This window comes from Bicyclus anynana, chromosome 2 (assembly GCF_947172395.1).
Source record: "Bicyclus anynana chromosome 2, ilBicAnyn1.1, whole genome shotgun sequence".
In the NCBI taxonomy this organism is placed as follows: Eukaryota; Metazoa; Arthropoda; class Insecta; order Lepidoptera; family Nymphalidae; genus Bicyclus; species Bicyclus anynana.
In genome coordinates, this window is record NC_069084.1 from 320631 (window position 1) to 452829 (window position 132199).

At 37.6% G+C, this 132199-nt stretch overlaps 6 protein-coding genes and 9 non-coding genes across 16 annotated transcripts; 7 read left to right on the top strand and 8 right to left on the bottom strand.

Annotated features, from left to right (window-relative positions):
- Positions 1-28921: 28921 nt before the first annotated feature.
- LOC112051931 (5S ribosomal RNA) lies at positions 28922-29040 on the top strand. Its single transcript, XR_002887272.1, has one exon. It is a non-coding gene; the product is annotated as a 5S ribosomal RNA (ribosomal RNA).
- Positions 29041-33681: 4641 nt separating this feature from the next.
- Positions 33682-79734, top strand: LOC112051927 (uncharacterized). Of its 2 annotated transcripts, XM_024090786.2 has the most exons (4): positions 33682-33924; positions 57483-57572; positions 71769-76142; positions 77379-79734. In XM_024090786.2, the coding sequence occupies exons 3-4, from the start codon at positions 71769-71771 to the stop codon at positions 78303-78305; spliced, it is 5301 nt and encodes a 1766-aa protein (XP_023946554.2). In that variant the 5' UTR covers positions 33682-33924; positions 57483-57572; the 3' UTR covers positions 78306-79734. The 2 variants fall into 2 exon arrangements, with proteins under 2 accessions (XP_023946554.2, XP_023946553.2); XM_024090785.2 differs by lacking the exon at positions 57483-57572 and having other exon boundaries at positions 33683-33924.
- On the bottom strand, positions 52570-52641 carry Trnae-cuc (transfer RNA glutamic acid (anticodon CUC)). The gene has a single exon. It is a non-coding gene; the product is annotated as a tRNA-Glu (tRNA).
- Trnan-guu (transfer RNA asparagine (anticodon GUU)) lies at positions 53089-53162 on the bottom strand. The gene has a single exon. It is a non-coding gene; the product is annotated as a tRNA-Asn (tRNA).
- Positions 79735-79948: 214 nt separating the features above from the next.
- Positions 79949-82157, bottom strand: LOC112051922 (uncharacterized). Its single transcript, XM_024090776.2, has one exon. The coding sequence runs from the start codon at positions 81955-81957 to the stop codon at positions 81448-81450; it is 510 nt and encodes a 169-aa protein (XP_023946544.2). The 5' UTR covers positions 81958-82157; the 3' UTR covers positions 79949-81447.
- A 1103-nt stretch (positions 82158-83260) lies between these two features.
- Positions 83261-83374, top strand: Trnal-caa (transfer RNA leucine (anticodon CAA)). The gene is made up of 2 exons: positions 83261-83298; positions 83330-83374. It is a non-coding gene; the product is annotated as a tRNA-Leu (tRNA).
- Positions 83375-89248: 5874 nt separating this feature from the next.
- On the bottom strand, positions 89249-89320 carry Trnae-uuc (transfer RNA glutamic acid (anticodon UUC)). The gene has a single exon. It is a non-coding gene; the product is annotated as a tRNA-Glu (tRNA).
- A 497-nt stretch (positions 89321-89817) lies between these two features.
- Trnan-guu (transfer RNA asparagine (anticodon GUU)) lies at positions 89818-89891 on the bottom strand. The gene has a single exon. It is a non-coding gene; the product is annotated as a tRNA-Asn (tRNA).
- Positions 89892-91210: 1319 nt separating this feature from the next.
- Positions 91211-91292, bottom strand: Trnas-cga (transfer RNA serine (anticodon CGA)). The gene has a single exon. It is a non-coding gene; the product is annotated as a tRNA-Ser (tRNA).
- Positions 91293-91882: 590 nt separating this feature from the next.
- Positions 91883-91954, bottom strand: Trnac-gca (transfer RNA cysteine (anticodon GCA)). Its single transcript has one exon. It is a non-coding gene; the product is annotated as a tRNA-Cys (tRNA).
- A 149-nt stretch (positions 91955-92103) lies between these two features.
- LOC112051932 (5S ribosomal RNA) lies at positions 92104-92222 on the bottom strand. The gene has a single exon (XR_002887273.2). It is a non-coding gene; the product is annotated as a 5S ribosomal RNA (ribosomal RNA).
- A 2145-nt stretch (positions 92223-94367) lies between these two features.
- On the top strand, positions 94368-97983 carry LOC112051925 (glucose dehydrogenase [FAD, quinone]-like). Its single transcript, XM_024090780.2, has 4 exons — positions 94368-94610; positions 95341-95498; positions 96375-96489; positions 96630-97983. The coding sequence occupies exons 1-4, from the start codon at positions 94368-94370 to the stop codon at positions 97962-97964; spliced, it is 1851 nt and encodes a 616-aa protein (XP_023946548.2). The 3' UTR covers positions 97965-97983.
- A 6347-nt stretch (positions 97984-104330) lies between these two features.
- On the top strand, positions 104331-109777 carry LOC112051924 (glucose dehydrogenase [FAD, quinone]-like). The gene is made up of 4 exons (XM_052884868.1): positions 104331-104591; positions 107703-107937; positions 108075-108220; positions 108262-109777. The coding sequence occupies exons 1-4, from the start codon at positions 104331-104333 to the stop codon at positions 109591-109593; spliced, it is 1974 nt and encodes a 657-aa protein (XP_052740828.1). The 3' UTR covers positions 109594-109777.
- A 3596-nt stretch (positions 109778-113373) lies between these two features.
- On the top strand, positions 113374-120486 carry LOC112056649 (glucose dehydrogenase [FAD, quinone]-like). The gene is made up of 4 exons (XM_052887458.1): positions 113374-113634; positions 113895-114049; positions 114550-114664; positions 118555-120486. Exons 1-4 carry the CDS (start codon positions 113374-113376, stop codon positions 119896-119898), a joined length of 1875 nt encoding a protein of 624 aa, XP_052743418.1. The 3' UTR covers positions 119899-120486.
- A 2925-nt stretch (positions 120487-123411) lies between these two features.
- Positions 123412-129986, top strand: LOC112056648 (glucose dehydrogenase [FAD, quinone]-like). Its single transcript, XM_052887220.1, has 4 exons — positions 123412-124446; positions 126315-126469; positions 126576-126690; positions 128611-129986. The coding sequence occupies exons 1-4, from the start codon at positions 124189-124191 to the stop codon at positions 129934-129936; spliced, it is 1854 nt and encodes a 617-aa protein (XP_052743180.1). The 5' UTR covers positions 123412-124188; the 3' UTR covers positions 129937-129986.
- The last annotated feature ends 2213 nt before the right edge of the window (positions 129987-132199 follow it).

The window sequence follows — 132199 nt, forward strand, 5'->3', positions numbered from 1 at the left end:
CATAAACTTGACGAAAACAGTGATGTACCTTTCCTTCCGCAAATTTGTATATCGATAAAAATATTAAAGAAACAAGTGATAAACAATCGTTTACAGGTCACTTCGCAGGGATACTTTTGCTGGGAACATATCACGCTTTGTCTCTTGTCTTATACTTTCCCTAACAACCATACCTATCAGCAGTGTTCCTTAGTACTTTCCTGGAGTGATATGTGGGAACCCATACATTACTTTTATTTCACTTACTCTAATTTTTCAGGACATATAATCTGGAGTAGGTGTGTACATGTTATTTCTGGTTGGCTTATGATTTTCGGTTTATAAGATGAAATGATGTAATGTTTGAAAATAACAATATCTGTACGCATACGCGGTCGATTTGAAATGTGGAAATGTTGATGGGCAGTCCTAGAGTCGGTCTATCGAGTTCGAGTTCGAGTTCGACAAGTTCTGCCAGAATATACAACATGAGGTAGGTATAGAAGAGCAACCGTTTAGCTGTAAGCATGACTGTTGTGAGGCGTCCTTCCTCGGACGATCTCCATCACAGACAGCTCCTATGACATGTACGTAACCTAGTTTCACTATTTCTATCGACAATCCTCAGCGGGCACGTCCCTCGCCTACGCACCGGCCCGTAAGAGCTAAGCGCTGTTCTCCCCGGAGAGCTAATATATTGTTATTTGCGCCCCCTCACCCCCGCCCGCCCTGGCCGCGCACGTGGTACCTACCCGCGCTAGCACTAGAAATAGGGAATTATGGACTACGCATAACTTTAATTATATTTTCATATACTTCTTAACTATGGCCGTCTAAATACTAAATTCGGCTTTACTTAACATATTCAAAGTTAATACATTAACAAATATACATACAATACCTGCAGTGTAAGGTAATTACTTTACCTCTCTTTAGTGAAAACTTAAATTAATTTAAATAGGTACGTGCGCTAACGACAAACAGATCCAGCAGTCATTATAATAAGCCCACGTATGTGGGAATGTCGGAGTAAGTTTTTTTTTTATTTATTGTTAACAAGTTAGCCCATGACTACAATCTCACTTGTTGATGCAATCGAAGATAAAAACGGGCTAACTTGGTAGGAGAAGGATGAATATCTACACCCCTTTCGATTTCTACACGACATCGTACCGAAACGCTAAGTCGCTTGGCGATACGTCTTTGTCGGTAGGGTGGTAACTAGCCACGGCCGAAGCCTCCCATCAGCTAGACCTGGACTAATTAAGAAAACCTCAATCGTCCCAACCGGGGATCAAACCCAGGACCTCCGTCTTGTAAATCCATCGCGCATACCACTGCGCCACGGAGGCTGTTGAAAAGTGAAAAGTAGCTTGTGTGCTGTATCAGTCTAATATCTGTACCTGTACCTAAGTAGGTACATGCGGATTCCCAAATATTTTGCTGCGTAAGAACCTTCTACGAACTATTAGAAATGATATAAATGATATTAGTTTAGATGTTCATTTTAGAGTCTTGTAGTCTTGTATTGGTACAAAATATTGAAAAATAAAAATATATGATGATGATTATGTAAAGCCACAAACTGAGAACTATTAAAGCTATTGTGACAGCTGAAAGTTTGTCGGTACAATTACCATAGATAAGTACGGTAACCAATTATGTAATTTAAACCGTGGTGGCTATGGAAGAGTTGAGGTTTCAAGGGTCCAAATCTTTAGATGGGACTAAAGTCTCAACCCTTAAGTCTCTTAAGCCTCTCAGAGATGCCGACTCAACAATTAAATTCAATTCTTCTGCGAGACGACTTCATAAACATACGCACAAGTAACATCTATCTCTACAGCTATACCCAAAGCATCGCCGCGACTTTCGCCGCGATATGGTGGCCGCGTCGGCACGGCATAAATCAGCAGTAATGCAGTTTGAATTATGTGTTTCGGTAATCGGCAGTTTGTATTCCGCACCGGCGGACCTCCTCCCGCCGCCCGCCGCCCGCCCTCCCGCGGACTACGGCGGAAAATGTTTACTAGCCCTAGTGAAACATTGTAGTGTTACTAGTAGTAGCAATAGGGCTCTTATAGAAAAATATCATCGGTAGAACTGCTATGACGTTGAACTATGCTGCCAATAGACGGCTCATTATTATAAAGACTTTATGATGATGATGAAAAGACGTATTTCTTCTTCTATCTGTTGCATCTTTAAAGATATTGTTTCTGGTGAAATTACAGGCAGACTAATACTCGGAGGTATCAGCATACATCTCACATTCACACATGCACACAGCACACGTGCTGTGTGCATGTCTTTTGAGGTCTCTATCATTGGCCTACACCATACAATAGTTTCACTTCTATATTGATCAAGAAGTAATTTATTTGTACTTACTTTTATGACACAAAATAGAAAGACCATCATAACAGACAAACGCTGATGAAAATCCGATAAGCCAATCCGTAGAACTTTATCGGATTATCGTCGTAGGTACGAGTATACAGATACAGAGGCATACACGTCAAACTTGTAACCTCTCTGTTTTACGAGTATGTCGGGGTTAAAAAATTATATTATAAAAAAAAACTCAAAATACTGTATATGGGTAGCGGTCTCCGTGGTTCGGAAATAAATAAAAATGTGTACATAAGCCGCGCTGGTCGTAAATCAGCCGTAATGCGGCGGAAATTCAGCGCCGTAAGCGGCACTTTGTATTCACGCGCTGCAGAGGCTTAGCGGCGGCGGCGGCGGCGGCCTGTGCGTTGGCGGACGGCGGCACATGCGGCTGTATGTGGTGTTCGAACCCTGGGCCGGGTCCCGGGATACTCACTGAGCTTTCTTCTAAGATATTTTCGGTAAAAAATCTCAGCCCGGAGCTGGTAAACGTTGGTTATGTTACGCCTCCGAGACTTGGTGAGCACGCTAATACGTCGGACCTGGTCATGGTGCAGCGTAGTGGTTCAAAACTCCGTACTTATCCTTTAAGGAGGGAGGCCTGCGCTGAGTGCTGACTAACTTAGCCCGGCGTGGTCAGTATCAGTCATAACTTTGTAATGGGCTTATCTAGCCCATTGCCAACTTCGCAACTCGTTGAGCTATGTCGGTGACTTTGATTCTTCTGCGGATCTCCTCATTTTTGGTTCGATCACGCAGAGATACTCCTAACATAGCTCGTTCCATCGCCCGCTGTGTGACTCTGAGCCTTCTTATGAGGCCCATTATAGTTAGCGACCAAGTCTCGGAACCATAGGTCATCACTAGGCAACACGCACTGTTCGAAGACTTTTGTCTTCAGGCACTAAGGAATATCGGACGAAAAGATGTTGCGAAGTTTCCCGAATGCAGCCCAGCCAAGTTGGATTCGGCGGTTCACCTCTTTCTCGAAATTGGACCTACCTAACTAGATCATATGTCCTAGGTATATGTATGTACCTATCCGTGTACAATTTCGAGTGCAGCGTTCTCAACTATAACTGGGTGAAGCGAAACATGAGCATTACACATTATTTTCGTTTTGGCCATGTTCATTTTCAGGCCTCCTTCTTCACATGTGGAGAAACTATTATCTAGTTTACAGATTTCTAATATAGGGCATACGGACATGACCAAACTGTGTGTCCGAAGAAGAATCCTTATTGAATACGGAATCATGAGAAGGAAAAATTCAAACAACTTTTACATTGTATTGATATTGATTTATTGAGATGTATGTTTTACCATGTCCTATCTATATGAACATGTCGAGTGCGATGCGCTGACAGGCGCGTGGCACGAGGCGCGTCGGTTCAGTAATTGTTTCTAGCGCACACTGCTCGTCGCTCGGGCATCCTACAGGCGCGTGCCGAAGACAGCTGGTACGCGCCGCTTGGGGCCCGCCGATGATGCCGATGTTCAACAGTTATAGAGCCCGCGAGATATATCTCATTTTATGAAGGCTGAAAGTTTATTAATCTTTGCTCCTACCATAGATTAAGTACGGTAGGCAATTATGGAGTTTGAACTGCGTTGGCTTTGGAAGTTAGCAGGGCCCACACTCTAAATCGTTCAAATATAAAGCGGATTTTAATATTTTCCTACAAATAACAACAGAATTAACGCAGGCTTTGGTTCTACTACTATCACATTATGACGTAATGCATTTAAAATCACACATAAACATACAGGTAACAGGTCAGAGCTGTAAGGTCGCAAGTTGTTAAAGCGGAAGCTCTGACAACTTTGTGTCATCATCTTATCTGCGACAAGTTAAAAATAAATGAATAATATAAAAAGCTAAAAGAACGCTGATTTACTGTTGTAAATCTCACGTATGTATATTCAGATTTTATTATTGGGTTTTATATAAGTACTAGCGGACGCCCGCGACTTCGTCTGCGTAAAATTCGATGTCAATTTTACTACTACCCCCTAACCTAACCTAACCTACCCTACCCCTACCATACCCCTACCCTATCACTACCCCAACCCTACCACTGCCCCAACCCTACCCCTACCCTACCCCTACCTTACCTATACCCTACCCCAATCCTACCCGTACCCTCCCTGTACCCTATCCCTTTCCTACCCCTATCCCACCCGTACCCCTATCTCACGCCTATCCTACCCCTACCCTGCCACTTCCCTATCCTACCCGTACCTCTACCCTACCACTACCGTACCTCTACCCCGACCCTACCACTACCCTAAACCCGGCCCTAAACCTACCCTACCCCTACACTACCCCTACGCTTCCCTACCCGTACCCTAACCTACCCTGTAACTTCTCTATCTTACTCCTACCCTTAGCAAAATCGGTCCAGTCCTTCGAGAGTGGTGGTATGACCAAGAGAAATAGAGACTTCTATGCTAATAATATAAAGAGGTAAAGTTCGTGTGGTTGTAGGAGGTAATCTCTGGATCTACTGGACCGATTTGGAAAATTGTTTTACCAATAGAAAGCTACGTTATTTGCGAGTGTCCAAGGCTATGTTTGATCTCCATATTCACACGGGAACGGGAACTACGTAAATGAAAGCGCCGGGCGTCATATAGTGGAATTTCTGCGTCTTTTAGAAATTTTGTATTATCTCCGAAACTATTTAAGTAATTAACATACTGTAAAGGGCAAATCTTATCTCCATAATACCCTTGTGATTATTAAATAATTTATTTTAATAAGGATTAAAGTTTAGTTGTATAAATAATGACGTAAACCTAAGTATATAAAATTAATAATTTTTAAAACATAAAAGATACTATATCTGCTAATATATAGAAGATAGATATATGGTGTCGCGGACTTTTTTGTAGAACTTTTAAAGATACATAAAGTCTCCATACATTAATTTCAATTTTACACAATGGTTAAGGCAGCGCATGCGAATAAGTCTGTATAAGAGGATTTTCAGTCCGACCTGTATGACAAAAACTGTGATAATATAAAATATAAAAATAAAATATAACCTATAGCACTCCCCGATAATGTAGCATTCTACTGGTGAAAGAATTTTTACAATCGGACCAGTAGTTCCGAAGATTACCCCATTTAAAAAATGTGACAAACTTACAAACTTACAAACTTTACCTCTTTATAATATTAGTATAGATGTGTGCACAAAGTTACACAGATTATACTTGAGTATTTTATATAATTTTATGGATAATTAGATAAAACTGTAATTACTAAACTTAAGCGAATGGGTTCCAAGTGGAACGTACACTGTACAACTCAAAGGTGCATCTAATAGTAACTTGATTGATGTTTATTACAGGGGGGCATTTCATTTGACCCCCGCACCCCAACCCAGCGATGTCATCCAATAAACCACAACCAAACTCTATCGTCTACATATCAGAGGCTATTTTCGTATGTTTTTGATTGAATTGCATGCAAATGTATCGTTGGAGTTTTAACTTTAGGTGGGTTCGAATGTTCACGTGAGAATTCTTTATGCAATGAGCAGATATTGATGTAATCGCATTTGACGCGCGCAGCACGGTGAATGTTTCATTACAGTTACCTTTGTGACGCGGATACAGTTTGCGATTCAAAGGGGAAATGTATTCATTCGATTAAACGTTATATTAATTTTTATTTGAAGTAGTTATAGGAATGCAATTTGACAATGCTACTAGCGAGGGGCTGTGATATTTAATTAGTAAATAGTAAATACGTTTTCATTAAATATATTTAGTGTTATGTGATTTTATTACAACCGTAATACATTAATTAAAGATTAGGTATAGTTAATCAAGAGAAGCTAGAATAGTTTTTTTTAAGTAACTAGCTGAGAACCACGATTTCACCTGCGTAGTTCACGTTCCCGTAAGAATACGGGGCTAAAATATATGTATAGCCTATAACACTCTTTATTTCAAGTGGTAGAGAAGAATTTTACCAAATCGGTTCAGTACATTCAGAAATTACCGCCCCTTTTAACACCATAAACAAAAGTCAAAAGTCCAAAGTCAATATTCATTTATTTCAAATAGGCTTAGTTTACAAGCTCTCTCGAAACGTCAGGTTATAATATTAAACTTAAGATAATGGTGATAATAATTATTCGAAAATTTAAAACTTTAACTATTTATAATATTTATAGTATTAGAGTAGTAAAGATAATCGTATTTTTCATAAATCCAAACTTTTAAGCTTAGACTTAGACCTAAGATGAAATATAATAATTTTATTAATTAAATAGTTTTCACCTATTTGGTATGAGGACATCTTCTAAATAATAAAACCACACCAACTGACTATAGGTACTGTACGTATATAAACTTGTTTTATTATATATTAAAATTAAATTAAATAATACTTATATTAATATCAACGTAGTTTATGTTAACGTATCGCACCTTTTATTCTACAACTTATATTCTCACGCCAATTTTAATGTATAATAAAACAAATTTACCGAACACCCCGCGACGTTAATTGTAACACAAAGACACACAGACGAATCAATTCGACGTCAGCGCACACAGTCGCCCGCCCGCCCGCCCGGTGGGCGCACGCACTAATGTGTACTTGATTCGACGGAAGAGGGTGCGACCTAGGCTACAACTCGCGACAGAACCAGTCTGGGGTAGTATTGCCACCTTGCTAATTTCTGTCACCGAGCAGCAATGCTGTGTGAGGGACGTGATTGTAGGTGTAATTACAGCCACATGAGGTTTTTTACGCCTCAGGTTGGTGGGCACATGGTGACACTTTGTAGTATGTGTTCCTATAATTTGCTTATACTGGCTTAGGTAGTTTTGCCAAGAAAATCGCTTTCGACCAGATGTTTGCTTTTTCTATATTTATTTAAAGTTTACCGTTGCGTACAATAGCGTTGCGTGCAAATACTTAAACTTAAATTTTACCTAATGACAAACTGCTGATTTTGTTACTGACTTATTCTAAGTTTAAGGTTTCTTTAAACCACCATTTCCAGTGAGAATACAAGGTTGATACTCGTGTGTAGCCTACAGCGATAATGTAGGATTTTAATGGTGAAAGTATAGTTCAAAACGGTCCAGTAGTTTCAGATCCTATGCAATGCTAATTGCGATTTACTAACACAAAGAAGACAACATCATTTTTAGCCCTTGACTGCAATCTCACCGAAATTGTAAGTGATTATGCAGTCAAAGATGGAAACGAGTTAACTTGTTAGGAGGAGGATGAAAATCCACACCCCTTTCGGTTTCTACACGACATCGTTCCGCTAATGCTAAATTGCTTGGCGGTACGTCTTTGATGTACGGTGGTAACTAGCCACAGCCGAAGCCTCTCACCAGCCAGACCTGGACCAATTAAGAAAATCTCAATCGGTCTAGCCAGGGACCTCCGTCTTGTAAATCCACCGCGCTTACCACTGCGCCACGGAGGTCAAATACATTTTTTAAATCTTAATCTTAGATAAATACAACATCATATTGTATTTGTATTATTGTAAAAGTTTCACCGTTGTGCAGCGCACGGGCCAGCACGCCTTAGGGCAGCGTCACACCCGCTGTGTTAATGAGCTCGCGAACAGAACAGCAAACAGATATTAGAGGATTACCCGCCACGCGCGCGCCGCCGCCCGCCGCCGAACGCCACGCCACGCGCGGGACGAATTATCACAATATGCTGCAATTGGTATTTTAAACAATTGTTTTTCTAATCGGGAAGCTTTCACACCGGTTGAGCTAACTATATACCTACGAGTAGACAGCTGACTACTTGGGCTAGCATGTAATATATTCTGTGCGGTGTGAGTGATTGATACTAATTGTGTCTTGCCTGGCCTACATCCTTTGACAAGGCACTACTTCCCAGATCCTGAAAGTTTAATAATATATTCTCAAACACAGTGTCCTAATTGACCTACCATGAGTCTGGTTGGATCCATCATCTTGGTTTATGTGTCCTAGTTTGCTACACATAGCACAGCAAAGCTTAGCTAATTTGTTGTGCTACGTACCTGTATGGAATGGTATTTTTTTTTCATTTTAAATTTCAGCCAAATCGCTGCAAAATTGACATAGTTTCATACAAACTTTCATCCCCTATTTTATCCCATTGGAGGTAGAATTGATCAAAATCCTTTCTTAGCGGATGCCTACGTCATAACATCTACCTGCATGCCAAAGGGGAATGTCCACCAGCCCATACAACTTTGGCCCAAGAAACCCAGTTACGCCCCCCCATAAAAGTATATGGAGATGATAATATGATGTATAAATAAGGATTTGGTTAAATAATTTTTTTAATAAAAGTTTGCTAGACATAAAAAAAAAATATTTTATTTTATCACTCTCACTGCTCAAAAAGTACACCGGAGATGAAGTAACATTAAAGCTGTACATGAATAGATTTATTGTTTTATGTAACCAACAAGCTTAACAAATAAATCAATAAATGAAACAACCAACCAACCAGCCAGTGGCGTGCATATGGTTGTCGATCAGGGTATGCACTAGTAATAAAATTAAGCAAAGTGGAAAAATCTGTATTTACTAATGAAGACAACTCTTAGGATATGCAGTACTTTAATGCATGTATGAAGTGCAGGCCACTACTTGGAGGCCATTGGATCAGCTTCTACTAGAAGAAATTATTGTAATGATGTTAACAATTGTAAATTATAATATTGTATTACTTTTCTAAAAAAGAGTGACTGTTGAGTTTCTTGCTGACTCTCCTCAGCAGAACTTGTCTTCCTATCTGGTGATGAGGTTTGTCTGTCTGTCTGGAGATGGACAAATAGTCAACCTTGTTATTTCAAAAGTGCTTGTTTGCAAAACCAAGGCTTAGTTTACAAGCACTGTAAATAAATGAATTTACAAATGTATTACAGCGAGGAAAACAACATTGATTTGGAGTGTTTGTCGCTATTACATAATTATTTTCCGTTCTTCAGTTGAGCAAGATGCTGCTTTATCAGTCGTTTTCCAGCAATTTTGACAAACTTGGGATGACTCTGGATAACTGAAATAGTAATAAAATATGAAAATCCAGCAAATAATTTAATCAGAGTTTTAAAATTGGTTTACTTAGTGGATTTAATAATGTTATGTTATTCCACAATTTATTCGTCGTCATCATCAACCCATATTCGGCTCACTACTGAGCTCGAGTCTCCTCTCAGAATGATAGGGGTTAGGCCAATAATCCACCACACTGGCCCAATGTGGATTGGCAGACTTCACACACGCAGAGAATTAAGATAATTCTCTAGTATGCACAATTTATTACTGTTTTAAAATTGGTTTAGGGTGTGAAAATGTAGCAAACTGACATACAAACTCACAGTTCACATTTAATATTAATCAGGAAAGTAGGATAAATATACTATAATACTTCTATGCACTAAATATTGCTTGAACAAACCATCAACAATGCAAGAAAACCTATGTGCTGTCCTACATCTGACTAGATGTTATGCCTTCTACGCCAGTAATTACACAGTAAATGTACTTTTTAATACAGCAATATTGGTTAGTCATAAAAATACACTGAGCGACACTTCAACACTTATATGGGAAACTACACTCTGTTGTGACTTGACACAATAACATGACAAAAATTATTAAAGTTATACATATTATTTCTTATGAATAATAATCGTTTTTCACATTAAAAATGGATCAAACATTATTTGTGCTGCCTGCACCTGCTGTGTACTTGTTTACGAGCATGTTTTAAACAGAATGTATTCGTATTTTCGTGACATTTTATTGACAATTGATGCCAACTATAATAATTTTAATATTGATATTAACATTGATTAATGCAGCGTAAATGTCCTCTTGTATTTACATCTGAGAGCTGAAATAAACTTGTAATTTTTCCGGTTCAGGGTCAACATTATTCGAATTTCGAATTTAACTTCGTGCAAGTTTTATTTATATTATAGCTGTGGTTTGAAAAATTATAATTCGGTTCAAAAAATACTGAAGGTAAACAGAAAACGGACAAAATCAGTAAATTAATTCAATGACATTATCTAAATAAATAAAATGAGAATGACATTGACAATTATTGACATCAACAGATTATCTGTCCAAAAGTCAAATCGATGTTGCCATACGAAACACGAAAAATCGAATAACTTCGTATCGATTTCTAATTGAATAATTTTATTACTAGATAACACGTCATTGTTTTCACCATCTTTTACACGACGCAATGGTTTTTATTGGTTTTCAATAATAAATAAAGTGATTCAAGAAGAAGGTTTATACAAGTAGTTTGTCATGATATTGCGTTTTCACCCGGACAAAATTGCGGACGCCTGCAATTTTATGTCAATGTATTATGTAAACATAATATATTATCTACAATATGTATACTATTTATACATACATAGAAATATATAGAATTTGATTTAGTTAGATCGGATGAAAGGAAAAAGTTATCGGAAGAAAGGGATTGAATATCAACTATTAAGACCACTTTGACCACTTATGTATATCAGCTTAGTATAGCTGTAGCTTGCGCGTTGGCCGATCGTGTAGCTAGCTTATATAGAGTATGGAAAAATTGCATAAAAAAACCGCATTGCACGTGCCGAAGTTACGGGCTTGCGCTACTACTCATATTATATATTATACTAGCTGACGCCGCGCGGTTTACCCGCGTGGTTCCCGTTCCCGTAGGAATGCGGAGATAATATATAGCTTATAGCCTTCCTCGATAAATGGGTTATCTAACACTGAAATAATTTTTCAAATCGGACCAGTAGTGCCTGAGATTAGCGCGTTCAATCAAAAACAAACAAACAAACAAACTCTCCAGCTTTATAATATTAGTATAGATAGTATTTAAATGGCGTAGTTGGTAATGTTTCGACGCAGTGATCCTATGTTCTTAATGTTATGCTCGATTATTATTATTATCCATTTAAATATCGATTAAACTAAAAAAATCTGTTGAGTTCTTAGTGGTTGGTTATTGCGAAAAATATAATAGGTACTTTGATATCAAGAAACGTTTTATAATGTCGACTATCCAATGGTTTTTAAAGAGTGAGGCAGATATTATTATCAAAAACATTATAATCTATTACAACTTTTGCTTTTCCAGGTGATTTTGTTGTAGAAAAAGATCGATTATTATTATTCGGTTAAAATATTGATTAAACCAAATAAATCACTTAGCTGGCAACACTGTTCATGTTCGTGTCTTCAAAAATGTCATACAACAACTATAATATTGTCAAATATCGTTGTGAAACTTATTTTTTGGGGAAAGTTATAGCAAACCGCTATGGATAAAGTAATTTATTCATTATTAAACAAAAATTATCAAGTATTTTTTAGTTTTATGTAAAGTGGGGGGCGAGGACGAAAGGTCTGGGCCGGGAATGGACATTCCCCTTTCAGCCCAATCCGTGCAGTGGTTTGGGCTGCGTTGATAGATCACTATGTCAGTCAGTCACCTTTGAATTTTTATATATTTAAACAAAAACTAAAGACATCCAGTACGCCCTGTATGCGACCAACGACATATCTAGTGAAGGCAAATTAGACTAATTGTCAACAAATGGCGGCGGTGTAGTCCCAGTTCCATCTCTTTCGTCCCAATAGGTATAACGAAAGAGATATCAATATTTCTTTTTATTATTTTAAAAGTTAATCCTTGACTGCATGTTAATGATGACGCATCTATTTCTGGTCGCGCTGCAATTAGTTGACTTTTGTGTATTTTCTCTAAACGAGATAATAAAATGCCGTTTGGTCGCATGTTAGGCGTACTGCAGTGTAGTGCTACCAACCGAGTCTGCTCACATTGTTCGACTGCCACTAGCATGTGCTTCACGCAATATACACTTCATGTGTAGAAGTTTTAAGCTCTCACGCCTAAACTGACTGTTATTATAAATACACACTTGCTAACAAGTAACTATTCTTTCAATCTTTTTTATATTGGAACGTTTTAGCTTCGGATGTAAGGTGTCAGACAACCGTTTGAGGCACATCATGATTTAACTGCTTCTTCTTTGGTGACGTTACACACACGAAGTCGAGTGCCTATTGAATCAAACGGAATGAATTTCAAAGTCGTCCGACACAAAATTGACGAAATGTACATCGAAGCAATCGAAGCTGCAGAGAAAATCGAAGCTAGGTGCATCTAGATGCGCTCAGGTAGTCCTGAGCCCGACATCAATATTGCAGCGAACACACTCGAGGTGACCGCCCGGTCAGTCCGCAGATATTGATTGCTCGTAATGAAACGCCCGCTCGCTGCTGATATTGGCAGATACACGACACGAGGGCTCTACGCCGGTCACTTTAGTATAGCGGCCTGCGATGGCCAGACCTTTCTCATTTTATAAAAGCTGTAAGTGTAAGTATTTCAGCTCCTGCTCCTACCATATGAATACTTGCAACTATAGAGTTTACGATAGATAAAAAAAAACTATAAAATTTGGAGCATGTGGCTTTGGGCGATAGCAGCTGTCATAGGGTCCGTACATGCAATTGTTGAAGTATAAAATGTAATTTCTTTCATATCTTCCCAGGCACACTATAAAAAATAATTTCCCCAGTCGTCAATTACTTGGTTTGATTTTCATGAAAGCCTTAGATTTCAACAAATAAAAGTCAACAATACAAGTCATTTGTTAAGAAAATTTTATTATAGATTTAATTTAATAAATTATTCTATAAAAAATATCTGTAAGTCTAATGTCGTTACAAAGTTTGATTGCAGTTAAGTAATAAAACTTGGACCCCTCCTCTGAGAGTGTTCGTTAAGCTGCGTTAGAAACACCCAAAATTTTGTAAAAAAAAAACAATATTTCGAGTAAGTGTAAATGCAACGATCTTGTTCCCGCTGCCCACAGCAGGCGGACCTCCCGCACGCCGCAGATAAAAGATAAAAGATGAAAAAAGAAAAGAAAAGATAAAAAGGAACGAAAGCGGCCGGAAGCGGCGCGCGGTAGCGGCGTGCAATTAGCGCGCACTCGCGAGATTGTGTGTGAACTGCGGCGGTCTACAGGGTGCTCCCGGGCGACGCGTTACGGGATCAGACTTTGCTACCACGTTCATTGATAACGACTTCGTGTGGAATCGCCGTAGTTTTGATATAGTTAGTTAGTTAGTAAGTTGCTAGTTCACACGTTCACGGACTGAGAGTAATCTGCCAGATTCAGACTCGGTTACAATTTGCACTGTCAATGGCGCGTTGGTCCAATGGTTAGTCTGTGGTTGCGGATCATGAGGTCCTGGGTTCGAATCCTGGGCTGCGCTATGAGATACTGAGTTACTATTTATTTAAAGATATCAAGGTAATAAAAATAATACGGGTTTGGTCCTTTAGTAGGTCATTAAAATCGGCTGATAATTAGGAAAACTACCTTTTCAGTCCTCTCAATAAAATCCACACGTCCATGGATACCACGTCCGACTGAAGTTTTATAGTTTTGAACCCAAGTAGGTACCTATTACTAGAATAGAATAGAATAGAATATATCTTTATTTGTCCACACACGAGTAATAAAATAAACAAACAGAACAAACAAACAGAACATACAAATATCTGGTCGTGGACAAAACAGGTCCATCCACCACCAATCCACCTCAGCACAATGCCACAGCGAGCTGTGGCGCTGGTTGTCAGGTGAAACCTTGTGAGTTCACGGACGTGTCTACGTGACGTGTCTTAACTTAAAACTTATACATGAATACAAAGTAAAATAAAATAATGAAACAAGAACGAACAGAGTAATAAAATAACAAAATTAACATTTATGGGAAACTAAATTAACAAGGAAAATCAAACAATAATTAATACGATATACTAACATACTAACACCCCTCTTCCCCTCCAATTAGTCACAGAGACTATGCTAGGAATGAAGTAGGTACAATAGTCCAACGGATGGAAATAGAACCTATGACTTCTCGTTACTGAAAGCCCCTGACACGAAGAACTAATGACTCAGTCTGTAGAATATAGATATTTTGTAAAATGGAGCATCCTGTAGCTCGTCGGGCGTGTTCACACGTAGTAGCGCCGCTGGGAACTTTCCGATCTGTATCACGCTCTGCCACACGCGCCGTGCGTTGCCTGCGAGGAAAATACCGGGAAATTTTACAAAACGGTCGTTCTGCGGAAAATACCCGGGAAACTACACAACACGCCCACTGAGGCAGTTCTACCACGGAACATACCCGGGAAACTGCACAACACGCCCACTGATACGCTCTCTCCGCAGAAAATACCCGGGAAACTCTATAACATACCCACTGATACGCTCTCTCCGCAGAAAATACCCGGGAAACTCTATAACATACCCACTGATACGCTCTCTCCGCAGAAAATACCCGGGAAACTCTATAACATACCCACTGATACGCTCTCGCCGCAGAAACTCTATAACATACCCACTGATACGCTCTCTCCGCAGAAAATACCCGGGAAACTCTATAACATACCCACTGATACGCTCTCGCCGCAGAAAATACCCGGGAAACTCTATAACATACCCACTGATACGCTCTCTCCGCAGAAACTCTATAACATACCCACTGATACGCTCTCTCCGCAGAAACTCTATAACATACCCACTGATACGCTCTCTCCGCAGAAACTCTATAACATACCCACTGATACGCTCTCTCCGCAGAAAATACCCGGGAAACTCTATAACATACCCACTGATACGCTCTCTCCGCAGAAAATACCCGGGAAACTCTATAACATACCCACTGATACGCTCTCTCCGCAGAAACTCTATAACATACCCACTGATACGCTCTCGCCGCAGAAAATACCCGGGAAACTCTATTACATACCCACTGATACGCTCTCTCCGCAGAAAATACCCGGGAAACTCTATAACATACCCACTGATACGCTCTCTCCGCAGAAAATACCCGGGAAACTCTATAACATACCCACTGATACGCTCTCGCCGCAGAAAATACCCGGGAAACTCTATAACATACCCACTGATACGCTCTCTCCGCAGAAAATACCCGGGAAACTCTATAACATACCCACTGATACGCTCTCGCCGCAGAAAATACCCGGGAAACTCTATAACATACCCACTGATACGCTCTCTCCGCAGAAAATACCCGGGAAACTCTATAACATACCCACTGATACGCTCTCTCCGCAGAAAATACCCGGGAAACTCTATAACATACCCACTGATACGCTCTCTCCGCAGAAAATACCCGGGAAACTCTATAACATACCCACTGATACGCTCTCGCCGCAGAAACTCTATAACATACCCACTGATACGCTCTCTCCGCAGAAAATACCCGGGAAACTCTATAACATACCCACTGATACGCTCTCGCCGCAGAAACTCTATAACATACCCACTGATACGCTCTCTCCGCAGAAAATACCCGGGAAACTCTATAACATACCCACTGATACGCTCTCGCCGCAGAAACTCTATAACATACCCACTGACACGCTCTCGCCGCAGTGAATACCCGGGAAACTGAGCAACACGACCATGGATTCGCTCTTGCCGCGGAAAATTCCCGGGAAACTGTTTGTACAACACGTCCACTGACAAGCTCCTCCACGGCAAATACCCAAGAAACTGTACAACACGCCTACTGACACGTTTTCGCCATGAAAAATACCCGGAAAACTGTACAACACGCTTAATAGCATACTTCTATACGCGGGAAATACCTGGGTAACTATAGAACACGTCCACTGAAAAGCTCCCGCCGTGGAAAATATCTGGGTAACTGTACACGACGATTAATAGCTTACTTCTAACGCGGTCAATACCCGAAAAATTGTACAACACGCTTTTGTCTAGCGTACTCCAATCGCGGAAAATTCCCAGGAAATTATAAACACGCTAACGTGCACTTCTATTTTCATTACTAGCCTGTACTGCGGTCCAAATTATTTTGACCGTAATCCATTAAATATTAATTAATAGTTTGTAGAGAATTGCGATATAATTCGATGATGTAATTGTGATACCTAAACATTATGTTTTATTTGATTTAATGTATTTAGAAGATATTTTAATGGATGTTGATTTTATAACTGATTACTGTGCACTTGTTTAAAACAGCTTTATTGTGGCAAATTTATTCAATTCCAACTGTAATATAAAAACTATTATTTACTAATTTAGAGTTAAGTACTTACTCGTATCAAATAACAGCGCAGTCTAATGAAATCTTGTAAAAATTACTATCATTTTCGAAAGTCAGTCAATAAAGGTTAACCAAAAATAGTTTTGTTTCGAAAAACAAAGAAAACGTGTCATAATATGGCGTGTGTGTTTGTGTGTGTGTATGTGTGTGTGCTAGGGTGTGACCCCGCGGCCGCAAATCCTCCGCGTGATTTAATATTAATGATGTTTTAACCTCAGTGATTTATACGAGCGGCACAAGCCACGGGCGCTAGAGGTTTGCTCTCTCGCCTTGATGAAATAAATATTTCTACCCTTCAATATTTAGTTTTATTAAAAATACCCAATTTCCCTACAACTCCTTCGTTCATAGTTTGTCAACTGAGAACCTTAGAACAAAAAAAATCAGCTTCATTGACCAGTGTAATGTCTAACACGGTGGTTTTTGGAGAATAACAATTAAAACCAACTAAACATGTTTTACATTCTAACTACATTCAGTAGTATGAATTAATAGTTCGTGGAATGTTTTCTGTGAAAAACTATTTTAAGTTAAACGAAATTAGTGACTTTTCTGAAAACTGATTAACACTACTAAATATCTTCGCTAATCTTACTGGTGTCAAATAACGAATGTCTAAATGTTTGTGACTGCACACTGAGTATTGACTACAAGCGGACTGTGCAGTTTCAGTTCAGTATCTTCTGACTCCTGGTTGCTGTTGCATCCAAACCAGCATCCATTTTGCAGCAGCTGCTGGCGTGCATTTCAAAACGTGAAAGTAAAATTTTGTTATCCTTTCTATGTTACCTGTTATCCAGTGTCTTAAATATTACACACATATATTTTATTATAATTTCTGCGGGAATTAATTTAACATAAGCTTCAATATCCCGTGACGTCAGCAGCATGGCGATGGCGCCGGCCCGCTGCCGCTCGTGCGTGGGCCGACGCGACGGTCCGCTGCCGCTCGTGCGTGGGCCGACGGCCCGACAGTCGGTTTAGTTTATTGCTAATAAGGCGCCGTTGCCGGGGAGCGCGCTCTTCGACTATTGCCTTCATCTTTATGTGGATACGTTTAATTTTACTAGCTGTTAGTGTTAGCCCCTTTTTTAACAAAACTAGGGGTTAGGGAAATGGGAAAGAAGGTTTATGGGTGATATTATGATCCCATTTGTGGTTGCGAGGCTAAACAACTCGAGATTTCTTCCGGATTATGTTTATTTTTGTTGTTTGCGTCACAAGTCACATGTCTACATATAGTTAATAATGAATTTAATGGTAGCTACCTAACGGCTGATGATACGTTTTAATCCTTGAAGAATTTTTTAATATGCTCTGGTAGTTCATGATTTAATAGATATAATTTTATTTAATTAGAACTCTATCTCTACTTTCCATCGTTTTGAACTTCACGAGAAGAAGTCCTGCCCCATACGATTAAAATCTAAAAGTTTCAAGTTAACGAATGTAATCAACTGACATTAAATAATATGTTTGCAAGTGTAAAAAGTATTGCTCACACTTCGATATTTGAATAAAAAACTGATCGAGGGATCAATACAGATACATGTAAATTCTTCTATTTATACCATCTAAGCGAATGGAAGTTTTCTGTACTAATGTAACACAGGCCTGTGAAAACCAAAATATACTAACAAATTCAAATGCCAGTGTAACTGTAGCAACGATTTCAATATATCCAGCACCGAGCAAACAGCGCACTGGTCGCAACACGTGTCGACACTATTTAGTTAAGAAATCCCGACAGGTTCGGTATTTAGTTAAGAAACAGCATCTGTTTGTAATGTGAAACAGTTCGTGCGGCGCGCTCTCAACGCCGGCCGCTGCGGACGACGCGCCAACGAGGTGCGCAAACAGGCGCTGGAACCGGAGCAGTGCACACCAGTGGCGGAGCTTGCACGGGGGCTCGCTAGCACAGGACTCAGTGGAACCGCACAGCTTGGGCACGCAGCAAAACCTACGATCGGTATATCTTTGAGCCCCCTGCACACACCCAATAATATTGCCATTAAAGGCTTGCCGTTAGTAATTGCCATTAGCACCCTACGAGTGCAAATCTGATACTCCGCGTAAAAGCCGATTACGGTATGCGGTAGGTAAACTGCAATGCTCCCAAATTGCTATGTGAAAAAATGCAAAGTTAGCGCGATACTAACTTCTAAGCTAGTATCGCTCTAACTTGTGCTGTTTTCAGTGTCACTTAACACCAGATGTCAGATGAAGTCGCAAAGTTATAGACATACGTACGATATGTGGGCATCACGTACTAATCATATTAGCTTAACTATATTCTGCAGACTTTGAATTTGTACTAGATAAACTTCACAAAACTTTAACTCTAGGGCCCGTGTGGTGCTTGCGTCAGGGCCTTAGGATACCTAGCTCCGCTACTGGCTCTAGACATCACTGTGACGTGACTATGTGTGTTGTACTACTACGTTCCTCACGGCGTATTGTAAATTGTAATTGCCCGTTCCCTCTTGTCCATTATAGGCCGGCTCTAGTGGCAGAACAAGATGCCTTTCATACGTAATATTCAACTGTATATCTATCTAATATTAAGTGGAGCCCCCGGCGCACCCACGTAGTTCCTATTGCCGTGAGAGTTATAAAATATAGCCTATGCTACTATTTGATAATGTAATTTTCCTTTTGTGAAAGATTTTTTAACTTACTTTCTAAGCCTATTCGCTACAAATAAATAAGTAAAAAATCTGTAGATAATAATTTACTGTAGATAATAATTTATTTCAATGTTGGTAATCTATACACATCTACTCGGAGCCCGGAGGTATCTTTGATGTATTCTTTGTGAAGAGATACGTAGGTACTTTATTTTTGCGTTTCTATCTTCTTTCGTCGATTTGACATTTTGTCAAATGTTTATATCCAATCGCCTCTGCTTCGTGTGTGTTCAGTGACAGAGCTGTCTTCGCTGCGCAGTGTTTCGGCCAGCTAGTGTGCTCGCGTCGTGTGATGATCCATCGACGTCGACGTCTGAGCTGCTATGTGACTCTGTTTTAGGAAACCAAGTAACTTGCATTTAACTAAGTGAACCATGTGGTTTCTGCCTCGTAGAATTCATTTTGCAGGGAATGTTAAGGCATAAAGTAGCATGTACGCTATGCCGTGCTACTCGCTGACAACGTTATCAGCGAGTAACTCGGTAGTCCCCGGATCCACACAGGAAACTGGAGTTACACGAATGAAATCACGAGGCGGTATACACTTACCTGTTGCTTGGAATTTCCAATTATTTTATTCTAAATTTTAATTTTGTAAAAACCTTTTACAAAGTATTACAAAACTAAAATAAGTGTGTATCTCAAGTTACGGAATGATCAAGGACGAATACATCCGGGTCGAATATATACACTAGCTGACGCCGCGCAGCTTCACCTGTGTGGTTTCCTTTCCCGTTGGAATACGAGGATAATCAACGACGAACGAACAAACAAACTCTTTAGCTTTATAATATTAGTATAGACTAGTGGACGCCTGCGACTTCGTCCGCCCTTAGACCTCTTTAATCCAGCCCTTACAGTAGTATCGATGTAAAAATGGAGTAACTTCTCCCGTTTTCCCAACATTTCCCTTTACTGCTTTACATCTATTGATCGTAGCGTGATGAAAAATATACTGTAACCTGCCCAAGAGTATGAAGAATTATTGTACCAAGTTTCGTTAAAATCCGTCGAGTAGTTTTTGTTTCTAAACAAACATACAGACAGACAGACGAAAATTTTACTGATTGCATTTTTGCATCAGTATCAATCACTAATCACCCCCTGATAGTTATTTTGGAAATACAGTGCAACCTTAATATAACGTACCTCAATATAACGACTTCCTCGATTTAACAAATTTTTCGTAATCCCCTTGAATTGTCCATAAGAGTCAATATAAAATATACCTTTACATTGCGAACATTCTTTGCGTACAACCTCTTTATAACGAATTTTCAACTATCAAGAAAAAGTATTCATACCTCTAATTAACGAATTTTGCCAACCCAAAACCTTTATATAAAGTTTCTACCAATAATATAACTCTTAATCTTATAATGTGATTCATGTCTCGACATGTTTCGAAACGCTTTTGTTTGTAAAGTAACTTGTAAAGTTGCTGACATCGTCACATCTGTGTTGCCAGTTACTGATGCAGAAGCGGATGAAGACGACGAAGAAGAGGGTGAAATTGATGAGCATAACTTCACAATAAAAGATGCTTATAATGCTTTGAATACAATAAAATCTGTATTTCTCAAAAAGGGAGGTTTGAGTGACGATGTAGTGAAATCCATCACGAAATTAGATTGCGCTTTGGATGTCATAACTTATACCGGTGGTAAACAGACAACTATCAATGACTTTTTTTCTAATAAATGAAAAAAATTGAGATTAAGCTACTATGTATAACCACTTCTTAATTCTTTTTGATTATTAATGTAAGAAAAAAAATTTATTATTGTTTTTAAATACATAGCAAATACATTATAGTAATTTGATAAAAATGTGTTATCATTTATTAGTAGATGTTGTTCGCTATAACAAGATAAGTACGTAATATTGAGGTGAATAAAACTATTCTTTTACCTCTTTATAATGAATTTTAGACCAATCTAACCTCAACATAACAAACCTCAGTTCAACGAATTACTTGATATTACGAATATTTTCTTGTTCCCCTCCGATTTGTTATATCGAGGTTGCACTGTATATTTCATGTACAGAATTAATCTTTCTACAAATTTATTATAAGTATATAGCTAGATAGTAGCACAGAATCATATGTACAAGAGAACCCTTTTTGAAAAATCCATTAAAAATTTTAATTTACGAATGTTTGTTAGTTTATAATGTTGCTATGGATTAGGCACCTAGTGCTATAGGGGGCAGGTTTCGGTGGTGTGCACAGTGCAGGCGACAGCCGGCAGCGAGGCAGCAGGCGCGCGGCAGGCAATTATCACCCGTCCCGCAGTGACAACAGTGTTTTAACGCCTCCGCTGTTTGCTCTTCGTTAGCCTGCGCACATTGCCACATACAGCCTGCAGTATGGCGACAAGTTCTACTTTACAGGTTTCACGTTTTAGGTGCTACGAGTAGGTACCTACCCATGTCAGATGTAAACCTTTTAGTAACGTTCACAACTGGAGCGATAATTTAGAAAGTAGCTTGTGAAATACGTCAGACTAGGTACGTAGAATAGGTAGTTGATTGAGTACATGAATGTGGTACTCATTAAACTAGAAACTTTTAAGAAGTCCTAAGAAATAATGGTAATGACAGACTATTGGTACCTATAAATAAAATGAAAAATGAAATAATTTAATAAAACTACTTAAGTACGCGATACTTGTACATAATATGTACTTATTTTGTGCTTCCGCGTTCCGCCTAGTCATAAATATTTAATTTGCTACATAGATACTGTACCTTTTGTTTCCACTTATTCAAATTCTAAAATTTGTCTAAATGTTTTAGTTTATTTTTCTGTCAAGTCTAACTAAACTGCTGAAAATATGATTGATTCGGATGGAGTGAAATTGAAATTTTTACTTGACTGAGTCAGAAGGAAGGTAATGTATTTCGAGCGTACGTACGTATGTATGTATGTGTGTACCTAATGGGTGCTGCCGTTTTCACTGAAGATACGTGAGAATAACTGACCATCAATGGGGCCCATTACTAGCTTCGCCGATGGACGTCCACTGCAGGACATAGGCCTTTTGTAGAGACTTCCAAACATCAGGATCCTGAGCCGCCTGCATCCAGCGCATACCTGCGACTCGCTTGATGTCGTCAGACCACCCGGTGGGGGGTCTACCAACACTGCGCATTGTAGAGCGGGGCCGCCATTCCAGCATCTTGGAACCCTAACGTCCATCGGCTCTTCAAACTATGTGCTCCGCCCATTACCACTTCAGCTTCGCAACTCGTTGAGCTAGGTCAGTGACTTTGGTTGTTCTGCGGATCTCCTCATTTCTGATTCGATCACGCAGAGATACTCTTAACATAGCTCGTTCCATCGCCCGCTGTGTGACTCTGAGCCTTCTTACGAGGCTCATAATTAGCGACCAAGTCTCGGAACCATAGATCATCATAGCAGCACGCGCTGTTCGAAGACTTTTGTCTTCAGGCACTGAGGAATTTCGGACAAAAAAGATATCGCGGAGTTTTCCGAATGCTGCCCAGCCGAGTTTACACGTTAGGTGTAAAAATATAACAACGTATATAACTCATAGGTGAGTACATCGGGCCGTTTTGGAAACCTATCATCGGTAGAAGTTCAATTATGAGTTTAATAAACTGACCACATCTTTAACATGATTCGTCTGCATCAAAGAGATAACAGTTACGACATCTGCTTTATCATTTATTGAATATACAAAACAATAATAGATTAAATCAAAGAAAACATTTAACAATTAAAACATATCCACGGGAGCTGCCAAGGTAATAACACAACAAAGTAAACAAAGCGCGTGGCGCCCTCGGCTCGCTCTAATGAATTTCCCGTGTTCCGCGCGACTGAGACAGGGACAGAGACAAATGACGCGCTGTCTCCCGGGAGCAAGCCGCGGGAGCAAGTAGGTACCTACAGAACTTTGCGCAACGGCGAATGCCACCTTGCTCTGTACCCTTATCAAACTGGCGGGACAAAAGAAACTTTTGGAAACATAGTAAATACTTCGAAATTCCGTAAAAAATATATATTTATTTAATACCTATTCTGGTTTTTCAATAATGTTTTCAGTTGTTCAGATCAGTACCTAAGTTTCAGTGAAAACATGTTTTTCCTATAGTAATATAGTGATTACACCTACCTACGTTCCATAGATTCGATGAAGAGTTTATCTAGATACCTATGTCAATCGCTCGGCTCCACGGATTTGACTGAAGAGTATGTTAGAACTTTTCAAATACTTGTACTTTTCCCGTTTAGCATTGGAAACAACTTTCGAGGGCCGTTTTTATGAAACGTAACTGCAGTGCAGTCTATACCTACAATGTATTACGTCGCTGTTTTTCCATGTGATTTTCCCAAAAGTTTAGGAAAATAGCATTTTGGTACTAGCAACGACATCTAGCGTAATGACGTAGCTTTATTAAGACAAGCGCCACCTAGCTTAATAATGACGTATCACGTATACACCTGCTAGACAACAATCTTCCTAATTTGCCTACGAACCATTTGATTTCAGAGATATATTACAGATGGCGCTATGATACTCTAAAAATATTGTCCAAATAATAACATGGGTAACACTAACTTTAATAAGTAATAAAAATAAAATAAGCAAATTTAATTTAACATATCATCTAAGTTGGGGTGGGATGGTAGCAAAAAAAGGTAACGTTTATTAATTTTGTAACACATGTTGTTGTGTTGATCGTGTTGACGTCCATAGCTACCATGCCGAATACACCGTTTCTCGTCGGATCACCGAATACACTAGGCGCTGCTGTAAAGTATTGAGTGTGCAAAAATGCGAGAACTGCGTTCTGAACTTCTGAGGGCCTAGTCGCAGTTTGATACGATCGCGTTTTAACTTAAACGCGAATTTCTAAGAAATCGAAACAGCTTCATCTATTGACTATACTGCACAACTGTTTCAATTCCATATTCGCGATAACGTTGGATAACGCGACAGTAGAGATGAGTCCCTCACTCATGAGGCGCCTCGTTTGAGGTACTCGTGATTGCAAAATTAAAGAGTTCCTCAAATTTCAACATTGAACCACCTCACTTCACTCTTCAGTTCTCACTTGAAAATTGACATTGACAAATTGAGTATTGACTTAATACGCGATGTATAGACGCGAGTACGAGTGAGTATTGAGTCGAGCGATTGAATGCACTAAGTGAGCGAGTGACAGTGAATCGCCATTGTTCATATTTCTATTTATCTTATGAACAACCACCTGCTTATTTATTGCGTAGTACATTTCTCTATGTAATAATAAAAATGTTTCTAAAATAAAATAAAATATATAATAAAATAAAATTCTCAAGTAATAATTTATATACAACATTTTTTAATTATTTAATATTATTTCTGTAAGCATTCATAATTTAATTTGACGTATGTATTTTAACCATGTGTATCCGATCTAAAAGCGAGTACCTACGTGAGTCGCTAATAAATATTTTAAGCGTATGAATTTTTTTGTAGAATGAAGGAGACGGGTGATAAAAAAAGGGGATACATGTTAAACACTTCATAGTAAGGAGCTTCCTAATACTGATTAAATACTGCGAATGTGAAGTACTTGTATATACCTATTAATTACTTGTATGTGTGTGAAAATCTAAGTGTGTTATTATTGAGATTAATGTATAAAAATAAACAAAAAATAGTATGGAATAATTTTATTAAGCAATTAGCAATCACATATTTGCGTGTAAGAATAAAATCAGGCGTACTTTATTACCGTCCAATCGGTTACGCCTATCAGTAATGACATGTCCAGCTTTCGAAAATACTCTTTCGGAAGGAGTTGATGTAGCCGGAACACAAAAGTGTTTTTTTACTACATCATATAGACGTGGATATATGTGCCTTTTCTTGTACCACCATAAGATAGGGTCTTCGGCATTCTTCCTGCTAATAAGAGGCTCCTCAAAATATTTATCGACTTCAATGATTGCAGCTGCTGTTGGGTTTTGCTTTTTAACTGCATCTACTACTTTTAAATCAAAATCATCCCATATCGAAGGCATTGGTATATTTGTATCACTTTGTGAAACATTTTCGGTAATTTCTGTGTTAATTTCACTAAGCGATATAACTGATTTAGCCGCTATATTATAAAGATATTTCTTTGCATTATCAGCACTACTTTTTTTGTCGTCCGGAAAACCAAATGTCTTGAATCTTGGGTCCAAAAGTGTACTTACAGCAAATAATTTATTATCTTCAACATTTCTAAATCTACTTGTTAAATCTGTAACGAAACGCTTGGCCATCCGCTTGATTATTTGAGGAATGTTTGCGTCTTGTGTGAACGCCTCACACTTCATTTTGAGCAAATTCGCTAATACTATAATTTGCGATACTGTTATATGTTTTTCCGCACTCATAATTTCAGTTACTGATTTGAAGTGACGTAATAAATCACAACATTTCGTTAAAATTTCTATATCGTCAGGGGTCAAATTAGGCGTATTGGGATAATTGGTCGCTATTGTGGAAATAACACTTTTTTTTGTTTCTAAAATCCTCTCAAACATATCGAACGTAGAGTTCCACCGTGTTATCACGTCTTGTTTTAGTTTTAATTTTTTTTCTCCTAATTGATTTTGCATGGCTGTAAGGCGCTCACTAGCCAAAACACTCCTCTGAAAAAGTTCTACAATGGTTTTTACTTTGGTTTGGGTCGTTTTAATTTCTGATAAACCGGCTTGCACTATTAAGTTTTAGGTGTGTGCGAAACATGGCACTTGCTTCCACTTTAATAAAGCAATGGCAGCTTGAATATTATTGGCATTGTCTGTCGTCACTGACACTACTTTTTCGATGATATTCCATTCGGTGCAAAATTTTTTTTAATAAATCAGCTAAGTTTTGCGCGGTATGGCGTTGTGTGTCTGGGATACATTCTAACATTACCGCCTGAATATTGCTATTTTCAACAAAATGCGCTGTAACGGCAACATACTGATGATGAGAAGCAGAAGTACAGGCATCCGTAGTAAGGGCAACATATTCCGCTTGTCCTAGTAATTTCGTCACATCTTCTCTTACGATGTTATAAAATTTTAATAATAACGCTTTTGATAGCGTCTTGCTTGATGGAGGAACATACGTAGGACACAGTTCTTTTATAAATGTTCGAAATGAATCGCTTTCCACGATTGTAAAAGGCAAATAATTTTTGACAATCATTTGTAGGAGTAACTTATTAATAGTTTCCGTTTTCTTTAATGATAGTGGTTTCGTACAATATTGACTGATTTGGTTATTCTGATTACGAACAAGGGGACGACGATCCGGAGCAGATGTTGCTGGTAAAAATTGAGTAGAACCCTCGGGGCAGGCGGAAGATGACTCACCCTGAGACGTAGATGTAATCGCAGGTGTAAACATTATATCAGCATTATCCTGAATCCCTGCTAGGACAAGGGGATGAGCGGATTTTAAATGTCTGGTTAAGTTATAGGGGCCTGCACCCTTGTGCGACAAAATTTTCATGCAAATTGTACATTTAGCCTTATATTCTCCCAAATCCGTAAAAAACTCCCAAGTTTTCGATTTTTTTACTGTTGGAGCCATTATCCCGCCAAATATGTAGAATATATATATATATAATATGAAAGGTAAAACCAACACCAGCAACCAGTATATCCACCACAACACCAACAATATTAAAACATGCAAATAAGTACAAGAAAACACAAAAGACGAATTAATTAAAAATACGTGCACCTCCAAGATCAACATAGGCAAACTAATATTATTATTATTACTCAAAATCAAAACAAAATATAGAAAAAAATATTTTATAAATACTATGAACTCTAAACTTTAACTATGATATTGAATTATGAACCCTAAAAACATGAGTATTAGATTTGTAATCTAGTGTCATTGATTCGTATTTCGTTTATTTTTGCAGTCAAAAAATAATAACTGAAAGAAAAGATGTGTGGGAGAGAGACGAAAAAATCCTTATCGCAAGTTATAGGAATTGACGCCCCCGTCCGCCCCTCGCCTCGCCTCCGACATTCCACTGAATATCGGCCATCGGCGAGATCGGCGCGTCGCGATGCATTGCGTACGACTCCTCGCCTCAAATGAGGGGTCCTCACGAGGTCCTCGCGAGCACCTCACCTCGTCCTCCCTCAACCTCATGTAAAAATAATGAGTTACCCATCTCTACGCGGTAGTAACAGTGTATGATAATATCTAAAACTCCCACTAGGCACACTGTCAACGCCGCAATGTTACTCAAGGCGATAATTGCGCGTTGATTACCGCAGGCGTTTACTTTATTGCATCATACAATTTGTCTACCTACCTGCGAATAGTTTTCACATTGTCATTCACTTGTGTTCCATCTTCCATTAGAAAGCAATACACGTATTCAATATCAAAAGGTCTTTTAATTAACAAAACCACGAAGATCAAGTCCGAAAGCAAACACACACTGTTCAGTTTTGAAGCATGCATATTACGATTCTGCATGTTGCCAGGTACCAGAAGGCTTGTTGGCCGTTCTTTTATTATACCCTACTCTCTTTGGTGTTGAGTAGGTTTGGACTGAACAAATTCTATGTATTCGTTTTATGGCTTGTTTTATTAAGAGTACTAGCGGACGCTCACGACTTCGTCCGCGCGGAATTCAGTTTTTCACAAATCCCGCGGAAACATTTTTAATAGATTATTTAGACATTATCACACGTTTTAAATATATTATCATCCAGTCTATTAAAAAAACACCACAAAGCATTATTTTAAATGTATCAATGTTTCAACTCGAACTCAGGAGTGGAAAAGCGACGTACAGCTTAATAAATGACTGTTGTCGTCTACATCAATTACTTTATATCAATTTAAATAATATACCTACGACTACAAGTAAATATTTAAGCGTCTGTTTGTAGGTTTTAACTGACAGTTTTTAACTGACTGTATATACGATACTTAATTCAAATAACGTATTTTTTAATTTTTTTGTTAGTGTGTTAGTTTGTTTCAGAGAATCTCTAAAAGTCAAGTCCTGTCATCAGGGGTTGCCTGTTAGAGATTGCATATACTGAGGATAAAAGCAGCATACATTACTTCGTATGTCATGATCAGTTATTGCCACTCAGTAGGTCCAACCTAACCTGGGAAAGAATAACAAACATGGAACATAAACTTCTTGTATTTCTGTTATCCAGCCACGAGCTAGATTACTTTTGAAAATAATCTTCCTGTCGATTTCGGAAGCCAAAATTGTCTTTCTAGTGAAAGCAATAATAGATAGTAGAGAACGAGTTTAATTTATTATACTGGTCCCGCAGTTTGGGAACTTTCAAACATGAAAGTGAATATATACGGTCGAATTGAGAAACCTCCTCCTTTTTTGAAGTCGGTTAAAAAGAACAGTTAATACACTATGATCTGTGCTATGAACAAGAGGCCGAGCGAAAAGCGTGCTCCCCAGCGCGACGTAAATCAGCGCACGCATGGGGCAGCGACATCTGGCAGATAATGCGCACACCTCGTCGTAACCATGTGTCGTACTACTGTGGTATCGCATAAGGATGCTCCACGAGTTAGTTCATAAATATGGCGCATTTGTAGCGGCGCTATAAACGACTTATACTTATCAATCTTTTTACCTAATCTGTCGCCAACGTCCATACCATGTTGAATACACCGGTTCTCGTCCGATCACCGAAGTTAAGCAACATCGGGCGCGGTCAGTACTTGGATGGGTGACCGCCTGGGAACACCGCGTGATGTTGGCTTTTTGGTGCTTTTTATCTTTAAGTGTTTTTGAGATAGCATGGGTACGGTGACAGACGCCTGTATAATAAACGTTCATAAAACGTACTATTATCATGAATCGCGGCAAACTTTCCCGAACACCCGAACCATGTACCACATGAAACGAACTGTAATCCGTTAAATAAAAATTGTCAACAGCTTTTTTAGTTTGAAAAGGATTTAGAAATTAAAATTCTGAGAAGAAGCTAAGTTCTTACATCTAATGGTTTTTTACAGTGGGAAGCGACTTAGAATACTTCAAAATGCATTTTATGACAGAGGGGATTGTGTTGCCGTTTAAGTTGTGATATGTATGTACATATGAATCACACCATTATCACATCACACTAAAATTATTTTTCACTTTACGCAGCGACTAATGAAGCGATTAAGCTAAAATTTGGAATGGAAATAGATTTTACTTTGTATTAACACATAGGTAACTTTCATCCCGGAAAAATCCATGTTTTTTGCGATATTTGAGAAAAACTGAATTCCACGCGGACAAAGTCGCGAGCGTCTGCTAGTTTCTTATAACTATATCAACCACGGAAAAACCGAGCGAAAATTACTTTTTAACACTTTTGTAATTGTTCAAGTGGTTTCTTTCGGTTTCGGTATTGCAATTAGCTAATAGGCAAAGTACCATCTTTTCCCACGGCGCGGCTCTGACGAACGGCCGAGTTTCGCCAGCGCTACCGTTTAGAGCGGGGCAGCTCTAACGCTGCATAGCTTCTCAACGTGGCTCGTGACTCATGACGGCCCCTTGTTTGAGGCTTTTATGGGACCCATGGAGAGATTTTTGAAGTAACCTAACAAATTGTACCTGTCTAGACAAAGAACGTAGATTACCATAACTAAAATATTTAGTCTAAAGAAGGTGGTCAAAATTATTTTAACATAACATGTCGAAAATTTATTCAATTAAATTGGATGAAATGATTTTTTTTTTATTATAAAACGATTTCTTTTAAGAACAAGCCTTTTACGCATCGGATGAAGAAATAACCTCCAAGGAAGCGGTGGCGAAAAGAAGGTTGAGAACCTTTGCTTTTATAGGAACCCATAACTCGGGAGTCAAGGCGAACGAGGATGAGTGGGCATCTGTGGCAATGCTCTCGCCAAAACGATTACAGGCACCGTGCCATTCCCACACACGGTAAGTAGGACGTCTGTCATACGTCACTTTACAACGATACTTTACCTAAAATAATCATAATATGGAACAATAATAGTGGCTAAAACTATTATTGTCTATCTAAAACAGAAGTAGATAAAACAGCAAGCAAACAAACTTTTTTGGTAGATTTCGATATCATTTATACGAAAAAGGAAGGCGAGCCTGGCAGAAGACGCTCCTTACAGGAACAGCTATTTATATTCTATGTAGGTACCTGTATGTCATAAAAGTTAGGATCTACAAGTAGTACGTACTAGCCGCCAAGATTCGTTGCAGAGATGGCGTAAAGAAGTGGTAGTAAATATATTTGTATAAGTTTTATAGCTCCCACCCCAATAACTACTCACCGTCTACGAGGCTCAGGTCAGAACTTGTATGGAGTACTGAAGTCACCTTTGGGGTGGTTCTGCAAAATATCATTGGTAATTAACCGTTGACACAGGCGAAATTGCAGACATTGCAACATCGTCGCAATGTAGCTTATCTGTCGGTTTTTTACCGAATTACCTTTGGTGAGTGTGATCAGGAACTTCACCATCTAGTTCCTCCTTCTCCTTTCTACCACAGAACAGCGAGACGTCGCAAACGGTGGCATCCATATATTGTGGATGTCCAGGCAACTCGCACGAAACGATTTGCATCCACATTTCTAATTCGCACAGCAAAAATTTGGAATGGCTTTCCGGCATTTGTATTTCCTGACTTAAATTATACGCCTTCAAAGCAAGAGTGAATAGGGACCTGCCTATACAAATGCTGTATAGGTAGGTCATCATTACCATCACTATCAGCGCCTCCATAGAACATAAGTTTTTTGATCCTCCCTGTAACCTGATTAATGTCGTAGAAGGATAAAGACCGCTAGGCTTTCCGTTGCGGCGTCGCCACTGCAACACTGTGATATCCCAAAGTCCATCCGGCTTGTATTATGTATATTTTTAGTAATAAGTATAACTGAACACAGACGCAACTCCAAAATGCTGAATTCTTGTAAAAACAAGGCCTACTCGTACCCTTGTATGAATTCAGCAGATTTCATTTTATCAAAGCGATTTATTTCTGCTCTTAGAGCGATGAAAGTAGGTACCTACGTGCACGCGAAAAATGTTTCTTGGTTAAAAATTATTATGTAAGTACCTTCACGTCAAGTAAATTAACAATCATCTCCGAATATTGAATTCATAGACAAAGACGTCAGTTTCAGGCATTTATTTATACAAATAGGTACATGCATGTACATTGTACAGCCGCTGAGCTAAAGCAATTATCTGTTACTACTCGTATATCGTAAATTGTAATTGGTCTTTACTCACTGTGTGATGTAACCGCATTCATTCACCAGGTGGAGCTTTCATTGCCCGAGGCGCTCTGTGCGTGCCAGCATACTGTATAAGTTGTAACCTACCAAAATATAAGAAAAATATACCTTCTTTATCATATACGGAATGTAATATTGTCGTTCTGTTAATTCAAATGAGTGCGCATACCGCAGCAATCAATCACAATTCTAACATCGGCGACATCTTTAGCATTTTGCACGTCCTGTGTTTAAACAGATATCAATGCACAAAGCTATTGAAAAAGCGGACAGCAGAGTGGTAAAGTTAAGTAACGTGAACTATACTAATTAAATACAAGAATAGAAAATAATTTTCATATCTGACCGGGAAAATAAGCTCTAAAAGCAGAACCGGAAAGCAACTAACACATTAGCTTATTTGAAATTGTAATTTGTATTTAGAGACAAACAAACGCAACGCAACTCTATAAAAACTGGTAACTCATTTAAAATTTGGCAAGCGATAAAATATAGATATTTTACAGCATCGGCAGAGAAAGTGGAGGCTTTCACGCGGAGGCAGAATTAGGAGCCGACGCTAATACATTATGCTAATCAGCGCGACAACACGCGGGTAGCTGACCCCTGTTGTGTAACCGCGACGAAAGCTTCGGACTGCGCTGATAACTGCGGTAACATTGACAACACGCTGCCTTTGCGGATGTTTAACACATTTATCGTGATAATAAGTGTATTGTCCAGTCCAGGCATTCGCTGGCTCAGGGTCGTGGTTTTTGGAAGTCCCTACAAAAGGCCTATGTCCTGCAGTGGACGTCCATCGGCTGATAAGACGATGATGATGAAGTGTCCTTAATATGCTACAATTCAAAAACGGACAATCCAGGAATAAATTATAAAGGAATATATAGAACAACATGAAAGAACAGACCGAAGTGTTACCGTGTTAAAGGCCGAGCGCTGAGCAACAAGATGTGTAGTACGTACATTTATACTACTCATAGTACGAAAGAACATACTAATAAAAAATACAAAACAACAATGTTGTTGCCGTATGAAAAGTGGCTGTAATCTCGCAGATACCATTCTCTACCATGAACACAGCAATGATGCATCTTGGCAGCAGCAATAAACGTGACAGAAGTACTTCCCTCGACGAACTCTGTCACAAAAAGCACTACTACTAATACAACGTAAGATCAACTAAGCCGATATAATATTATAAAAACATCACCGCGCGGTCTCACGACCCTCAGGAAGGAAGCACAAAAACTGGTTTAACATCACAAAAAAGGGAAGGGACCCGCGGCACAAATTAATAGAGAACACCGCCACGGGTTGACCAACTGTTAAAATATACGGTTACCGACTTATTAAGATATAGTTAGATAGTACAACACCGCGGTGTGGTTCCCGTTTCCGTGAGAATACGGGGATGAAATAGCCTATGTTAATGCTGATAATTGACATTGTAGCTTTCCATTGGTGAAAATAGTTTCACCCTTCTAGATTCGTAAAAAACACATTGAAAATAAAATCTTCACTCTATATGACATTAGTTTAGATAAGTTTCCTGCAATTTTGACGACCTCAGTGGCGCAGTGGTATGCGCGGTGTATTTACAAGACGGAGGACCTGGCTTCGATTACCGGTTGAGCTAATTGAGGTTTTATTAATTGTTCCTGGTCTGGCTCCAGGTCGGTCGTGGCTAGTTACCACCCTACCGGCAAAAACGTGCCGCTAAGCGATTTAGCGTTCCGGTAAATGTCGTGTAGAAACCGAAAGGGATGTGGATTTTCATCCTACCACCAGGTAAGATTGTAGTCAAGGGCTAACTTGTAAAGAATAAAAAACATACATAAACAGTGATCTATTTGGAAATCTTTTCAACAGTTTTCGAGTTTATCGCTACGCGACAGACACACACAGACGAAGTGGTCGGCCTTACATCTCTACTACTACTATCTATAAAGACAAAATTCTTTTTATGTACTAGCCATGTCACTTAACCATGATTAATATCGCAACATCAAACCCAGGACCTATTGAAGCCTACACCTCACATAACATAAGCACACAGTCTGCCACTGCGCTATGGAGTCGCCCAGTACCCGTGTCCACCGGTGCCTCTCTCCGACCGTCCGCAGCGACCAGCAAGCAGTCCAACCTCGGCTGCGACACCAGGCGCACGCGGCACCAAACCTGCACTAAGCCTGCACCAACTGACACTGAATAAAAAATCAAGAACTCTCCATGAAGTGATGAACCATTTTTATTAGATGGAAAATGTGATTCAGTCATATGCGCTGATATTTATTTTTAATTTTCCTGGATTTTTTTGAGTGAATTTTTTGTTGGTGTGGATTCGCGGTGGCAGCGATTCGAAAGGTGAGTGCTTTCTTATATAGTTTTAAATTTAATTTACTAAATTTATAAAATACATCTAAAATTTCTTTACAATACTAATGATTAATTAATGTAAATGTTTGTCAAAAATTTTTTTATAATTAAATAAGAAATTAACCACATCATTTTAAAATATTAAGTTATTACATAAGTAACGTCTAGTTTATGTAATATAGTTTTTTTTACCAATTTAATTTCAATAACAAATTTACACAAAAGAAAATAATCAAAAGGTTCTAAATATATACTTAGTCTAGATCGTAATTGTATCGTATGAATTCTATAAATCAGAGAGTCTTAATCTAAGTGATTCGTAAAGTTATCAGAAATAACTCGCTGGAAACTTGTAACATAATTTTCTCTCCGCAAGACGCAGTTTTCCAAAAATGAAAATGTCGTGAAAGTGCATTGATAGCATAGCTGCGCCGGCGACGAAGGCGTTAATATTATGGTAATTCTAAGCGGCCATTAGAGCAGCGCTATATACCGATCGACGGAAACGCTCCGCCGTTCAACAACATTGCTTTACTGCTAAGTCGGTAAAACTACTTTTATATGTAATTGTTATTGCCTATGTACACGCATAGTACAATTATGTAAAAGATCTATAGTGTAGTACTCTGAGAAATTACCATTACAAGTGTTTCCCCTAGCATGAAACTTGGGTCCTCTAATTTATTTAGTAACATGTTTTCAAAAATATAATTTACTAGTAGAGCCACTATCCCTACTCTACACTACTCTACCCCTACCCTACCCCTATCCTACCGCTACCCTACCGCTACCCTACCCCTTGACTCTTAAACGTTTGTATGGGAAATAGAAAAGAGTTGTTTGTATAGTTTTCCCGGCTATTATTCAAATTTTTTTCACCTTTTAAACGTTCCCTATACCTCCACGAACATTTCAAAACCAAGATAAGATAAATCCGTTCAGCCGATTAGTTAAAAATATCCCAATTGAGTAGTTATAAGTGTGACAGTACCTACATGGTTATTGCTTTCAATAGCTTTGTACTCATGGTCTCTCGGATTTCAATTCACCCCTAAATTAAGAGTAAAGGATTGAGGTATTGAGAACTTGAAAGTCTTAAAACTATTATAGACTGTAGATTCATAGTCCAATAACTCGTTGTGTTATGTGTTGTTAACTTTCATGCTACTTGCGCATGTTAGAGGCGCCTGTACATTGTACATTAAAGTTGTTATTACTGTCCCCCGCCCCCCGCCGCCCGGCGCTTGTACACTTAAGTTGTTATTACCGCCGCCGGTTATCAAAATGTAGTGTCGGTGAGATGGTATCTGATGCGCTTGGTTACCTACCACTTTCTTACCGGAACCGACTACGAAATATCTCGACGCATTCTACCAGTACCGCTCCGTCGAGACAGGTACTTCTCTTGACTACGATAAACATATTTCTAAACGATTCCTGAAACAATCAGGTAACGGAAATTACGTGCTATGATGATCACGTCATTTTCTGAAATTCTCTTTTATAGAAACTCATTCGTAACATTAATGTCACCGAGTTGGTGATAAAGCATGAGCTTAATTGAATTTATAGATCTGATTTAGTGATCAATGAAACAGATCAGGGTTCATTTTAAAACTGCGTTAGTTGTAAGTTTGTCATATTGTTGATTAAAGTAATGATTGATTATCACTATAAAATTGATTATATATTTTCTTAATGGCGATGAATTGTAAAAGCTATCAGCTTCGCTTTCGCCTACAGACAAAGTTCAATGTCGCTGTAAATTGTACATTGAATGATATTTATAGTGTAGCATTTCTAACCAGATTCTGTATTCCATTGCGAAGGCAGAACGCGCTAATCTCAGGAACTACTGGTCCGATTTGAAAAATCATTTCAGTGTTAGACAGCCCATTTATCGAGGAAGGCGATGAACGGAAACGGGAATCACGCGGGTAAAACTGCGCGGCGTTAGCTAGTAAATAATAATTAGAGGCGTAAATAGGCTGATGGAAAGTTAACTACTAGACATTTAGAAGTAAAACAATAAATTACGATGTGAATTTTTCATTACAAAGTAGAGCAATCTTTAGAGTTTATTGAACATGAGTAAAATATTCCTAGAAGATAATCTTCGGGACTGTATAGTTACCACACCAAGCGATTTAGCGTAAGTGTAATGTGAAAAAATGTATTTTTCGGGGATATATTAAACATATTTCGGTTTATAAACCGTAGTACCAAATTAGAACGATATCAACTGAGACTGCTTCGTCAATTAACATCACGTAATATCGCAGCTAAGCGCTAAGTTGTCAATGAATACATCAATAAATAGAAGAAATGATAATCAAAGTAATTGAAACCCAATATCCGGTTCAGTTACATAAGCTATAGGAAAGCATAGTTTGTAGTGCGAGTACATAACACTACTAACACTATAATCATAACATCAGCTAACAGTTGTCAGTCAATCAAGCATGGTGTCAGCAACACGATACCCCGTCACCTAATAGGATGATCAACTTCATACCACACTGGGCACTGATTGGGGGTGTTACATTTCAAATCACAAAAAAAGCTGAGAAACCTTTTAAAGTAGAGATAGAGTTGCTGAAATATCGATATCGAGTAATGGATAGTTTGGATATACAAAATCTCATAACTATCAAATATAACAACAACACTTCTTAATTTAATTAACACTTCTACTTCTCAAACGGGTCAAACATTCTGAGACTCGTGTTGAAAAGTGAGCCGAACATGGGTTGCTAATGATGACTTTTTAATTCTCACCTGATTACTTTAAAATAAAGAAAGTGAGTCTGTTGCTTAAATGGCACTGAACCCTGAAACCTCATAATTACATTCAATGAAGGAAGGTACACCCTGTAGGATATTGTCATAATTACTAGCTTTCTTAGTGACCCACCCTTCCATATAATATGAGAGGGGGTATGCAGCTTAGATCTACCAAGCAGCTAGGCTATTCTGTAACGATATTTTTATAACTCGCAAGTGCGAGTTACGAGTTGACTTGTAACTCTTTCTGTTTAACACGATACTTTGGAATGAGAAAGATGGCGGTGAATTCGAAACTTGCACTTGCAAGTAATACAAAACATCGTTAGAGAATAGCCGCCGTGCTGATTAGTAAGTGGACGGGTGATGCAATTTAATTACACTGATTTTCAGCTCAACTCAAAGTAACGACACTGCGTACAAAATAACATATCATTAAAATGACAGAAGCCAACCCACATGACAGGAGCGTCTACGTTAGCTATAGCTAAGACTGATAAGGCAGTCCAGCACAAAAATGCTCACAATAGCACGAAGCAACGACACTCGATGAGATGTGCACAAAAACCGGCGCTAGTATTGGAAAGCGCCAACAATGCGCCTCTGCATACAATGCTGCTGCGTACACAGATCGTGTCGGTAGGTTTTGTGAGCTCTAGTGACTTTCACTGCGGTTCAAGGGCGAAAGGGCGACTGCGCCCGCGCGACACGACTGTCGCCTCTTGGTCATTTCTTCACATTCAATATGAAACATAATAATAACATAAGTCTGCCCTTCTCTATTGTTGGATAATTTTCTATGATAAAAGATAATTTCGTCAACATATAATTATAATCGCGATAGTACTGATATAAACGATGCCTTACTAACTCTGTTTGGTGGCAAAACAAGGTTGTCATCGCGACTATCTAGTCCGTGGAGATACCTTTTCTAGACTGAACAAAATGAACATTTGAGAAATACACATAAAAATTAAAATTAACGAATATAATTGTCAAAAATTCCTAGACACGAGTGTGCATACAACAAATACATCAAATCTTTTAAAGTTACAACTTGGAATTTTTAACTTACTTGTAGATTACGAATATAATCCACCGTACCAGTACCAGTATTATAATGTTTGAACTCAAAGTACCAATTTTAAACGTCAATACTTAAAATGGTGGGGGATGGGGATTTCAATAATATCTAGACTAACTCTTCATTAAATTCAATCGTTGATTTTTTGTAGAATCATATTATTTAGTTACAATATTATAACGCTATTTCGTAAACAATTACCTGCATACCTTATGAATGCTATTCAAACCCAAAAAAGAGCGATCGAAAGTATTCAGGCGCCCTTATCAAACAGCATCAACAACATCTCAATCGAGAATTAAGATGCTTCTATTGTGCGCGGTACTAACCTGCCACCGCCTCACATAACAATAGAAAGTCAATACATTTTTATGTATTTGATGCAATATTTGTAATAATAAATCACGTTACCTAAGCATACTTTGTTACATATCTGTTTATATTGGTAGAGAGCATTGACCTAGTTAGAAAAGTCCAGATAGGCTGAATAGGTCGGGGTGAACACTGACACAGGGATAGATTATAATCTGAAATAGAACTTGGGCTACTATACGTGCCCTCATATTCTCATAGCGGTAAGTAGTACCTATCTTCATATGCGACACATAATAAAAAAAATCATTATCGAAATAATACTAATTAATCATTTGACCTTTTTTATTATGATCACGTTAATTTCCATCCTATACTTGGGCTCTAGACCTTATGAGTAGGATGAGGATGAAATCAAACGTCTCACCCATCCACTGTCCAGTAATGACCTTCTAAAGCGGTCGGTAAGCAGTGTCACGGTCCAGCGTCTGTCAAGTTCTTGACACAGTCCCACGACCATTGTTCGCGGGAAAATTACTCTTGACCTTTCCCATGGTGGTGATGGTCGCCATGGCAGGTCGACGACCTCTCCGAGATGACTTTCTCGAGGAAAGTTGTCATCTCTGAGTATGAGTATGAACACACAGACTGCCGGAACTGTATTACATATATTGACATAACGCTTTTAGGATTGCTTGATAACACAAATATTGTTGATTTTATAATAATAACTAGCGAATTTGTTTCATTTTCTTTTTTTTCCGATCTCGAAGTTTTGTTGGACTGGACTTGAAATCGGAGATTCTCATCTATTGGTGTTGAAATATTGTCACTCACATTTATAAACAGTCATTTCTCATTACGATTATTTGGACAGAAGGAAAGTGAAATATCAGCAAATAATACATAAATATAAAATTTTAATAAAAAATCTGCTCGTGTTTATAAAATCGGTGTAAATATTTTTGATATTTTCGCAGGTTAGTGTATGTTTCATCGTAATTAAGGTAGGTGCTCATTTTTATGCGTTTGTGACAAACATCCTTACAAACTTTCTATTTTCAATATTAGGAGGATAAATATGCCTGTTTTACGATATTTTTATGGTGTTGCGTAACAAACGGTGAAAGAATCGCACCCAAGTCTAACTTTCTTTATTAACACACCACTTAGCCCTGTTTACAGAAGCTTTCATTTATATTATAAAAGTCTGTTTAGCGTTGCGCTTACATCTGATGGACCTGGAGCGATTCTCAGCTTAAATTGATTTTTATAGGGTCAATGTAGACTGGGCTGATGTAGGACGTCAATAAAGTATATCTACTCAAATATCTTGATCCTCTGATCTTGGCCGATTTCCACTTTAAAGATATCATTACTTAATTGGTGAGAGCGCTGACAGGCGCTAAGTAAGTGTCATTGAACGAATAAAAAATCTTTACTTTAATTCCGTATATTTTCCGATAGATCGTGTTGATATCAGTTTATCAGCTTACACGAAAACAATGATAAATTAATAACCGCCACGTGGAGTTGAGTCAACTTTAATTGTTAATCGTCAACCATAATCGTTTTAGTCAATGGTCTTATGGCGGAAAGCTTCAATCAACACCTTTAAGAATTTGATTGGGACCTGACCTATGACCACTTTAAGAATAATTAGTGTAGTAGTATAATGGTATTAATATTAAGTTTATATTGTAAGAATCATAACAGAGATAATATGCTGATGAATATTCGCCCAGCGAAAAACTACGTAAAATAAAAAATAAATAGTTTTTGCTTGACTGTTGGATCAAATGCCGGATACAGAAAGCAGTAATCCTTAACTTTTGTTAGGAGGGTTCTCACTTTGGAGCCCTGACCATTTATATAATATAAAATTTTTATAAACTTCTATACATTTAATTTACGAGAGAAAAGATCCATACTAGTATATGTATCTACAAAACACAGTCGTGTATTCTTTTCGTGCCATAACCATATTTAAAACTCGACCTTTTAGAAAGTAAGAGTCTAGAATGCGTAAACGTTTCTTCTTTCTTAAACAAAAAAGTAGATTAGAAAAGTGTTAGCTAATCCAAATATACAAGTAAATTAATACTTAAATATTAATATTTCGATGTTTATACATTCATGATATTTGTTATTTGAATACTTACAATTTATTAGTGCTAATTTATTATCCATACTACACCACAACTACACTTTCGTTTGTGACGTTTGCATAATTATAGCGATATCATTTCAAATATTAATATTTAATGAATAATCAAAACTGGCATTTTCTGCGAAAAGCCGCATTATCATTTCAACTGTCTAATTTAAAAGCGAAAGCAGACATGTTTAGGAGGTAATAAATATATAAAAGTGCTGTGTTTAAGCTGTACCTAACTGAGTACACTTTAACTGAATTATAAAACTACCTATTATTGTTTTAAGATTGAAACTAATTTCTGTACTATTAAAACAAAAAGCTGACTCAATTCCAGAATTTTCAGAAATACACCCAACTAGTCTTTAAAACCTTAAAGTAACGCAGATGCATATACAAGCAAATTTTTGGTGATAATCCTCAGACGAAAACAAGTAAGGCACAGTTTGAGATGTTGAATAGTTTACTTTGGGAATACTTGCATAACACTTTTCTATCTAGATTAAAATTCTTCCCAAAGTTCTGTGAGAGAACCCGAAGATTAAACGCTAGTATGTGCGGAAATGTGCGGTGAATATAAACACAAACAAAAAAGTAAAAAGCTATAAATAAATGTTGGTATGTATGGCCGAGTCGCGTGCGACGCGCTGTGCGAGTTTGTGGCGCGGCGGCGCGTGCGCACTGTCGCACGGGAATATTAGTGGGTACATAGATTATAATCTTATATTACACAATATAATGTAATAATTAATTACTGGTTTAGCCGCTTACTAACTGAAAGAGCATACCACTGAAAGAGCATGTGCTCATTACAAAACTGTAAGTCACATGTCATTTTATGTAGGCAGATTAAATACTAACTTAGTACATTCTGATTTGGCATGAAGACAATCTATACTTCTGTTAAAACTAACAACAAATTACAACAGGTCAAATTCTGTACATTGAAGTTATGCATTTTGGAAATGTTAGTTGGAGGGCACTATACATATAATCGATTTTTTGTCTGTCCCTATTTTTGTTGACCGAGCATCACGCTGAAACTACTAAATGATTCCAAATGAAATTTGGCTCTAGTTAAGATAATCCGAAAATGGTTATTGGATACTTTTTGTCGCGAAAGTTAAATTAAAATGGTGTAAAACAGGGATTGAAAATCCTTAATCTTTCAAGTAACTTTTGTAAAAAATTTTATTTATACTACCAGAAAAATACTAAAAATAATGTCATTCAAGATTTTTAATTGTACTACTAAATGGTTAAAAAGGGATTGAAGATTTTTTAACATAAATCACTAAAATTTTGAGTTGCGAAAATATAAATATAAGAAAGGGCGTGAAATGAGGGTTGAAAGTTTACATCGATTGCTACGCGTCAAGGACGTCCGCGAGTCAAATATATGTTGATCCAGTTTAATTGCAACACATTTAAAATTTTCACAACTGCCGACGGTTTCAATGTTTTAATTTTAAGTTGAGAGACGCCGGCTCCGTCAGCAATGGAGCCGCGCAAATTCCTAGCGCACGTCGACTTTTCCGCCATATGTGGAGCGCGGCTGTTTCTCCGGCGATACAGTTTCACACACTCACTCACTTATTGTATGACATTCGTGAGTTATCACTCATCTGATACTTCATACTATTGACGACATCTTAGATGAGTTGGTAATGTCTAGGTTTATAGCAGAGATGACATTCGAGAGTTACGATTTCGTATTTTATAATGTATTTTATTCATGATTGGTATCATGGTAGAATTTGCTTATGGACGTATGGTTACTAAGGTTAGGCCATCAAGCGATTTAACATCATCCTAGATAACTAGGATCATCATCATTATCAGCCGATGGACGTCCGCTGCAGGACATAGGCCTCTTGCTTGGAGAAGCATCTAGGCTTATTATATCTACTGTGGTCTAGGTCTGAAGCCGTATAATTTATTAAATTATTATTATTTTCATGATGCATTTTTAAAATTTTAGAAATCTAAGATGATAATTTAAAAATGCCAAGAATTCAAATGAAAAATGTGTCAAACCTATTTCCGTATTAATTACGTCATTTCCTCTAATATGTATGAGTATTCAGGAAGTAAGTAATTTATTTAGGTATTGCCCTTTAAATTAAATAAATTGTAGATAATTTAAGGAGACTTTTTAGACATTAACAAGCTTTAAATTATGAACTAAATTAAAAAATACTCATTACCAATGTAAGAAACATCTAAAACCTTGATTAATAAAATAATTAAGAGTTTTTATTAATCAAGTTATCACCTACTGCATACAAAGCTCTAATCATCAGTACAATGTGCATTACATCATCAGCAGCCGCGTGCCGCTCGTTGATGTCTGACAACAAAATGACTTTTTGTGATGTCGTGCGCCGACTTTCGCCGACAACCGGACGGCTTTTCACCGACACGAGCCGCGGGCAGTGCCGGGTTGCATAATTATGATAATACAAAAGTTCTTATTCATTTTTTTTACCCGAGGGCCAAAATAGCATATGTATGAATAACTCATTTTTTAGCACGCTCTACAGCCTAAAAAGATTGACGAGTTTCAACATACCTACTCGTAATTTAGATAAAAATAGGTTTACTTTAATTGTGAAAACGACTACCTATACGTAGTGAAAATAAAAAAAGCAAATTAGGACATAAACGTGTAATGTATGTATTATTATATGGATAGTTTATCTAAACGAGGTTCATCCTTATCACTATATACTTTATCAAAACTCCTACTGCACGGAAACTGTTCCGATTCATCTAAAAACTACCTACTGTACAGAAGTTATAAATAAAAAGGGAGTTTCTTCTTCTTCTAGATGTATTGGTCCTACAGATCTTCCCTGTATCATATAGACCACTTCTAATTTATTGTGATCGCCACTGACTAGATTTTTCCTCCAATACTGATCGCGTATGTTGATAGTTGAGGGCACAGCGCTTAGAAGTCCTGGCACAATCGCAGTTAGTCGTTATTACCTAAACGTATGAATTACTTGAAACTGTAATAATTATGTAGATAATTCCGTCACATTTAATAGCTTCCTCTGAATGTGTGCAACTCCGGACGCCGCTCCGACTTGTCCTTGGACCACGCGACGGTGCTTGCTGTTAAATGTTACTTGTCGCATTCAATGAATTAGTTATAATAACTAGAACATAACCACAATGTAATATGCTAAAAGTATATTATAGGGCGCCTGTCCACTCTAACTGCGTAAGTGTTTGTACCAATAGCGACAAAATGAAAAACAATAATATCAAAAAACATTGCGTAAACATGCATAAGTGTTTGGAGTTTGTTGTAATTTTATTGCATGTTCACTATTTTATTTAAAACCATTATGTTATTTAATAATAATATAGATTTTTTAATAATGCCTAAATAACGATTTAGTATGAACACATTTCTTGAAAAAAAAAACATATTAACAATTAGATGGCTATTGAAAAATATCTCGATATTATATCTTTATCGAGGTATTTTTCAACAGCTCAAAAATGATCTAAGATAGTGGCAAAACGTTGCCAAGTAGTAGTACTATGTAAACATTTGACAGGTTTTACTCATATTCATTTAGTGTATTACAAATGTTCTCAATATGTTTCGACTCTCAAAATAGATCAAAGCAAAGTACAAGGCAAAGGGCAGTAAGTGGGATAAAATGCGGATTTATATATTTCACAAAAAATCACAAGCATTATTTTTGTACAAACACCATGATTGACTCATGTGTGATACTCGTTTCATGATCTAGTTATGTTATGGATACCTTGTATGGCAAATTATAAAGCACATGTAGGTATTACCGCGCCTACAACATCAATATTAAGCATAACCAGCTTACCATTAGATGTTTAGGATTAGTTTGATATACGCAAGTCATATTTTATATTCTTGTACATTTGAAAATCCATGAAAAATAGCCAAAATGTTCAGCAAAAAATATTAGTAATATAACATGCTATACAATGCATAGGGTTATTAAAAACCTATCAAAGTTAATAATTAACAAATGAAGATAAAAATACTAATAATAATTTTTACTATTAAAAACCGATACAATAAAATATGTACTTGTATTACTCGAACTTTAATGCCTCAAATAATGTACATTATTTTAATATTTATTACTATTTGAATAGAATGATTTTTTTAATGTTTATTTTATAATCATTACATCCGCAATGATCTAATTATTATTGATAGTGATATAATTTTTTAATTGTATAACAAACCTATAAATACTATGTTCTACTCGCCGCGACGCAGTGTACGAGTATAAGACATCAACGCGCTTCATCGTATTCGATTGTACTTGTGATTCAACATTATTTTGCTTTTGTACGAATTATATAACTTAATGTTTTCAATTAAGTTAAGAGGTACGTAATTTTTAATTATCTAACTTTATGTTCATTACTAATTATTATTATTTGTTTTTATTTTAAATGTTACGTCTTTACTATAATTTTATAACATTACGATCGTTAATTTCGGTGAATTTAATGTATAATTCACACTTAGATTATTATAAACTATACGTTGTTAATAACTTTTCACAATATATGTATAATTATGGCAATATATTTTTTATAATTAAAGAAATAAGTTACTCAACTTACGTAGCTTTTTATTATTATTTTTAATAAGAGCTTCTGATTATAACTTTAAATGTATGTATTTGCATGTAGCAGTTATTTCCGGCTGCGCCGCCAGTGGTCGAATTTTGTCTATTTCTCTGTACAAGATTATCTCGTTGGTCGCATGTTAGTGCCACAGATGTGCAAGAGGGCTAAATACATCAACTATATATACAATAAATTTAAGTTTCCACGCAGATAAAACAACCAACTGAGCTCAATTATTTCAGATGGTTACCAATAAAATTCACAATGACATGAAGCCGAAAATAAATCATCTCTATGAAGGTTGTCGGTGGCAGCAGCACAGTATCTTATCCGAAATGTACTTACTCATTAGGTACTCCCACGTGACGCGTCCCATTTTACGCCGACCTTGGCGCAGAATTTATTCTATATAAGGCTGTGCAATTACGTAGGATTTAAGTTGTTTTTTATTTAAATGCGTAGTTGACAAATGTAGTTGGCTTTTTACCAACAACCCGATTTTATCTTAAGTTCCATTTGCGTTAGATTAAGTATTCTGAAAATCCTAAAGTTAAGACCATTTTTCAGCAGTAGTACATACAGCTATAATTTTTTGCAACGTTTAACATACCTTAAAGGTACTTCTTTTCATTTGATAATGATGAATCCAAATCGGGGAGCAATCAAAATGGTTTCTTTAGTAAAACTAACCTTCCCTCATTAATTGAGTCACCCAATGTAGAAAAATTTAAATGGTGTTTGTATATATCGCGTTTTAACTCTTTAGGTCTAACCCCAATTTTGAACTTTACATGAAACATTTATATTACGCGAATCTTTAAATTGACACATTACTTATTTCGTCAAATTAAAGTAAATAAGTAGTATGTAAAATTGTCTGTGTTTGAGATACAATATACATACTCACTTGTATTTGTAAAAAAAACGACAAAATGCCATTATGTACCCACAGAATTATTGATAACTTTGATTTGTTGACGATAAAAATAGTGAAATTCCAGACTACTAGAGTCGAGAACGATGCCGTTTCGATCGAGTTACAGAGGTATTCGCCTATAGTAGATTGACCTACCTAAATTTTACTTCATTAGGTATCCGCCAATGCTACAATATTTCGCCGCTTAATTTAGTAATTACCTTATAACCGGTCATGTAGCGTTTCTAAGTCTATCTTCGGATGTCGAGATCGGATATTACCAAATTTAGATATTAATAGTTACCAGTCAAATTTATTGAAAATGGAACGGATTTTCCGATTCCAATTTTACTTATTTTGTTTGGAATGAAGGCATTTAAAAATAAGCGTTGAATTATACAAGTTACGTGTAAAATGACCATTCTCAGAGTAAGATTATCTCATTAATACTGCTACATTCAGAAACCAAAGTTAACCTACACTTTATTGGAATAAGTTTGGTACACGTCAGGTAATATGGATAGAATCTAATAGTATCGTGCTGGTGTTTTTTGAAGTTTTATAATTAAAATGAAGTTTGGTGTAAAGTAAAATAGTATAAGGTTAATAAAGTTTTAATATAATAAATGCTCCCACCGCTTAGTCATGTCTATCAGTTCCATGCGTTCACATGTCTATTGTACGCCCATTGTGTAGCCAAGACCCGTGGATGTAGACCATAACCTTCCATTGGAAAGGCTCCAGCGCACGTGGGAGCAAGGTGAGCCGCCTCTACGTATTATGTAGTCTATAGTGCACTGTATCTTATTCATATATTCTACCTATAAATTCTTAGTAGTATCTATAAACTACTATTGTATTATTACGTATTCCGTACTCAGCAAATAATAACCTGCAATAGGTACAGATATATTACAGAGGTTCGGAAGTCACATAAGGCTTATGTCCTGCAGTGAACTTTCATCAGCTGATATGATGATGATGATGATGATACGAAATGTCAGATTTTTAAACCAAAATCTCTATTGTTTACTTCTTTCAATCATCATTATTATTATAGGCGCCCGCTAATGAACATAGGTATCTCGTACGGACTTCTAAACACCGCGGACTCAAGCCGACAGCATCAAGTTGCTTCCTGTAATCCGCTTGAAGACATCTTTCAATCTAGTAAGAGCAAATGTTCTTTTTTTCTTCAGATTGTTGTTTTTATAAAAAAAGTCGTTAACGAGCACAAACTACAAGGTGTCACAAGTGACGTAATGCGAGTATATTATAATAATTAATACACTTGCCGTGGAAAGTAGGAAATCGCTAAGTAATCGCTCTAGTTTCGCCGCCGTTCGCGTTATTATAATATCTCGGTGAAAGCCTCCGCCGATATTCGCAGACTAGCTTGTTCACACCAACGGAACCGTGGACGTTAACTACTGTACTGTGTACCTAGTATATGCCATTCAAGTACAAATTCTTGAGAAACCTTCCTAATAATGCTCCCTATTGATACGAGAAAGAGGTCACTGAAACGTAACGCGAGGAAGGCGCGAACACTTGATACCGAGTGCATTGCGTGTGTCTTGAGTAACGCATTGTCGCCGAACACGCCACTCGTACGCGGCGTGGCCTGGATTGTTGTATACCGATGGATATTGCACTAGAAATTGCGGTTTGAGTATATCCCTGAATGTATTAGTCGAAAGCGCAGTGTCGGTCGACCCCCCACTAGGTGGACCGAGCACATTAAGCCGGTTGCAGGGAGCCGCGGGATGCTGGCGGATCAGACCGTGATGATTGGAAGTTGAAAGCAGTAATGAGGTAAAAGTTGGAGCGCACTTGCCTAGACAATAACTACCCCCACCAACTAAACGAATCGCCTGTGCTACTGCTAGGTGACACTAAATTAGTGATTAGTCAAACGGATGGTAATGCCGTAAGTAAAACGATAGCCAAGACATAACCGATTTCAATGCGGATCGGTCTAGATCAGTAGTAGATCATTGAGACTTTATATTTTTATTTATTGGAAAATCTACTTTAAATTTTAGTTTTTAATAAATTATAGTTGGTAGGTATCCGTTCGTTTGACAGTTTCCGACATAAATATCCGAAGTCCATAAATAATGTAAAGCAATCAATAATTTTCTCGCTTTCTCTGTATTTCGCAAGGCGAGCATATCCGCGGTATGGGGCACTGCGGATGGTGGGGGAGGGGGCAGGGCGCGGTCACTTTCACCGATGTTTCGGAGCCGCGGTAATCTGCGGGAGCAACGACCGAGCAGCACTGACCTCAACGTAAACAGACTAAAGCGAGTGCGTCCGTGCGTACAACTTGAGCTAGCCTCTAAGTGGAATATACACAATTTTTATTGTATGAAACTATACTTCATAATTAATAAATAACCTGCATTCACACGAGTTGAACGCAAAACTAATCAAAAAAAATTTGACGGCCTCCGTGACGCAGTGGTATGCGCGGTGGATTTACAAGACGGAGGTCCTGGGTTCGATCCTCGGCTTGGCAGATTGAGGCTTCGGCTGTGGCAAGTTACCACCCTACCGACAAACACGTACCGCCAAGCGATTTAGCGTTCCGATACGATGTCGTGTAGAAACCGAAAGGAATGTGGATTTTCACCCTACTCCTAACAAGTTAGCCCGATTCCATCTTAGATTGCATCATCACTTACCATCAGGTGAGATTGTAGTCAAGGGTTAACTTGTAAAGAATAAAAAAAAATTTACTTCATAAACCAGATCCACCGTCATCATCATCAGCTGATGGACGTCCCCCGTAACGATTTCCACGCCGTTGGATATAGATTAGGTGTGAATTTGCTAAATTACTTTTGAAAATGTATATAAATTAAAAGTAAAATTGTGTTACATGAACATAAAAAGAGCTAACTTGCATGCACGGAGAGTGTACGTAGGGTGACTTGTAGTTCGGCGCGGTTTCTAAAAGAAAACTTATTTAAAACATTTTCTACTAATTATAAACAGAGCCGCACAGTAATACTGAGTAAGCAGAATGTTTGAACAGAAACGGATAAGTATCTCACGTTTTGAAGATACCTACTACATATACATAGATTCGCCTTTAAATATTTGATCAGTCGTAGAAAGCGATGTCTGTGTGAACTAAGCCTATTATTTTATTTTTCGTATAAATTTCAAGTGATATTTATTTTGTTTTTCCGCGCGTTGGCAAACTTTTATAGGCGGTACTAGACCACTTGACAAGCTTATGTTTACATACATTCAACATAGGGCCTCAAGAACTAGAGAGACTCTGAGGTCTATAAGCTTGATTTTTTTTGCCAGACCTTTGTACATTTAAGAAAAACTAAAATTAAAAAAAAATACGAAGTCTGGCCAACAGGTTCTTTAAAAAAGAAAGCTAAATTTTATTGTACCGAAGACAGTCATATTACAAGCCTACAAAATCACATAAATGAATATCAAAGTAGGTGAGATCAATTGACCCGACTCCCGCGACCACGGCAAAAGTAAGTAAATGTTATTATAACAGTGCAACAATGGAGCCGTTACACAGAACTACATAATAACTGTTACGGCGGTTACAACACGAAACAATAAACTCAACCTTGAGTGCTGCAAATTCACATTGTAAACTCTCTCACGCACTGCACGTAACGATTTTCGTAAGCCCAATTAGTGCTTACGACTTGCCTCGCTTACGTCATTGCAGCACGTAACGCCTCACCTGCCGATGATCATCATTCCACCATCATCATGTATAATTAAAGGTCCTTTGCATACAACAAGCCTCCTCCTCCTATTAACCTTGTGCTAGCCACTTACCATCCGATAAGCCCACATGCCTGCAATGCTAACGGCTTGACGTCCGATAAAACTGATCGTGTGTCAAGCCGTTACATGCATGTGAGCTTACTTGATCGTCAGTGGCTGACCTTGGGGATTACCCATCACACTGCTTCAATGCGTATCGGCGAGCTTAGAGTGATTATTAGTGTTTAACTTGGTAACTCCGACTAATTACAAATAGTCTGAGCTCGGTTATCACCACATCTATAAACGAAGATCCAACCAACGAAGCAGAGTGCCTAGTGGCAGTTTTCAATGTTTTCATACTGTGACGTTCGCGTTTACGTTTACGCGATCGTCACAGTATGAAAACATTAGTAACTTCCCACTCTGATATCTTTCAAAGTAAATATTTAAAATTTGTCAGTAGTAAATTACATATTGTAAAACGTACGAAAAACGCACTCAATCAGTTTAATAATTTATTAATTCTTACAATATAAGCAAATCAAAGCAATTCGGTTTTTTCAACGGATCGCTTAACATCCGATGTTAGCGTTGAGTTTGTATAGGTATGTGCAAATTATTTAAAAACAAATCTCAGCCGTTTGCACACAACACGACTTGAAACACTAATTATAAAAAAACTTTATAGTATTTACATAAGCACTCGCTTAATATTTAGCCCAAAATAATTCCGAAAGTAGACCTGAATAGCAATCTCCCACAAGAATCAATATTACTGTCAAACCCAATATCATGACAATAGTCATTGTCATGATATTGGGGATAACACATTATAAAGTGGTGTCTGTCTTCCCGACATTTTTGATAAGATGAATATAATTTTCATAATCATTGATGATATAATTTATTTATACCTAAATTAATCTCATACTCTTATGAATTACAACTTAGACCATTAATAATGGTCTAAGAATTACAAAGACTGAAAAATTCGTAGATTAAATTCCGACCCACTTTTGTTCTACCATTCATAAATATGTCCAAGTTACTATATGGTAGTAGTACCACAGAAAACATGTACTAGTAGTAGTACTACCCAATGTAGCTGACACACAGACTTAGTATTCACTTCACTTCGCGTCATTACTCGGCGCAAGTGTTCATTGATGTGAGTCGTGTTGTGACATAAGCTGCTGTACTGAATCATAACTAGTGTGATGTTACAATTAATGCAAGTCTTGTGTAGATGAGCAAGTCGCTCATGTTAATTGCTGTAGGTATCGAGTGTGACATGATTGCAATGGCCTTAATTTAAATTCGCTGTTATAAATTAGAAAGGATTTTGACGACATCTCTGAGAGTCCTGGAATTGATTTGTTGTTGATGCCCCTATGAATTATGAAAGTTCTAATTTTGCTTAAGTTTCTGGATTCGTTTATCTAAACGGGTTTACATTACCATAATACCACAGGGGTGGTAAGCTTTGACCTTACGGTTTGACGTTTTGCTAAGATGCCGTGTAAAAAGAAATCAGTCAGGTCAGGTAGTCAAGCGGTTGTCGTTGCATAAAAAAGGTTGTACTGTTATTTGCTTGGACCGACGGACAATTTCCTAAATGTATGTATGTTAATGCGTTTGTTCATTAATATGTAGTAGATATGTAAATTGTTATTTCTCGTATCCTTAGGAAATGATTGAGTCATGATATTTGGTACACCGTTCGTATTACAAATTATTAGAATAATTTTACCATGTATTTTTCCATTTTTTTTTTGATTCGGTCAAGTGTCTAGACCCTCAACCAGCCAATTAAAAGCCTTTCTAAAGCAAAAGCAAAATCGTGCTACTATGTCACATGTTTTGTAACTAAAGAAATTATTTCAGGATATCCCGTAAAAACTACGTTTTTAAGCACGCTAACCATCAACTTGCTACAATCGTATATAATTTTTGCATAAACTAAAATGACATTTGCGTAGCATTTGAACTGATCATTGAAGCTTGTCATAGAGTGCTAAGCCAGTAGCATGCAGCAGACATAAGCATTGTAGTACTTCCGCGGTCGAGCGCAGTCGCAAAGTGTCCTACTACAGTTAATGTCATCCGCTAGTGATATAACGCTATAGGCGCGTAGTGCAATGATCTTTCGTTACATAACCTGTGACCCGGCACAGCGGCAGACGGCAGGTCATTACCAATGTCAACTGACTGACGTACTACACGAGCACGACCTTTGAATAAACACTGGGAAACTTGTCACTAAACAAAAGAAATGCCGAAATTGTCTCATGTCACTGGAGAGTTCATTTGTGTCCATGTAGCTTAAGATCTATCTATCTATTGTCACTGATAAATTAATAAGAGACAGACCAGCTGGCCTATTCACTAATTCGGTCAGGTAACTATATCTGTAACTGACTAATGTCATCGACCTGCTGTATGATATCCACAAAAGGTTGACATTTGTTACATCTCTACGTCTAAATTAGTGACTTAGACGTTAGGTAAGAGCTAATTCATAGCTAATAGGTAATTAAGCAATATTAGCTATGAATTAGCCCTTACCTAACAGTATAATATGATATGGAGGTTAGGTTAGGTTAGGTTAGGTTAGGTTAGACGTTACACCAGCAACTTCCAAATTCTGTAACCTTTATTAGTACGAAAGAAACATTTTCTATTTTAGTCTTTTTATACATAATCCGCTGAACCAAATCAGATGAAATTAATTAGATAAACGATTTAGTACAAAGATAGGTTGTAATTTGGAAATGACAATTTAATACTGCTGGGTTTGTTACAAAAATAAAACTGAGTAATAGTTTGAAGCAGGTTTATATAGCGCTTTATTTTATTCTGGGCAAGCAATGATCAGAAAAACCACGAGAAAATCATTTTAGAAAAGAAAAACAAATTTCTGTGCAGACAAAGTCATAGGTTGTATTTAAATATTTACCTACATATTAATAATATTTCAAAAAAGTATTCCGATACCGGGAATCGAACCCGAGCCTCCTGGGTGAGAGCCAGGTATCCTAGCCACTAGACCATATCGGATATGATGTGAATATTGAAAATATCAAATGTAACACAAATTCCAACCATTAAAAACTGCTACTAATATTTAAATCGATAAAATAATTAATCATCTTTACGATTCCTATCAAAAATATGTTCTACGTACTACGTAATGTACTCACTCGTACTACGTAACATCAATAAAATCATATTACATTTTACAAGTAGATTACCTAATTGAATGTCATGCTTTCTTATCACGGTGCTGTCAAATTTGTGGGACACGCTCTGTGGATGCGATAATCTTATTTTGATGAACAAAAGAAATTACTTTTTGTTTATCTTGAAAGAAGTGGCGTGAACAATTTGTGACGTTACGTAGTACAAAAAGTCAATATCTTACAAATGTTTTTTTAATCATTTTGTTTATGTGAATCTTTGACATTTTTTATTAAAATTTGTATGAAAAAAAAGCAAAAAGAATCGCGCCCCCGGGTGGGCTCGAACCACCAACCTTTCGGTTAACAGCCGAACGCGCTAGCCAATTGCGCCACGGAGGCGATGACACAAGTGGCGATAATTACTAGGGATTTTTTTTTTATTTTATTATTATAATAGCATGTATTAATTATCTGTACATAATATTACAGTAAATATGACTAATTTATTACATTATTTTTACTAATATTATAAAGAGGTAAAGTTTGTGGTATTTTGTGCAAGTAGGTAGTCTCTGAACCGATTTTGAAAATTCTTTTACCACTAGAAAGCCACGTTATTTGTGAGTGCCATAGGCTATATTTTATTTCCGTATTCTCATGGGAATAGGAATTACCCGAGTGACACATAAGGGTGTCGGCTATGTAAGATGCTCGTAAAACTCGCGCGCATTAACTTGACACGTGGCTTTCAAACTCAACTGAACAAACAGTACAAACATCATTCGAGCCAGGTGTCAAGTCAATCCGCCGAGCTGTACCTAAAACTTAATACGTGGTCACGCTATAAGCTAAGAGGTTTACAAGAGACCATCTTAGAGAGAATTTCCATCACCTCACACCCTTTCCAGCTCTGTAGTTCCTGAAAGAGTTTCTGCGCCGGGAGCCTTGGCGAAGCTGTTGCACTGATTAATAGCACACATATAAACTCGAAAAGGGATTGGCACCGTTTCACCTCGGTCTCTGATGTCAGCCACTGGCCATCCAATAAGTTCATGAGTGATGACATGAGCTTGTCTTGCTTGTGATTTAAGTAACGAATTAAGATTAATTTACGCTTTAGTAAAATGTGGTCGAGTTTATACGTAAACGTTCCCGGAGTTGATATATTGTGTGTTTAGAGTTACAACCCTTTAGCAAGCAGCACAAAGCGAACTAAGTTAAGCAAGCACTAACTAAACCGTGACGCCTAGGTATGATGCAGACATTATACATTCCACGAACGCCTACATTGTTTGAATGTACTGAATGACGAACTAAAGCGCTCTGAATGGAATCCGAACTACATGCCGGACTCCGCGACCGCGTGGCTGTGACGTCACCGCGTGCTGACCGCTTGCCCGGCAGGTACAGAGGCGATCACTTTCACTCTATCACCATGAGATCACCCGGCAAGTGGTGTGATAGACTTTATCTTAAAAACTTTATGTTAAAAAAATCGAAGGGGTTTTATGTCGGTGTAATATCCCTTTGATTTTTTAAAATTTCTTACCGAAAATGTGTCTATTTGTTTCACCTGACACCTCTTTGACAATCTTTAGAGCCTTAAATGTTTGATCGATTTCGACATAATATAGAGAGTTGTAGGTGTATAAAAAAAAAAATCCCGGAATTTCCATTGCTTTTAATTTAATACTTGTCTGTTTTTTCTGTGTTGAATTAACATATCTATACTAATATTATAAAGCTGAAGAGTTTGTTTGTTTGTTTGTTTGTTTGTTTGTTTGAACGCGCTAATCTCAGTAACTAATGGACCGATTTAAAAAATTCTTTCAGTGTTAGATAGCCCATTTATCGAGGAAGGCTATAGGCTATATATTATCCCCATATTCCTACGGGAACGGGAACCACGCGGGTGAAACCGCGCGGCGCCAGCTAGTTACTTGATAAAATCGCTGATTTAATTGATTTATTGTTTCATTAGATAATCCATTCAATATTATAAGTAAGTTGAATACATACCTACCCTCGAATCATTAAAAATCAATGGTCTCTTTATGCTAGCAAGACTGCAAACGTTCACTATTAGTTAGAAGTAGTACACCAATTAGTCACATTTCAAAGACGTTCTAGAGATTCTAAAGATTGCAACATAACTTGCAGATACCTCCTTCAACATACCTATATGTGTTTTTCAAATTTAATTGCTATGTCAGTGTTTTTTTTAATGTTTTTGTTTCATTTAATGTCGTCGTGTTAGTGGAAGGCCGGTGTAGTCGACAGTCGACAAAGGCCAAGTGTGAAGTGTAGGTAAGCGATTAATCAAATAAATTGTTCGTTCGTGGTCGTGGTCGTGGCACTCGTGCCGGCGGCTATGGCGGCGTTCCAGTAACATTTACTGTGAAAGGTTACAGTTTTAATTATTATTAACTAATCAAATTACTGATTTATTGCGGTTTTAAGAATATCATATACATAAATTGACTTAAGTAACCGAGTGCATTTTTTTTAGAAACGTGACAGCAGCATAGCATCAATGATCAAACTAGGTAAATCTTACAATTTGTTGAAATTGAAATAAAATAAACACAAGCTGAAATGATTAAACTGTATTCCAAATATCTTATTACTCATTCTTAAACAAATCGTTACTTTATTAGATGGTTAATACATTAGTTAAATATAACTTATCACCACATAACATGTCATCATCCTCTTGCTAGACAACAATTACCCCAACCAAACCAAACCTCAGAATAAAACCATAATCATTAATAAACAGTACAGATTTAAATATTTATCTGGAAGAAGGAGTTTTTATATGTTGTCTTTTGTATTTGTAATTATTAAATAACTAAAAATCTAACAAATTATACATGTCAAATAATTGTAACTTTAAGATTACATAATGGAACCACAGCTCCACCCCCCAATCTCTCCCCTCAGGTTTTTGCCCCTTACGTCCCGTATAAACATAAGTATTGACGACGCTCTATTGGAATCGCTACAATATCACAGTCATGAGTCAATCAAGTAAGGACCTCGTCTTCCAAACTTTCTTCAACAAAAAAGCGTAAAGTCTAGTTCGAGTTCAGAGAGTTTTTAAAGAAATCGTAAAACACAATTGATAGGCTTTTAAATTAATTTAAAATAGAATACCTGATATATACAAGGTCACTAGATAAGAATATAATATGTTCCTTATGTCGGATCTCGTACAATTGGTCACCTGATAATGTTACTAAAAAGCAATTCTGAAACACAAATTTTGATAAACTACCCATAAAACTTCATAATTCACGCTTACAACGCAGAAAGTATAAAACGAAAGTAAAACAACCATTTGGAGCCGCTTCGAGCCGCCTAGAACCAGTTCAAACCGGTTGTGGCTACTTTAGAAGGATTGTCCGGTCATTCTTCCTGTCATTTCACTTCTTTTTATCCAATCTTGTCTTACTATTATCACGAATTAGAAGTTAGAACACTTTTCATTCGAGTGATCATTATTATCTATGGTGGTGAGGATATTTTAGCTTGGATTATTATAATTATTATATATTACATAGTACCTATGTAGGTATAAGTATGTACCTATAATGCTTATGACTTTATGACACCTTACCTTTCTCTGGATCTACAACCCTACTCGACGTGTACTGTTTACCTGTTGGTAACAATTAACAAAAGAAATGAAGGTGAAAAATGCACGTCATTAATTTATAACTTATTTATTTTAAATTATGTATTGTTTTTTCGTAAAATTTTATTAAAAAATCTAATTGTTCTAAGCATATTTTAATTGAATTTCTTTTCATTAATTTAAGAACATGTTAATTATAATCAAAAGTGCCGTCATCTTGTCGTCTATCTCTATCTATATTCTCTTGGCGAGTAAAAGAAATCACTAAAGCTGGCAATAATAGGGTAGTTGAATCTAATATAAACAATATTAAGTTCGCATAGTACCTACATGTATATAGAATAAAGGTCCGAAATATATCGATATTAATTAATAAAATTTAAGGATTTCTTTTAAAATTTGATTAAAAAATCATGTATTTTAAATTTAAAGTCTCAAAAAATATAAAAAAAAAATTCAGTCTAGTAAAACGTTAATAAACTATTTAAGACCATTTAAAAAAAGTGTCAACTAGCCTATTGCTCCGTCACTCGCGCGCAAACTTATCTTGCACGCACTCTATCCTCATCTTTAATTCGTTTGTTAGTAAACAAAACAGATGTAGTATAGCTAATGTTTATCACGTAGTACCTATATAGGTGCGATGGATTTGTTTTTGTCTGTCGAGATCATTATTCATTATTTAATTGCTCTGATTGTTACGCCTTAATAGATATATTTTACAATTTAATAACGTGGTATGAGACATTCCTTAAAAATAAATAGATCTTTCTTTTTTCCTTTTTTTTCTTCTTTCTATTTTAACCTTAAAATAAGTCGGATTCATTTCGACGGAGACACTCGTACGAGTAGCTTTAATACGACAACTCTCTACTTACCTTATAACTTGGAATTAACCAGTGTGATTACTGATTAAGTGATTAGTAATCAAGCAAGTGTGAAAAATATTATTTAACAGCACTTAATTAATTATATAAAGTACTTAGTGGTAGCCCACATGCTCACTGGTAGGTGACGTCCGTGTCGCAACCGGGTGCGGGTTCTATTCCGGTCAGTGCACTCATTGCGTTGTTTTGTTTCAGGTACGGAGCCATTATGTATTGAGTTTACTGCACGCAACTACATTGTGCGAGTACATTGTTATCATCGCTAAGGAAAACTACAGTTTTAAGGTACGAATTTTATAGAAAAGGCACAGAATACATATGAACAAGGAAAAGGTAGTATTTGATCAGAGCCACCGCAGCATTAGTGCTCTTTGTTCTGTGATTAGAGCATCTGAAGCAGCTTTCGATATTTTAGGGTCATTGAAACGTACCTGTAAGAAAGTGTAGGATCTGTATTCACCCGCACGTGCCTTTGTTGGTGTGTTTGTAGATTATCCTCTAAAATTCTCCAATTTAAATATTAGTACTAAAATGGATATTCTTTAGAAATATTTAGTAAATAAAGTGGTCCTAACTTGAGTTTACATTGCCTTAATTGGTTTGCGATAATACAAATGGAGTAAATGATAGCATCAAACACGAAGCCTTCTGTACACAAGAGTGTAACGACGCTGGACACTGGACACGTCCTCCACACAATGAGACACGCGACACTGAGACACTGCGACATAAACAAACAGATATTGTCTTAGAACCATTGTTGATCAACATTTCTGTATTCTCGACATTCCTTTTATCAAAGAGTTTATAAAGCATGGCCTACACATATTGAAGCAATACCTATAGCCACGGTTGAGGGACCGGACACAAACACTATACCGAAAGGTCTAGGGTTCGAAAGCGGTTAGACTATTCTCGTAACACTCCTACTAAGACAAACGAGTGGCGAGGCTGAAGTGGCAATGGTCAGGGCACATAGTTCTAAAAGCCGATGGACGTTGGGGTCCCAAGGTGCTGGAATGGCGACCCCGCACCGGAAAATGTATTGTTGGCCGACCCCCCACTAGGTTGACCGAGGACATCAAGCGTGTTGCAGAGAGCCGTTATGCAGGCGGTTCGAGACCGCTTTGTTTGGAAGTTCATGCAAGAGGACTGTGCTACTGTGTGACTGCGTGATCTATGTCTAGGAGTAGACGTCCATCGGCTGTTAAAGATGATGATGATAATAATAAAAAAAAACTGAAGAAGAAAATCATCGTCTACAATAAGATCTTATCGCAATGCAAGCTCGTGCACAATGCATTAAACTGAGGCCATGGCCATGAACGTGGATTCTATAGCCTGATGTCCTATCGCGTTATGTAAGAGTTTGATCACCGCCAGGGAAGTCTACTGTTGAACCCGTTCCACCACATGCATACATTGCACTTAGTTGGAGTCTCATTAAGTATATCGTCTCGTCTTTTAAAAAGAAATTCACCAGCTTACCCTTCAGATGAAAGTGATGGAAGGCATGAGATATATGAATGATGATTTTACAATTTGATAGTTGTCCCTTATCTTTTCGTATCCAAAATGATAAAGAGATCACAGAGTAGGTATAGGTATTAAATATCATGTATATAGGTAGATGATACTTTCCTCATCCCTATATACCCACTATCATTATAGAAAGAATTTCTCTAAGTACTTAATGTTGACACGAGTCTGTACAAGTATTGTCACTTTCTCTGACAATTACTGTCGCACCTAGACATTACTCGGGGCACGTTTGATGACCTCCGCCGCGCGCGCGTTAGTATTGAGACAGTACCTGGTTCTATTCCCAGTTTGGATCTATTTAATATTTTCCAAATTTTATAACAGCTATTCTGGTAGGTTTCGTGCCAAAATATTGAAGTACCTTAGTAACGCCAAGGGAATTAGTATTTTGGTACGACGTAACGATGAAACTACTGCATGACCAAACACGGTTGAGTGTTAGCTCGTTCGACAAGTGAACCTCGTCACAGTTTTATACCTATAGTATGTCAGTATAGTACAAATCTTTGTCATTTTCCGCGTCATTTTGCGGTCTTGGCAGCATGGTCGAAGGCGTCGGACTAAGGGATCAGGATAGTAGTTCCTGACTTACCTCAAATCCATCTGCTTATCAGTTCTCACACACTTGTGCACTACCCATGCGCATGGATCTTTACCAACCACATCATTAAAGCGATGTCCCCTACTAACATGTCATGCGTCGCGGCGCGAGGCGGCTTGCTTGCGTTAAACGGAACGCATCTGAATACCTACTCGCCATGACTTGCATTGCTTACTGCTTTACGTAATGTGCGACCATTTGAATTACTTAAATACTTTGTAAGTACTGTATCTATGCTAGCAAAAGGCACTGCCCTTCTTTGTAAATGAACATAAAGCAACAATTTTGTTATTAGTTGACATTTTGATATACGTAGGTAAGAAATGTGTGAGTGAGGGACAAACATTTTATTAGATGATTAGCGGACGCCCGCGACTTCGTCCACCCTCAGACCCGAGAATAAGTTCTCCCGTTTTTCCAACATTTCCCTTCACTGCTCTGCTACTATTGACCGTAGTCCGCAGCGTAATGAAAAATATACTAAAACCTGCCCAGGAGTATGTTTCGTTAAAATCCGTCGAGTAGTTTTTGTTTCTATAATGAACATACTGACTGACAGACAGACAGACAAAAACATTACTGATTTCATTTTTGGCATCAGTATCGATCACTAATCACCCCCTGAAATAATTTTTTGGAAAAAAATATATTTCATGTACAGAATTGACCTTATGTGTAGGTATACAGGGTGATTCGGTCTTTAGTGCGGATATTTTTTTTCGTGGTTCTGTATCATTAATAGAATATAAATCTACAAACAGTTCGATACATTTAATGTAATTTTTTTTTTAATTTATGTCTCTAAAATAACAAAATAATGTACATATTATTACTAAACAAGATATATTCGGCTTAAAAGTGATCTGGTGACGTCCTTTAGGTATCAAACGAAAATAAAATAAACGCACAATAGGGTGACCCTAAAATTCTGTTCAAAAGTAAATAACTTTAGCTAACGATAATTTTGTTATTTTTGAGTTAAAAAAAAAAGAAAAAATACGTGATCATTAAATTTTGTTTATGTACAAAATATAAAAATATCCGCACTAAAAAAATTTTCTTCCTGTAGATTAGAGGTTGACTTGATACAAAATAACAATCAGACAAATGTTTATGTACATACTTATAAAAGCAATGGAATAAAATAACACAAGCTGGAATGTATAAACTGTATTTCAAATAACTTATTACTCATTCTTAAACAAATCGTTACTTTGGTAGATGGATAATACATTAATTAAATAAACTTCACGCCACATAATCGCATGTTCGCCTCTTTTACATAGAGTATATATCACAATACCCTACCAACCTCAGAATAAAACCATTATCATTAATAAACAGTACAGATTAAAACATTTATCTGGAAGAAGGAGTTTTTATATGTTGTCTTATGTATTTATAATTATTTAAATAATTAAAAATCTAACATTCGGCCATACTGACTACAAGTTTGTCCTCAAACTTTGTAAACACAAATAAATTCTAACATTACATTATTATAAAGATTCACTGAACTATGTCTCATAGTATTTAAAATTTTAATTTATGTTTATTACCACAACTCATTAATTCTCCAATAATTTCTAATTATAACAAAAGTGAGTCCCAATTAATCTATTATTATTACTACTTGCTAAATTCACTGATTTACAAGTAGTAAAATTCAATTTTGTCATTACAGATATTTTCTAATTTTAAACCTTGATTTAACAATATGTTGAAACACCCTACAATACATTTAATTATTCTTTAAGAATTATATAATTATAGTTTAACAGATTTCTCATTCAATATTTACAAATTGTGAATACAGACCTATACAGATTTTGATAGTGATTCTATTGATAAAAATCCAAACACTTAAATTCAGTTAAACTGGTATGTTAATTCTTGTTTTTACAAATTTGAAATAAATTCAATCTTTAATCACTTCCAGATTCAGTCCAATTACCCAAATTCATGACAAAATTGTCTGTCATTTTGTCATTCCTAAACTAAACTAAAAGTTATGTTAATATAAAGTTATAACTATGAAACCTCGATTCTACAGAGACAGTTCTTATAATCGCATTAGATCATACAAGTAAATCATGTACTTTGACGAAAAACAACATCTAGCGAGGTAGGTCTTATGTATGTCTGAGCTTCCAGATGACAAGAGGGAGCTTTACTCTAGACAGAGACTTATTAAATATTGTAATTAACTTAGACAGAGTAGTAGATTAATTTAAAGCATTAAGTACATAGACGATATGTAATATTTACAAATGTAATGTCTTTATCTTCTAATATTTGTCTGAGCTTCCAGATGACAAGAGGGAGCTTTACTCTAGACAGAGACTTATTAAATATTGTAATTAACTTAGACAGAGTAGTAGATTAATTTAAAGCATTAAGTACATAGACGATATGTAATATTTACAAATGTAATGTCTTTATCTTCTAATATTTGTCTGAGCTTCCAGATGACAAGAGGGAGCTTTACTCTAGACAGAGACTTATTAAATATTGTAATTAACTTAGACAGAGTAGTAGATTAATTTAAAGCATTAAGTACATAGACGATATGTAATATTTACAAATGTAATGTCTTTATCTTCTAATATTCGGCCATCCTTACTAAAAGTTTGTCCCCAAACAACACAAGAATATCATGAAATTATGACATTACTATAATATCAACTATAAATAGAACAATGTTAACAATAAAATTTTATAATTAATTATCACACAGCATCCCATAAGTTATTTAAAAGAATCCAATGAAACTATAATGAAATTCTTGATTTCTTCTATATACTTTTATCATAAAAATGTTAAATAAGAATAAGAGTGATACATATTATAAATAAACATAATGTTCATGTGAAGCTTTTGTCAATCAACTTATCTATTTTCATCATTTCAAAACATTATTTATATTTGTCAAATTCGTCATCATCGATTAATGGCATCTGCACCGAACCCCTCACCACCCAGTCCAGAACTAGTAAAGTTACAGGACTTTGTGATCGTGTTAGACTTCCAGATGATGTGTGACATCTGCACCGAACCCCTCACCACCAAGTCCAGAACTAGTAAAATTACAGGACTTTGTGATCGTGTTAGACTTCCAGATGATGTGTGACATCTGCACCGAACCCCTCACCACCAAGTCAAGAACTAGTAAAGTTACAGGACTTTGTGATCGTGTTAGACTTCCAGATGATGTGTGACATCTGCACCGAACCCCTCACCACCAAGTCAAGAACTAGTAAAGTTACAGGACTTTGTGATCGTGTTAGACTTCCAGATGATGTGTTGCATCTGCACCGAACCCCTCACCATCAAGTTCAGAACTAATATAGTTACAGGACTTCATGATCGTGTTAGACTTCCAGATGACATGTGATAGAAGATAATCAAAATATAAAATCAGATATAAATACATATACATACATTTTTAAACGACTTCAAAAAAAAAGGAGTTTATCAATTCGTTGGAATCTTTTTATATTTATTTATTTATTTTATTTTGCTGTGTAATAATCAATAGAGAAATTATTATACAACAAATATATCCATAATCATTCACAAAACAAATAACGGTATATTAGTCGTCATAACACTACTATACTATAATACTATCTAAAATATTATCGATAACACCGGCCGACAAATGAATACTTTTTGAACGTTGTTTTGATTTCAGTAAAAATTATCAGTAATTTATAGTATTTTGAACACAAAAATACCTGCACAATTACTCTATCACATCAATTTTTTTTACAAAAAGGAAAACAAATTTTACTTTAAAAGCTTCTAACATACAGCAAAAATAACAATATCTGTATGATTGTCTTGCTTTCACTATATCATAGGTAGTACCAAAAGGTAGAGATTGTCTTTTGCTGTATGTCCAGTGTCCACTGCCTTAATTGTTCAACACGATTAGTACAAACTGCAGAGTCCACGATTTTATTTGTATTTTGAAGTCAAAATAAGCTACATATTTATTATACATATTTTCCACAAATTTTTCAGTTTTTGCTTAGAATCATAAAGTTTCAACAAATGTAACAAAATATATCTGGACTATTGTGACACTTTATAGAAGACGTTATGTTTATCAGACGTTTTCCAACAACAAAAAAAACCATTAACTAAAATATATATATATTTTTTTTTAACAAAGGCACTATAACAGCTTATTTCCACGAAACGCGTTATAAATAGGTGTGTCGTTGTTATAACTGAAGTAATTTCTCATGAGAGGTCGCTTAATTCAAAGAAAGAGTGCCAAAACTCGAAAATTTCACTGAAAAATCAAAACTAGCGAATATATTAATTTTACTAAAAATCTGATGTGATATGATAAAATTAGGTCTGATTTCGTAATCAGCACTACAAAATCAGTAGAAAAAAAATAATTATATCTTGGACAACGAAAATCGTGTCGGCCTGTGTAATACATCTATCCTTATATTAAAATTTTACCAAAACACAAATCGTCATCAGTAAGTCATAATTAATGAATAACATCATGGATGTGAGCAAATATTTAAAATATATGTATATATGATATCAAAACTAATAACTCTCAATATAATACATAATTATAATATCATCATATCATAAATAAAAATACTAAATTTAAATCGTGTGTTATCAATACATAGTGTAACTTCTCTCATCTTTGTGATTTGGGTCAACTGTCGAATAGGGCTGTGTTCAACCCAATGATTATCATGAGAATCTCATATATCCCATATTCATCAATCAATATCCATGCATCTCGGATCTGTAATCAAATATTTTCACACAGTATCACATAGCTCAGTCACTTAATCGTTCAGATAAATATCATACTTGTTTGACAAATAATTTAATTTAACATAACTAGCATACCTAGCATCCAAGAGAAAATCAGTCTATAATTGAATGAACCTTAGACCCGGTACATAAAATGAAATAAAATGTTAAACATGTGTTAATCTATCAATTTACTTTAATTCAGACAAAAGACTCTTTCTCTTAAAGAAATGCTTTTTTTTTTTTAATGATAATAAAGACTTCTTGAAAATATTGCGATTTATGATTGTAATAATTTTAGTATGTAATCCAATCCTAGTAGTTATCACTAGATAAGAAAAGATGATATTTGACTATGTATTGTATAATTATCTTCAGACTACCCCCTTTTTTGTAATAATAGTAGCATAAACCTGTCTTAGACCAGACCACCCCCTTTGTTATATACCTCTAGTTTGCTATCAGAGGTTTTACCTATTCATTAATTTTAGTATATTCTTTTTTTTTTAATTCTGTTAAATTTCTTTTTTTTTTTTTTTTTTTGGCTATATCCATTAATTATTTTACTGATGTAATGATTTAAGTCTCTATATTGATTCATACTTGATGCAGACCACCCATCAGTTGCATGCAGGTACCAACAACTCGGTGGCGTGCACTTTGTAGATGCACAAATGTACTGACTACCTAAGGACCCAATACAAATCTATATTCAAAACCTATACCACTTAATATGTTGGCCAAGGAATTTTCTAATTTTTTTTTTTTTTTACCTTTAGTGTACTAGTATACCCTAGTTAAAACCTTATGCACATATCATTGTAACCATCCGAATATATAATTCTAACCACAACCCCATAATAATTACTAATTTTCATAATTATACAAAATGTTGCAATCTAATAAAATGCTAGAAATAAACAAATGAGACATGGATTAAATACACTAGTGTATCTGCAAATAATAAACTGATTGATTGAATCTAAAACAACAGCAATAGTATGGTTAATTTACTTGTATGTAGAATCTATACATCTGCACATGACCATTAATGAAAAGAGAGCCCAACGTCACCCACCCACAAAACTGTCAAAATATGTCTTAGACAAATATTTTACAACCTATTTATGGCAATCTGTGTCTCTTTACTTGAAGTCCATACAGACTGGGCTCTAAGACAATTTGTGATCAATGATATTATTATAATTAATTATTTATTACTCAATTGTCACACAAGTAACTTTTTAATATCACCCTAAAAAAAAATCTCCAATTTAATTAATTATAAGATTTCATTAAGATGAATATCATAATATCTCTTAGTACTCTTGTAGATAAGCCGAATATAATAATATTCATGGATAAGAATCATTTACTGTGTTGCTGCAGATTGTTAATAACTGTTCTATACTAAATAGGCTGAAGGCATGTTGTCAACGCTTGAATAGTTAAATAGGTTTTCAAACATAACTACAAATTTATTTTTCAAGAAATCTATCAATCCAATTTCTTAAAAGATTTAAAAAAATTTATATTAAGTACATACAGTAATCTACATAATGATATATCTAAGCAAATCCTATCTGAAAATATTGTAATAGCTGTCTCAAAACTTGTTATCAGGTACCTACATCAAGGCCTAAAATAATACTTGAACCATTACATAAAACTTCATATATTTTTAATTTTTATGTTATTCAGTCATAAAAACTCACATATAACAAATGTATAGTTTGAAGTTACAGGCACAAAAAAAAACAATATTTTAGTTAATTCATTTTAGTCCCATGTCAGCAACGGATGTAATGTAGTTCTATAATTAAGATTTCTCAATATTACATTATGCCAGTGTCCTACATCCTAACAACCCTAGAGTGGTCTGTCTTCATACGTTAATTTCTTGAGCAGTGTGTATGTGTGTGTGTGTGTGTGTACTTTTCACTTAAATGATTTTGGTTTCCTAGATATAGTCATCTAACAAAAATGTTTTGACAATAAGCCAGACAAACTGACAACCTATCAACCATACTTAGTTTCACCTAGTGATTATTTATTCTTTGTAATTTTATTTCATATTAGTCACAACTGAATAATTTATGAGGCTGTTTAATCAAACTAATAAAACTCACCAGACACCTAGTTTAATATATTTAGACATCATTGGTATTTCTCATCCGTCAAACCAACAGGATTCCATCTCATATAACTCTGCAGCTAACACCACACATGCATCTTTGTATTTTGTTATTAATTTACACGTTCTTCTCTGTTCTCTCGCAGTTTTTCAAATAATATCCTCTTATGAGTGCTGTTGGACTGTTTGACTGTTTTGCTCATAAATATCGTCAACATGGTATAAGTGTGTTACGTTTACGTTTCTTCATTCTTGTTAGATATTGTAAGCATCGACAACCGACATCGCATAAATACTTTTACCGGGACCAGTGCGGCGTGCGTCCCATAGCCGTCAGTGGTATACATACTTAATGGTTGTACACACGTATGATTTTTATCGCATTTCTCGTAATGTAAACCACTGTTTCCCAAATTCACACTTCATTTAAATGCCGTTACATTTCTTTCTGTAGATCGACTTTAATGTAGGTAATGACATCGTGTTCGTAGGTACATCCCACTTCTGATAAAAGCAATGGAATAAAATAACACAAGCTGGAATGTATAAACTGTATTTCAAATAACTTATTACTCATTCTTAAACAAATCGTTACTTTGGTAGATGGATAATACATTAATTAAATAAACTTCACGCCACATAATCGCATGTTCGCCTCTTTTACATAGAGTATATATCACAATACCCTACCAACCTCAGAATAAAACCATTATCATTAATAAACAGTACAGATTAAAACATTTATCTGGAAGAAGGAGTTTTTATATGTTGTCTTATGTATTTATAATTATTTAAATAATTAAAAATCTAACACTTACTTATTTATGTACTTTTTAATGGTTGATTTAGTAATTTTCGGTGGTGGTTTTATACCGTAATGCCTTATTTAAGCCGTTAATAAGTGTCAGCAAAATTAACTCCTTTAACTAATTCATCCTCACTCTTAATTACCTAATCCATCTAATTAAACTAACATTTAATTAAATAGGGTCGGCATACAAATTCCCATTCATAGGTGTATTTAATAATAACTAACCTACAAGTTCCTATCTACCTAATTTTGGTTCATTGGAGCAGCGAAATGTGTGTTAATTTCAAAAAATAAGCATTAAGCTAATGATAGCAATGATCACAGTGAGGATGATATTGATGATGACGATGATGATGATGATGATGATGATGATGACGATGATGACGATGATGACGATGATGATGCAGATGATATAGGTAGTCATCATAGATTGCGATAACGAACTGGCGCGTGCATGTGACGCGCGGCATGCGGATAAAAAGTTCGTTTGAATCCGCGAGGCGCTATTATGTTGTGGGTTAATTCACAAGCGACGCGAGAATATTTAACTACCTATAAGTATAATATATTATGTTTATGTAGGTACCATATCTATACTTATTGGTTTTTGTAATATATATAGAACCTTTTTCATATACGTCTTCAATCTACTACCACCTAGTACCATCTTAAACTTACTATATTATCAACATTTTCATCAGATGAACGTCAATAGAACTTGTCATCAATGTAGATATATCTATACTTATAATAAATCTGTAGAGAGGTCAATTCTGTACATGAAATATATTTCCAAAATATCTATCAGCGGGTGATTAGTGATCGATACTAATGCCAAAAATGCAATTAGTAAATTTTTTGTGTGTCTGTCTGTCTTTTCACCACGCTACGATCAATAGGCGCAGAGCAGTTAGGGAAATGTTGGAAAAACGGGAGAAGTACAAGTTTTTAAGCTTCCGTCGCGTTTGCAGCCTTATTGGGTAGGGTAGGGGTAGGGAAGGGTAGGGCTAGCTCTTCCCTACCTCTACCCTATCTCCACCCTGATGACAGCACGGTTTGCGATGGATATTAGAGTAGATCGACATTCGAGATCCAATATGGCGTGCACCAAAATTCCCATTTCATTTATAAAATTATATTAAGATTCCTTAAGAGATTGTCTACAGTTTAAAAATCGATGCTCCGCCTGTGAATTCCACCACACACAGTAGCGGACAGCTTGCCAAGCAAGCGTGTAAATACTTCTGCTGCACAGCTCGCTGCTCGCCGCCGGAAGACTTCTGCGGAAAATTCTCTCCGCTTCGAGGAAAGCCGCGGAAAATGTTTCTAACCTCCCGCGCCCCGCGCCCCGCCCGCCGCCGCCGCCCGGTTGTGTAATTGCATACCGTAAATATCTCACATCCGCGGACTCCATTAAGATTCGTGATAACCAGTTTTTACATGACTGTGTAAGTAGGGTTATGTTTTTGAGTTTAGAGAGTGTTGAGTAGGCTCGATGTTGAGTCCGTAAAGAGCAGGGGTGCGATTTCGCTTGCTGGGTAATTGTCGTACCCACTCCTAACAGTCGTTCCGACCAAAAAGAACGGAATATTGGCCGTATTTACAAGGTAGGGCCAAACATTATAAATCTCCACCGGATAAAATTACCAATACAAATGTGTCATTACACCATCCGTACTCACCACCTACTGTCGGTATCATAACGGATATTTTTCTATAGAGATGTATCCGACGGCGGGGAAAGTTACATAATTACGTTTTCACCTTCGGAGGAAAAGCGCAGATTGCCTACTGGCTTCATAAATCCCACGCAAATCTATACTTAATATTAGAAAGAGGTAAAGATTGTAGTATTGCAGGGGAAAATATCTAGATCTACCAAACCCATTTTGAAAATTCTTTTACCACTAGAAAGAAACGTTATTTGTAAGTGTCATTGACTATATTTTATGGTCACGGCTAGTATACCAATAAAGCCTAGTTCAGACTGACTATAGTATTTTAGGCGAGTACAAACGATTTTTGGGCGGTAGCAAATAGTTTAGTAGGTATGCTACTCGACTAAAATGCTAAAGTTCAAGTAGTTGGAACTAGGCCTAATCGTAGAAGTTTCTCCTAGGCTGATTCTAGGGTGTACGAGTAACGTTGAACATGCTTGTTGCCAATTTTTGTTGAACTCTCCTTCCTCCTCACAATTTATGTCATTAACGAAGTCATGAAAAACTATTACTACGAGTAACCGTCGTTTTTTGACTATTGCTTACTTAATGTAAACTAACAGGCTGTTTTAAAAAGACCCGTGCAAAGTGTGAGCAAACAGTTAGTAAAAGCCTACTCGCTTGAGGCTGCGCTGATTGGCTCCGGCTTTCACTTTTGTTGGTGATATAAACAATAAGTGGCGGCTGATGCCTCATCTTATTGAGACGGCCATTATCGACCTTATCTAAAGGTGTAGGGAGCGGGAAATTTTTATACACTTGCAGACAACATCGAATTTACCTATTACGTAACACACAGAGAAACTGCACAGAATTCGGAGCTTTTTTATTCAATCACGTCAAAAGGAAAAATTTTAGCAATACTTTTTTTCCAAGAATTCCATTTTTTTATTTGAAATTTTTTACGTACTCTTATTATCTTCATTCCCTCTTATTATCGAGGAGTGGGTACGATAACATCTTGAGTGAGCATAAAGTGAGTTTGTATTTATTGTACCCAACTAGTTACAACGTAGGTATATGTTCCACCGTATTATTAAAATTATTGAGCCGATTTTGATAAATGTAAGTTGGATGAATTGTTTTGTTGTCATATTCCGGGTGAATTGAAATATTACCGGTAGTTAATAAGGATGTGTGTTATTTAAACATATAGGTAACTAGCTGACGCCGCGCGGTTTCACCCGCGTGGTTCCTGTCCCCGTAAGAAAACGGGGCTATGTAACATTGAAAGAATTTTTCAAATCATACCAGTAGTTCCTGAAATTAGCGCGTTCAACCAAACAATCAAACAAACAAACTCTTCAGCTTTATAATATTAGTATAAATTTAAATAAGACATCCTAAAAAATATCTGTATCACTGTATTTTATACCTCTGTTTGATAAATTAGTAGTAAATGAAACATTCTACGAGTATACCAGGTTGCGTATTTGATGGCATTATCGGGAAGACGTAAAGTAAAGTGAATAAATTGCTGTATGGATTACAAGGTGAAACGAAACAAAGTCCAGTAATTTCGACGTTTTTTGGGAGTTCATCTTTAAATAGAGCGTTCAATGAAGTTCTCACTGTATCTTGGTATTTAAATAGAGACCAAGGTCAGGGAATTATATGTCTTAGATAGCATCAGATCGGAGAGCGACGGACTATTCAATGTAAATACAGTGAGAGGGCCTCTCGTCCTGTCGCCGGAACACGAGCAAGGTCGTGCTACAATAGTGGTTTTATTCCAAAACAATGCCTTAGTTGGGCAAGCTACAGATTTAAGTACTTATAGCATGAGATTTTCATGATGAGATCCTTATCCGTATTTCTTGTAAAATGTAAAAATTTCCATATCCAGGAACCTAATCGGGGTTACCCCGTCACTAAGTTGTAGCTATAGAAATCAAATAGCCCAAATAGAAATACTACTAGTGATCAGATTTTCATGCGGTTTAAAAAAACCGAAGTAACCGAGATCGTCGGTTACCAAATAACAACCGCCACGCTACATAGTAAAGAAGGTTGAGAAAGTTGTGTCCACGACGCGTTTCCTTGTAGGAACTCATTCTAAACATACACATTAAGTTGTGACAAATCGCTATTCCAATCAGATAATAAGGGCATTGGTTACGCTAACATCGGTACAGTACCCAGTCGCCATGCAACGCTCGTTGCGTCAGCGGCGGCGTGCAATCTACGTGCATGTTGTATCCACCATTAGTTTTACTTACCTCATAAGGAAATATACTTAATATAAACGATGCGCTTAAACTTAGCGCCGCAAAAAATTATAGTCCGCATAACAAGCTGGCCCTAACTCCAGGCCATGGATGGAAAATTTGACATCACCAATATTCGCACTCGTAATTTAAGTATTTTCCGGGATATATAACTGACCCAACTGAAACAAGGCGATCAGTAAACGTAAACGAAACAGTTACAAATTCCATCAACATAATATGCCACGAATTATTTACTGCATGAAAAAATAACGATACTATATCTAAATAAATCTCCGAAATGCTATGTGAGATAAATACTAAATGAATTTTTGTAAGGCTTAGGAGGCTTCATTGAGTTCGGAAGTAACCCGGCCTACGCTGCCGCGATGTCACTCTGCCTGGCCACACACTGTTCTACTCGCGGAAATATTATTATGAATATATATGATTATAAATATATTAATAATATATTATATGAATAGCCGCGACAGGACGAGTAACGTAGGCACACAACGTCCTTGTTCACTTTCCTACCTTGTTACTTCCCACGCCACTCGTGCAGTGTGTAGCAGCTGCATAAGGATTTTTGGAATAAAACCCCAAATAACCGAAGCCGAAGTCTAGATTCTAGTATAATTAATTATCTCTAATTATATTTCTCTACTTTTCAGATGGCGCTGAAGGTGCTAGCTGCTTTGGTTCTCCTGGCTGTTACCTCGGCGGAGAAAGCGCAATCAAGATGGTCTCGTCAAATCAGCTCATACACATCAGACATAACCGACTGGGTGCCTCTATCGGGGCCGGTTGAGAGAGAATTGCCCCAAATTAGACGACAAGCAGTAGCAGAGCCGAGAATATTATCAGAGCCCTTTCCTGGCTTCGTAAAACCGACGGGCTTCAGCCAAGACACATTTCCATCGAGGGGATTTTATAATTCTCCATCCAACCGCCAGCTGTACCTTCAGTCGGTACCGTCCGCCCCTCAGAACTATATCTCGGAACAAGGATTCAATCAAGGCTTGAGATTCGGATTGGCACAACCGAATTTTCCCCTGAGCCAAGGTTTCGTTGCACATCAGTTGAATTTCGACAATATTCCACAAGTGAAACCTAGACCTCAGGTTCATTCTAATCAGGTTAAGTTTGAACATTCTCCACCCAAAGCGAGTCCGGCTCACGCATCCCCAGTAAAAACTTTTGAAAGTCAATCCCATGACACGCAAAAGTTCGTGGATGGATATCGCGCAGAAAATAATAGTGACTTTTCATTTGCTAAAAAACCGCAATCCTTACAAAAAATCAAGTTTGAACTCGCCGACAAATCCAAAGACGCGTTTGGTATTCCCAAACCCAAAGTGGAAAGAGAAGAGGTACAATTATTGTATGTACCTTTAGATTCACTAAACAGAGGACAATTTAATTTTAGAAGCCCGTTGACATCAGCACAAATTTTAAACACAGAACTTTACAATCAACGATCAAATCCTCTAATGCAAAATCTCGCACCCGAACTACAGACGCCCCTAGTCCGACCGATGGATACGTTTAATTCCCAACAGTTTTTGACAAACTTTAATGGCCGCTTCCATGAAGATTCTATTCCAAAATTTTCGACAGCGACAACACCCTTTCCTACGACAGCAGCTACAACCGCCAAACCTAAAAAGTTAAAGCCGCATCAACCTCCTTTGGCGATTTTCTCAACTCACGATGCAAAAAAAGATGACCAAGTAAAAGTTGGAGACGTATTGCACACATTGAAGAACGCCAACACAGTAGCAGTATTAGACTCGGTTAACCCATTGAATGCACCTAAAGTTTTTATTGGTCCTTCATCCCTGACACCTCCAGAAAATTATGTTAAATTCGAGTTGCCATATTTGTCTAACATTGAAAATATTGATAAAAAGCTGAAACAGTTACCATTCTTCGTTGCACCACTCAGTTATAACACACCTCAAGGCTTTGCGAAAATACCTTTCCCTTCTCCACATGTGGGATCGGTTGTAATAAACTCTTTAATTAAAGATTCTTCATCTGCAAACAAAGCATCTATCACAGATATTTATTCGAACCCTTATTCTAGGCCCCTACAGTATAAACAAGAACAAAAACCTATAACTCAGAAACCAATTATAAATTATTATACTACTTCATCTCCGAAAGCAAACTCCCTAAATTACGAACAAAATTACTATTCGATTGAACCACAAGCTGTAAGTACATTGCGACCGCTAAAAGAAACAGAATCAAATCTTCCTATAACTCAGTCGACACCGCCACCATATAAAAGCGGCTCGTATTTCTTAAGCAATATCAATAATCAATACAATCCCTCGCAATTCGTTAATTTCCCTCAAGAAACAAACTACAAACAACCAGAGCCTAATAAAGTTGAAAACGTTTTCAAAGTAGAAACTACCACTACGCCTTCAACTACAGTTACTGCATCCAAAACTTCAACTTACCCGAGTCAACTATTGGAGACGCATAATCCTTATTCCATTAATCAAGCCTTCCATTATAGTACACCTATAGATTATCAAAACTTCTTTGATGAATACAAAGAAGCATATAATCCTGGACCAAAAATATCAATCTCCCCACCTTCTATTACAATAAGCTCTACATCTCCTCCAACAAAACAAGAGATAGATCCAGTTAAGTCTAAAGTAGAACAACAGCCTCAGCAGGTATCACCAAATTATCTACAAAATTATACTCCAGAAATACATCATGAATCTGAAAATCCAAATACTAGATATCCAGTTTTTAATACTAATGATTATTTTACAAAACCTGCACAAAGTACTCAAACTGAATATACCAATTCTGGAAATCCTGTCGACTCTGGTGATAAAACTGAAGCTATAACAGACACTAATGGACCAGAATACAATACAGGTACTTTACAAACACAATCCAATATACCTGAAAATAATACAGTAGATAAGGACCTTCCTGAAACTTCAGCAAACGATAATCAAGTAATAAAATCTTCATCGGAATACGACCAATATGATACTACCTTTAATTCACAAGAGATATTATCACCAACTAGTAGCACCACTACTACAACTAGAAGGCCACCTATTAGAACACGCGGCCGTCCCCGATACCCTGCTATCAAAACAGAGTCTCAGGAATATTCTACGCGATCGCCAATTACAAGAAGACCTTTAAGAGAAAGAAAGCCACTACCTACACGATCAAGATATGAACCGAACAAAATAACCACCGAAACGCCAACAAGAAAACCATTTGATTCCGGCGAAAGCACCACAAAATCAACCAGAACAAGAACCAGAGGACGTGTCCATTATAAAGTTCCCGAATCTGATGATCCCTACACAAAAAGAAATAAGCCTAGTAAAAAAGAAAATGACTTAGCATACCAAAGAGATGTACTTCATCAAAATTATCCTGTAACCTTAATGGAAAGAACCAGTACTGCAGATATCGAAGCCATTACCGAACCGAATGTGGTTCTATCCAATGCTCGCGAAAGCGCTAAAACTGATGATACAGAAGATGCATACAGTAACGACAAACTTTCTATAACTGCACCTATAAACTCAGAACTAGAAGATCTTCCACAGCAGTACACCACTGCAATACAGTCTGTTACTGATATTCCATACGTGCCACAAATCTCAAATCACGACCAAGATTACACCAATCCAGAAAAAAGCAGTGGAATACCACAAGATATTGATGAAGGACATTATACTATACAGACATCGCATGTTCAAAAACCAGACAATCAACATAACGTGTCATTCGGTGGTAAAGCGTCAAGCACAGAAACTGAAACAAATATTCCTGCCATTAATGAATTTCAAACAAACGGACAAGAAGAAGTAACAACTGCTCCTCAGCAAGATACTAAAATCGTGAGCCAAGAACAAAGTCAAGAACAAGAAGAAAATATTGTAGAAACGACGCCATCATATAACAGGGTAAGAGTACGTCCGGGAGTTATAAGACAGTATCATCAAAGTTCTTTAACCGAACCATCCCGCACTGATCGAAGAAAACCAGTCCAACCCATCACGTACCGACCAGCCTTTGACAGACGCCGAACAACAATGCGAATCGAGGAAATTGAAGCTGATTTAAAAACCAAGCAAGTTCACATTCGACCTGAATTTCAAAATTATAAACAGCCTGTTTATAAACCAGAACCGTCAACTGAGCCACCTGCGCCAGCTTCTACGACAGAGACATCCACAAAACGTGGCCAATTAAGACGAAGAAGACCTAGTTATGCTACTACATCAACGGAAGCAACAATAACACGAAGACCTTATGAAGTCAAAAACAGATTCAGAGGTAGAAGACCGACAGAAAAACCTACCGATAAGCCTGAACTTCAAACAGATACATCGACAACAGTTAAAAATAATATTTATAATAGATACAGTCACAGACCCCGACTTTCCGAGAGATATAATAAAAAACCGGAGCCGGAAGATCAAGAAGTTGAAGATCAAGATTTAAATTACTCCATTAACAGACCCAAATATGCAGCTCCGGACAGTGAGCGGTGGTCGCCTAAAGTTTCTGTAGATTCTTTTAAACCTTACAATCCAAACAACATTGCAGAGGAAACCAAAGAAAATTTGTCAAGCGATAATAAATCGACAGCAGATCAACTCGATATAATAACGGCAAGAAATGAATATGAGGATATACTTATTTCTGTAACACCCGCATATAACAACCGGGTTAACAAAAAGATGCCTGATATACCGCCAACACTTGAAGCTTTGGTGGAACAAAGCCAAGTTACCAAGAGTGATACGACTGATACCATGTCAACATTCGAAAGTATGTTAGAAGAGGTTATGAAGAGTTTAGAAGAACAAGACGAAAACGAGTATACGGGCAAAGTAATGAAACACAAAGGCGGAGAAATAGGCGAGATTCCACCGGAGAAAATAATTTCGTCAGGAGAAAACTATTCTCTTAAATCGACGACTCCATTTCAAGAGGAAGCGACGACCTCAATACCAGACAGTGTTCCTTCTGCCACTATAACTGAGGTAATATCTTAGTAATTAAAAAAAAATAAAACAACTTGCTATTTAATTGATTATGAAACACGGCTAAAACTCACGTGATCGGAGTATGCCCGACTAGTTTCGAACCCATACGGGGCCCTTAGTCATCAGCTGGTTCTTGCATCGCGGCACGATCCAAACTGCGAAGCGGCTGCGCGACGCGCTAATATCACGTGAGTTTTAGCCGTGTTTCTTAATCAATTAATATGAATAACATTCACGATATTTTAAATTCTAAAACTTGCTATTTAATTAGCTTTTCTAAATTCTGTACTATTTGCCATTATAATATTCAGTTCTAACAATCGAATACAAATATTATGAAGGGCGAAAGTTAGCGTTTGTGTAAGTATAGTCCGACAAAAAAAAAGAGTAGAAAATAAAATAATGAGAGCGTTGTAGTCACTTATTGTCGTTCGTAAGGTAATCTTGTTCTGTCATTCACTTAAGACTGCAACTACTTTGATACCTTACCTTATCAGCCGATAGACGTCCACAGCTGGACATAAGCCTCTTGCATGGACCTCCAAGCACAACGATCTTAAGCCGCCAGCATCGAGCGGCTCCCTGCAACCCGCTTGATATCGGTGCGGGGTCGCCATTCCAGCACCTTGGGACCCCAACGTCCATCGGCTCTTCGAACTATGTGGCCCGCCCATTGCCACTTCAGCTTCGCGACTCGCTGAGCTATGTCAGTGACTTTGGTTCGTCTGCGGATCTCCTCATTCCTGATTCGATCACGCAGAGAAACTCCAAGCATAGCTCGCTCCATCGCCCGCTGAGTGACTTTGAGCCTTCTAATAAGATACAATACTTGATACTAGATAATAATTGATATTTTGTTTTATACGTACATATTTTTACGTACGTAAAATTCACACAGAGTATCACGCGGACGAAGTCGCGGGCGTATGCTAGTAATATAATTAAAATAAAAAGATGAATTAACACATAATTCTTAAGCTCTCTGAACTTCTCCGTTTTTATTTCAAAATATTAAAGATTGCACCATGCATTCGTTCACATCGAATGCTTCTGCCATATTTATAACTAGTAGACGCCGCGCGGTTTCAAATCGGACCAGTAGTTCCTGAGATTAGCGCGTTCAATCAAACAAACAAACAAACTCTTCAGCTTTATAATATTAGTATAGATCACAGATCTTGAAACTTCTGTAAGTATTTACAATTTTATGAACATCATTGTTTTCGTTTTTAGGTAGTACCGAACCAAAAGAATCGTCGTCGGGGATTTTGGAAAAAAGTGAAAGTACGTCCAGTTACTGAAGGAATCGATGCAGCGGAATCACAATATTATCCTCACGTAGTTAATCGTCTCGGCAACAACGTACCCAAGAACGCAGTCGAAAAGTCAGGTAAAGGCACTTCAAAGGTTACTGTAACAACGTATAAGCCCAACTACCAATTCCTTAAAGACTTCTTTGAAACTCATGAAGATGCACTAGACGTAATGACGAATATCGATATTCCTAAAATAACTACTGTTAAAAATGTAGAGAGCAATACGGAAATCATGAAAGCACAAACTGATTCAACCATAAAAGATGATGTAGACATGACTACAGAAAAGACAAGTCCAGGTGACATGGACTTAGGTACAGGTTCACCAGACCCTACGTTTGATGACAGCACCTATTATAGCGAACCAACAGAGCCAGCCTTTAAAAGCCCTTCAACAATCGATAGATCAGACAGTTTTAGCTTCATGGATTATTTGTTTGGAGTAACAGCACCTGATGATTCGCAGATTAAAAATGGTACCATAACACCTGTAAAAGAAATCAGGACAACAACAGAGTTAACCAAAGACAATGCTGTAGAAGTTGACTCCCAGGCAAACAAAGTGAAGATTACGACTGAATCTTCTTACGTTCCGGAAGAAATTACAGCGGAAACTATGTCGGAAGACATTGAAACCATTACAAATACCCTGGAGCTTTATAAAACTATTAAGGAAACCAATAATCTAGCTGAACAATCTGATGTTGATGTGGAAAGTTCATCAGTATCCAGTTATATGGATCCAGCCAACGTAGTCAGTACATCCATGTCAACTGAAGTCTCTCACGAAACTGAAATTTGTTTTAGAGGCAAATGCATAAAAACCCATAAAAATTTGTTATAAAATGAACTAAACTGGTGCTAAACAAGTGTTCAAAAAGTTAGTTGTATTCATAATGACTATTTAAAAGGACAATTTCCCAGTGTAGTGAAAGAGGTTTACATTTAAAAGGACTATCATCTTAAAGTTATTATTTTTGTCAATTGTAATAAAAACCCTGTAAATAGTAGGTATTTTGCGTATCATTTGACTCGCAATAACATATATGATACATAGCAGTAAACGGTCTTGTACATGTTTTAATTATTTCAATCATGTTCATTTCACTGATGCGTTACGTAAAGAAAGTAAAGAACTAAAGAAAACATGTGCTAAACAATTAATTTTTATTGATAATCAATTGTACTTACCTACTTACGCCTATTTCAATAACTTAGAATAATAATAAAGTTAATAGAGATTACGATGGTTGCATCAGACTTTTCTATTTATTACATTTACCAAAATTTCTGTTGGTATCTTGTCCCGTAGTAGTCGCAAACATCGTAGTGTGTATTATGCTTAGCTTAGCGTTAAGGAACACCGTAGTCTGTCTATACACGGGACTTCAGTGTGCCTTGAGCCTTAGAACATTTAATTTTTAAGTTATGGTGGTTATTCTATAGTGAAGTAAAGTACCTATTCAATGCAGTTTTGAAGCGTTAATATTAAGGTTACAATACCTAAGTATAAGATGGTTTTTTATACTTTTTATAAAATTATATCGACTGAAATAATATTATAATCACTATTTTAAGAAAATTCTTCCGTATTTTAACTAAATAGCTATTTATTATTTATATAAGTATGTACTTATAAGGGCATTTCATATAAAATATTAGGGCCATGCATGTCATCCAATAAAAATCTACGCAGTAAATTGCAATTATACAGGTTAGAAAACGCGATTAATTAAACCTCAGCGAGTATATATTTTATAGATTAAAAATAAATTTAACTTTACATGGCGCTCCATATACATGAAAGTGTTTCTTAGTATAGAAACTAGCGCCATCTATTCAATCAACTCTAAACTAAGTAAGGCAGGCCCTAACTTTTCCGCGCAGGGACCCTCATTGAACCCGGCGCTGCCCCGACGCAGGATAGCGAGGAATCGCAGTCCGCGCGGGGCCAACGGGTTCAAAGCCCAATCCCCTAGGCTGAAAAGCCTCAACCCCGGGAGGGGTTGGAAGAAATCACCGGGGGAGAAAGTTCCCCCGCGACATGCCCGGGCAAGGAGGCATTGCCTCGAGGCCCGTACCCCCGCCCCGTGTACCACGGGTCGGAGAAGACCCGACGTCTCTAACTTTTCCTGGTATATGCATGGATAAAATGGTTGTATTCTGTAGCTTTGTACCACCCACCCAAAGTGTTAGTTGTATAATATAGTGTAAAGTGGATATGTGTACCATGTCTGATGTGTAACTTATAATAAAGTGTCAAATTAATAACAGCAGTTCATTTCATTTACCACCCATTCATTTATATTTTACTAGCTGAAGCCGCGCGGTTCCCGTTCCCGTGGGAATATGGGGATAATATATAGCCTTCCTCAATAAATGGGCTATCTAACAGTAGTTCCAGAGATTAGTGCATTCAAGCAAACTAACAAACTCTACAGCTTTATAGAATTAGCATAGAAGTATAGATATCAATAAACATCAACAGTTAGTTACAAGCTATAATTAACTTAACATTATAGAAAAATCTTAGTTTTCATAGTTCAACAAGTAACTGCAATTGAAACAGCTGCTTTTTATTGATTGTTTTACAAATGATATATCATTTGAATATTTCCAATAATCTTAAAAATAAGCTTTTTTAATTATTAACAAAAAGTTTAAAATAAAAACCTTTATACAAAAATACTCAAATGAGAGCATATGAAACTGTCTATCCTGGTACTAATCATTCATCAGCATTGTGGGTTTAAGTTCCATATGCCCTTTACTCTTGTCGGACCAATGCATATTTGGAATCCTTGTAACTTTAATTTTAAGTTTTCAAGTAATTGTTATCACCATTATCTTGTATTATTATCACCTGATGTTTCAAAAGGGCTTGTAAACTAAGCCTTATTGAAATAAATGAATATTGACTGTAACATAATGATGATGTCTAGAATATTCTATTATGTCTCATTGTGCAAAACAATTAATGACTTGTAACAACAGCCTTCAGTTCATTAACTGTGTAACATGCTAGTACAATATACATTCAGTATTATATAATACAGTATACAGTAATAAGTAATAAAGACTAGCATCATGAAGTTCCCAAATGATAAAACAGTAATTGTATGAGAAACAGATGCTGAGATATTATTATATTGTTTTACTAAGTATGTCATTAGCCAGGTCTTAGGTACAGATCCTTACGGTAATCAGATACTATTAGGTCTAGGTTTTTATACATGGTTTCTTTGACTATTAAGGCCAACACATGGCTGGAATCACACCTACTATTAAATGAATTATGGCTATCACAGTACTAAGAGGATTTGTTCCTTTTTATTCTTTACAAGTAAGCTCTTGACTACAATCTCACCTGATGGTAAGTAATAATGCAATCTAAGATGGAAGGGGGCTAACTTGTTAGGAGGATGAAAATCCACATCCCTTTTGGTTTCTACACAACATAGTACGGGAACACTAAATCACTTGGCGGTATGTCTTTGTTGGTAGGGCGGTAACTAACCACAGCCAAAGCCTTCCACCCGCCATACCTGGACCAATTAAGAAAACATCAATCGGCCCAACCTGGGGACCAAACCCATGTCAAAATATTATACTACACTTGACTGGGACATAATCTTCTAGGTGGTGGGGAAAATAGTGGTGGGATGCAGACTGTGTTGACGGATCTTAACTTTTACAGCAAAAAGCAGCAAATATAAAACAGAAGCAGGAGCTATATGAATGATTTAGAATTTTGACTATCTAGGGCATAAATGGTAACTTCAATTAAAATACTTTTATTACTCATCAAAACAAGAGAATAACTTAATTGAGAAAACACATTTTATGTCTAATGTAAAAATTGCTTTCCTACTGCCCACGGTACATGATAACATGATACATGTATCCTATAGTAACAATGGTATACTTAGCAATATGACTAAAACAGTGAACATAATATCATAAAGGTATAACTAAATCTCAAGCCGTCAATCCAACACTTCACAATCATCATCATCAACTATGCCACCGTTCAGTGCTTGATTTAATAAATCACTTTTGTTCTTTTTCAATTCACTGTTAATGAATGTCCTCCTTTCCTCCTTCTGTCTAACAAGGGATGTTTTCTCCGCGCTCGGCCGCTCAGCAAGCCCTTTCGTGAACGTATAAATGACTGTCGTCATATCACTTTCGATAAACGCCAAGTTTATACTCGGTCCAGTCTCTACGGTGCACAAGTTCTCTTGCAAAACGTTTATAAAGTTCATACTTACGTCCTGGCTGGTAGACACAGGCACGTATATGTTTAGTTTATCATTTCTGTTGGGTCTGGCGACGACGTACAGCGTGTCGATGTCTTTGTTGTAACAGTATTCCGTGTCATACATGATCTTCTGGTCCACTAAGTGGATGTACAGAGAATAGGCCAGGGCTATCTTCTTGGGGCATTTGCAGCCGAGCTTTTTCATGTCTTCCTTGATTTTCTCTTCGACTTCCATTTTATTATTTATACAAAGGTCAATCTCAAAGTTCTATATGCTTTGCTTAATGCTATGTCGTTTATTTGGATACAAATCAATTTGTAATTTTATACTAATGTATCAGAATTCAATTCAAAGTTTAAAAAATTGTATAAATATTTTTATTTTTTTTTAAACGTTGAGCGTGACAGAACAGATCCGACAGATGACACTGACAAGTGACAAAATGACAATACTAGGGCTGTTGATAAAATATCTATGTTTAAATATTATTATTTTAAAATATCGATATTTATTACTAATATTTTTATGGACGATTTATCGATAGTTCGATATTTTTTAACAAATTAATTTTTTTTTACATTGTTTCGCTAAGCATTTGAACTATAACAACATCATAAACATCTCTACTGTATTTTATTTATAATATATATTATGGTGTTCATCATCATCATCATTCATTAGTTTATTTATTTGCATATAATCGAAAATAACACTAACATCACTAAAATGAAAAGTACTTTTGTAAAATCAAAATACTATATTTCAGATAGCTAATATATACCTTACCCTCATACAAAATTTAACCCCATAAACGGCAAAAGAGATACCATGATCTACCAATAAGGTCTGATTAGCAGTGAGCGAAGTTAATAAGAGAGGTTAAGAAAAATTACTGTCTTGTTGTAGTGCAGCGGAAAAGCACGTGTTTTATTATATCAATTTACTTATTTAATTTTTTTTAGAATATTCAAATTGTTCAATTTGTTCAATAAATAAACTGAATTGTAAACTTTTTAAAACTTAGCGAAAATGAAAATCCATATTTTAAAAATATCACAGCCCTACACAATACACAGTTGACAGTGACACGATGACAAGACGGTGGCCGAAGGTGACGGTGACAGTGACACAAAATAATATGCAATACGTGTCGGGAAATGCCATGGAAATGCACATTTCTAAATTAACCAGGCACTTCTATGGGAAAATGTCTATAAAATAAATGAAAACTATCCAGATTTATTTTAACATTAATTTAGGTCATAACTAATTAACTGTATCTAATTATTGTAGTAAGACATTTTTTTGAGGTGACATCTATACTATATTTGTTGAACTAATCGATCAAAATATGTCGCTGTAGTATAACATACCGTGCGTGAATGAATAATAGTTTTATTTATGTATATAACTTAAATCAATTATTCCAAAAACCATATAATTTTATTTAGATTCATTAAATTTAAATATTTTAATAATATAGAAGTACATTTGTATGTCATAAATTTAATCGATAATTTCAACTAACAGCACATCTGTCAGGATGGCCGAGCGGTCTAAGGCGCCAGACTCAAGGATACCCTTGCCTACTATGTAGGTTGAGCTGTTCTGGTCCTCTCTGAGGGCGTGGGTTCGAATCCCACTTCTGACAAAAATTTTATTTAATTTTATAAAGATTCTTTATTTAATTATTTCGTCTCTCATTTATTTATTACTTCTTTTTTTTAAATCTTTAACAATATAAGTATAAAATACAAAACATTATTAAAAATTTATAAAAAAAAAAATTCACCCTCCCGCTGCGGGACATTTGAGTGCCCAAGCAACCGGTGGTCAGGGCTCCAGAGTGAGGAACCTCCTCACAATACGCGCCGTCTCAAGAATCACTGCCTTTTGTATCCGACTCTTGATCCAACAGTTAAGCGAAAGCTTCTTAAGGTGTTGGTCGAAGCTTTTCGCTATAAGACCATTGACTGAAACAACTATCGGAACAATAATAGTTGACTCAACATTCCACATGGCGGTAATCTCGTGAGCAAGGTCCAAGTATTTTGATACTTTTTAACCGACTTCCAAAAAGGAGGAGGTTCTACGTTCGGCTGTATGTATGTTTTTTTTTTTTTTTTTTTTTTTTTTTTATGTATGTCCAGCGATAATTCCGTCAATTATGGACCGATTTTAAAAATTCTTTTTTTGTTTTGAAGGGTTTACTTCCAGGGTGGTCCCATTTTTTTCATGTCAGGATCTGATGGTGGCATCCTGGAGAAATTGAGGGGAACTTTTGAAAGTTGTAGAGACGGCTAGTGCGTTTGTTAGTGTTTCCATAAGGTATTTTAAACCACTACAACTTTATGAAGGTTTGGAGTTGGTCTGATGATGGAGCCGAAACACAGACGATGGAACTCGTCAACGATTTACAGCAGTCACCTTTTGTTTGGGCTTGATTAATTTGTATTGATGAGTACTTTCCACCTGTATGGGTTGTGACTGTATTAAGGGTCTAGTGATGAAGACGATGGACAGTGAAGAGAACTCCTCGACGGTTCACAGTAGCTACCTTGTGTTTGGACTTGATAAATTTGTGTTGATGAGAACTTTCCACCTAGATGGATTGTGACTGTATTAAGGGTCTGATGAGGAAGACGAGGGACAGTGAAGAGAACTCCTCGACGGTTCACAGTAGCTACCTTGTGTTTGGACTTGATAAATTTGTGTTGATGAGAACTTTCCACCTAGATGGATTGTGACTGTATTAAGGGTCTGATGAGGAAGACGAGGGACAGTGAAGAGAACTCCTCGACGGTTCACAGTAGCTACCTTGTGTTTGGACTTGATAAATTTGAATTGATGAGAACTTTCCACCTAGATGGATTGTGACTGTATTAAGGGTCTGGTGATGAAGACGATGGACAGTGAAGAGAACTCCTCGACGGTTCACAGTAGCTACCTTGTGTTTGGACTTGATAAATTTGTGTTGATGAGAACTTTCCACCTAGATGGATTGTGACTGTATTAAGGGTCTGATGAGGAAGACGAGGGACAGTGAAGAGAACTCCTCGACGGTTCACAGTAGCTACCTTGTGTTTGGACTTGATAAATTTGAATTGATGAGAACTTTTCACCTAGATGGATTGTGACTGTATTAAGGGTCTGGTGATGAAGACGAAGCACAGTGAAGAGAACTCCTCGACGGCTCATAGTAGCTACCTTGGGTTTGGACTTGATAATTTTGTATTGATAAGAACTTTCCATTTAGATAGGTTGTGACTGTACACACGCAGTAGGTATGCTAACACTAAAAATAAAAAAATAAAAATTTTAATAAAAAAAATTCAACCGACTTCCAAGTCAAAAAATAACTAACTAAAAAGCAAAAAATAACATCTTACCTATGTGCTACCTTCTGATCAGTTTGAAGGCGGTGCCAAGCCAGTGATGTTTTAATTAAACACCATTTAACTACAAAATTTCTGTGGTTCTTTCAGAAACAGCTTTAATTAAAACACAACACTGGCTTGGCACCGCCTTCAAACTGATCAGAAGGTAGCACATAGGTAAGATGTTATTTTTTGCTTTTTAGTTAGTTATTTTTTGACTTGGAAGTCGGTTGAATTTTTTTTATTAAAATTTTTATTCCTTTTCGGCTTTAACCAGATTATCGTCATGTGGAACAGTAATATCAACAATTATTGCACGACGCACTGACCGATCGACTAGCACTATATCAGGTCTATTGGCTACAATATACCTGTCAGTGATAATCGTTCGGTCCCAGTAGAGCAATGCACTGCTATTTTCAAGAACTGACGCTGGGTCGTACCTATAGTAAGGCATCTCAAAATCGATAAGGCCATATTGAAGAGCAAGTTGTTGGTGGATTATCTTGGCTACTTGATTATGTCTGTGTAAGTATTCGCCGTTAGCAAGATGAGAACACCCGGACACAATATGCCTGAGGGACTCCCCAGGACGATGACACGCTCGACAGATGTCTAGAGTGCCATCTTTCATAATGTGTTTCCGGTAGTTTCTCGTCTTTATAACTTCGTCCATAATTGCACAGACAAAACCCTCGGTTTCCCCAAAGAGGTCACCGAATTGCAACCAAGATACAGATGTTATTTTATCTACATCCGGCCCAGTAAGGGCCTTGTAGAATCGTCCATGCAACTCCTTGCTCTTCCATATTGCCACACGATCTGAGTTACTAATTACTATAGGTTTGCGCCAGTTCTCTTTGCCTAGGGATAGCGGGGTAAGTCCCTTATCCACTGCAACGACATCCTGATACATACTCACATTCATCTTGAGAAAATGATCTCTGAGGTTACACACCTCACGATTATGGAGGTTCTTGGCGTTTAAGAAGCCACGTCCTCCACACTTGCGTGGGATGTACAATCTCATTACAGATGAACGGGGGTGATGCATCCGGTATGACGTCAGCAGTTTGCGGACTTTACAGTCCAGGGAATCCAGTTCGGTTTGAGTCCACTTTAGAATGCCAAAAGTGTATATGAGTAAGGGCATGACCCAGCTATTGAAGGCACGCACCTTGTTACCGCCTGATAAAAGACTTTTTAGGACTTTTTTCAGGCGGCCAAAGAAGCGTTCCTTCACTACCTGTTTCATATTCCCTGTCTCAATACCAAGTGCTTCTGTCATTCCAAGGTATTTATAGGTCTCGCCTTCAAGGAGTGATCTGAGAATGACAGTTTCTGAAATAACTATATTCTCGGAGCTCACTATCCTTCCTCGCTCTACATTGATGACCGCACACTTGTCTACACCAAATTCCATCCTTATGTCATTGCTAAAGGTTTGAGTAATCTTCAGCAATGACACTAGGTCTGTGCGCTTTGATGCATACAGCTTGAGGTCATCCATGTAAAGCAAGTGAGATATGAGCTCACCACTCCTGCGAAGGCGAAACCCTAGCCCTGAATCCCGCAGTAAAGTACTGAGAGGATTAAGGGCTAGACAAAACCATAGAGGGCTCAAACTATCGCCCTGGAAAATACCTCGCCTAATCCCTATCAGTTCGTTCGATTCAGAACACTCAGAAGCGCCTGGGTGACGAAGAACTGTCATCCACTGTCTCATACATGACTCAAGAAAAGAGCATAGTGTTGTATCGACCTTGTACAACCGCATGACCTCCATGAGCCATGAATGAGGCACTGAATCATAGGCCTTCTTGTAGTCTATCCAAGCAGCCGTGAGATTTTTTCTGTTTCGCCGAACCTGTTGGCAAATAGCAGTGTCTATGAGGAGAAGTTCCTTTGTACCACGAGACCGAGCCTTACATCCATTCTGTGTTGGGGCCAAAATATGATTTGCATTTATATGCATCGTTAATTTTGATGACAGAATGGATGTAAGGAGCTTATAGATGGTGGGTAAGCATGTTATCGGTCGGTAGTTTTTGGGGTCTGTGGTACTTCCGGATTTGTGTAGCAGGAACGTGACACCAGTTGTTAAAAATGCCGGTAGCGATCCAGTGTCAATGGCATTTTGAAATTGCACTGCCAAGATAGAATGGGCGCTACGAAACCATTTTAACCAGAAGTTGTGCAATCCGTCCGGTCCTGGGCATTTCCAGTTTGACGCCGGGCGAATTGCACAACTTACATTTTCTGTAGTAATGGATATCGGAATCATTTGTTCCACCATTGCACACTCTTCCTTGACAGTACTCATCCAATCGCCTTCAGTGTGGCCTACGGGGGTCGACCAGATGCTACGCCAGAAATCTGACATAGCATCAGAAGTCGGAGGTTCCCCATCTGTCACACAGACACTGGATCGTTCCCAGTTCCTGTACACTTTCCGTTGGTCACTTTGGAAGATCCTATTCTGATTATACCGGTCTATACGCTCTTTATAGCGCCTAATGCGCTGTGCCCATGCATAGACTTTCTGCTTCAAGAAGTCAATGCGTTCGGTGACACAAGCCAAGTACTGGAACGGGCGTGTGTCAGTCCCAGCAAAAGCCTGAGTCACAAATCGCATAACTCTAGGACGATTGTTGCCCTCCTTGAAGCAGATTAGCTTAGCTATGAGAGTTCTAGTCAGTGTGATACGCCTTTCGATTCTGGTCCGCCAAGCTGGTGCTTGACCCGTCCTCTGCGGAGCCGTGCGTGGTTCAGGGAATTTGACACCCGCAATACGACACGCCGCAACGGCTCCACAGAATAGAATCGAATGCGTATCACTTAGGTCCTCAGATGTTACGAGATATTCACCTAAAATCTGATCTAGAACCCCCACTAACGCCATATTTCGTCTATGTACAGGCAAACGAGGCAATTTTGGTCTTAAATTAAGAGGCATGTACCTGTATGTCACAATAGAATCCTCCAAAGTTCTCCTCAATTGCTCATAATTCTGGCTACTTACTTGCATATCGATACCATCCTGTAGCACCTCTGGGATGTTGGTTTGCAATGTTTGCTGAGGTAAGCTACGGATGGTATCGATTTGTACTGAAGTAGAGCGCAGTCGTTCAAGGTGAGCTTCATCTAGCAGATGACGTCGCTGGATTGCTCGCACCTGATCCGATAGTCGCTGCGCAGTCACGGTCACTGTTGGCTCAAGAGTCTGAAACATAGACAACATCCTTGACCGGTACGCAGTAAGGTTAGTTCCCCCCTCTGTCGCCCCATAGTACGCTCGCATGACGCTCTCATTGAGTGGACGAGACCATCTCATGCGACGCACTACACCACCGGTAGCGGGAGCACTCACAGGAGCCCGCAGCCCCTCTTGATCCAAGCTCTCCGGTAGTGGTATCTCATCGACGTCCTGCTGGTGTTGTTGCTGTTGTTGGTGTTGCCGTCGTCGTGTGGTGACACCCCGATGAGTCGTCCGCACGGGTGTCTCATCCCCCGCAGATGTTGGCGGGGTCTTAAATTCGTCAGACGACGACGGCGACGTCGACGACAATATGAAGATGTTATTTCGTGCGCTGGTGCTCTGGCCGCCAACTCGTCGCATATTTTCTATGTTTTATAATGTTATTCAAATTCATTTTACTGTTTCTATTTGATTTATTTGTAGCGTATATATTTAAATTATTTTATTTTATTTATTTGTTTGAAAAAAATTTGTCACTCCAGACGGATGGCAGGTGTCATTTAATTTATTATTACATTCACCATTCGGCCTTGATATAACTTTATCCGTGCGTCGTGCGTAGAAGTTCAATAAAACTACACGTTACAAAATGCTCTGTAATAAAAACTGCATGAGAATCAAATTAGTTTTGGAGATCAGCGTAAACAAACCGACAAACATTATAAAAAAAAATTTTTTCGATGCCTGAAATGATATATCAAAACAGAAAAAGATTTTTGGTAGACGGTTATAGTTGTGGTTGATGAATGGTGGATGGTGCATTTAGTGGGATTGGTTTTTCCAGAGGCGCAACTACTCTAGTTTGAATATAATAATAACAGAATATTAGATTAATAATTAAAATATAAAGTAATAAAAACAATTGGCACATCGCGTTTATCAAAAAACATTCCCGTACCGGGAATCGAACCCGAGCCTCCTGGGTGAAAGCCAGGTATCCTAGCCACTAGACCATACGGGAGTTAATCATTGAATTGAAATACTTGTTTATAAAGTACAATTGTCAAATTATTTAATTTAATGTAGTACTTCTGAAAACTGTCATCTAATGTTTATAAAGGGATCAGTAACAGAAATGCCATACAATTATTGCAGTCATAATTTAAATTAAACCAACTTTAGCGATAGTATGAGAAAAAAAATGTTATATTATAGGACTAAAGTGATTACATGAGTACCTTCCTACTTTGAGCTCTGAAAAAAATACAATAAGAAACTGTAACTAACATAACATAATAGCTACACATTATCATGCCCACGTGCAATGGTGGAAATTTAGGTGGAAAAAACACTTTGTGCACAATAAATGAACCAGCTCTTCTTCTGTCACCAGATCAATCATTCAAGTGGAGTCAATTAACCGCAGTAAAATAATTCGGAAAAAATAATACTCCATTGCTCAAGGTTCTTCAAGGCAAACGGAAAAATTATAATGAGAAACAAAAACAAAAAGAATCGCGCCCCCGGGTGGGCTCGAACCACCAACCTTTCGGTTAACAGCCGAACGCGCTAGCCAATTGCGCCACGGAGGCGATGAAGCAATTGTTGAAATTATGATATTGTTGTTAATAGTGTTAAATAACACCTAACCATCCAGCATAGGAAAACGACGCATCCAGCTGAGGCATCCAGATAAAACTTGAACAGTCCCTAACAACGTTTTTAAGCAATCTGAAATAGTCAGCTGCGATTTCGGTGGTGGGTTGAGGGGCAACCTTAATACAAGTAATTATTTTTCTGTCATTTTAAACTTCCTAGATTAGAGTTATAAAAACTGATTTTCGTGACCTTTTGACCTCTGTAATTTTTTTTAGCCGACACGATATCGATGTCGATTTTTCACAACTTCATAACAACGCCGTAATAAAGGTGTATACAAAAATTCAGCTCACTAGGAATTTTTCCCCAGATTGGGGTATAAAATGCCTAAAATGACTGGACTATTAATTAAATATTACCTTACAGAATAAAAATTATTCAGGTGAAATATAGTGGTGAAATCCGCATCAGCTGCTTCTAAAAAGTAAAATTAAACAAATAGGTATGAGAACTTATTAAGTATACCTAGGTATCTTCCATAATTTCTTCTCAATTTAATATCAATTAGATTATAGTTAGATAGTTAGCTTTATTCTGCTTAGCGTCATCTATTGTTTAATCTGTGCACCACATAGATATGCAGTACAAAGCAAATGGACCATACGACAGGTATTGGTATGGTGCCACAAACGTTTCTGTTTCTGGTGGCCAAAACTGGAACTAACGTCGTCGCGGTCGCATTTTGATTTGTCTAGTCATTGTTTGCTTTGCTGTCTACAGTAAGTATTATTGTTATTTTCATTTTGTAGTTTTATCTGCATAAAAAAATGTCTTAAGCAATATGAAGTGCGCAAATCATTAAATTTAAAAACGCGACAACAGCGACACCCTTACCGGGCCAGATAAGTTTGTGGCACTATACAACAGGTGGCACTACTGACTGACTGACTGCGAAGTGACTAGTAATAGTATAGTATTGCGAAGAAGGAACGGAACATCTTTACATGACGGTCCGACTATAATGTATTTATTATTTAGTAGTATGCTATGATGTATTATTAATAATTAGTAGTTAAACTTTTATATCCACAGTACATGTACCTATGATTTACGAGCGCTAACCAACTCGCAAAAACCTCTAATTTGGCCTTTGGGTTTACATTTTTTGGTACTTTGTTACAATATACAATCACAAATAATAATAATTTACTTCAAGGCTAACACTGTTCGGAAAGCAGGTTTTGTTAAGTAGAGTCGGGACGAAAAAAAAACGTAAGACTGCACTAAAAAATTTGTTTGATTCAAAAAACTTCGCAGCCGGTAGGATTCGAACCTACGCTCCCAGAGGGAATCTGATTTCGAGTCAGACGCCTTAACCACTCGGCCACGACTGCTACGTGTTGACTTGTTGAAATAGCTAATAATACAATTAAAATATTTTTATAGTATTCAGATTTGTGTTTGATGTTAGATGATATTAAAACACTTGATTTAAAATCATCGACCAACGCGCAATACTAAGCTTGGATGCGATTCCACTATTTACCACTCGTCGATGAAATGATCGTCTTTATCAATTCTAATTCAAAGAATTATAATTGAAAGGGTTGCCAAAGTTAAAATGTCACTAACAACGATGTCACTGCGTTGTAACTCTACAGAATTCAGGGGCTGATCCGATCCTACACGAAACAAGCTTTGTAAACCCCGATTTTGCTTAATCTACATTTGAAATTACACACGTTACCAAGAAAGTTACAATATAAAGTAGGTATAACAAGTGAAAATGAATAATAATTTTTAAAAGAAAGGATAGTGAATAAAACAAATATTATTTTGCTCATTAGATTCCTTTATCTTCTAGTGAAAATTATTTTAACTTGAAAATACAATAAATATATCGTAATTGTAATTAAGTACTTACTTTCCTATGACATGCTAAGAAAAAAAATGGAAGTAAAAAGAAAAGATAACTCATGCTCTCAGGGGACACCCGGGTTTGAACCGGGGACCATTCGATCTGCAGTCGAATGCTCTACCACTGAGCTATATCCCCGCTGATGCAAGTGACAAAATTATGTACTATAAAAATCTAAGTTTTATCCCAAAATACATAATAGGTTTTATTAAAATTTATTGCAACAATAAGAAACGAGCTCACTTTTGTATATTAAAAATAAATAATCAAAAAATAGCGCATCAAAAAGCCAACATCACGCGGTGTTCCCAGGCGGTCACCCATCCAAGTACTGACCGCGCCCGATGTTGCTTAACTTCGGTGATCGGACGAGAACCGGTGTATTTAACATGGTATGGATGTTGGCGATGTTGTAAGTAAAATACTACACCAATATATTTTTTTTACTACTGCCTATAGTGGAAGTTAGAACGCGCTAGAAGATGCTTGTTCGCTCTCGAATATACCCAAGTTCTTGATGGTTCAAAAAACAAAAGAAGGGCTAGAAGGGTATTCCAGATCTACGGAATAGGTTTCAGGAAAAATAAACTAAGACATTTCTCCACATTAACGTGCTATTTAATTAAATATATTTACTAGCGGACTCCCGCGGCTGCGTCCGTCCTTAGACCTAATTCAGTCCTCTCGCAGTCGCAAAAGCCACTCTTAGCAGACCTCTACTAACTGTGAACTACCTCCCTACCACATCTTTCTACGTCATGTGAGATTTCGTGATGAGTGACCTTCTTTGTTTTTTTTTATATGAGCCACACTGAGACCACGATCTCATTTGATGGTAAGTGTTGAGGCCTACGGTGGAACGCGCTTGCCTAGAAGATGACTATTCACACTTATCTTTTTTCAGGACCTTTCGCTTTTATGTATGTAGGTATATTTAGTCAATTCAAATTCAATTGAAACTTATCAAGCGCTGTTGAAGTAAATTCGACGAATCTAAAAATCAAAAAAGGAATTTAGAACATTTATAATTTTTTTCTGGTGAGTAGGTAGAACACTCAATACTTTTCTCCATCACCAAAAGCGCCCAAAGTGTCTAGAGAAGTTACACTTAAAGTTAGTTGTTGTTTTTTTTAATAATAATCTGAGCTTACTACAATAATTTGATCTCCTCTACAAGCTACAACTACCCGAGTAGGTACAATAATTCTGTATGTTTATAATTCTGTACCTGATTAGGTACAATAATACTCCTCCGTGAGTCCGTGCGCGCAAAACGGCTCACAGTTTAAATTGCTACGAAAATCGCACATGTTCGTTAGTCTCGCTAAAAATCAAAACGGTCCGACCTACTTTAATGCAATATTATGTTTTTCAGACAAACACAACTCTTCTTGTTGACTACAGAACCCTAAAAAGTCATTGCTAATTTGAAAAAAAGGAAACATTTCAAAGGATACGAAGGACGCCGGATCGTTATTAAATTAATTGTATCATTAATCACGTATTGAACATTGTTATACCTAGTTACTCAACATAAACACTAGATATGAAATTTTATGGCTCATTATATCTGAATAGGTATAACAAAATCAAGCAAATATGCCGTATTAAAATAATGTATAGTTAGGTAGGTACACATTTATTAATTATGCAATTAGAAATAATTAATTAAGACCGCGTTATTTACTGTTCTCGTGTGCAGGAAATCTCTAATTTGGCGGAAACTCAAATTATATCGTTCCTCATACCGCTCTTAAACTACATTCAGGTACTTCATTAGATATCATGATGTATTTACAGCTGTAGTTTCAGCAGATTGCGGCGCTGGTTAGTCGCGGTAAGAAGCGCTTTTGATTTTTTTTTACAATTATTTCTATTAGTATTTGTTAGTAGTAGAGCAGCGGAAGTAGTATTGTCATGTTTATAAATCAACGCAGTGGTTGCCGCCTCGCCGGTGACAATAGACGCTAGAGGCCTATAAACTTAACACGAAAGCCTCAACAAAGGCACATCACAGAACATCGTGTTGTCGGATTACTTTGAATGCAGTGCAGGGATTTTTGTTAAAAGTAGTAATTAAGATTTCACGATTCAGTTTGCCACGATCAAGTTACTTCAATTATAAAAAAAACGTCTAAAAATTTAAAAAAAAGGGGAAACTATTACTACTACCTTCTCCTCATTTCTACAAGTAAACGCATCAATAAGTACTTACTTACCCAACTCAGAGTCAAAACTAGGCTTTCTACCATCTGCCTATAGTAAATCCTTGAGTATTTCGCACACATTGCCAGGAAAGACGGAGATAATATCAAGAAACTGATGATGACTGACGGTAAAGTGGAAGGAAAGAGGCTGCGAGCCTACAATGCTCTCTGGGTGGCCGAAGATAGAACTCAATTGCGTGACACAACAAAACTGAAAGTCATGGGTGGAGGTGGTCCAGACCTTCACACATGAGGAACACGACTGAAGGAGGAGGAAGGAACCTTTATAGTTTCGCTACGTCTCTCGTCTGTCTGTCTGTCTATTGTTAATGATGCATTTTCAGATGATTTGGCAGCCTCTAGACCTGTCGGAAGCATGTCCCCCTCACACGCCCAACTCCGCGTGCTCCAACTTCGGGCTGCTGTACCTCAGTCTGCTGGTGAAGCTGTATGGAGGGTCCGCAGACCAGCGCCAGGAGTGTCGCAGAGAGAGGGCGCCCCGCGAGGAGTTCGACTTCATTGTGGTGGGCGCGGGCGCGGCGGGCTGCGTCGTCGCCAATAGACTTACAGAGAACCACAAGTGGAAGGTGAGTGAGTATACTAGGTATTGCATGTTTCCTAAGTATGTAAAACTTCCGTCTTTATTTTTGTACGAACTGAAAATTTTGGCATTTTTAAACCCCATGAAGTAAGCCTAGCAAATGGTAGCCACTAGTTACCCCTATAATTTTTCAAAGTTCGATAAAAGCTCGATTTCTCCAGGATTCCATCATCAGATCTTGACATCGGATCACATAGAGAGCCCCTTTGAAACAAAAAAAGTATTTTCTAAATCGGTTCAGGCGTCTTCGAGTAATCGGTGTACATACGTAAAAAAAACATACCACTCAACTTGATAACCTCCTCTTTTTAAAGTCGCTTAATAAATAACGCTGGCGCCAGACAAGCCAGCGTTGGCTCACTTGAGGACTAACTTATTGCTGGTTTCGCTTATTTAAACCTTGCTTTATGGACAATAACGTGATAGCCCAGTGGATATGACTTCTACCTCCGATTCCGGAGGGTGTGGGTTTAAATCTGGTCCGGAGCATGCACCTACAATTTTTCAGTTGTGTGCATTTTAAGAAATTAAATGTGAACGGTAAAGGAAAAACCAGCTGCTTATCAAAGAATTTTCTTAATTCTCTGCGTGTGTGAAGTCTGCCAATCCGCATTGAGCCAGCGTGGTGGACTATTGGCCTAACCCCTCACATTCTGAGAGGAGACTCGACGAGTATGGGTTGGTAACGATCACGGACAATGCGTTCTCGATGTCAGGTGCTGCTGCTAGAGGCCGGGCCGGAGGAGCCCGACGTGACGCTGGTGCCGGGCCTGTCCAGCGCGCTGCTGGGCTCCAACATCGACTGGCAGTACCGCACGCAGCCCAACGGCCGGAGCTGCCTCGCGCACCCCGGGGGCAGCTGCCCCTGGCCCCGGTACGGTTTGCGCTGTCACACGCGATACATTTCTACTTAGTTTATGTAAACTACTTGTTCCGATTTCAAACTATGCTATACAAAGTAACGTAGGCATGCGTATCCTATAAATGCCTGCAACTTTTTTGTTTACCTTTGTCTGTCACCAGAATGCAAGCAACTAAAAATATTTAGCAACAGATCGACAGCCTCGGACTCGGATGGCCTTCTTCATCGTTATGATTACATAGTATGAAAAGAAATCGCTTCCGCTGTCTGTTCGCTTTGATGTTTAAAACTATTCAACGGATTTAATTTGAAGTAGTTTCAGCAATAGATAAATTGATTTATGAGGAAAGTTCGTAGTATAAATCAGCTCCTGCCAAGTGGCACGTCGATTCTCTTTCTACGGTCGCAAACGCTTCGAAACCTAGAAAAATGTATGGGAATGACAGATCTTGATCACGCGACCTGTCGATAGCAAAATGTCATTCCCATACAAAATCGTGCGTGCGGGGAAGTGAGGTGCATCAGTCGCTGCACGCCCCCCGGCCCGCGCGTACAATCGGGAGATTTACGAACGAAGTTGCCAAGTTAGTTAACTTTGGAATGAACGAAGGTCCAAAACGATAGAACTATTTTACTTCGGATAAAAAAAATATGTGAAACCAGCTTCTCAGCTGTTGTCAGACATAAACACCCTTACAGATATTAACTTAAACTAAGCGTTATGGTGACCTGATGATTGATTGTGTCAATGATTTTTACATAAAATATTTAATTCATAACATACGTGACGTTTCAAAAATGCTTTTAAAGGAAGCCTAAATGAAATAAGTACATGAATTTTGACCTCGACTTTTATATATAATATGTATAATATTGTATTGTTATCAGAGGCAAAACAATGGGTGGTTCGAGCTCCATCAACTCGATGGCGTACCTGCGCGGCAACAGGGCGGACTACGACGCCTGGGCCGCCGCGGGCAACGATGGCTGGAGCTATGAAGAAGTGAGCTTCTCTATGACTTGGTTTGGATAAAAGAAAAGATATAACTGACAAGCTCAGAATACAAGCTGACAAGTTTTGTTTCTCACTAAAATTTTTTGCTTAGTCTACTAACATAACTTCATTTTCTATTTTTATCAAAGGTGCTGCCATTCTTCAAAAAGTCTGAAAGGAACATAAACATAGAAGTCCTCGACAGCAAATACCACGGAGCGAAGGGCGAGCAATACGTTTCCAGGTATCCCTACATCGACACGCCCTCCATCATGTTGACCGAAGCGTTCAACCAAGGAGGCCTGCCTCTGGCGGACTACAACGGCGCCCATCAGGTGGGCACCATGCAGGCGCAGGCGGTGTCGCTCGACGGCGAGCGAGTGTCGACCAACGTCGCCTTCATTCAGCCCATCCGGCACAAACGGCCTAATCTATTCGTTGAAACAAACGCAGAAGCGAAGAAAATATTAATAGACGAATATAACAATGCATACGGGATCGTTTACGTGAAAGATGGTAAGAAGCATACAGCGTACGCGAGAAAAGAAGTCATCATTAGCGCAGGAGCTATCAATTCTCCCAAATTGTTGATGTTATCAGGAATAGGACCGAAGCAGCAATTGAGAAGCTTGGGCATCCCGGTCGTACAAGACCTGGCCGTCGGAGAAAATCTGCACGACCACGTCACTTTTAACGGTGTTGTGATAGCTTTGTCTAACAAAACCGCCACGACGGTCAGCCAGGAAGAGATCTTGATAGCCGTCGAAGACTATCACGAAATGAAAATAAAAAGAGGTCCGCTGTCGGGCAACGGTCCGGTGAATTCAGTCTCATTTCTGAAAACAGATCCTAACCTACCAGCGCCAGATATACAGTTCCAATTCAACAGAATTTCAAATTGGAGAGAAATGATCCAAGATCCGATCGCTGCAGAGTACGTCTCGATACTGCCGACTGCGTTCTACGACGCCGTCGAGCCGAGAGCTATGAACCTGGTGCCAAAGAGCAGAGGCGTCCTTCTGTTGAATCAAACCGATCCAAACGGTCCTCCGCTGTTATATCCTAATTACTTCGGTGACGAGAGAGATATGATACCCATTCTAAAGGCCCTCCGATTTCTGCTGTCTTTGGAGAACACTGAAGCGATGAGATCCCGCGGCGCACATTTCGTGCGCGAGCCTTTGCCGTACTGTAAGCGTTACGAGTGGGGTACCGATGCGTACTTCGTTTGCATGATGCAGGCGTACACGGCCACCACCTACCACCCCGTGGGCACGTGCAAGATGGGCCCGAAGTGGGATACGAAGGCAGTCGTGGACAACCAGCTGCGCGTGTACGGGGTGCGCTCTCTGCGAGTGATCGACGCGTCCATGATGCCGGCGGTCATTCGCGGAAACACCAACGCGCCTTCCATTATGATCGGAGAGAGAGGAGTCGATTTTGTTGTGAGGCACTGGAGGAGTCACACCAAAGATTACTTTTAAACAACTAGGGGTGTCAAAATAATTTTACGAGCAGACTTTGTGATAAAAGAGTTCTTCTTGATATTGTTTTGTATTGATTGATCTATAGAAACAGTATATTTATCATCAATATCTTCAATGTTTTTGATCTATATAGTACTCGTATTTCGCAAGTCTAAGCTACAAACCTTCCTTTTATACAAGTAGAAGAGTCTGAGTCAAGAAAATGATGATGAAAGCGCGGGAAAAACAATTTAATTTGCAGTCTTGCATAACTAATATAACTACTGTCTCACAATGAGAAATCATTATTTGCCCACTTTATGCACACAACGATTAATAATGTCTGTGGACCCAATTGTCTGACACCGGCATTCATAGCGTCCAACTGAAAAAATAAACTGTGGTAGGTAAATATTACTATTGTAATGCATAACGAGGGAGAGCAAAGCTTATATAGCACGAGATCCGGCAAAAGAAATTTATATCCTCATCTGTTATTTAATTGGGATAAGCATGGCACATAGGTTAAATTGCGGTCAAACAGTATTCAATGACTAATTTACTTTTAATATTTAATTTCTTTCCCTCATTTGTTAATTAAAAAAATCGTACCCTAATTCATAGAATATACCCAACAGAGTAGAAAAAAAAAAGATTGTCTGCTTTCACACTGCAACTGTGGGGTTGCCAAATATAAACAGTAAAAGTAAAGTAAAATGTCAATTTCCTCGTCAGTTATTTAGTCGTCTAATATGTCAAATGCTTTTTTACGATAAAGGAGATCATTCATTTTGGGCCCTTTTTAAAAGTGCCGGCCAACGAAAAAAAATAGCACAAATCGTTAGAACTAGTCATTTGGAGTAATAGTTAATATGGCATGAAAGTTGTAGGAGGGCTCTGAACCAAGTTATACAGGTTCGACGATTCGTTATTTTCAAACATTTTGTCAATTTTCAAAAGTGCCCGCCAAGAAAAAAAACTGGTACGTATCGTTAGAACTGTCCATTTGGAGCAATAGTTACTACGGCTCAAATGTTGTAGGACTGCACTGAACCAAGTTATACAGGTTCGATGACTCGTCACTTCTATACATTTTACTGAGTTTTGTAAGTGCCCTCAAACAAAATAAATCATACGTATCGTTATAACTAGCCATTTGCAGCAATATTTACTATGGCATAAACATTGTAGTATAGCTTTGTGTCGAGTTATACAGTTTCGATGATTCGTCCAATCCATTTATTTTATTGATTTTTTAAAGTACCGTTTAACAAAAATATGGTACTTATGGTTAAAACTGCCCATTTGGAGTAATACCAAGTTATACAGGTTCGATGTCTCGTCACTTCAATGTATTTGATGGAGTTTTGTAAGTTACAAAGTAAATGCTATTTATCGTTATAACTAGCCATTTTCAGTAATAGTTACTATGGCATAAACGTTGTAGTATAGATCCGAATCAAGTTATACTGTTTAGATGATTTGTCACATCCATATATTTTACTGATTTTTTACAGTACCGTTCACCTAAAATATGGTACCTAACGTTAAAACTAGTCATTAGGAGCAATAGTTAGTAATACGTTGCACACGCTTCAAAAAAAAATTCTAGTACTGAAACAAGTTATATAACTTTCATTCATTGATTTCCAAAAAAGTTGGAAAACATAAAAGCAATAATATAAAATATAGAAATAATGATTCTAAGCATTTGCACAAATTCAACATTATGGTGCAAATGTAACTAAAAATTGTGTTACTGTGCATTGAGAGAATGGTAATTTCGGTTTACAAGCTTGAATAACATAACAAATACACGCACAACGGCGAATCACATGGCCAAGTGCAGAAACAGTCCAGAAGGAAGAATATAACAAATAATGATGACACAGCTCTTACACCATGATGACATTTATTTCATATTATTAGTTAAGTATTCATCATTATTACCTATTTATTGTTCCCCATTACTATCAGATATCAACAAAATCATAAGTGACGAATCATCGAACGCAAATAACTTGGCAATCATACAATGTTTCTGTCATACCTACCAACTAACTGTATTGCTTAAATCGATAAAATGCATAGAAATTAAGAATCATTGAACTTGTATAACATGGCTCAGAGCAGGCCTACAACGTTTGTTGTACTATACTAACTATTACTGTCCGTTCCTATTACAGCCAGTTCTAATGATACGTACCATTTTAATGGTTGGCACTTGTATTAGGTTGCCTTTTATCAAGTTCATGGTTTCCTAGATTTTGTATGAAAAATGTGTTTGGCTGCAACTTAACTAGGCAACCTATTTGCAATCTGTCACTGTGAACCAAAATATTATTTGTTTCATACCACTAATGAATCTTAACACCCCTTGCCCCGCCGTTACTGTAACCGCTAATTGAGAGCCAGGAATAGCGGGGCTGCCGGGGACTAGGGGCTGTGGGGCTGGAATGGTGACCCCGCACTAGTAAGCGCAGTGTTGGTCGACCCCCCACCAGGTGGACTGACGACATCAAGCGAGTCGCAGGGATTCGCTGGATGCAGGCGGATCGTGATGTTTGGAAGTCCCTACTAAAGGCATATGTCCTGCAGTGGATGTCCATCGGCTGATATTATGATGATGTTGATGATGACTAATAAATCACAGATGAGTGTATATATTTCTAATTCTGGATCTTAGGCCCGTAGACTTTTATCACGTTGCTACCTACTCACTCAACAGACCGAAAGCTATAGAGGAATGCTAATTTGACGAATATTTTACAAATCGGAGATCAGATAGGGACTTCGCTTATTTAGAGATCTCTAATATTGAAAGCAATATGAATTTGTGAGTCTTGGGAAAACACTTTTATTTATTTACATAATAAGCAATATAAAGAACTGCAAGTACGCTTGATGGTGATGCAGTTTATGTTTGAACGCATTTGCCTAGAAGATGCATAATATTTAGTAAACCGCCCGAGGAATATAAAACGAGAATTACCAAAAAAAACTATTCAATCGTCCTCGTGTCGTATTTTCTATAATTCCTCTGATGATTCTGATTGTCGTTAGGACAATTACTGAATATTGTTTGTGATCCAACTCACATATAGCAAGTATGTTGGAAAAAAAAATCTAATAATTAATGTAATTCTAGGTAAGTTGATGACTGTCAAGATTTTTTAAGTAAATACATGCATACATACATGCTTTCTATCTACGAGTACTAATATTTAGAGATAAAGTTTGTGATAATTTAGATTTTAGGGGTAATCTCTGGATCTACTGAACCGATTTTGGAATTTTTTTTACCACTACAAAACCGCGTTATTTGTGAGTGTCATATAATAAGTGTATTTTATCGCCGTATTCTCACGAAGGTACTACGCGGGTTAAACCGCGAGGCGTTGACTAGTTGCTAATAAAAAAAAACATTTTATCTGTATGTACGTCAGGCTCCATTATTGTGTCAGCTGTAGCAAGAACATCTACTTGAACAAATTGCACGGTTCACGGTTAATTAATTTATATGAATAAAATAAGAGCATAACGACAGCAGTTTGCAGCAACAAGTACAAATTATATCAGCACCTGCTTTAGGCACTTTCAGCATTCGCCAGGCGCTCACATTCTTGTATCTCTTACTTAATTTAACTTTTTTTCAAAATATATTCAAAAGCGGACAAGGTCAAGTTTCGCTTTTACTTATATGCACTGTACCCTACCCCTACCCTACCCTACCCTTCCCCTACCTTACCCTACCCTTACCCTACCCCTATCCCTATTCTTAACCAACCCCTATCCTTACCCAACCCTACACCCACCTTTTTATACCCACCTTTGTACACCTGGGTTACATTATTGGAGTTTTAGGAAGGATCTTTATTTTTTTTAATATAATGCAACCTATACATAGCCTATATATATATAGCCTATATAGCCTACATATAGCCTATATATAGCCTTCCTCGATAAATGGACTATCTATCATTGACAGTATTTTTCAAATCGGACAAGTAGTTCCTGACATTAGCGCGTTCAATCAAACAAACAAACTCTTCAGCTTTATAATATTAGTATAGATACGAGTACATTATGGAAATCTTTACTTGTTACATACGGGATTTGTTACATACCTTGACCATGGCACAGTGACAGTGCCATGGGCCTGTCTGATGATACCTACAGAAAGACCAGAACTCGGTCTAGCCGTTTCAAAGATTAGCCCGGACAAACAGAAAGACAGACAGACAGACAAAAATGTTGAAAAAAGCTTGATTGTATTTAGTATCGTGTAAATAGCTATAATCACCTAAAACACATACACTCCAATTTAGTATTATATTTTCGCCGCCGCATTACTAACACAAAACCTCAATGTTAACAATTCCAAGCTCAGGCCGCAGGCCGCGTCTACACCTGCGAGTAGTAGAGCGAGACTCACACTTTCGTAATTGTAAGCTGAAAGTATCAATCCGTGTTTTACTTTGACTTTCGAGTTTATTTTTGTTAGCTAATCTTTTTACTAGCGGACGCTCGCGACTTCTTCCGTCCTTATACCTCCTTAATGCCGCAAACTACTACTGTTTACTAACTGTAAACTATTTATGTATATATTGTGAATTAAGTAGATAAATGTTGTTTTTTTTTTGCGGCGGTAAATATTTCCTATTGGTCCTACGCCGTATAGATTTACGGCTCAGTAAAAAGTCACATGTGGACGCGTCTTTATTGTCACATTTCTTTTGTACAAATATTAACAATACAATAAAGTATTGTCTTTTGATATGGATATATTGAGCAGACCTAAAGTACCGCAAGAAGACCGACATCGCCAGCGGCGCAGAGTGGAACTGCTTAGATTACTTCAACAGAAAATAATAAAAAGCTGCAGGTTAGTCGTTAAAAGGACATGTCCCCTTTATTATTCACTAGCGGACATCCGCGACTTCGTCCGCCTTTAGACCTCATTAATCCAGCCCTTACTGTAATATCGCTGTAAAAATGGAGTAACTTCTCCCTTTTTCTCAACATTTCCCTTCACTGCTCTGCTCCTATTGATCGTAGCGTGATGAAAATAATACTATAACCTGCCCACGAGTAGGATGAACAATTGTACCAAGTGTCGTTAAAATCCGTCGAGCAGTTTTTGTTTCTATAACGAACATACAGACTGACAGACAGACAGACAAAAATTTTAATGATTGCATTTTTGGCATCAGTATCGATCACTAATCAAACCCTGATAGTTATTTTGGAGATATATTTCATGTACAGAATTGACCTTTCTACAGATTTATTTAAGTATAGATATAGATAATTTACAAGCATAGGTTGTCAATATTTCTTACGGACAGAGGGCACAAATTATTGCTTAGAAAATATTTTTCAGAACAACCGTTAAATAAGTAATTTTTTTGTTTAGCTCCTTTGTCTACAAATTAACAGTAGGTACAGTAAAATCGGTCAAAACAGCCAATAAAAATTATGGAAATTGAATTCATATCCGGTGTAAGCAAGCTGTCAATGTCATGTAATATTGTAAAGTCAACTGACGTGTCAAAAGTGCTTGTAAACTGAGCCTACTTGAAATAAATGATTTTTGATTTGTTTTGAAATGATAAATAATCATAAAATAAAAAATGATAGAGAAGACTTAACAAGCAGCAAGGTGAGGCCGATGAAACCCATAAAAACTTCACGCGTCTCCGTCACATTGGACTATTTATTATACTTTAAAAAACTTGCAAAAATAAACATAAATAGAAGTTCGTGAAATAGGGGTTGACAGTTTACATCGATGTTCACGCGGACGAAGTGTAATTATTATGTTGTATGATGTAAAATGTATGGTATTGCTTGAATATTACCGCCAAGCGATTTAGCGTTCCGGTACGATGCCGTGTAGAAACCGAAAGGGGTGTGGATTTTCATCCTCCTCCTAACAAGTTAGCCCGCTTCCATCTTAGACTGCATCATCACTTACCATCAGGTGAGATTGTAGTCAAGGGCTAACTTGTAAAGAACAAAAAAAATATATGAAATAAATAAATATAGTAAGTTAAAAATAAACATTAAATCGTAGACAGAGATGAGAGAAGCATGAAACTGCTTTATCCTGGATAATGGCCTGGCTGTAACGGGCCTGCTAATCAATAATAGACTGAAATTGTGTCATAAATACAGTTGTACCTAGTTGCTGGTCACGTAAGTGATTTTGGATGACGAGCTCCTGGTTCATTTACTCAAAAAGTACAAAATTATCAGGCCGGAATTGGAAAGTAAGTTGTCACACACTCACACCCCTGTGCCTCGGAGAGCATATAATGCTTCTGAGCTTTGTCACTTTACTATAATATAGGCTTATTGACTATGAACATTTTTCAGATCAGAATGGTTTGGCAGCCCCTCAACCTGACGGAGCTATGTCCGCCCTCCACCCCTGTGTCGGCGTGCTCCGGCTTCGGCTACATGTACCTCAGCCTGCTGGTGCAGCTGTACGGCGGCTCGGCAGATCAGGAACGCCAGCACCTCTGCGACCGCGAGGCCGAACCCACCAGGCGCGACCACAGGGAGTACGACTTCATAGTGGTGGGCGCTGGCGCGGCGGGCTGCGTTGTCGCCAATAGACTCACAGAGAACCCTAAATGGAAGGTAAGTTAATCTTTCATTCTTAAGCTTTAAAAACAATAATCTTATCTATTGATCATATTTAAATCTATACTAATACTTGCGGACCCGGTCAAGCTTCGCTTTGACTTATGTGCAATTCTTCCTTAAATTTTTCTCACCTTTTTAACCTTCCCTATACCTCCACAAACATCCACTACTGGTCTGATTTCAAAAATTCTTTCACCAGTAGAATGCTACATTATCGGGGAGTGCTATAGGCTATATTTTATATTAGTATGATATATATTCGCCGAGTTTACACAGTTTTTGTCATACAGGTCGGACCGAAAATCCTCTTAAGCAGACTTATTCGCATGTGCTGCTTTAACCATTGTGTAAAATTGAAATTAATGTATTGAGGCTTTATGTATCTTTAAAAGTTCTACAAAAAAGTCCGCGACACCATCTATCTTCTACTATCTATCTTCTATATATTAGCAGATATAGTACCTTTTGTGTTTTAAAAATTATAAATTTTATATACTTAGGTTTGCGTCATTATTTATGCTACTTAACTTAAATCCTTATCAAAATAAATTATTTAATAATCACAAGGATATTATGGAGATAAGATTTGCCCTTTATAGTATGTTAATTTGTTAAATAGTTTCTGAGATAATAAAATTTCTAAAAGACGCAGAAATTCTGCTACATGACGCTCCGCGCTTTCAATTACGTAGTTCCCGTTCCTATGTGAATATGGGAATCAAACATAGCCTATGACACTCGCAAATAACGTAGCTTTCTATTGGTAAAACAATCTTTCAAATCGGTCCAGTAGATCCAAAGATTATAATTTTAGCGTAGAAGTCTCTATTTTCCTTTGTCATCGCACCACGCTCATAGGGCTGGACCGATTTTGCTAAGGGTAGGGGAGGTATAGGGTAGGGTAGGGTACAGGTAGGGTAGGTATTGTGTAAGGGTAGGGTAGGGGTAAAGGTAGGGTAGGGGTAAAGGTAGGGTAGGGGTAGGACTTACCCCTATCCTAGGGGTAGGGAATGGGAAGATTACGGGTAGGGTAAGGTACGGGTAGGGTAGGGATAGGATACAGCTAGGGTACGGGTAGGGTAGGAGTACGGTAGAGGTAGGAGATCGATACTGAAGCCTATTTTCTATTTTTTGTCTGTCTGTTTGCCTTTTTTTTGACCGCGCATCACGCTGAAACTACAGAATGAATTCAAATGATACTTAAGACGATTTGAAACCATAATACGTCGCGAAAACAAAATCAGAAATGGGTGAAGGAGGGGTAGAAAGTTTGTACGAAAATCCTTAATTTTTCTAGGTAGGTACATTTGTAAATGTAAAATGATAAGTGGACTATTTATTAGGTATAAGTTATAAAACTTGCAAAATAGAATGTGAAATAGGGGTTGAAAGTTGACATCGATTTTTACGCGGACGAAGTCGCGGGCGTCCGCTAGTTTTTATATATATAGATTATAAAGCTGAAGAGTTTGTTTGTTTGATTGAACGCACTAATCTCTGGAACTACTGGTCCTATTTGAAAAATTCTTTCAGTGTTAGATAGCCCATTTATTGAGGAAGGCTATAGGCAATATATTATCCCCGTAATCCTACGGGTACGGGAACCACGCGGATGAAACCGCGCGACGTCAGCTAGTGATGAATAAACGAGTATGTTGAAGCCTCAGTAGCTCAACGGTAAAGTGGCCGGACGTACGCCCGGAGGTCATGGGTTCCAACCCCACCTGTACTATTGTCATACCCACAACTGAAACAGTCTTTTTGACTAATTGGAGGGAAAGGCGAATATTGATCATAATATATAAAAAATCCTGGAGAAATTGATACACTAATCAGACTGGGATCAAAACCGTTAGATAGAATGTATTTCTAGAACTCTGTGTTAAGTCTGGCTCCTTAATCGTGCAGTACCAGTAGATCACGGGTAGGGAGCTAAACTCTATCGAACGTAATCAGCTATTTTCAAATATTAATATTGTATAGTCCAGAGAACAAACAGAGACTAGAATGTTTAGTGGGAAGCGAGTAGCATCTGACAATTGTTTGCGCTGCAACTCAGATGTAGTTAAACTACCAGAGGGCCTACTGGCAGTTTGATACTGTTACTGTCACGTAACGTAAACGCGAATTTCTAAGGAATTGAAACAGCGCCATCTAGTGGCACTACTGCACAACTGTTTCAATTCCATATAAATTCGCGTTTACGTCAACGTGATAGTAACAGTATGAAAATATTGAAAACTCCCACTAGGCACACAGATCAAAAACTGAAAAGAGATAAAGACACTGAGTGGCAGTTTCAGATAAGAGTAGTAATTACGATAAAGATATGCGTACTAGCTAACGTCGCAAATGTTCTTTTGTCTAATAATCTAATAAATAAACGAAAAATAATGGGGTGGACCCCACCCCCACCCTTATCACGTAGCCGTCAGTCGTGCGAGAGTTTTTTATCCGACGTTAAAAAAGCGTTCAATACATAATATATTATTATGAACATGTATATAGTATGAGGTTAAAAGAAGGTCTATTTCCAACGCCCAAATTTGAAAATGCAACACTGCTCGAATAAAAGCTTCGTGTTTAAAAACACTGTCGTGTGAACATATACATGAGAATGCATTTGTTTTATTTGAACGCTTTTTTAATGTCCGTTAAAGAGCTCTCGTGCGAATGAGGGCTTAGGGTATGAAAAATAGAAATAAAAACTTCATCAAGTCAAGCCGTTTTGGGGGAATATGGCAATCAACAGTCACAAGACTTTTAAATGTAAAGTCTTGTAAGTGGCTACTCGAAATGATACAATGAATAAAATAGGAATAACACAAGTTAGAATGATTAAACTGTATTTCAAATAACTTATTACTCATTCTTAAACAAAACGTTACTTTAGTAGATGGTTAATACATTAATTAAATTTACTTATCACCACATAACATGTCATCATCTTTTACATAGACCACAATACCCAACCAAACCTCAGAATAAAACCATAATCATTATTAACATACAGATTAAAATATTTGTCTGAAAGAAGGAGTTTTTATATGTTGTCTTATGTATTTATAATTATTTAAATAATTAAAAATCTAACACAATCATTGAACTTGTTCCGTTTGTCGCCAGGTGTTGTTGCTGGAGGCGGGGCCGGAAGAGCCCGACGTGACGAAGGTGCCCGGTTTCTTTACCGTGCTGGCCGGCTCCAACATCGACTGGAAGTACGTCTCGGAGCCCAACGGCAAGAGTTGCCTCGCGTTTGATGGATCGAGATGTGGCTGGCCGCGGTACGTCTGTCACGAGAGGCCGTACAGGCTACTTGGCTTTATACTACATTGCTGGTAAACTCGAAACACATTCACGTGATTTTATGTTAACATCGCCTTAAAAATTCAATTCCAAAATGTTTAGCGCAATTTCTAATATTTTTTAGTTTTATATTAGCATTATGCATTTATTATTATTTAATTTAATTTAGAGGTAAAGCAATGGGCGGCTCCAGCTCCATCAACGCCATGGCGTACGTCCGAGGACACAGGGCCGACTACGACGAGTGGGCTCGTATGGGCAACGACGGCTGGAGTTATGACGACGTGAGTAGCGTTCCTTACACTTCCAATAAATATAGAAGTAACATCTGAAATTGATAGAAACCGTTGTCTTTTAGGTACTACCTTTCTTCAAAAAATCCGAACTGAATATGAACAAATACGACGTGGACAGTGAATACCACGGCGTCAGAGGGGAACAGTACGTGTCCTGGCTGCCCTACACCGACGACCCGGCGCAAATGTTGACGGAAGCTTTCAACGAAGCGGGCACACCTCACCTCGATTTCAATGGAAGAACGCAACTGGGCGCCATGCAAGCGCAAACTACCTCAGTCGACGGCGAGCGTATATCAACCAATGCCGCTTTCATTAGACCCATCAGAAACAAACGACCAAATCTCACCGTCTTACCCAATGCGCTGGCCACTAAAATACTTATAGATAGAAGAAAGAACGCTTATGGAATTATTTACGAGAAAGACGGCAGGAAGTTTACGGCGTACGCCAAAAAAGAGGTGATCCTCAGCGCAGGAGTGGTCGAATCACCGAAGCTGTTGATGTTATCAGGCATAGGGCCGAGAGAACACTTACAAAGCTTAAATATTCCTGTTATAAAAGATTTGGCAGTCGGAGAGAATCTACAAGACCATGTTTCTTTTAATGGCATGGTGGTCGCGATATTGAATGGTACGAAAGTCAGTGATGACCAAATCATGACCCACGTCCGCGATTATCATGAAATGTCATCCAAATCGGGTCCACTCACCGGCCTCGGTCCGATAATGTCCGCGTCGTTCATCAAAACCGAGCCGCATCTGTGCGCTCCTGATCTACAATACCAGGCGAACCACGTTCCGAACTGGAGAGAGTTCCTTCAAGATCCAATAACTGCAGAGAAGGTCCCGATCATGCCTTGCGCGTTCTACGACGCAGTGGTACCTAGAATTATGAATTTGGTGCCAAAAAGTAGAGGCAGGCTTCTTTTGAACAAAGATGATCCACACGGACCACCGATTATCCACTCCAATTACCTCGGCGACGATGAAGACATAATACCTCTGATGAAGGGTATCCGCTTCTTGCTATCTCTAGAAAAAACGGAAGCTTTCAGAAAGCGGGGAGCGTATTTCGTGCGGGAGAACATGCCGCACTGCCGGCAACACGAGTGGGGCACAGACGACTACTTCCTCTGCTTGATCAGACAGTACACCTCCACGACGCACCACCAGGTCGGCTCCTGCAAGATGGGCCCCTGGTGGGACGAGAAGGCAGTCCTAGACAGCGAGCTGCGAGTGTACGGCGTCAACAAGTTGCGAGTGATCGACGCGTCCATGATGCCGGTGGTCATTCGCGGGAACACCAACGCCCCATCCATAATGATAGGCGAAAAAGGCGTAGACGCAGTCATCAAATTTTGGCAGAATTTTACTAACAAATATTGCGTCTAATCCTAATCTACGAAACGAAATAAAGAAAGTAAATGATCCTGTAAATAATAAAATAAAAGATTTGAAACAGAGTCTGTAGTTTGAATAAACGCATGAATAAGATGGGGCGATAAATGAATATTCAAGGTTACCTTGACTGTTCATTTACACACCTTTACGTCAGACCTTAGTTGTTTTTTCGGATTTAGTCATTTATTGTTAAACGACCCATAGTTAGCGACCAAGTCAGATAATGATAATGACGTCATGAAACGCCATTTTAATAAGTCAGTTTTTATGTACTAATCAGTGTGTGTAGTCAATAACTAAAAGGTATAGTGTCACAAGTACAATAGAATTTATCGGTGGGCTAAAACGTATTTCAGTATAACATTTTATCGAAATCCTCTCACCCGTTTCTGAGATCTCAAAAATCAAAACACACATATAAATATTACAAAACAATTTGTTCAACTAAATATATCCGTATAGGGTCCGTTCCCCTGGGAATACGAGGATAAACAGTCTATGTTGTCCAAACAAAAACCAAACAAAAACAATTAGTTAGCACCTACGAATAGACAATAAGATAAATAGATTTTGTATCGTTATTAGCTATGCTCAATACTGTCGCTTCGAGCGGGAAATCTCGTGGCCACAGCTACGCGGATGTAATGTTGCAAATAGTCTGCACTGAGCACAAAGATACGAACAGATGCATTTGTTCAGCATGTGAGCAGTTTACCAAGTCCATGCTACACACCACACTGTACAGTGTACACCCGGATTTGCTTTAGAAACGTTTTCTTTTTAATCAGCAAAAAGGAATGTTGTAGTTTGTCGTGTTTGTCTATTTGTGGTATCGCAGCTCCCAAACATACGAACTGATTTAGACTTTCTTTTAATAGATAGGTGACTCCTAAGAAAAGATGCTTACACTACAGATGTATGAGTAAGGGTAGATTTAAAAAAAATCAATCGGATTTTTTGATAACTTGGTATCAAAAAATCAGATTGATTTTTTTTTAAATCTACCCTTACTTACAATACAAATGACTGCATTAGTAAATTTAGGCAAGTAGGCAGTTATTGTAATACATTTTGAAAAAAACGTTAGAATGTGGACACTAAATTTTCTTGTATTCGTAAAATTCTCACCTCCTATACATTTTTACCAGCAACTTTGTAATCACAAAGAGTAAATACAAGTTTTATACCAATTTACAAACCTCGATAACTATACAAGTTTTTAAAATTGTCGTACACTTTACGGGAGAGCAGGGAAGGGTAGGGAAGATACCAAAGGTTGTTCGTAATTACAGAAGTAAAATAAATATAGTAGAAATAAAAGTACCCTACGCCTGCGCCTACAGTGATGTTTACGCAATGTCGTCTTATATTTTATTTTGCTTATCTAAATTAGTCGATAATAATACAGACGGATAATGGAAATGGGACAAAATACCAAAATACTTAACGCTTTTCGTACTTTCACGTTTTCCCAGTAAATAACAAGTTGTATGTGCCAAATTTCCATAATATAGCTACCTACATCAGTGATGGAATAATAGGGATGATGACAGTTTTTTAAATTGTATATAAATTAAAAGTATACTAATAGTAAAGCAATTTTGTAAAAGGAACAGGGTATCTGCGATCATTACTTTCGAAGCTACAGGCATTTAAAGAGTCAGATTTGCGGCGCTGCCGCGGATCCCTGAAAAACGCCCCATACAAAATGGCTTGAAATAATGACGTCATAGGCAATGTAGTGATCGTTAGATTTGTATGCGCGTTCAAACAAAATTACTAATAATTAAAAAATGTCACATTTAATGTAAGGAAGCTAAAACTGTATGAATTTTCATCTAATTACAATAAAATATTTTTAATAGATTTTGAAATTTTATAATCTCATTTATTTTGCAAATATCCAGACAATCTTTGCTTTTTATGTATAAATTAGTTAACATTGACCCTATTTACCCGAATGTATCATAAAAATCAATATATTCAAACCTAGTCATCATCCCCATTTTGGTAGTTTCGAGGGAGTGGTCTATTTTCTTGAATGACTTGAAAACTATTTATTTCAGAATTACAAAAAAAATATATTTGAGATCTTCTTATCAAGCTCGTTTGTTGGATGTGTCACACGATACAGTTTAGAAAAGTATTTTTTTAAATTTTCCATCTTGCCTGGGGGCAATTAAAAAATTTCATATTTCTGAGGTTTTTCGGAAATCATCCTCATATCAAGACCTTTCATTTGATGTGTCGCATAATGCAGTTCAAAAAATTTTTTTTTGTATTTTCCATCTTGCCCAAAAGTGACCTTCATATTCAAAATATTCTCAGTTTCAAAATTTTCCTGTATTTTTCTAAAATTTTAGATATACATAGTAGTTTCGGAGAAAAAGGGCATGGCCAATTGTTGTCTATTTGTTAAAAGGTTGAAAGGTAATTTTTTTAAATTCCAAAAAAAAATATTTTAAAATTCTCATAATAAGAGCTTTTGTTCGATGTATCACACAATGAGGTTTGTAAAAGTTTTTTACTTTTCATCTTACCCCCATAAGTACCCCCTATTTTAAAATTTTACATATTCGCGATAAATCCTTTTATTTGGGTCACACCAATTGATATGTGTACCAAATTTCAACTGGTTTGATATATTCAGAGAAAACAGACACATTAAAATGTTCGCGAGTGATATTATTATAAGGGTTCCGTTTTTGTACTACGTACGTTTGGAACCCTGAAAAGATTTTTTTTTTGTTGTACCTAATTAGTTGTACCTATATTTAATAACTGACTTTAAAATTAAATATTGATAATATTACAACACACAAAAATAATGTACAAAACGAATGCATATATTGAGAGACGTAAATAGATGTTTTTACAATATTCAAAAGAAGCTTATTTACTTTTAACTTTTATATAATATGGCTGACTTATTAATTAATGCTACATATTCTGCTCCTGTGACAGAATAGAGACCTTCGATAGTATTGTAAGAAGGCTTTAGTTATCTTTATATCTGACTGCTTCGGAAAATTGAGGTAAGTAATTATGTTTCACTAACTTAATGTTTCAAGAGATGGTTAAAAATCAAGTTTAGATTTTGGTGATGTATTTAAAATATAACCTACTTATACGAGTATGAGCCACTTACGTAAAGAGCTTGCAAATCACTACTTGCTACGGGTGCAGCATACGTAAAGTAGATGTTTAGTGATTGTGACAGCGCAGTTTAGAGGCTACACCAAGCTACGTAAGGAGCATGATGATTCTATTTACGAATAAAACCTTCTTCGTTATAAAGTAGGCTAGTACTAAACATAATTACTACCCCCTCCAACCCCAGAGGCTGAAATGCTTGTTTAGCCCCGCTGTGGTAGTGAAAAAATATTTTTTTCTAATTTTGAAATAAGTACTTTTGCCCCCCTCCCTCTCTTTCTCCTTTTAACGAAATAAGCCCAGAAGTAACGAAGAAAATTATGTAATTAGTTACAAAATCAGGCCAGTTTTCAAAAACATGATAGATTAACAACGTTCGGAACCCTCGTCATGCGGATTCAACGCGTACTTGTCCGGTTATCAACTATATAAGTTCTCTTCAGTCCGAACTACAGCAATGATTTTTGGCGACTAAAATAAAAATAAACAAGATGGTAGTATTTCTTCGGTCGAGGAGACTTCGTGAGAAGTCCATGGAGAGGCCTATGTCCAGCAGTGGTCGTCCGTCGGCTGTTATGATGTTAATGAGTGATGTTGAATGTCATACTGCAGAGCAGCATGGTGTGGCAGCCAGTGAACCTCACGGCGGCGTGTCCGCCCGGCAGCCCGGTGAGCGCGTGCTCCAGCTTCGCGCACGTGTTTCTCAGCCTGCTGGTGCAGCTGTACGGCGGCTCCTCGGACCAGCGCAAGCAGCAGCTGTGCGACCGCGAGGCCGAACCCGCCAGGCGCGACCACGGCGAGTACGACTTCATAGTGGTGGGCGCCGGCGCGGCGGGCTGCGTTATCGCCAATAGACTCACTGAGAACCCTAAATGGAATGTAAGCCCATAATATTTTAAAGGCAATTCTGAAAAAGCATCCGTTTAAGAGCTTATTAATTAAGTGTCACTTGTCACTGACTGTACACGGAGCGTAGCTGGTATGAAATATTCTAGAGAAATCTGACAAGTTGTCAGTTTTATTTTTGATTATACCAATAGAAAGCTAAATTATTTGCTTCACCCAGACTATACAAACAACCTTCTACGTACTGGGAGATTACTCTATTATGTTCTACAGTAAAGGAAACCGCTTCCCAGGTGTTGTTGTTGGAAGCCGGGCCGAAGGAGCCTGACATCACGTCGGTGCCCGGCCTGTCGACGGTGCTCCAGGGCTCCAACATCGACTGGCAGTACACCACGGAACCCAACGGCAAGAGCTGCCTCGCATCCGGAGGAAGATGCGGCTGGCCGAGGCACGTGTTTCATCATCAATATCATCACCATTATCGTCATCATTCTCATGATCACTATCGTCATTTTCAACATATCACCATCATCATAAACATCATTAGCTTATTTTAAAGGCGCTGATGTAGGAGAGGGGAAAATACTCATTTTATTAACGAAGGTTATCGCCCATCACACTGTTCTAATGCAGATTGGTGAGTTAGAGTGACGATCACTCTATCAATGACAATGACCTCGATGAGTGGGACGAGGCACGAGAATAGACCAAACGACACCGAACTGTTATTGAGACTTTCTTTAATACTAACCACTAGCTGTCATAAGTTTGTTTTAACGATGCCTTGAAAACATTATGTAAGGCAATGTTAAAAATATATATCTATGTAAGTAGGTAGAATTTTTAATTACACATACGAACTAAAAGTTGGATTTACTTTGTTATTCTAAAAATAGAAACAAGATACGGAATACAGTGGTTGTTCTTCATTGTGGTGTCTTATTTTAGGGGTAGAACGATGGGCGGTTCAAGCTCAATCAACTCTCTGGGGTACGTCAGAGGGAACATGGCGGACTACGACCGGTGGGCGCTCATGGGGAACGAAGGATGGAGCTATAGAGACGTAAGTATGACATATGACACAACTCGCTGGGGTACGTCAGAGGGAACATGGCGGACTACGACCGGTGGGCGCTCATGGGGAACGAAGGATGGAGCTATAGAGACGTAAGTATAACATATGACACAGCTCGCTGGGGTACGTCAGGGGGAACATGGCGGACTACGACCGGTGGGCGCTCATGGGGAACGAAGGGTGGAGCTATAGAGACGTAAGTATGACATATCACACAATTGACACAAGGTCAAGCCTCATACGCGTAATCGCTATTTTGTCACGTAATTTATACTGAATTTTAAAAGCTTTTATTTAACATGCAATGTGTGTATGTATGTTTGTGTGAATTATTTGAACTCAATTTTGAAGTAGATATATTCAATCGACGAGCTAAAATTTTGTATACACATTAAGTTTGGATGAAAATGCACGATATGTTTTATGACGCCATACTAAATTCAATATGGCGGACCATCCACTATTGCGGAATATTTATTTTTACCCGACTGCGTCAGAAGGAGGGTAATATATTTTTAACGTATTTATGTGTGTATGTATGTCCATTTCTTTGGCACGATAAGTTCTGACTAAATTGAGGGAAGGGAATTACCAGGAAAATAATGAAATACCAATGTTTGTCACCGCATGCGTCAAGACAAAGAATTAAGTCAGAACTTTACGAGTATATCTATATTGTGATACTTGTTTTTCTCTTTTCAGTTCATAACGCTTAGGGAGTCGGGTTTTTTGTTTTTAAAATAATATTTTTAATGCATTTCTACATTATGGGTATCAAATAAAAGGGCTTATTAAGAGTAACTTGAAAATATAAACTGACTCAGAGATAATAACTAAAAACTAAAAAAAAATAAAAGCAATTATTTTTTTTTAATATTTTTTTAAATTGTAACTATCAAGTTATAACTTCATTTTATACAAATTTAAAAGAAAATAAAAACTTGTTGCGCAATTTGAAAATAAATTAGTACCAATTTAATTATGTAAATTGATCTGGTAACTTTATTATATTTTCAATTTCAATTTAATTAAGCACTGATAGGTAATTAAACCTCTTGACAAAAGCTTTTTTGTTTTTAATTTATTGAACGATTGGAATGAAATTGTGCTTGTATTTGAGAGGACCCCTAGATAAACAAAAACTCTCGAAAAAAAAAACTTAATACAGAAATCGGTTGAAACCGCTGTGCAACATCTTTAATTTTTGTGTTTTGACTAATGGATAAAGTTAGGGCAGTACGACGTCTGTCAGGCTGAAGTAAACTACAGTGCACGATCAAGCTTAGTGTTGCCATTTGACTTACAAAAAAAAAACATACATACAGCCGAACGTAGATCCTCCTCCTCTTTGGAAGTTGGTTAAAATTAATTAATTTATTAATTAAGGAAAATCTACCGTTAATAGATTAAATCATGCTTACATTTAATTTTAATTTTAAGTTATATCAATGCTTAACTATTTAAAAGATTTTCACTACATTCACAATTTTTTACAGAGTATAAATAATTTCATTAGTTTCTTAGCTAATTTCATTAGTTTTAGTGATCTAATATATTCTAATACAATCTACAATATAATCTAATATATAAAGTATATAACAATAAGTAATTTAATTTATAGGAATAATTTATATCACAAGTTAGGCACGAGAATTCCAAATAGTATTTCAGGTAATAAATAAAATTAAATTAAGACTAATTAAATTTAAAATGTTAGTTATATAATATGACTAGCTGACGACGCGCGGTTTCACCCGCGTGGTTTCCGTTCCCGTAGAAATACGGGAATAATGTATAGTATAGGCTATACATTCTGTTCGTATACATTCTGTATACGAACTGTACGAATGCCCGTATGAACGATAACATTTCCTCTGAAGGGGATATTCCTGGGGGTTTTGTTTGTGTACTATAATCATTACTTACTAGTTATACTGGTATCTACTATATACATGCGAGGCCCTTCCACAGTGATAGCATAGCTGGGCGCGGGGAATAACCGAAACATGTCCTCGATACTTTTGCACTTGTGGCAATAACAAGGATGTTGGCAAATTCTGTAAATTAGATTATGTTCTTTATTATTTTAAACAAAAGGTATTAAGGCCTTTAACTGTCCGGGGGTATCTATACTATATCGTGGTTCTGTGACAAGAACTGACGGTCTCAGGCATTGATGGTTTACATTAGTAAGAACTAGTTGCCGCCGCGCGGTATCACCCGCGTGGTTCCCGTTTCCGTAGGAATACGGGGATAATATATAGCCTATAGCCTTCCTCGATAAATGGGCTATCTAACACTGAAAGAATTTTTCCAATCGGACCAGTAGTTCCTGAGATTAGCGCGTTCAATTAAACAAATAAACAAACAAACTCTTCAGCTTTATAATATTAGTATAGATTGCAAGATGAAAATGTCAATTGTAAACAATAAAAGTTAAAAATTAAAAGAAATAAAATAAAAATTGTGAAAAATGAAAGAAATGAAGGATTAAACAGGTAAAAACTAGTACAATCAACAGTTAAAAATTTATAAATGTTAATTTATACAATTAGAAGAGTCAATTGGTACAAAAAAACACAAAATGTAGGTTAAAAATGTCAAAGATTAAAAGTGTCAATTATTTTACGTCTAAAGTCAGAATATGTATTGAAGAATATGTCAATTTCATTTTGTTTTTTTACGAAATCATTAGAAATGTCAGATATTCTTGGTAAAGGAGAGTGTTTACCCAACTTTGTCCTACATGGCTTGTGAAATAATAAACTACAAGGATACCGAGGTGTGTTAGTTCTTGGTGCTCTAATCGCAAACCTGTGAATCAGTTCCGGACAATCAACTCTATTATTAAATAAATTATACAGAAATGTCATCGCCATCAGCTGTCGTCTATTTTCAAGTCTGGGCTTTTTAAAAAGTTTACTCTGTCACTATAATTATGGAGATTTTTATTAAACCTATAAGAGAGCTGCCTCATAAATCTTTGCTGTGCTCTCTCAATTCGCATTATATGAAGTTTAGTGTAAGGAGACCATACTGAACAACAATATTCAAGATGGCTTCTTACATAACAGTCAAATAGTTTGTTTACAGAAGCACATTGTTTAAATTTTTTAAAACTCCTGAAAATAAATCCTAACGATTTATTAGCCAGGACAATGGCTTTGTCTATATGGGATACAAAAGTTAGTTTGCTATTTAGAACTACTCCTAAATGACGAATCTTATCTACCTCAGTCAACCGCCTGTCGTTTATGTCATATACAGATTTATCATATTTCTATTTCGCGTGAATTTTATGTGATAACACTTGTCAACGTTCAGATACATTTTATTTGTATAACACCAATCACGTAGTCTAATTAAATCATCCTATAACAATTTTGTGTCATAGTCGCACTTAATAATTCGCGATAATTTAAGATCGTCGGCAAAGAGACTTGCGGTGCTGATATTATGAAAAATGTCAATGATATTGTTTATAAATATATTAAAAAATAGTGGTCCTAAATTTGACCCCTGTGGTACTCCCGAATCTGCTATAAACACTTCTGATTGTTGACTATTAATTAACACATTAAGTTTGCATAATAGTAGTCGATGATTAACCTTATCAAAAGCTTTTGAAAAGTCAGCATATATTGCATCCATCTGATGAAAATCGTCATTACACTCTGCAATATTAGCTACATGTAGTAATAGATTGCTATTTGTAGAGCGTTTGCGCATAAATCGATGCGCCTTTTCACTTATGTATTTTTTTAAATGGCCATACATATGTTGGTTTCTCAATTTATAAAGGTACACAATTGACATGGTCCGCTAGTACGTCCGTTTTTTTATAAAAGTTTTGAATTTCATTATTGTCACTTCAACAGGTGCTGCCATTTTTCCTGAAATCCGAACGCAATCTGAATAAAGACTCTATCGACAGTGACTACCATGGAGCGATGGGTGAACAGCCTGTAGGGTGGTTTCCTCACGTCGACGATCCCGCCAACATGTTGGTCGAAGCCTACAATGAAAGAGGGATACCTTTCGGCGATTTTAATGGAGCTGAACAAGTGAGCACCATGCAAATACAAGCATTCCAGGTCGACGGTGAAAGAGTATCGGCCAACAAGGCTTTCATATCACCAATCCGACATAAAAGAACGAATCTCTTTATTAAATCGGAAGCAGAAGTAACAAAGATACTTATAGATAAAAATCATAACGCTTACGGAGTAGAGTACACGAAAGATGGTAAGACATATAAGGCGCATGCCACAAAAGAGGTCATCATTAGCGCTGGAACAATCAACTCGGCAAAATTGTTGATGTTATCTGGAATAGGGCCGAGAGAACATTTAGAAAGTCTAAATATCCCTGTTATTAAAGATTTAGCTGTAGGAGAGAATCTTCATGATCACGTTTCATTTAACGGCATGATTGTAGCTTTGTCGAATTATTCTTCTAGGGCGGTATCGAACGAAGAAATGATCTGTAGCGTCAAGGAATTCCACAAAATGAAAACCAAAAAAGGCCCACTTACGGGTAACGGTCCTGTGATGTCATCATTGTTTTTAAAAACAGAGCCACATCTGACCTATGCCGATTTGCAAAATCAAGCTAATCACATTCGAGATTGGAAAGAATTTCTCAGAGATCCATTAACAGTAGAAAAAACTGGAAATAGAATTTGGCCGAGCGCCTACTATGACGGAGTGATACCGCGAACTATGGACATAGTTCCCAAGAGTAGAGGCAAATTGCTATTGAATGAAGATGATCCACACGGTCCTCCGAGATTACATGTAAACTATTTAGGCGACGACAGGGATCTGATACCTCTGATGAAGGGTGTGCGTTTCTTATTGTCTCTAGAAAATACAGAAGCCTTTAAATCGCGGGGAGCGTATTACGTGCGGGAGCAAATGCCGCACTGTAAGCAACACGAGTGGGGCACCGACGAGTATTTCCTTTGTTTGATAAAGCAATATACCACCACCACGCACCATCAAGTCGGGACCGGCAAGATGGGCCCGAAGTGGGACAAGAAAGCTTTATTAGATAACAAGCTCCGGGTGTACGGCATCAAATGGCTGCGAGTGATCGACGCGTCGATGATGCCGGTGCTCATACGCGGGAACACGTGTGCGCCGGCCATGATGATCGCGGAGAGGGGCGTAGACTTCGTTATCAAGGAATGGCAACATCGTACTAACAATTATTGTTTCTGATTTTTAATTTGAATTCTTGAAGTGTCTAAATATTTTTCAAAATAAAGAATTACCTTCTGATTGACTGAAATTATCGTATAATTATCATTATAGTAATTTACATTACAAACTAATATAATTTTCTAGCGGACCCGGTCAAGCTTCGCTTTCACATATATGCACTTCTTCCCTATCCCTACTGTTCACTTCCCTGCCTCTACCATACCCATACCCTAGTTTCACATTACATACAAACGACCAGCGCTTCTGCTGCAGCTAAGCCCATAATGACCACATTGATCCACGCGGCTACCACAGGGGCAGACATGAGGCTCGCAAACTTTGACACCCAAACGTAAGCAAACGGCTATATGAAGCGTTGTCCTATCATGAACCCTCCTTAAGTTATGTGATGGCAAAGCCTGTAGCCAATGACCAGACTCCTTCTCAGATAACGCCAAAATACGAGCCTTATCTGATGGAGAAGTACATTGCTCTAAAACACGTTTATGTGTAAACAATAAAAGCGGTTTGTCCCACAGGCTTGGACACCCCACAGACGCAGGATAACACTCGCCAGGGCATGATGCACTCCATGCCGACCTTGCTTCTGCAAGACTCCACAACAATATCAAATCAAGTCAAACTTGATTAGTTGAGGATCTGACTAATAAGTGTAGTAGAGCTGGAAGCAGACGTTAAGAAAGCTGAAAGTGCGACACTTGATAGAGATCGTATGCCCAATCCACCGTATCTGGATGCAGACTCGCTTGGGTCCAGGTTCTATTAACAAACTGTAAAGTTAGAATTTTGGATAGAGTATCTTTAAGAGACACATATATGAAAGCAAATGAGGATATCTCCAATAGGAACAGCAACGTAACAAATAAATGAATTTTAAGAATTTCAATCGCAATTCAACGCGGGAATGCTGCCTGCGTGATGGGCACCCTACCAAGGGCGGCAAATATTAATAAATATTTTTAGGTATTACTTTTAATTTTAATTTATTTTAATTTTGTAGTTGTAGTTGTATTGATATTTCCTTATATTTTATTTGTATAATAAGTTTAGCCTATTTATATTAAAAAAAATATATTTATTAAAAATAAGTATTATACTGTCATTTTTACCCGACTGCAAGAAGGGTTATGTTTTTTGCGAGTATCTTGTATGTATGTATTTGTGTGTATGTAATATTCTTTATTACCTCATATCTTCCAAATCACTGAACGGATTTACGTAATTAAGATTTCGTTAGATTTGTCTTAATAACCCAAGTATTCTTAGATAGGTGAAACTAAAAAAAAATAACAAGACGACTGTGAGACGCTATAGACTCGAGGTGAAAGTTTTTTTTTTATTATTAAGTTGCAATATGGGTATCAAATTCAAGAACTTTTTGTGAGGATTCTAAAATGGTATATCATGGCCATGTTTAAAAAAAACTACAATTAGTAAACGTTATTTATTAGTTCTCTATATAAAATAGGTGCGAGCAGGTTTGTGAAGTGAAGTTATAAAATAGATTAAATTAAATATATTGATTATAAAAATCGGCTAAGTGCGAGTTGGGTTCGCCCACCGAGCGTTCCGTAGAATTTTTTGAATATTTGCTTAACCTCGGTTGGACGTATAAATTATCGTACTTTGTAATAAACGTAATAAATAAATCCGAAATTAACCATCTATCGTAATTAAAAAGTGTGAAATAAATAAATAAATTAAACAAATAAAAAAAACTCGACTGCATAAAGTATAAAAAAACTGAAAAGAAAAAAAACAAGCTCAGTCGAGAAGTGTAGAAAGCAATTAGAAAACAGTCGGTATGTACTGTACATGTATTTTGCATCACTAAAAATTAGAAAATATATATATAAACCAATGAGAGAAAAAAAGAGTTATTAACTGCAAATATATCAATTAAAATCACGCGAGTCCCTTCGTCAAAAGTTTAAAGAAATAGGTATACTAACAGTAGCCTGTCAATATATATATAACAGTATAGTATATGTAAAACAAAATATTAATTTGTACAAACGAAAAGGAGATCTAAACCCACGTCTTACTAGACACGGGCATAAGTTAGTTATTTCTGCATATCGTCTCCAAAGAGTAAAAAATTCTTTTGTAGGTTTGGGTGTACTCTTCTATAATAAGATCCCCAAGACTGTGATGGACCTGCCAATGCATAGCTTTAAGCAATGTGTTAAAAAACATTTACTTAGTCGAGGGTACTACAACATTGATGAGTTCCTTAATGATAAAGATGCTTGGAGGCCGTTGGATCAGCTTCCACCTTCACACAGGAAGTAAAACTATAAGAAATGTAAACAGTAATTGTTATCAATTGTAAATTATAATACTGTATGACTTTTTCAAAAGAGCAACTGTTGAGTTTCTTACCGGTATCTTCTCAGCAGGACCTGCCTTCCGAACCGGTGGTAGAATCTTTACAAATAGTCAACTTACGTGTCAAAAGTGCTTGTAAACTGAGCCTACTTGAAATAAATGATTTTTGATTTTGTTTTTAAAAAAAAATGTAACTTTATAATACAGTTATTTATGCTGTTGGTCTAGAAAACTGAACTGAAATATAGAAACTTTGACTAATTATACTCGCAATTCAATACTCATTCAAATTCAATAAAATTTAAAATATACCATGTCTATACAATGCCTGCTTGGGTGCTCCGGCTTCGTTTAATCCACAACTAGTTTATTGGGGTCGAAACTGGCTTAAATTGCTTCGAGAAAAGTATGGTACGGCCGTGCCTCTTATTGCTCGCCTTGGCGGGGGCACTGCCGTGCCCCCAGATGAATTAATGAAAAATAAATGTAGAAACGAGAGTACCCCACGCCTACAGTAAAGTTTTTGCAATGTTGTCATAAATATCATGCTAATTTTAATAATAGTAATTAGTCGATAATAAAACAGACAGATAATGAAAATGTAACAAAACACATACCGCGTTACACGTCTCAGTCAATAACCAGTTGTATATTGTAATTTCCACAATATAGCTACAATTTATATTATATCCATAATTGATATTGAACATCATAGCAACCATGCTGTAGATTTTCGGTTGTTGGAGTGTTCTTAGGGTGGTATAAGCCAGCCTGCCCAACTGCCAACTTCACCTGGTCGTGGTGCACCCTGCAGACTTGCCGAGAAGGATCTCTTGATCAAAAAAATATAAATTAAGTATAACCATTCTTAATTGCCTAGATTTTGTAAATGGCACAGGCTCATGTCAGGTAGTTTAAAACGCCACTGGCTTAGCACCATCTTCGAACCGATCAGGAGGTAGTACAGGGTGGTATTTTTAGATTTTTAGTCTAACTACCTTTTAGTTTTTTTTTTTATAAAAATTAAAAAAGGTAGTCGTTCAATGAACTTTTTTAATTTTTACAAAAAATAACTTTAACTGAATAATAATATAACAATTTTTAACTTTTAACTGAATAATAATATAACAATTTTTAACTTTTAACTGAATAATAATATAACAATGAAACAAAAAGTCTGTGCGTAACGAATGCATATACTCATTTTGAGAGACGTAAATAATGTTTTTATAATATTCAAATGAAACTTATTTACTTTTACCTTTTATATAGCATGGTTAACTTATTAAATTATGCTACTTATTCTGCTCCTGTGGCAGAATAAAGACCTTCGATAGTATTGGAAGAGGTCTCTAGTTATCTTTATATCTGACTGCTTCGGAAAATTGAGGTAAGTAATTAATTACGTTTAAATGAGGGATGGTTAAAATTTAAGAGTTTCTTTTTGTTTAGTTATATTTTTTTAATTTCCCCAATTTTAAAGTTGTGTGCATTTTAAGAAATTAAATATCACTTGTCTCAAGCGGTGAAAGATAGGTAACATCGTGAGGAATCCTGTATACCAGAGAATTTTCTTAATTCTTTACGTGTGTGAAGTCTGCCAATCCGCATTGGGCATGCGTGGTAGACGATTGGCCTAACCCCTCTCATTCTGAGAGGAGACTCGAGCTCAGCAGTGAGCCGAATATAGGTAACGATAAAAAAAGTTTGTGTTAAGAGTGGGAGCGACGTAGTCCAAAGAGCGGGGAACGTTCCCTAAACTACCTTTTCTTATTTTTGTTTAGGGTTAAAAAAAATGTGGGTATACAATTTTTTTAACCGTAATGTTCCGCTCTTAACCTTGATACTGAAACATAGCAACGTTTGTTCTTTATAATAATTATTTTTTTTCTCGGGCCAGCTCTGCTAGAATAGCTTTTAAATGTCAATACTGAATGTCACGTTACATTGCAGAACAGCATGGTGTGGCAGCCAGTAAACCTCACGGCGGCGTGTCAGGCCGGCTCGGTGGGCGCCTGCTCCAGCTCGGCGGTCATGTACCTCAGCCTGCTGGTGCAGCTGTACGGCGGCTCGTCCGACGAGCGCAAGCAGCAGCTCTGCGACCGAGAGGCCGAACCCACCAGGCGCGACCACAGGGAGTACGACTTCATAGTGGTGGGCGCCGGCGCGGCGGGCTGCGTTGTCGCCAATAGACTCACTGAGAACCCTAAATGGAAGGTAAGAACATTATACTATAAAGTATTTTTTTCTATACTAATATTACAAAGAGGGCCGAACTAAATAACTAAAGAAGCTATAAAAGCGGCTTGTACCATTCTTGCCCCACCTCTGATGATTCTCTTCAATAAAATACTAGACACTGCTATAACGCCTCAGCATTGGTCACAGTCGGATATTATAATCTTATATAAAAAGGGCAACCCAAACGACATAAACAACTACAGGCACATCAGCCTTCCGCCGTCGCTTCCGGAAAGGATACTCTACAATCGATCAAATTCACTCACCGAGTGAATGTGATCGACTGAAGTGCTACTTATTGAGAAGTACCAGGAGTTCCAGCGACCATTCTACACAGCGTTTATAGATTACCAAAAATCTTTTGAATCTATACTTCATTCATCAATATGGGAAGCTCTGTTCTCGCAAAAGGTAGAGAGCAAATACATCAGAGTGATAAAATCCATCTATAAAAACAACACCAGTAGAGTAAAGCTGGAGTCAACCGGAACCCCCATTCCAATTAAAAGTGGAACCAGACAGAACCAGAGAAATGACATGAACACCTGTCTCTTACCGTCACTCACATGCGCCTGTCAAACATGGAAATTGACGCGTGCCAACGGAGCGTGGAAAGAAGTATGATGAAAATCCAAAAAATTCAAAAAATTCGCTATTATTATTTATATTATTAATATCTCTATTATAAGAGAAAAAACAGGAGTAATAGTCTCACTATTACACTCAACTATTCTATGAGATTGAAATGGCGATGGGCGGGCCACGTAGCAAGAATAAGTGACGATAGATGGACTTCTCGGCTAAAGGCATGGGCAGGGCCTGTAGGTACTAGAAAAAGAGGACCCAGAAGTAAATGGGCAGACGACATTGATAGGACGGCTGGAAAACAGTGGAGGAAAAAAGCCACAGATAAATACTACTGGTCACCTCTGGAGGAGGCTTTCACCCTCAAATAGAGGGGTTCGCACTTTTAAAACTTTATTTATATTTCACTGCCAAATGTGAAACAAAAATACTGCAAACAGTTGGGAAGCTACACTATCCCCGAGTGCTACAGGCTATGTTCTATCCCTGTATTCCTACAAAAACGGGAACCACCCAGGTAAAACCGGGCGTCGTCTGCTAGTAATAGATAAGCCTAGATCGTTAATAGCTATACATCTGGTGGTAGAAATTCCGTTCATCAGAAAATAATAATGCTTATATTTAGGGACTACCTAATATCCCGAGAGAGAAGGTAACCCGAAAATGAACTGTCTATTAAGAAATATATTCGGTGTATTCGTTTGAGAGCTTATTAACTGCTTGTCTCTTTAACAAAATTAAAAATTCATTAAATTCCAGTAGGCTTAATTTACAAGCACTTTTGAAACACAGTTTGTAAAGATTTTACCACGGTTCCGAAGGCAGTTTCTGCTGAGAAGAGCCGGAAAGAAACTCAGTAGTTGCTCTTTAAAAAAATCATACAATATTACAAAAAATTATAATTGGCAACATCATAAAAAATCTTTTAGTTTCACTTCCTGTGTGAAGGTAGAGGCTGATCAATGGCATCTAACCATCTTATTATTTCTGAAGACGATAAGCGGATATTACTAACTTACGCCCGTGTCTAGTAAGACCTGGGTTTAGATCTCCTTTTCATTTGTGCATATTGATAATTTTGCCTTACAAAGACAATCTTGTTATGTATATATATTATATAGGTATATATGTATCTATTTATGTATGTATGTATATTTATTTTATTTTCACAAATAAGTAACAGATCACGGTATATACCTATTTCTAATGCCTATTTCAAAGACCATTACAATTTTCTACAGTAACTGCTTCCTCCCCAGGTGTTGCTGTTGGAAGCCGGGCCAGAAGAGCCCGACATCACATCGGTGCCTGGCTTGACCGGGTCGCTGCACGGCTCCAACATAGACTGGCAGTACACCACGGAACCCAACGGCAAGAGCTGCCTCGCATCCGGAGGACGATGCGGGTGGCCGAGGCATGTATTTCGTCATCATCATCATCATCATCGTCAACGATTTCCTTGCGAGTCGCGAGTTTCAAAATTCTTTTGACTTTAGGTTAAAATTCGTATCTTATTTTAGGGGTAAAACGATGGGTGGTTCAAGCTCCATCAACGGCATGGCGTACGTCAGGGGGAACATGGCGGATTACGACCGATGGGCGCTCATGGGGAACGAAGGATGGAGCTATAGAGACGTAAGTATGACATATGACACAACTCGCTGGGGTACGTCAGGGGGAACATGGCGGACTACGACCGATGGGCGCTCATGGGGAACGAAGGATGGAGCTATAGAGACGTAAGTATGACATATGACACAACTCGCTGGGGTACGTCAGGGAGAACATGGCGGACTACGACCGATGGGCGCTCATGGGGAACGAAGGATGGAGCTATAGAGACGTAAGTATGACATATGACACAACTCGCTGGGGTACGTCAGGGGGAACATGGCGGACTACGACCGATGGGCGCTCATGGGGAACGAAGGATGGAGCTATAGAGACGTAAGTATGACATATGACACAACTCGCTGGGGTACGTCAGGGGGAACATGGCGGACTACGACCGATGGGCGCTCATGGGGAACGAAGGATGGAGCTATAGAGACGTAAGTATGACATATGACACAACTCGCTGGGGTACGTCAGGGGGATCATGGCGGACTACGACCGATGGGCGCTCATGGGGAACGAAGGATGGAGCTATAGAGACGTAAGTATGACATATGACACAACTCGCTGGGGTACGTCAGGGGGAACATGGCGGACTACGACCGATGGGCGCTCATGGGGAACGAAGGATGGAGCTATAGAGACGTAAGTATGACATATGACACAACTCGCTGGGGTACGTCAGGGGGAACATGGCGGACTACGACCGATGGGCGCTCATGGGGAACGAAGGATGGAGCTATAGAGACGTAAGTATGACATATGATACAACTCGCTGGGGTACGTCAGGGGGAACATGGCGGACTACGACCGGTGGGCGCTCATGGGGAACGAGGGATGCAGCTATAGAGACGTAAGCTACCCCATAAAACCTACATACATAGGTTCCATCCTGTTTTTAACCGACTTCAAAAAAAGGAGGAGGTTATCAATTCGTCGGAATCTTTTTGAAAACTTCTTTTTTGTTTGAGAGGATACTCTCTTTCTTTCTAATTGGTCCCATAGGAATCATGTCAGGATCTGATGCTGGAATCCTGGAGAAATCGGAGAGAACTTTCAAAAATCATATAGGCCACTATAGCGTTTTATGAAGGTCCAGGACTACAACTTTATGAATGTCTGGAGTCGATCTGATGATGGAATCGCAACAATCACGAGGGAACTCTTTAAAGGTTTCTAACAGTTACCTTGTCTTTGGACTTGATTAATTAGTGTCGACAAGACCTTTCCACCTAGATGGGTTGTCATTAGGGGTCTGGTGATGGAGACGAATATAAACCAAATTTCGTTTAAATCGATTCAGCGGCTTAGCCGTGTAAATGTAACAGACAGACAGACTTACTTTCGCATTTCTAATGGTAGTATAGATAGCAAAATCGCCATAGGAAATGAGTTATTTGAAAAAAAACGATTTTTGTGACCTTTGTCCTCAAATCTAATAGACGCGTTCACCCTACCTTATGTACGTATTGAGTTAACTTTTAAAATACCGAAATACAAGATCATACAAATATTCTGCTGACTATAGTGAACCTACTAAGATGACTGGATCAATGTGCTTTATACATTCGCTCGTTTGATTAGTATCTATATCTATGGAATTTGTCTATTTACCAAAGCAGTGAAAAAATTAATTATTAGTTAATCATATTTCGGACTGACACTTTTTAGCAAAAAATTTATAGGTATATTATGTATACATAAATATATATATTTTAGAAAAAGCTGAACCGGTAAGTGGCACACGTATGCCTCTCTGACTGAGAGTTACATATTTGTACCTTTTGCCGTGGAGACCCTTGGGCCATGGAGTCGCAGTACCATCAAATTTCTACTTACACTATGAGTACCTAACACAAATAGTTTTAAGATTTCGATATTGACATGATCCACCAGTTATTTTTATAAAAATTTAAAATTTCATAATTGTCGTTTCAACAGGTGCTGCCATTCTTTCTGAAATCCGAACGCAATATGAATAAAGATGCTGTCGACAGTGACTACCACGGAGCGAAGGGCGAACAGCCTGTAGGGTGGTTCCCTTACGTCGACGACCCCGCCAACATGTTGGTCGAAGCCTACAATGAAAGAGGGATACCATTCCGCGATTATAATGGAGCCGAACAAGTGAGCACCATGCAATTACAAGCGTTCCAGGTCGACGGTGAAAGAGTATCGGCCAACAAGGCTTTCATATCACCAATCCGACATAAAAGAACAAATCTCTTTATTAAATCAGAAGCAGAAGTAACAAAGATACTGATAGACAAAAATGATAATGCTTACGGAGTCGAGTACGTGAAGGGTGGTGTAACATATAAGGCGCACGCCACAAAAGAGGTCATCGTTAGCGCTGGAACAATCAACTCGGCAAAATTGTTGATGTTATCTGGAATAGGGCCGAGAGAACATTTAGAAAGTCTAAATATCCCTGTTATACAAGATTTAGCTGTAGGAGAGAATCTCCACGATCACGTTTCATTTGACGGCATGGTGTTAGCTTTGTTGAATGACACAGCGATTCCTAAACATGAGATAATAAATAGTGTAAAGGAATTTCACAAAATGAAAATCAAAAAAGGCCCACTTACGGGTCTCGGTCCAATTATGGCATCTGTTTTTTTGAAAACAGAGCCATATTTGACGTCACCCGATTTGCAAAATCAAGCTTCTCCCATTCGAGATTTGAAACAATTACTTAAAAACGGACTACCAACAGATTTATATTGGCCGGCCGCTTACTATGAGGGAGTGACTCCAAGAACTATGAACTTAGTTCCCAAAAGTAGAGGCAAATTGCTATTAAATGAAGATGATCCACACGGTCCTCCAAGACTACATGTAAACTATTTAGGCGACGACAGGGATCTGATACCTCTGATGAAGGGAGCGCGTTTCTTATTGTCTTTAGAAAATACAGAAGCCTTTAAAGCGCGGGGAGCGTATTACGTGCGGGAGCAAATGCCGCACTGTAAGCAACACGAGTGGGGCACCGACGAGTATTTCCTTTGTTTGATCAAACAGTACACCTCCACCACGCACCATCAAGTCGGAACCTGCAAGATGGGCCCGAAGTGGGACAAGAAAGCTGTATTAGATAATAAGCTCCGGGTGTACGGCATCAAATGGCTGCGAGTGATCGACGCGTCGATGATGCCGGTGGTAATACGCGGGAATACGTGTGCCCCGGCCATGATGATCGCGGAGAGGGGCATCGATTTCGTAATCAAAGAATGGCAACATCGTACTAACAATTATTGTTTCTGATTTTAATTTGACTTCTGAATAATTGGAAATAATACAATTAATAAAACCGATGTGTTTGTTTACCTATATATTTACAAAATAAATGAAATTTACCTTCTGACTGCAATTTATCGTAAAATTTTTGATATCACAAAAATAGATCGATGATCTATTAATTTCGACAAGGGACGTACGGTAGACTTGACCGAAACTTCAAAACTTGATTTCGAGTCGACAAAATATCCGCAAAATTCGGATTGTCTTGATCTTTTTTGTTTGAAAGGGTATACTTCTGAGGTGGTTTCATTGTCACCATTACAGGATCTGATGATTGGATCCTGGAGAAACCGAGGGGAAATTTCATAAATTGTAAGGGAAACTATAGCGTTTTATATTTTTTCCATTAACCACTTTAAAGTAATACAACTGAATGAAGGTCTGGAGTCGATCTGATGATAGAGCCGAACACATACGAGGGAACTCTTTAACGGTTTACAACAGTACTTGTGTTTGAGCTTAATTAATTTGTAATGTGTGGGTACGATTGGTGTATGGTAGGGGTAAGGTAGAAGTAGAGTAGGGTAGGGAAGGTGTATGATAGTGGTAAAGTAAAACTATCGTAGGGGTGATGAAGAGGTTGGGTAGGTGCAGAGTAGGGTAGAGGTAGAGTAAAAGGTAAATATACGATAGGGAAAGAGTAAAGAGAAAGGTTTGGTAGAAGTATAGTATGTGTAGGGTAGTGGTATGGTAGGGGTAGGGTAGAAGTATCGTAGGGGTAGATTAGGGAAGGGTATTGTAGTGGTAGGGGTAAGTAACTTCGCTAACTTCCCGGATGAGAACTCATTGCCAAATTGCAATTGTTATACTGAAGCTGTGATAGCCCAGTGGATATGAAGCTAGCCTCCGATTTCGGAGGGCGTGGGTTTGAATCCGGGCCATGCACCGCCAAATTTTCAGTTGTGTGAATTAAAAGAAATTAAGTATCAAGTGTCTCAAACGGTGCAAGAAAAACATTGTGAGGAAACCATCAGAGAATTTTCTTAATTCTCTGCGTGTGTGAAGTCTGTTAATCCGCATTTGGCCAGCGTGGTGGACTATTGGCCTAACCCTTCTCACTCTGAGTGGAGACACGAGCTCAGCAGTGATGGGTTGATAGTGATGAATTGTTTTACTTGACTTCTTAATATTATTTTTGGTATATTTTCAAAATTTTATGTTTTTGTCTTCAAAGTAGTAAATCGTTAAATACTCACGTACGTAAAAATACTAAATGCTTAAAACAGAGAGATTGACAGATAATAAACCTTAAGTTAGTTTATTTTAAGGTTGATTTAATATTAAAATTATTCATGTTAAAACATTTAATTTACAATATTTATTAAACCTACTACTTATCGTGGTTTAAAAATCTATGCCTTGGTTTGCCTTTAATATTCCTTGAGAACTGATAACTCTAGAAATATACCTTTACCTACCTAAATGTGTATCATGATTCTCATTTCACTCGAGCGAAGCCGGGTTTTCATCTAGTATTATTATAATTTTCAGTACAAAATAATATTAATTATTATAGTATTATTACTGCCATCTAGCGGACAGCATAAAAAATCTACCACGACAAATTCTTCAGTAATAATGCTTGAAAACATTACGTTGTAGGATTTTTTGTTTTTGCTACAGTTAAAAAATAGAAATAGACAGAGGCGAAATAATGTCCAAGTCCCGTTTAAAACGAAGTACTTTAATGTTGTCGTCATGTGATTATATCAGCTTATTTTGACAGTGATTTAAGCAGCATGGTAAGTATAAGATACGAATCTTCCTCGATGAGTCTGCGTCCTGGATTGGCCCTGAAGAATGGAATGATGATGATGATGATAGCTCGTAAAAAACATTTAATTTTGTAGCCTTGCAATAACTAGGTAACAATTGGCTCGCCAACACAAAAATTATTTGCTTATTGTATGCACACATCAATTAATAACGGCTGGATAAATATGACAAGTAGGTACTGACATTTTTATTCATTATATCCAACTGTTAAAATAATCTACTGATAGGTATTACTGTAGTAATGCATAATGAGGGAGAGCAAAGCTTAGTAGACTTTTAACACGTTGCTATACTTACCTTGTCACCCAACAGATCAAATCAAACAAACATTTTATAACCTTGTTACGACAAGTTATATCCTGTCCCTCGTGATAAAACAATGAATGCTCAGGACACGTCATGGCTTTTCATTATTGCCACAACGCGTTGGGATCGAATAGCATGTCAGCCA

Bases quoted from the DNA above. Each gene is read 5' to 3' on its own strand.
- LOC112051927 (XM_024090786.2), top strand. From the start codon at position 71,769: ATGGCGCTGAAGGTGCTAGCTGCTTTGGTTCTCCTGGCTGTTACCTCG. The intron at 76,143-77,378 runs GTAATATCTTAG...TTTCGTTTTTAG, and splicing joins CTTCTGCCACTATAACTGAG to GTAGTACCGAACCAAAAGAA.
- LOC112051922 (XM_024090776.2), bottom strand. From the start codon at position 81,957: ATGGAAGTCGAAGAGAAAATCAAGGAAGACATGAAAAAGCTCGGCTGC.
- LOC112051925 (XM_024090780.2), top strand. From the start codon at position 94,368: ATGATTTGGCAGCCTCTAGACCTGTCGGAAGCATGTCCCCCTCACACG. The intron at 94,611-95,340 runs GTGAGTGAGTAT...TCTCGATGTCAG, and splicing joins CAGAGAACCACAAGTGGAAG to GTGCTGCTGCTAGAGGCCGG. The intron at 96,490-96,629 runs GTGAGCTTCTCT...TTTTTATCAAAG, and splicing joins ATGGCTGGAGCTATGAAGAA to GTGCTGCCATTCTTCAAAAA.
- LOC112051924 (XM_052884868.1), top strand. From the start codon at position 104,331: ATGGTTTGGCAGCCCCTCAACCTGACGGAGCTATGTCCGCCCTCCACC. The intron at 104,592-107,702 runs GTAAGTTAATCT...CACAATCATTGA, and splicing joins CAGAGAACCCTAAATGGAAG to ACTTGTTCCGTTTGTCGCCA. The intron at 107,938-108,074 runs AAACTCGAAACA...TTTAATTTAGAG, and splicing joins CTTTATACTACATTGCTGGT to GTAAAGCAATGGGCGGCTCC.
- LOC112056649 (XM_052887458.1), top strand. From the start codon at position 113,374: ATGGTGTGGCAGCCAGTGAACCTCACGGCGGCGTGTCCGCCCGGCAGC. The intron at 113,635-113,894 runs GTAAGCCCATAA...ACCGCTTCCCAG, and splicing joins CTGAGAACCCTAAATGGAAT to GTGTTGTTGTTGGAAGCCGG. The intron at 114,665-118,554 runs GTAAGTATGACA...TCACTTCAACAG, and splicing joins AAGGATGGAGCTATAGAGAC to GTGCTGCCATTTTTCCTGAA.
- LOC112056648 (XM_052887220.1), top strand. From the start codon at position 124,189: ATGGTGTGGCAGCCAGTAAACCTCACGGCGGCGTGTCAGGCCGGCTCG. The intron at 124,447-126,314 runs GTAAGAACATTA...CTTCCTCCCCAG, and splicing joins CTGAGAACCCTAAATGGAAG to GTGTTGCTGTTGGAAGCCGG. The intron at 126,470-126,575 runs GCATGTATTTCG...ATCTTATTTTAG, and splicing joins GGACGATGCGGGTGGCCGAG to GGGTAAAACGATGGGTGGTT.